This window comes from Astatotilapia calliptera, chromosome 18, assembly GCF_900246225.1.
Source record: "Astatotilapia calliptera chromosome 18, fAstCal1.2, whole genome shotgun sequence".
NCBI lineage: Eukaryota > Metazoa > Chordata > Actinopteri > Cichliformes > Cichlidae > Astatotilapia > Astatotilapia calliptera.
Window position 1 is genome coordinate 15400093 of NC_039319.1, and position 142322 is coordinate 15542414.

The 142322-nt window shown below is 39.6% G+C and overlaps 8 protein-coding genes across 14 annotated transcripts in view; 4 read left to right on the forward strand and 4 right to left on the reverse strand.

Moving 5' to 3' along the window:
• Positions 1-12946: 12946 nt before the first annotated feature.
• Positions 12947-16578, forward strand: arf1 (ADP-ribosylation factor 1). Of its 3 annotated transcripts, none has more exons than XM_026148961.1 (5): positions 12947-13090; positions 14484-14677; positions 14766-14876; positions 14996-15120; positions 15216-16578. In XM_026148961.1, exons 2-5 carry the CDS (start codon positions 14533-14535, stop codon positions 15372-15374), a joined length of 540 nt encoding a protein of 179 aa, XP_026004746.1. In that variant the 5' UTR covers positions 12947-13090; positions 14484-14532; the 3' UTR covers positions 15375-16578. The 3 variants fall into 3 exon arrangements, with proteins under 3 accessions (XP_026004746.1, XP_026004748.1, XP_026004747.1); XM_026148963.1 differs by lacking the exon at positions 12947-13090 and adding an exon at positions 13125-13153; XM_026148962.1 differs by lacking the exon at positions 12947-13090 and adding an exon at positions 13399-13661.
• Positions 16579-17559: 981 nt separating this feature from the next.
• c18h1orf35 (chromosome 18 C1orf35 homolog) lies at positions 17560-23147 on the reverse strand. Of its 2 annotated transcripts, XM_026148960.1 has the most exons (9): positions 22789-23147; positions 22525-22636; positions 21082-21232; positions 20950-20995; positions 20772-20854; positions 19890-19962; positions 19705-19784; positions 19348-19470; positions 17560-18542 (listed from the first exon to the last, which is right to left on the reverse strand). In XM_026148960.1, the coding sequence occupies exons 2-9, from the start codon at positions 22619-22621 to the stop codon at positions 18287-18289; spliced, it is 909 nt and encodes a 302-aa protein (XP_026004745.1). In that variant the 5' UTR covers positions 22622-22636; positions 22789-23147; the 3' UTR covers positions 17560-18286. The 2 variants fall into 2 exon arrangements, with proteins under 2 accessions (XP_026004745.1, XP_026004744.1); XM_026148959.1 differs by having other exon boundaries at positions 22525-23146.
• A 76-nt stretch (positions 23148-23223) lies between these two features.
• guk1a (guanylate kinase 1a) lies at positions 23224-30142 on the forward strand. The gene is made up of 7 exons (XM_026148964.1): positions 23224-23322; positions 26306-26419; positions 26571-26612; positions 26753-26988; positions 27158-27242; positions 27332-27417; positions 28265-30142. Exons 1-7 carry the CDS (start codon positions 23295-23297, stop codon positions 28295-28297), a joined length of 624 nt encoding a protein of 207 aa, XP_026004749.1. The 5' UTR covers positions 23224-23294; the 3' UTR covers positions 28298-30142.
• A 45-nt stretch (positions 30143-30187) lies between these two features.
• obscnb (obscurin, cytoskeletal calmodulin and titin-interacting RhoGEF b) lies at positions 30188-90878 on the reverse strand. Its single transcript, XM_026148958.1, is given in 88 exon segments — positions 30188-32775; positions 33265-33307; positions 33443-33536; positions 34088-34217; positions 34338-34440; positions 34570-34737; positions 34826-34939; positions 35032-35209; positions 35299-35457; positions 35541-35705; positions 35841-35957; positions 36042-36201; positions 36282-36452; positions 36528-36604; positions 36697-36897; positions 37234-37373; positions 38048-38104; positions 38883-38981; positions 39101-39153; positions 39267-39300; positions 39432-39650; positions 39757-39855; positions 39958-39990; positions 40080-40277; positions 40370-40491; positions 40605-40686; positions 41562-41843; positions 41998-43335; positions 43508-43537; positions 43760-44050; positions 48586-48858; positions 48968-49243; positions 49473-49739; positions 52237-52509; positions 52658-52924; positions 53101-53358; positions 53923-54201; positions 54558-54824; positions 55545-55814; positions 56218-56484; positions 56742-57008; positions 57140-57406; positions 58263-58334; positions 59911-59991; positions 62509-62574; positions 63286-63552; positions 63726-63992; positions 64155-64421; positions 64582-64848; positions 65022-65288; positions 65438-65704; positions 65842-66108; positions 66854-67120; positions 67660-67929; positions 68009-68278; positions 68369-68635; positions 68726-68992; positions 69441-69707; positions 69815-70084; positions 71650-71916; positions 73948-74052; positions 74178-74339; positions 74436-74589; positions 74667-74779; positions 74869-75135; positions 75273-75539; positions 75624-75893; positions 75976-76242; positions 76335-76607; positions 76691-76966; positions 77149-77430; positions 78755-79036; positions 79129-79206; positions 79209-79409; positions 79502-79783; positions 79904-80179; positions 80271-80552; positions 80645-80920; positions 81185-81466; positions 81553-81828; positions 82775-82943; positions 83690-83796; positions 83899-84165; positions 84259-84564; positions 85013-85273; positions 85523-85792; positions 87635-88718; positions 90550-90878. Coding segments are annotated over 87 exon segments (20655 nt in total). The 5' UTR covers positions 88710-88718; positions 90550-90878; the 3' UTR covers positions 30188-31667.
• Positions 90879-93818: 2940 nt separating this feature from the next.
• Positions 93819-104836, reverse strand: atg9b (autophagy related 9B). The gene is made up of 14 exons (XM_026149000.1): positions 104302-104836; positions 104087-104130; positions 103768-103832; positions 103028-103198; positions 101163-101304; positions 100264-101012; positions 99811-99964; positions 99420-99599; positions 99060-99305; positions 98553-98791; positions 98345-98438; positions 97837-97921; positions 97443-97612; positions 93819-97313 (listed from the first exon to the last, which is right to left on the reverse strand). The coding sequence occupies exons 1-13, from the start codon at positions 104408-104410 to the stop codon at positions 97461-97463; spliced, it is 2430 nt and encodes an 809-aa protein (XP_026004785.1). The 5' UTR covers positions 104411-104836; the 3' UTR covers positions 93819-97313; positions 97443-97460.
• A 538-nt stretch (positions 104837-105374) lies between these two features.
• On the forward strand, positions 105375-111163 carry abcb8 (ATP-binding cassette, sub-family B (MDR/TAP), member 8). The gene is made up of 16 exons (XM_026149001.1): positions 105375-105490; positions 106548-106878; positions 106998-107153; positions 107451-107545; positions 108051-108156; positions 108262-108423; positions 108701-108786; positions 108888-108985; positions 109083-109188; positions 109290-109323; positions 109444-109580; positions 109697-109791; positions 109871-110004; positions 110106-110253; positions 110336-110586; positions 110791-111163. The coding sequence occupies exons 1-16, from the start codon at positions 105384-105386 to the stop codon at positions 110872-110874; spliced, it is 2130 nt and encodes a 709-aa protein (XP_026004786.1). The 5' UTR covers positions 105375-105383; the 3' UTR covers positions 110875-111163.
• Positions 111164-113226: 2063 nt separating this feature from the next.
• cdk5 (cyclin dependent kinase 5) lies at positions 113227-121471 on the forward strand. Its single transcript, XM_026150195.1, has 12 exons — positions 113227-113618; positions 113958-114046; positions 114165-114232; positions 114323-114383; positions 114463-114519; positions 114639-114734; positions 115175-115249; positions 116707-116803; positions 117485-117554; positions 117709-117769; positions 117866-117946; positions 119239-121471. The coding sequence occupies exons 1-12, from the start codon at positions 113582-113584 to the stop codon at positions 119323-119325; spliced, it is 879 nt and encodes a 292-aa protein (XP_026005980.1). The 5' UTR covers positions 113227-113581; the 3' UTR covers positions 119326-121471.
• A 1774-nt stretch (positions 121472-123245) lies between these two features.
• The window catches only part of asic1c (acid-sensing (proton-gated) ion channel 1c), a 106132-nt gene continuing 87055 nt past the window's right edge, over positions 123246-142322 (reverse strand). For 2 of the 4 annotated variants that reach the window (XM_026150189.1, XM_026150190.1), the window contains exons 2-11: positions 139188-139338; positions 138477-138604; positions 134183-134333; positions 134018-134074; positions 133423-133576; positions 133108-133199; positions 132670-132749; positions 131404-131475; positions 127430-127482; positions 123246-126325 (exon numbers count right to left, since the gene is read on the reverse strand). In XM_026150189.1, coding sequence (XP_026005974.1) covers positions 126247-126325; positions 127430-127482; positions 131404-131475; positions 132670-132749; positions 133108-133199; positions 133423-133576; positions 134018-134074; positions 134183-134333; positions 138477-138604; positions 139188-139338 — 1017 coding nt within the window. In that variant the 3' untranslated portion in view covers positions 123246-126246. Of the gene's footprint in view, positions 126326-127429; positions 127483-131403; positions 131476-132669; positions 132750-133107; positions 133200-133422; positions 133577-134017; positions 134075-134182; positions 134334-138476; positions 138605-139187; positions 139339-141719 lie in introns of all 4 variants that reach the window. The other 2 variants (XM_026150187.1, XM_026150188.1) reach the window with 2 other exon arrangements.

A 142322-nucleotide genomic window follows, 5' to 3' on the forward strand; every position in this document is an offset into this window, starting at 1 on the left:
GACAATGGACCTAATTGCAATCAGTGTCCTCTTTTTAGTTTTTGTCCTTAGTTTCACCCTGGCATTCAGTCGAGACCGCTGCATGCATCTCAATAAAGCCATGTTGTTGTGAGGAGACCAGAGCGACATATATGCAGCAGAGCAGCGCAAAGGCCCACACTCTCATGACACAATGCAAATACTCCCACAGAAGTCACACTTTGGTTACAGCCAGTTTCTGTTTTCCTCATTCTGCATCTGTTTGATCTTTATTCCAACACAAGAATCACAAATGCTCAGCTATAAGTCGGGATTATTACTCCTTATTGTGATACGCTCAATTTGATCTTTGATCTGTCTTGAAATATATTTAAAGGTAGATTTAAATCTTAGAAACTTAGCAAATCAGAATTTGAACCTGAAATGTTCTGGGGCAAAGCTTGTCGCTTTAAAGAATGATTCTCAAAGCTGTTCTTTGTAGGCCGTACACAGCAGAGGTGACAGACCAAAATTGAGCTACAGAGAAGAGTGAAGTGTGTGGGCGCTTCATTATGTAACTGACTTTGAAGCCGGTCTTTTGATGTCTGGGTGTTCTTCTCTCTGGATTCAGATCACTCCCTTGGATTCACGCATTTAACATAGCAGCGCGTGCGGATGTAGAACAGACGTTAAACTATTTTATATGTATGGATATTAGAAACATTTGTGGTGTACTGCTACAGGGCCTGACAGCCAATGAATGAATTTAAGACACACATCATAAGTCTCGTCTTGATATCACAGACTATTGAAATGTATATTAAGTAATGTATTCATATGCCCTGGAGGTGATAATGGCTCTCACTTCTGTTTTCTAAATAAATAAACCCTGACAGCACTCACACCTCACCCAACACCTCACCCACTAAATTCTAAATAAAGATTTAACGTGTTGCGTATCACACAATAGCAGTCACTTTTTGCCACTTTTGGATAAACGTTCGAATCACGAGAAGAGAAAAATCATCTTTTACAGAAAAAAATGTGTTTTTGTTCCCATGCTGAAACATCCTAACATCAACACCCGAAGGGGAATGCGTGTCACCTGCATTCGATGAGGATGATGGCTTATCTGAGAGATTTCTAAAGAGGGCAGCCTTCACGAGAAGAGATGTGACAGCTGTAAAGCAGCCTCATCCCCTTTTGAAGTGCCTGTTTGTATTGTTGAAGCTCACAAAGGAATTTTGTCACCTCTGTTCTTACAAGAGAACATTAGTCAAGCTGGGCTGATAACATTGGGGGGGGGGGGATATGGGGAGACTAATGCACTACAGGCATGTGTATGCATACCAACCCTGATCACTTTTGCCTCATCAGTGCTTGTCGAAGAAGCCACATGTGTTTAGATCTGCTTTTGTAAGATGAGTTGGTAATTGAGTGCTGAGCATCTAGGTTAACAAGGGGTCCAGATCAGCGTGAGCTGGAGGCCCACACAATCACTCATTAGTCCACCTTTCACCTCTTTGCAGCTCAAAGCAGTTCAGCAGGTAGGATGAGCGTCTCCAGCTGCAGGCTCAATCTTTCTCACTGGCATTCATTTCTTTCTGGGGAATCATATTTTAAGATCTACAGCAGCATAGAAATCATTGCAGCATCATGGTTTTCAGTTATTGTCACTTTAAAGTCTGAAAGCTGTGATTTTAGTTAGTTGGTAAGTTAGTTGCTGCTTTCAGAGCATGCAAACTGTGAGAGTTGGTTCCTGCTTGTGTCGGGGTTTCAAACACGTGCCTTGAAAGTCTTTGAAATGAATGCAGACTTTCAGGATAGACTGTCATTTCTTGCAATGGTGGAAAAATAAAACCAGCTTACTTCCTGGTTCCAAGTAACACTGAGTATAATAATATCTGAATGTAAATCATGCCAAAAATGTTATTTCTGTTTCTTATTTGACTTCCTTTCCTTTTTTTGGGTGCATTTAATCATCAGTTTATCCTCCAGATAAATACTCACATTGGAGGGGTTTGAGATTTGCTCAGTGCAGTTTGAAGCAAAAATGGATAAAAGGTTCAGATTTTTCTGCATTATTGTGGACATGTCCCGGGTAAGTGAGATTGGGTATATCAATTACGAGGTGACCAGCAGGGGAGATGAGAGGGGTTATCATTAGCAGGGACTGGCGCTGGCCCCTGGTAGTTCCAGTAATTACCTCACAAAGGGTGGTGCTTGCCTTCCCACTGCTTTTCCCACACTGCACTGCAGGCTCAGAATTCCTGTCGGCCCCAGACCTGCAATCTCCTCAGTTTTAGACAGCAAATTACTGACAAGTCCCATTCTTCACAGCACTGTAATTGCTTTTTAGTGCTGTTTTTATTGAGGTAGCCACAACCCCCTTACCCTTCCCTCAATAAAGCAAAGTCAGGGAGGGGGCGAAGGGTTAATATAGATGACATTAGTCCCTAATTGGAAGGTCCCGAACCTCAGGAAAGTTTCATACAACTCATGTCTTCTTCTTCATTTGTTAAAGATCTCTTCACATTTCTTGAGTGCACATATTTGTGTGTCTGTACCAAATCTATTTTGTAGCAATTAACACAAGCTTTTTAAAATGTTTGTGACTTCCACATTGGTTACAAACTCTGTAATAACGCTTCTTTGAGTGTTTGCTCCACAGAAGTGATATTATTAAGGTTCTTCACATCTCATACAAAGCAAGAAGCTGAGCATCTTGGCTATTCTAGGACTTAAATCACTTTGTGTTGTCTTTCCCACCCCTGCGTATTACTCTCTCAATCTATTACTTTGTGGAAATCATTAGTCTCCATGTCAATACAAGCTCCAAGCAGAGAAAACATCTCATTATGGGACTTAAAGAGATCCGTAGCATTCTTGGCTCTGTCAAGCTGTTCTTCCTTTCTTCAGTATAGTTGCTTTCCTTTCACTGAGAGGACAAATTCTCAACGTTCCAATGCCGGACAACCAAACAGTTACCATTTGAAATGAGAAAAAGAGAAAGAATGGAAAATGGCTGAGGGATTAGAGGATCTAAACAGGATAAAGGGATAGGAGATTCTTGGTGTGATCCAGTTTAGTTTGAAAGATGGAGGGTCTTAACAAGGATTTGAGACTTTAGAATTCATTGTGCCATTATTTCCATCCTGTGCAGTTTCAGCTAAATTGTTTGCCATTTTTTGGCCTTTACAAGTCTCTAGTTCTTCTACCGACATCTTTACATCTTAACATCTTAACATCTTTACAAATGCAAGTGTACACACAATATTTAACATTACTTGGTAGAATGTGTTGTTTTTGTCTTGTGCATTTTATAATAACATGCATTTGAGGGGAAAAACATGTCTAATGTCATTATCCACTCAACTTGCAACCCTCTCAGATGTTGATACGGCCAAAAATTGTGCAATAGCCATCAAATATAATCATGAAGACATGATTATATAGACTGTACATGCCAAAACATGACCAGCTTTTATCCTATTTTCTGTAAATCAAACATGAATGCATCTTGGTTTGGCAGGGCAGTAAAGTGCCCTAGGGCAACAACCTCCAATTGACTCGGGCAGCAACCTGCGCCCTCGTGTGACCATCTCCCTGTCAGTCTGAGCATGCTGACACCCCTGACCCTGTCAAGAGTGTCAAATTGCTTGTCAGCGCCCTTCAGTAAAGCACAATGACAAGCCCTCTAATGTATTACCACACGAGTGCCAGCCAGAAATGAGAGGCTGTACCTCTACCTGCAGCCTCAAGGCAGACAGGTGCGCCGTCAAGCAGCACACACACCAAGCATACACACACGAGGAAGCCCTTTCTATCAACAAAAAAAAGTGACCAGACAAACAGTACGCTGGTAAGAGTCTCGATGCATGAGGAAGCATCAGTTGTCAAAAATATTAATTATGTTCCGCATGATTTCATTAATTGTAATGCCCATGCTTGAAGACTGTGTTAGAAATGCATCCAAGATCATTACTCATGCAGTTAAAGATGCTCTTTGGGGGGGCTTACAAAACTCTTGTCAGTAGCAATCAAAACATGCTGCCTGGACCACCTTGGTAGCATGTTAGGCCAAAGGGCCACTCATCATCAACTTGTCAAAGTCACAGATAGCTGAATGTCGGAGAACTGCAAATAATACCAGATCAACATGACAAGTAAAAAAAAAATAAAAAATTAATTTCCAAATTTGGAAACTGCCTCGGTTCTGATGCCACAGATTTTGGTTGTTGCTGGTTGTCCTTCAGGCCCTGCTAGAACATGCTGTGCATTCCAACCAATTATCTACCCTGAGGTGCAACAGGTTCACACTCTAATCTTTGATGCCTCCTCACATGGGATATAGCTGGATTTAAACAGGGAACAAGGGTGGGACAACCCTTAAAAACTTGTATACATAGCAAACATGAATCAACTTCAAACCAACCCACTGAGGGAAACAAAAAAGTCTTTCAAAGAAATACTTTTATCCTCACTATTGTTTCATCTTGCAATGGCTCGTCATAGCCCATGTGGATGCTTAAGGTGAGTTTCAAAGAGAGCAGAAGAGGCAGCTTCAGATATTACATCCATCAAACTGCCCTTTGGCTTCACTGAAGGTGATGAAATGTCTGGTTCGAGGTAGGTCATCAGAAGGCGCTTAGAATTCGAAAAATGGACCATGGTAACCTCACATCTGACCAAGTCATCCTTAACCAGGAAATCCAGTTCCCTGGCATGGACGTTGTGTTCTATGTGTACTCTTACACCTTGCCAGTATACCCACATACTCGAGCCAGCAATTTCCATTCTTATTACATCACCCTTACCACGCCAGAGGATTCATGTCCTTTCCGAGGAAGTGCGTCTTTAAAGAGCTTGTCTCAGCCATCTGTCACGGATGTCACCATCTCCCATCAACACCACTGGCTCCCACATATCCTGCACTAGTGGTAACTGAATGAATGAAAGGGTCACACTGGAAGTAAAACTAAAAGAATATTTTAAAAATAAAAGACCAAACTACAAATACTTTCTGACATCAAGAAGGAAGAATTCTGCACTGGGCAAGTCGTTTTATGGGAAAAAGATTTGATGTTTCCAAACCTGAGCTTTGATGCATTTCAGTCAAGCCACCTCATTACCTTTGTTTCCAGAAACTGTGCCGTGAAATACTCAAACAACCTTAAAGTAGTATTGACTCAATATTGAATCGAACATTTACGTACATGCCCGGGGCGGAGTGCAAAATTTTATGTAAATCCCCTTAACGACCTTTTCAGGCCGCCGACAATCGCCATACAAAGGTGACTGGCAGGCGACACTGGTGCACATTTATCCTTTTGCCCCGGCCTGTCTCTCTCTGTGGCGCCCCCTACTGTGATAGGCGTGGGGTAAGGTGCCCAGTCGTACTTGCTGCCAATGGAAGAGGCCAGCATGGACCCTCTCATGGCAACGATGCAGGTCGTTGTAATAATGTTCGGTTTGTTTCCTGCTTCACACCCCCGTAATCCAGTACATGAGACGCAGAGGGAGGTATCCCATGCCTGTCCATCCGAGTTCCAACACTGCTTAGCCAAACCAACTCCTTTGTACGACTCACACAGCAGTCTATTGGTTGCCTCCGAGCCATTTCATAATGTGCGACTATTATCACAATTATTAAGATTAATGGAACCCCACAACACAAAACCCCAAGTCCAAAATAAGTTAGTTAACGCAATGCGAAGGCTCGTGAGATTACAAATAAAACATCTCTTGTGCATAGAAATGTATGCATGCTCACACCCATTCTTTTTTTCTGCCTGTTTCATACACACATACACACACACACACACTAGATCAGTGTTCCCAAGCCCCTTACTGAGCGTTTTTATCCTTGCTAGGCCTCGTCTCAGAGGGGAGTCAGGCCCCTACTGAGATTTTTACCCACTTCCTTGTGCAAAGCCTGTTTTGCCCCTTGGCAGCCATCTTCCATTCACTAACAGCAGACGAGCTCTGCTTTCTGTCTCATCAGCTTAAAATTACTTTGATTTGGAAATGACTGACTCAGGCGGAGATGGCCATAATGCTTCATAGGTGAAGACGTAGTCCATATTCCCATCACAGAAGTAAACATGAAGCATATTATCCTTCCAGACAGAGGCCATTTCTTGGAGTCCTACTGTATCTATCCCGTCTGAAGCCGTGGCCCCCCAGGAGGGCATAAGTCTTCTAGGGACACATTTAACATGAATAAAGAGGGGATTTTTGGGGGGCTATTTAAAAAAGAAGAAAAAAGAGTGCACATGTGTGTATGTGTGTGCGCAAGTTTGTGCATGTGTTGGAGAAAGCTGTTAAGCGTGATGATGCCATGAAAATTTGTTTGCGTTTGCGTGTTTGTGTGTGTGCTTTCGGGGAGGGGGTGTAACATATAAACCCCCTACTGTCCTATTTCTAGTCGTCTGTCCGCACATCACAGCTGTCAGTATCCAGTGAGATATGAAGACGAAAAGGAATACAGAGAAGAGCCCTTCAGTTGGATATTACCGCTGGCTTTCCCCGGGGAGTATGTTGGATTTAGCGTTTGCCTCTGGGATCTTTACTGTACTTTCGACTCCCTACATGGTACGTTGTAAATGCATATTATGATCAATCCAATAAATTCTGCTGCTTTTACTTAATATCCTCATTCAATAAAAGATAACACTGTATTATTATGATCCTTAAGTTTACAGATTATCTAGCTTTATTTCTGCCTATTTGTCTGCAGATGTTCACAGACAATATTGTTTTCAGCCCAAAGCTATAATTTTCCAGCGAAAGGGATTATCTCCAATTCCAGATATATGACTTGGCTAAATCCTGTGGGACAATATCTAGTTATAAAATATGAATTTGACAAGTTGCATTGTAACTTTTTGTGCTAATCTCAGTTGTCACATCTCAACAGCAGCACCTGCGCTGTGGTTGTATGTAAAAAGTAAAACTGGGACTTGATTTTGTTTTGGGTTTTTCTTTAGTTCTATGGAGTACATTTGAAATAAAGAAAGCTTTAATGCTACTTTTTTTTTACTTCCACTCCAAACTTCTAGCAAACTTTTTGTGGGATGAGATGTGACATTTTTATAGTGAAAAAGTAGAGAATATTTGACAGATGAAGCTGACAAACTCACTGCACGAATAAAGCCTTATTCTCTACTCTCTTTTCTTTTTTCGCTCTCTGTTTTTCTTTGATTTTAGGTATTGTGGTTTATCTTGGTCCAGATGGGACCAGTAAACGTAAATGGAAAGCCATTCAGATGGCTGCTTAATAATACAATTATATAATACAATAATACAATATTTTTCGTTCTCTTTCTTGTTTCTTTTTCATATCTTACTCTGTTGTTTGCCTTCTAAGTCATCCGGGTACAACAGTTCGCAACAAGTCTGCCTCAAAGTAAACATATCAAAAAGTAGTAAAAGTTCTGTTGCCGGAATTTAAGGAGGCAGTTGCTCAGATTATGGACAGATCTGCACAAATTATCTTCAGTGAAGGTTTTAATGTTGAGACTTTTGTGGATGTGTGAAGATTGTGGAGATTTAGCGATGGGTCACCATGAGGAAACTACTGTTGCAATTAATCACCTCCAGCCAGTGTTCATTTTCAGGGTGATTTATACAATAGTACAAGAAATCATAGAAATATAAGTCAGGATATGATAAAGGACAAGTATTTAGGTATGGATATTTCTCACTATCTGAGAAAAAAAAAACTTTGATGCACAACATGAAACTCTTTGAAATGAAATTCTTTATTCGTGCAAAGTTTTAAATAAAATGTTTCTTTTCCACAAGTGAAACCCATCAGCGGTGATGTCTGGAAGTGTAAAATTTTAAAGTGAATCTCTAAATCATCCTGATGATTTATCCTGAACAATTATTTAGCAGCAAAGTAAAGTAGTGCAAAAACACTGAGTCATTGTTTTGTTGCTGTGGAAAATGCAGAGAATAAAAATATACCGTACAGTGCAGACGTCTTGAGTCACCTTTCATTTCTTTATATTTTGATATGAAAACACGAGATAGGTGCAGCGAATCTTGGAAACACCTGCAAACATGCAAAGTGAAAGTCGATATTTAGTGTGACCCCCTTTATTCTTCAACACAACATGAACTCTCTTGTCCAAGCTTTCTTGTGATTTTTTTTATATAAAAGAAATCTCCAGGCTTTTGAAGGACATTCAAAGCTCTTCTTTGGATGCTGGCTGCCTTTTGTTCTGTCCTCTGTCAAGATGATCCCACACTGATTAAATAACGTTGAAGTCCAGGCACTGGGGAGGCCAATCCATGACTGATAGTGTTCCACTGTGTGTTTTTCTATCCAGCTGTGCTTTTACTGCACTGGCAGTGTGTTTGGGATCATTGTCATCCTGAAAAATGAAGACGTTGCCACTTTCCACATGGTATTTCATGCTGGATCAAAATCTGATAGTATTTTCCAGCATTAGTAATTCCTTCAAAGGATCCCCATTACCACTGGGTAAAATGCAGCCCCAAACCATAACAGAGCCTCCACCGTGTTTTCAGATGAATGTAGACACTCACTGTTGTACTCTCTGCTGACCTTCTCAATATTGACAAGCATTTGATTATGTATGCAGGCATTTGAAATCTGGATTCTTCGCCCCATAAGACCTGTTGCCAATTGTTTTTAGTCCAGTTAGTGTGTAATTTGCAATACCTCAGCCTTTTATTCCTTATCTTATTTCTTGACAGCCAACTTTCAGCTGAGATCGTTCCTGCTGAGGCTTCAGTAAACTGCAGATGGATGAACTAAAGTGCCAGATGCATCTCTCAGGTCATGTGTCAGGACTTTTTTTTCTCCTGTTCCTTCCTTTTCCTGACTTGCATACACTTTTCATCTTCTATAGAGAGCGTTTTGGGTCTGCTATCCCTTATTTTACTCTCGACTTGTCCACTTTCCTCCTTTAAGGCCACACTGCACACCACGCCAAGTTTTTTGGATAATAACTCTTGGAGAATCACTTGGTTGGTGAAGAAACTCTGTTTTATGCATGTCAGTCTCCATTATTTTTTTTTCAGAGACTCATCTAAGGAAATGGGAAGCAATAATTTGTTTTTGTGACAGGCTGCTAGTAGCTAAACGACGAAAGATGCCATTTAAAAGTTAAATTCTCTGGTAGGTGTAGATACTGCTTGATCGCTTGAGTTAGGTGTCTTTTGTATGCCTGAATGAATCATAGGTTAGTGTTAAGTGGTTCAATAAACAAAGGGGAAAAAACTGTTCATCTGAAAATGGTGAAGTACAAGGGCTGGATAAAAAAAAGGAGTGAAAAAGCAGCCCATGTCCAAAGAAAAAGTTTGAAAGTCCTTTGGAAAGATTAACGAACTATTTCTCAAGCCCACTATTACTTTTTACCAAAAGAAACTGCAGTAGATTTCAGTAAGGGCTCTGTATAATAACAGTGCAATGCTGGCAACGCTAGCTGACAGTATTTGATTGTATTTTAACGAGAAAATTTGCAACAGTTTAAGCTTGTCTTGGGATTACAAAAAGGAGCTCTCTGTTATGGCATTAGATATCAATATTTTAATTGCACTCACTTCAGATGTTCATAATGACAGTACAGTGGGGAGAATGAAATGCTTTGTTATGCTTTCTAATCTTGTTAGTACTACACAAACGTGGACAAACCTCTAATTTACTCTACTAACTACAGGTAATAACAGACTGTACAGTGTTCATTCTTCGACAGAAAGACACATCCACAATGTGAGCACAGATGTTGTGGATACAAATGAGCATAGCAACTGTTATGATGTACACCACGTATTCTTTTGCCTTTAAAATGTTCTAAAAGTAAGAATGCCCGTTTACTCATCAGATTTATATCATTCATTTTCCTGCTTTTTTCCACGCCTTGTGTTATGAATTGAATTGGTCTTTTTCATTTTAGAAAAGCACAGATTACATCATCTTTACATATCTAAGAAAAGCGTGTCATTCAAAGCATGACAGTCATGCAAACTGGCACATGTCAGGATTTGTTTTTGAAAAACAGAAACTCTTGGCCTTTTTTTGTCACTTAGCAGCGTGTTTGCTTTGACAGAAACAGTTTGCAGTATACACTCTGCCAATATGCTCCCCCTCCCTGACTGTCTCAACAAAGTTCTCTGTGTGCTCTCTATCTCTAAAAGCAAACAAACAGAAACATAGTGGGGTCTTTGCTTCTTTCTAATAACTATATATAATAAAATGTATTTATTTTTCGTTTGTTTTGGATGGCAGCGTTGATTTTAAATGTCCGACAGCTTTCCGAAAAATGTAGGCCAAACTAAAAAGACAGTAACACTTTGCAGAAACTTTTAACTGCTGCTATGAAACACCTTCCACACCTTTAAAGAAGGACAACTGTTGCTTTGAAAATATGCTGAAAGCGATCTCTATGGCATTCTGCGGGGCAAAACCACAAATTACGGTGGCAGAGTGAATGGCATTATGAGACTTCAGTGTGTGGTCCTTCACTAGTCTCCCCTCCTGCTGTTCTCTCCTGGCCTTCTCCCCTCCTGCTGCCCCCTCTGCTGGGGTTAGCAGGCATAGTTGACCCTGGTTAAAATTCAACTGTCCCGGTAATAATATGGTTAGTTTTTCCCTTATTGGCTTGGTCATGGAACAAAAGGAAGTGGAAACTGCAAAATTAAAAAGGAAAGAAAAGAAAAGAAAAGAAAAGAAAAGAAAAGAAAAGAAAAGAAAAGAAAAGAAAAAGAAACTCAAATGAATCTGAATCAAAAAATTATGATAGACTATAGAAAATGATGCATGCTGCGGCAAGCTTTGGGTATAAACGCACATGTTTAAAATAATTAAAAAGGAAAAGTGAAGCAAAATTGCTCAGGCCTTAAATATAATTATGTGTGTCCTGGGTTTATACTGTGAGTACTCTGGATGCATTTACAGTTTTTAAATCCAGCAGTGAATCATTTACTTACATCGGGAGATAGTGGTTTTATCGTTAATCCTAAATTGCACCTCTTCTTTCTTACATCTTTACCTTGGTTTTTGTCCTCTTCAATTACAGTGTGTGGCATCCACTGGAAGCAATAGCAATAATAATAGTAATAATAGTAATAATAATGATAATTGGTATACAGACTGTTGGCAGTCGCTTTTAACCAAGTTCCATGTCTGAGCCTCCAGCAATCCACCCCCAGCATGAGTCAACTTTGGTGTGTGTGATTAATTTATCAGTATACCCCCCTTAAGGATAAACTAGTCACCATAATTAACTGCTGAATAAAGTGAAGCTCGTGGCTGCCACCATATTTTCAACAGAAAATCGTTTCCTGAGGTCATATCTAAACTGGGACGGTGGGTTGGCTTCAGATAGTCTTCATCAGACTTCTTTTTGCAGTCAGAAGAGCTGCCCACTGCTGGCCATCAGAGGTAACACAGGTCTAAGGCACTTTTGCATTGGCTTTGTTTTTCAGATGTGGAACCGAAGTCTATTAAAAATAGATACAGCCAGTGATTTTCAAAATATTTTTTTCTTTACTGATAATTAATTTACCACTGGAATGCACTACGAGTCAAAATTACTTGTTTTAATCAGTGCTTACAGTATAGACTGTATATAGAAGCTAGATGTAGGCACTGTGATGTCTGTTTTGAAGTTTCCAGTTGAGCATCTTGTCCAGCGCTGACATGGATTTTAAAAACTTTCCCAATATTCACAAGTGAAAAGGTGGATCAGATTTTCTCGTTTAATCTTAACTTAAAAGATGGAAACTTCAAAATGAATTACCGGTATATATAACTTGCTCATAGAAGTAGGAAAGTCCAGTGGTCAGGTCTCTGCAGGACAAATTAGCTGTATTAATGGTGGCCATCGCAACAGATTCTGCCAAAGAGAAGCTGAAATGAGCTCATAAGACAGGGCTCTGACTTTTTTCCTTTCATATCTTATCAGTCAAGAAGAATATTATAAAGCTGAATGATTAACCACAAGTAACTTGTGGACTCAGATACATGAAGTGTTTCAGGTTTTGATTAGTGCGGTTGGAAAGGAGGTGAACCTCGAGCAACTAATAAGCTACTCCTGGGAACTTTAGCAGTTAGTGGGTCTTCAGCAGGGATAGGAATTTAAAAAAAAATTATGCCACTTGGGAACCGCTTCCAAGTTTTTCAAAGCATTGGAACTGTGTCTGAACTTATCAATTCTTTTATCAATCCCTGTAGCTGCTGGCAATGCACATTAATTTCAGATCAGCAATGTCATACATGCGTGTCTAGTGTTGCCATAAAAAAAGAGTCATTGCAGGGAAGACGAATGATTACAAAGCATTGCTTCATGAAGACAGATGATAGCCGTGTTAGTTGTAATGTCTGTAACATAATTATTTCAAGCGGGGTGGAAACACCAGCAACATACGCAACATGGGATTCACTTCAAGGAGTGTCATGTATTTGATGTGCACCACAAGTGCTATCGCTACAGTTTCCCAACCGAGCAGCTCATCAATGCAGATGTGTAACAAAAATTTTATTTAACTAAGAAAGCCTGAAAGAAAATGAATGCCATACTAGTCTGCCTTTATTTACTCGATTTTAGATGTTAACTGAGAGATTGATGTTACATCTAGAAATAGGCAGTAGTCTGTTTGGGATTTAAAATAAATTTTAAAAAAATCAGTTTTGATGACACTGAAAATCTGTTTATGTATAAAGGTGGATCAAGGATCAATAAGGGCTGGGCTGGTAAGCAGATGCAATGATTGCACTGGTATAAAAAAAACTTTATAAATTCCTATTCCTAGTTTTCAGGGAAATTTAAGATTCAATTTCAGTAGTAAATTAAAGTCAACAGGTCATAGACACAGCATGCTTATCGTGCATTTGTACTTGCCAGTACAAGGTAAAGCTATTTTTACTCTAAATAGTGCCATAACTAAAAAAAAAAATAAAAAAAAAACTAAACTAAAAAAAAAACTAACTAAAAGTGGAGGCTGTCATGTGTGCGTGTGTTTCTCCCCGCAACCACAGGGGGAGACACTTCTCCCGGCACGGTGAACGCAGGAGTTTTGCAGGAACCTCTGACGTGTCAGACTGTCGCCATTTTCCTAAGGAAGGAAACGCCTTGAGGGAACAAAACATTTCAACTGAGTAAGTGCAAGAGAGACTTTTTGTTAAAGAAAAAAGAAAAGGTAGCTTTTACAATATCTGAAGGTAAATGTACAAAACCCCATGTGTTGTCAAGCAAAATCGGCTTTAGTGTGTGCGATTCCGATCACCATAGTCAGAAAAATCTGACTTGCACCTTGTTAGCGGAATTATCTGAATCGACGAGTCTGTCCTTTCTTTCTGTGTGCGTGGGAGGTTTTTTTGTACTCTCTCGCACATGATTTCATATTCAGTGTAACTGGGAAACACATAAATAGAAATGCAATTGTTGTTTTTATTTCTCAAGTTGGTACTCTTAAAATCTGAGCGGGTCGGACGACTATTAGCGTTGCACCGTAACAAGCTAGCATCACCGTTTGTTTACCTGCTCTGAAAGTTTTTGCTCCGAGCTAAATATTGAAAATGCTCCAGTTAGCCGCGTAAAATATTCGGTTCCAAACTGCATAAACTGAAAAGACAAATACTGGTACAGGGTGACAGCTAGCGAGTTTCCTTATAATTTCATTTAGTAGCTTTCAGGAGTCACGGAGCGTTTAACGTCCCTTTTATCGAGGTTGGTGCTACCACGAGTTTCTGCCTTTAAGTAGAATTCAGAAGCTCATATATTGCATATAGTATACATCACACTGATTAATGCGAGTGCGATAACAGAAAACTGCTTACAGATAATTGTGTTTAGCACAACAGTAGCATCATACTGATTTCTGAGGATATTTAAAAATGTCCTAAAAGTGTCTAACAGCCTTTACAGTTGCACTCCCATGCTGCCCACGTGACTCAATAACAGCAAAATTTCAAACATTCACCTTTAATATTTTGACACAAGCAAATGTAGCTGTCTGTAAGATGATTTGATCACGCCGTAAGACCCATCTCACTGATTAGATGAGGCTAACAAAACTTTAGTCATGGACATAGACTTTATTTAATCCCACACAGAGGAAATTCACTTGTTACAATAGTATAAGGGACAGGAAGAAAAAGCAAGTTAGAGATTTATATTAGAAAAATAAAAATTGAAAATAAAATAGTGTACAAAAAATACCAAATTGCTATATGCAGAAAAATGCACCACTGTTTTTTTTATATGTACATTAAGTGCAGTGGGAGTAATAATAATAGTAATACATATGTATTTTTTAAAACTGTATTTAAGTTGCACACAATATTTTTTGTTTAATGTATGGCGATATTGAAGTTTGTTCTAGCCTGGATGGTGTGATCAACACATACTCAGACCTTCAGTTTACTGTCACAGCAATCAGAGGCAGTGTGTCCGTCATTTGGGAGGTTGGAACACGGTTTGGTGTTTTCTTATGTTTACCAGCAGCACGTCTCTGTATTGGAGCTGAACAACTCCTCTCTTTCTTCACAGGTTTTCTTTTTGTTTTTTTGACCTTTTTGGGTTCCTGTCACCAGCCGCCATGGGGAATATGTTTGCAGGACTGTTTAAAATGTTCGGGAAGAAGGAGATGAGGATACTCATGGTGGGTCTGGATGCTGCTGGAAAGACAACGATTTTGTACAAGCTTAAACTCGGAGAGATTGTGACTACCATCCCTACAATAGGTAATACAAAAACTGTTTTACATGACACAGGAAGGAAGCCTAAAGACTCGGTTTGTTTTTAATGTGAATATTTGTTTCATATCTACAGGTTTTAATGTGGAAACGGTAGAATACAAGAACATCAGTTTCACTGTATGGGATGTCGGCGGTCAAGACAAAATTCGACCGCTGTGGCGTCATTACTTTCAAAACACTCAGGGTAGGTTTTTTCCTCATCGCCTGATATTTGATGGCTCATGTTAGGACTGCTATTTGAACATGTCTTCTGGTTTGTATTTAGAAGATTTACACCCATTTATTTGATTGCACTTGCTCCAGGTCTTATCTTTGTCGTGGACAGCAATGATAGAGAGCGATGTGGAGAAGCTCGTGAAGAGCTCCTGAGAATGTTGGCAGAGGATGAGCTGCGTGACGCCGTGCTGCTAGTGTTTGCCAACAAACAAGTAAGTCATCAAGTCTTTTATATAAGCAGGTGTACATCATAAACACTTTTCACCTTTCCTTTGTCTAATGATTTCTCACCTTCTTTTTTTTATAGGACCTCCCAAATGCTATGAATGCAGCAGAACTCACAGACAAGCTCAATCTTCATTCCCTGCGCAACCGACAGTGGTACATCCAGGCGACCTGTGCCACCACCGGAGATGGCCTCTATGAAGGGCTGGACTGGTTGTCTAATCAACTCAAGAACCATTAATGATTACGGCATTTTAAAATCCAATCTCCTCCACCCCAATCTCTGACCTTGCTCTTTACTTTTAAGATCTTGCTAAACTGAGTTATGTTGTACTGGAAGCTGTTATTACCACAAACATGCAGGCCAGTGGTGGGGGTGGGCTATTCTTGTAAAGCAGCTTTATTTTTATTTTTTTCACATTTTATGTAAGTGTAAATAAAGTTGGTAATGGGGCAGCTTGTTGCACGCTTTAAAATCCTACTGTGGTGATTTGTCTTTCTGGCTGTTGGGCAGCCATGTTTGCATTGAATAGAAAAACAAAGGCAGGGACTTTACCAGCAGATAAAGGTTACACGTACTGTAAGGACTGATTTTAATTTTTTATTAGAAACAATAAAGAATCATACACTGATTATGCACTACTTGCAACTACTACTGGTAATTTTTATCAGTAACTAGAAGTACCAGCGCCTCAAAATAAGTATAAACACTGGCATTGACTATATGTACTGACATTGCCCCCCCACCTCCGTCACGCACAATCTGTGAACACCTACCAGCCTTTGTTGTTTTAAACTAAGAAATGTTGCATTGACCTCACATCTACCTGCTTTGGGGTAACAGGGAGGAGCCAGCCTCTTGAGCCTGCATTGAATTCTTGTATTTTAGAGTCTCAGGTTGAATATGTGCTGCCTTTGCAATGTACTTGTTAGCAAAACTGCATGATGTAGTCTGTTTGTCTTTAAGGGCATGCATTATTATCTACTGGGTGTTTACATCATACAGCTGCAAAGGAACTCTTAGCCCACTAATTACTATAGCCATACACTGTTAATTTGTTGTAAGGAGTGGCTTAGCATCCTCACTAAGGGCTCTATTAACGTTTGCCTTTTATTGAACTCAAACCTGGGAATTTGCATTGTGCAGCTATGACATTAGTGCCAATGTTTTCCTTTGCAGCACGTTGGGTTTTCTTTCGTAAACTGGCCGTCCATAAATGCCTTTTTTTTTTTTTTTTTAATATGAGACACATCACTTCCCCCCCTCCCCCCAAAACTTATTTGTAAAGGGTGTGGCTGTTTTAACTGATTGCATCGTTTGATTTTTAGCTGCCTAAAATGTAATGTTATTCTCTTCTGGTTGTCTGTGTTCTTATGTAAAGCTTGATACTGCAATTGATTTTCATTTTGTTTCACACCATGTAATAAAATCTAAGTTTATGCTGCTTTTTGTAGGCTGTCCCTTGACATCAACTATTACAGAATTAAATGAAGTTTTAGACTATTTAGACAAAAGGATTAGGCATCACCTTGGCATTTTTCTGCTCAGCGAATCAATCTAAAACAGAATATGAGAACACGTATGTGCAGCAATTAATTGGCAATTGATTTTAGTTGCAGCATTAATAGAATTACTATTACAAAGGCCCCAAACTTGTGTCTGTGACTTCTTAAGGCTATCACCCCTTGACCTAGGAAGAAATATGTTGCCCCAAGGTGATGAAACCACCCAGTGCTTAGGTTAAAGCAGTTATGTGAAGAGCACACCCTGTTTCACATTGTGTAAGGGTGGCAATCTAGGACCACATTCTTGCAGGTTGATTAGGCTGCTACGGTTAATGCAGCCAAGCCTGTAAAACATGGCAGGAGAGTATGGTAGCGGTGGAAGAGGAGGTAGTTTGAGTCTTGGGTCCCTCATAGGGTGGCTTTGTCTAGCCTTCTCTCCTGCTGCTTCATCAGCTTGGTTTGTGTGTGGCGGTCTAATGGTACTCGGCCATATAAAAAAAAAAAAAAAAAGGGCCAGCCTAGTTTTTTGCACTCTTCTTTATGAATGCCTTGCTCTTTTTTTAGTGTACCCCCCCAGGTGCCAGTCCACAGAATACCCTCTTTCAGACCAATTCAAGGCAAATGCAAACACTACTCTATTATGACCAGTAAAGAGCATTCCAATGGTATCGCACCAGTCGGAGCTGAACCTAGAATGACGAGGGATTACTTAGAAAGGAGAATGGCCAGTGTCTGAGTAGTAGGATGAGACGGAGATGTATAGATGGAAAAAAAGGTGTCAAGAAGCATCTTGAAGGAGCAAATGTTTAGGTTTTCCAATATGAAAATGTAATCAATAGAAGTTTGTGTTGAAGGATTTTTGCCGGCAAGTGCTTAGGCAGTCAGGTGAACGGCTCGAATAGAACTTTCACTCAAAAGAATGGGGTTCAAGTCTATGCATTTTATTTGTTTTGATATGGGGTTTTTCTCCCTGTCACTGTGTGGTTAGGCACCAAAACTACATGCTTAGATTCAAGAAAAGAAATACTTATTAACATACACTCTTTTACCAGTTTGATTATAATCGTAGAAGGCTTCTTTGGCAGCAAGCCCTTGAAGCTACATTCCTGTGCAAAAAGTGCCAGTTGCACCATGTCTTTATGGTAACCTTAAAAAAAATAAATAAATCAGACACGTTCATGTAAATAACTGAATGAGTCATGTCATGACAGGGTCATGTAAGAATTTCCATGAGGGATTATTGTGTGTGCTTGCAGTAACAATGATCAGGGTTGAACTAATGTTAAATAAAAGCTTTGAGGACAAGGAAGAAAATCATTCCACTAGCTTTGGAAAAAAAGTTTCTATATTTATCCAAGATAAAACCCCCAAAATACAAAGCTTAAAGCAATACAGAGTACTTGATATTTGATGATTAAATAACTCGACGTGATCAAAAACTGTCAAACCAAAACACCAGTGTCACATGAGCAACCTTCTGAATGAAGAAGTTAAAACCTGAGGCTAAAGTCTGTTACACTGATTAGAGTCCATCCACAGTCTGTTTGGCTGTTCAAGTAAATAAGGTCTTGAGGGTCTGTCAAACTGCTGTAGAGCACTCTGTCCACATTATGCATGTTTGAATCGGGGGTGGGGGTGGGCACGACATTAGTCGTCCGAGTCTGTGTCATGGCGCCGCCTGTGGCTTTGTGTGGCACCAGCAGGGGCCTTCTTGTGGCTGGCAGGGTTGCGAGGGACAGGAGATCCTCCATCAGAGGAGTCTGTGTCGTGCCGCTGCCTTCGATGATGGGGGTTGGAGCGCTGTCGCTCAGCCTTTGCTCCCCCCCTTGAGTGGCTGTCATGGGGTCTGGCTCCGCTCTGACTAACGTATGATGGATTATGATGATGGTGGTCCTTTCTGTGCCTAAAAAGTACAAGGAAACAAATAGTGTTGGGATTAATGCTGTGAGGGTATGGAAGAATAAACGGCACCTGCAAGTGGAAATAACTGGCTATTTTTTTTGTTTGATAAAATTGTGTTCAAGGTTATTGTTATTCTTTTCCTATCGCACAACTTACTGAAGCACATAAATAACAATGTTTAATCTGCCTCTTCAAATATTGAAATATAAATATAGTCTTGTGACGCATGCACCCCATATATAACACAACAAGTGAAGTTGTTGCATGTAAGACAGTGCCTCACTGCCCTCTAGTGCTGACACAACAATTTGGCTCCCAACAAAAAGACTGCAATGTAATTTAAAAATATAAACAGGGCTGCACATAAGTGGTTCGCTATCAAAATAAAAGATCCGCACCAGATAAGTTGTAACGCACGTTTGCGTACATAAGATGTTCTGGATGAGGACAGACATTTGTTTAGAACTCTTAAAGATGTCGAAGAAGCAAGCTCCGTAAGCAAATACTTTGGTGTTTCTTAATGTAAACCTCGTTCACCCATTCACACACCTACTTGAGGAAGTGCTTTTTTTTCATGCCTAAGCACTTTTAACCTAATACACACACGCTCACATTCCGATGGACGCATTGAGGGCAGACTGGGGTTCTTTGCCCAAAGATACTTCCAATTAGAAGTGGGAGCAGCCAGGGATTGATCTACCTCCACAGCCCCCGTCTTTAAAAACACGATTCTAAAAACATATTTTGAGTTTGGTCCAGACTCACGCTGAATAGTGTTTGAACGTTAAATGCAGAAATAAACCAACCTCTTCCTGTTGTCCTCAGAATCGGAGGAGGATGAGTCTCTCCTTTTTCGTTTTTTCTTTTTTTCCTTTTTCTTTTTCTCCTTTTTGTTCTTTTTTTCTTTGTTTTTCTTATTACTGTCATGCCTTCAGAGAGGGAAAAGAAAGTAGTGAAGATTACATTTCAACAAATTACATTATTTTTTCATTTCAAATGTATTATTATCAGTATTATTATTATTTACACATTCTCATTCATTTGTTCACTGGCTATTATTAAAAGAAAACTTAAGAAACTGGATACAGGGTCAGATTTTGTCCAGTAAATCTAAAAGTTTGTGTGTCTGCAACATTTTACAAGTAGTAATTATCCAGTCTCACCTCTGTTCCTCCACCTGTTTTACTGCACTCTCATTTGTTTTTGTTGCTGAAGCTTCTGTATGACCTTCAGTCCTGACGTGCTGGACAAAAAGCATTTCTTAATTTTTGCACAGAGTGTAAAATGCCTCAAAGCAGAGTAATGTCTAAGCACCACTACCCCAAAAAAGGTAATAACACAATCTTACTGTAAAAACCGGCAAGCCCATTTTAGCAACTTCCTTTTCTTTCTGGGACAGGACCATTCTCCGAGACCCTGCACTGCAGAAGGAAACATTGAAAACACAATAAGACACTTTAGAATCAAAACATTGAGAAAAGAAGCTCTTTTGACACCACTTTTTCCATGATGACAGTTTACATTTTTGCTGACTTATCAAATACACTAACTGGCCACTTTGCTAGGTACGCCCGTTCAACAAATATCTAATCAACCTGTCACAAGGCAGCAACTCAGTGCATTTAGATGTGTAGACATGTTTAAGAAAATGTGCTGAAATTTAAACTGAGCATCAGATTGGTGAAGAAAAGTGACACTGAGCAAGGCATTGGTGTTGGTCCCAGATGGGCTGGTCTGAGTTTTTCAGAAACTCCTGATATACTGGGTTTTTCCAACACAACAATCTCTAGCGTTTACAGAGAATAGTTTGTTTTGGGGTTTTTTAACTTAAAACATAAGATATCCAGTGAGGTACTATCATGCCAATATAGACCAAGATCTCTGAGGAATGTTTCCAGCATCTTGTTGAATCTATAACACGAAGAATTAAAGTATTTCTGAAGGCAAAATGGCGTTGAACCCTAATAACCCCCAACGAACTAGCAAGGGGGTACCTAATAAAGTGACCAGTGAGTGTATGATTAATTTAAAACAAGAGTCCCTGATAAAGATTAAACTACCTTCACCTTCAGGTTCTACCTTCACCTTAGTGATGCATACTGTCCTTTTAACAAATATTCATTTATTTTTATGTTGTTGCTTTTCTAGATTTATTTATTTTACTCCAAAAATAAAGCACCTTTAAACATCACTGTTTCATGTGGAAAAAGCAAACATAAAAAGAAGTCACCTGGAGCTTCCTAAACCAGAAACACGGTCAACATTTCTCTCGTCGCCATCAGCCTCGTCCCTCCTGCAAACCTCTACAAGGTCCTGCCATAGAAAGTCAAATAAAAATTCACATCACTAAGCTTTTGAACAATAGCAGATTTTTTTTTTTTAAATCATTCATAATTTAAGTCACACACCTCTTTGGTTAGACCAGTCGGTTGTCTCTTTATATTCTTGTGCCCTCTAAATTGATAATGGAAAATGAGAAATTACTAAACTGGTCAGTTTAAACTTCCTGTTTTATCTCTTTTATGGGAAGTTGTACATACAGTGCAGCCATCAACGCTTCTTCCTCTGCTGCCTTGACAGCAGCAAGTTCCTCCTCTCTGGACAAAGGTGCACCACCCTTTTTGTCCTTTGCATACCATGTCAGATCTTTGCCTTTTTGCCAACGCCCCACTGGTGCCATCAAGGAGTTACCTGGAAACAGAGGAAGTGATGACACGTGATAAAGATTACGGATTCCAGAACATGATGTATGATAATTTCCTTTTCATTCTTAAGTAGGGCTGTGCGATATGACCATATCCAGATAAAAAACATCTATCGTCCGATAATGATATAAATAACAAAAATTTATCATTTTCTGTAAATTCTGTGAATCTCGGGTAGCTGAAGTGTTTCCAGCTGGGCGTCGTGTATCTGGAGTCGAGTGTTTTACCGATGCATGAAACTACACATTTTTAGACATAGGTTGTAACGACCGCCGTTTTCTTTGCGAGTATTTATTACAGGGCTGCTGCAGGGAAAAGCCTGTTCTAACGTTTAAGTCTGAGGTTTATTCAGTTTATTTTGAAAACTCTCAACAGGATCTTGAGCTTTATTGTGAAAGGTTTATGTTTTGGGCCATAGCATAACACTGAATGAAGCCAGTGTTACAGAAATCCAGATGGTGTCAACATTGTTTTTTCCCCAAATAGTCAAGAATTGTGCATTTTTGTTTTGAAATTATTTACAGTACGTATAGGAGGGTAAAGTCAATTAAAACAATGTCTTGTGTACACACGATAATTGTGTGTGTACAAAAATGTGCACAAACACAAACTTTAATGGATTTTAGGGGCCCCTCACTAAAACGACTTATTCATTAGTCATGGCAAAGATGATGTTGGTATTGTTAGTATTGTCCCTTTTTTAAGTTTCCTTATTATGTACAACTTAAAAGAAAAAATACTTTTTTTTATCTTTCTATTAGCATCCTCCCCTCCACAGCCACGTGTTTAAACAATATATTTTAACATATGCTGATAACATCATCTATAATGAGGACCTTACTGTACAATAATATTAATATGATGCTTTTCCATGAGTGCTTTTTAAAATGCACGTTCCTGAACAATTTAAGTAGGGTTACTTTTGGGAGTCCTATTTTTCATCGGTGGTGGCCGCTATGTAGGCTAGCTGCTGTTGGTTTGCTGGGCATGCTGGCAACTGTGTAGGCTCACATAACGGAGAGACTACGTGTCTGTGCTCAGGGGTGGGAGCAATGAAAGCTAGGACTTGCTTTGTGTAGACTGAAAGACAAGGCGAAAACCCAGCCATTAGACCCATCCAGACTTCGTGTAATGAGGGAAACGACAACAAAAGGTATGGGAGAGTTGCATGTGAGGCCGTGGTGTGCGTAGTTTAAGAGCTCAGTTAGAGCGATATGAGCAGCACCGCATCTGGTTGCTGCTGATAGCAGACAGATGGCTACTATCTCCTGTACTTACCGAGATAGTTTTCTCTGTGTTTGTCGACTTTCACTTCATTCCAGTTGAACTGGTCCTGACCTCCCCGTACACCTCCAGATCTCGAGGAACCGAACATTTTAATCGGGTATCTCTAAAAGTTAAGGCAAAAACAACGTCCTGTTAACGCGAAGAGCTAACTTTTAGCCACGTTAGCACATGACCCGCGCGACCGGCTAGGCCTTCAGCTAACACTCATCCGGGGAGTTTTTGTGGTAAGTTTAAATTCCCTATGGTTACTAGGACCTGTTGGTGAGAGGCTTGCTTCTTAGTGGTAATGCTTCCTTTGCCTAGAGGCAAACTGCTTCCAGTTTCCCCAAGTCTCCGCAGAGCGCAGGGGAAATAGTTTGTTTAAACGCTAGTTAGCTTAAAATCGTTAATATGCGTCTTTAGGTTATAGTAATTACTGCCAGCCCGCGCACATGTCGGTACTGCCGCTTTTGAAGAGGCTGCCTGATTCCAGTTGAAAGCATACATGCATTCACAATAATAATAGCTTTAAAATATCAGCGTCTTCGTCATTATTTGTTTGGCTAATGTTGCTAAAAGCCCTGCTTTTTCAGCATTCTCTCGCGCGCATTCTTGACGCTCGTGAACGTCACTTGTTGGTGTTTTGGCCTGTGGTGATGACGTAGGCAGCACGGGTATCTTTAATGGCTCTCGCGGTGAAGACTCGGAGCACAGCAAGGGAGGGAGAAGACACGCAGGAGACGGTGCTTTAAGTTGTGGATTAACGCTATTCCTGTCCCATAATGAGACATTTTTCCAGGCTATTTTCAGGTAGGAATGAGGACGTTTGGTGGGGTTTTCTGCTCTCTCCAAATTGCGTGTTGTGTCACGATATCTGAGCGTGCCATTCATTCCTGGAGTCCCATAAGAGAAGAAGATGGTTCATGTGTTTGCCAGAGTGTTTTAAATTAACATGGCTGACACAATGTTACCTGTGGTTTAATTGTTAGTAAGTCTGGTTTGGGATGTGTGATTCAGGCATGGAATAATGGTAGAAGTGCATTTAAGCCTATTTTAAATCCCCATTTCACTTCCAACAACTTTAACTTCTTATTACAATAATGTCAGTTTTTATATGATTATAACATACAGACTTTGCAGTTCCTGTGTGCTATATATTAACATCAAATGCATATGAGAAACAGATGACGAGGCCTCACTATGTGAAAAAGATACGAACTGTTTGTCCTCCTGATTAGAACAAAGCCACTGTTATCTTGATGTTACATAGTGTTAGGGCGACCAGATGTCCCCTCTTTTGTTCTCCTGCCTTTCACACATCTTGAGACAGCGTCCCACATTTTGGCTGGGTCTGCAGGACACACACTTTTCTAAACTCTGGGCCTTACCCAGTAAATATGAAGGGCAGGCTTCTTATTACAGTCAAATTAAGTAAACCATCTAATGTTGGGCCCATCAGCGAAAATTACAAATTCCCCCCCCCCCCCAAAAAAAGCTATAATGGAAAATACTATAGAGAAAACGAAGCAGCAGCTAAATTGTGTGTGTCATAATCGCCTAAAAACTGCTGAGAAAAATGTATACCAATTTGTGGATCCCTACAGAAACTGACAGACTGTTACCAGACAGAATAGAAGCTGAACTAAGAGAAGATACAGAAGTGTATATAAAGCTTTCACGTGGTGCAAAAGCTAACTTTAGCTGCCTTTTATCCTTATTGTGTTTACTTAGTAAGAGATTTGGAAAAGCTGCACTAATCTATTTGACTACCTCCCGTCATTGTTTTTCCCCACGTTTAGTTTGTTGTATCTGTTCACCCAACATCCTGTGTGTGGTATTACAGGATTGTTACAAGATGGACCAAAGCTTTGTAACTTATTTTTTCCAGCTACATTTTCCCAGTTCAATTAGACATCAATTAGATTTTTTTTCAATTCAGTTTTAATTTTATAGCACCAAATAACAACAGCAGTTACCTCAAGGTGGTTTGTATTGACATACTCATTTTTGTTTTGTTTTGGGGCTTTTTAGAAAAATTCCAGAGACCAGGGATATTATTATAATGTCTTTTTAAGCCCATATAAGAACCAAATATGCAAAATATCAAGAAATATTTGCTTAAAAGGAGGCTGCATAAACTTTCTTTAAAGAAAAATATCCAGATTTTTATTTCTTGTAACGTTCACACTGAACATGAAGCGGATTGTCTCTGACTTTAAAAATGCAACATTGCATGTGATTTTCAAATCGCGCTTCAGGAAATGATTGCATTACATGCAATTTAGTGCACGTGGTTAAAGTCAGGCGCCATGCAGCTTCCAATAAATGCTGTGTGTTGATTATAAACTCACATGGCTCTCATTTCCTCTCATGCTGCTCAGTTTATGTAGGAAAGGTGTTCTGTGTTAATTATTTTAGTGTCTTGTGTTCTTACTTAAAGGGTGCACGCTATGCTCTTTACAGCTTGATAATTTCATACTTGGACTCCGCTAGAGTGGCTTTGCATGATTTACAGTCTCAGTCCAGCCCTGCTGGATTAAATAATCAAATATTAAACATAAAATCCTATAAATTATTTAAAGAATCCAGTTTTTATAAAAGGAACTCCTACATCCTTTTATTAGCCATGATTCTGTTTATGGGAAGCATTTGAAAGATGATGGAGGAAAACTGCTTGGAAATCAGAAACCTCATAATAATGTGAATTTTATTCTCTGCTCTTAAAAGATCACACGAGCATCCAAACATGCAGATCAGTTTACTTTTGCTTTCATTTTAAAAGATTGCTTAGACTTTATTGGGATTCAGACACCTCACCTTGACGTAGTAGTGTAGTTAAAACTAGTGTTTTAATGCCTTTTATTATGCTGTGTTATCTTCTTTACTAGGTTCAGTGTTTTTTCGAGACACTTTGAGTGTCTTGTAATGAGAGGTTGTTTGAGCATTAGGGCTGAAACCAAAATGCATACATGGCTGCATTATAGCAAGTCACTACCAAGTCATAAGATATTTAAACTGAATCATAAGATGGAACTTTAAAAAAAAAACTAGTGCAGTAAAATTGGCCCTGCCCACTCCCCGTCTCTCCACCCATCTGCTTTTAAACACAATCTGCAGACACACAATCGTTCCCTTCCTGTTGACTTGATTTTCCTGTCTGCGTCAGCTCTGTGTGTTTTGAGGTAAGGGGGTTAGGAGGAACGTGAGACTCATTGCTTAATTCTTTACTTTTGGTTGATAGTCAAGCAATTTGTAATAAAAGAAATGTGATGTAACAGGGAAGAAAAAGAGAGATGTAGAGAAACAAAGAACTCTGACTGCCTGCTCACAAGATGTTTGCACATTTTAGTTTGAAGGCTGATGAAGGTGTAGTTTGAGTAAATAAAAATATCTGTTAATTAAATTTAAGATAATTTCCTTTTCTTTCTGACACTCACAACCAGAGTTGGGTGCTTCAATTAGTAGTTGTTCCTCGACAGCACTATGGTAACTTCACAGCTTGCTTACCAGTTGATTGCTTTAGCTCTCCTGAGGGCTGTTTTGCTCTCATCATGGTTTTTTTTTTTTTTTTTTTTAAACATTGCTGGCTTAGCATTTTATGGCGTGTCCCTCACCTCGCCGAGGCTTCTCTTTACCTGCCTTTTACTAACAAAAGAAGCAAAAACCCTTGTGACTGCACAGAGTAAAGTTGGTCCAGTGATGACTCATATTGTGTGGTTACAGATTTGCTCTGCAGCCTCGCCCATTTGTTTCCTATAACAAACCACACTCTTCTTTTCCGCTGTTATTTCAGTTATGGCTGGACCCAGGCCCGTGGTGTGTAGTGGCCCATCAGGGGTGGGAAAGAGCACTCTGCTGAAGAAGCTCATGAAGGAATATGAAGGTGTCTTTGGCTTCAGCATCTCACGTAAGTGTGTCTATGTCCCTGTAAAGAATTTCACATTACTTTTAATATTTATTATTTTGCTGTTGAGGTTTGTTAGTCATGAGTAAAGCAAATTGTTGCAGCGCCAGATTTTTAAACTCTAGTGTGACAGAAGTGTCTTTTCCGTTCTCAGATACGACAAGAAAACCCCGACCTGGAGAGCAGAACGGCATAGGTACGGCATGTCACTGCTCTTTCACAACCAATGAACCTGAAAGCAGGCTGATTAAACAGTTGGATTTTTTTCTCAATTGTCCTTTTTTTGTGTACTTTCTTTCTTCTTCTTCTTTTTTCTTTTTTCCTCCCGGGTTTCAGATTACCATTATGTTACGCGGGATGTGATGCAGGCAGGCATCGACAATGGCGATTTTATTGAGAGTGCAGAGTTTTCCGGGAACCTGTATGGGACGAGTAAAGCAGCTGTCCAAGAGGTCCAATCCAAGAACCTCATCTGTTTATTAGACATTGATATGCAGGGTGTGAAGAACATCAAAAAGACAGACCTCAATCCAATGTTCATTTCCATCCAGCCACCATCCATGGAAATCCTGGTAAGCACATAAGATTTGAAGTGTACACAGCACGTGTCTGTAGTTTCCCATTTTTGCCACCAAACAAGTGGGTGTTGTCACCAGTTAAATTTTGCATCACAGGGATCAGGTAAAACGGGTTTTGGCTTCTGAATTGCTTCTGTAGGTTGAACCTGTTCTCTTGTTTCAGGAAAAGCGTCTAAGAGGCAGAAAAACAGAGTCGGAGGAGAGCCTCCAAAAGCGTTTACAGACAGCCAAAATCGAGATGGAGTTTAGTAAGTAGCTGTGATTTGCTCTCAACAGATCAAAGTTACAAACTATAAATCTGCACGTCATAACCGACCATGAATGGATCTCTTTCTAGGCAAAGAACCTGGTGCGTTTGATGTTATAATCATCAATGATAATTTGGACGATGCTTATGCAAAGTTGAAAGACGCTCTTAAGGAGGTGAGTTACGATTTCACAACACACACTTTCTATTTATTTTTTTGTTTTTTGCAATCTGTCAGTTTAAAGTTTGGCAATTAAAGTTTTAACATTAACTTTAAATGTTATGCCAGGAACACTTTTAATTATTCAATGTATTTTATTCTAAACTAAACATCCGAATAGGGATATTTACTCTGTCTTCAAAATGACAAAACTGTGATTTATAAACAGCAATAAGACGGAGATGTTCTGCAGTTGAATAGGAGCATGTCAGCAAGTGCATGCAATTTTTGTAACAAACAGGTGGAAAGTGCAAATCTGTTGCCATCTGCATACAAAGAAATTCACATTAAACAGAAATTTGATGTTAACTGTTCACATTCAGTCCACCAGGACCTCATGGAACCTCTGAAACAAAAAATCTATCTAAACTTTATGAATCTGATGGCAATCTAATCAAACTGTCACCAAATTGAGAATGACTGCAGTCATTACAGGTTTCAATCATTTCAGAGAGGTTTTAAATTTATAGTAAGCCCTCTGTACTAGTTGGACTTGTGTAAAATGCATTTAACCTTAGATGTTTGTCAGAAAGATGTTACTAAAAGTTGATGAAGAATAAACCTTTATTGAATCCCGTTAGCTCAAAGGATTTTCGTCCGGTATGACTGGTAGGTTATGGATAAGAAAAATATTGGAACCACATCCTATAAAAAAACTACTTGCAGCCAGAGTGATTACTGTTCAGCAAACGTTGCATAGGCTTGCTTTCATGTTCTTAGTCTGTTCTTAGTTTCTTGCCACAGATCGATGTGTTCCCTGACTAATTATAAAACCTTTTTTTTTTTTTTTTTTTTTCCTGCAGGAAATTCATAAGGTCAAGAAAGTGTCCTCATAGGAGAAAGCAGCATCATGGTCGTCGCTCAGCCACTCCACCGACACACAATTCCACTCTTGTACATTCCCTCAGATGGTGGTCTTTGAAACTAGGACAATTTCCTTCAGCAGATATACAAAAAGTTTTTTTTTTTAGAAGTAGTTACTAATAAATAACTTAGTGTAAAGTGGGACATTTTTATTTTATTCTTTTTACAAACAAAGTGCTTTTCACATTTTATTTTTACACTGAAGAGGAGACACCCTGAGAACTCTTACTTGAAGTACAACTGGCATGATGAGCGGGAACAATTTGATGCAGACAGAAAATACTGTGTGCAACCGTATTCTTTTGCAGAAGTACAATTCATTGCATCATCTGGACAGACTGGTTTTTCAAGGATTAGGGGTTTTTGTTTTTTTGTTTTTGAGGGGGGTGGGGTTTCTTTCAGTCTTTTGCAACCAGCTACACTGTGTTGATGTTTAATGTCTTAGATGCAGTGAAATACACAAGTGATGGTCAGAGTTAGAGATTAAAACCAGCACTCGGGCCCCCTTTAAAATTTGGTAAGTAGGTTTGGGCAGTATCTTAGTATCGTGTGGTACCAGGCTTTTTTTTTCTTTTTCTTTTTTTAGACAGAGTACTTTCTGTACTGTTAAAAATACAGACACTCCTTTGTGTTATGCTTATGTGATGTATTTAGGTCATATTGTAGTGCACAGCACTCGTCAGAGGGCAATTACTTCTGATTAACAGCTGAGCTGAGTGAGCTGTGAAACATGGCAGTTGCAAATGTTGGGGTGGATTTCGAGTTTAGTCTCATCTCCCTAAAGATAAACAGTTTGTCATAGTTCAAAGTGAGCACCACCTGCCTGTACTGAGTAGTGTTGCTACGCTCTGGCTGTGTAGTTAAGCCATTTATTCTGACACAACTGTGCATTGTTAAGATCAAAATAATCAGGAAAGCTGATTTTATTTTATTTTTAATTTGGCAGATAGCCGCTTAACCTAATCGTGAATCAGTGTTGTGTTCTGATAATGTTCATGAGTTTCATAAACTAATATTTTTGGTGCCAGCTAGCGAGGGTGAGAGAGATTAAGCATTCAGCCAGCTAATCTCTCACCCTCCTACCTGAAGTGTCATCTGTCATCATCAGCTTTTAGTTTATTTACACAAATGTAATCGTAGACTTGGTGAAATGTGAGGAAGGTAAGAAAGACTATTTTGGCCAAGCCTATCAGGAACATGTGGTGACTCTTTACTTTTAGGGGATATACCTTTGAAACAGTAACATTATTCCAGAGTTAGTAAACGCTTTATTTTTTTATTATGTTATATAACTTGCCAGGTAATGTCCTGGTTCCTTACACTTTGTTTGCTGGAAAACTAAATACTGCTGTGCTCATGTAGAATTGAATCCCATCACAGAGTTAGAAACAGTACAACTACATTGTATTCTTTTATAACACATGTTTATTTAATGTTGTACATTTGTGAAAACTTTATATTGTGTAAGTTTCAGCTTTAGCTGTACATTAAAATGACAGCAAATTTGTTGCTTTTTTTTATTGCTTAGAATTGAGAAAACAGTAAATATTTTAAAAATGTCCATTTTAGATTGGATAGCCAATTATGCCTAAATCATTATATTCCTGTATCTTGTAACATTCATTCCTTTGCTCAGAGTACTTTATGTTCCTGATGCTACTATTTAAATTCAAGTCTCACAAATGTTACATCATGCTGAACAAATACACGAAGGCCTCTTTAAAACCAAACTAGCTGTTATAGGAATGTGCTTGTTGTAAACATGTACTCAGCACTATGACTTTTATGTTGAAACATCAGTAAATGTTACCATACAACAATGCAGAGTTTGTGCTATATAAAGAAATTACTACAGAAGCTAATTATGTGGCATATTTGCAGTACTTTTATTCAATTGAACACGTTGTACTCAACCATGTTTTGTCCAAAACTACACATGTACAGTACAAGCAAGTACAATCAGTTTGTGATTTAAAATTATTACATAAAATCATCCTTTTAACAGACACCTTTTGATCAACACAAACACCACACATGTTTAATTAGGAAGTTACTCTAGTTACTTTTAAATTGCACTAAAAAGTTAGTAAATTTTGTCAGCTGAAGTACTTTGCATAAACATCTGCGCTCAATCAAATATAGGATGACAACTGGTTATTCTAGAGAAACACATCTGTCTTGGAGAAGCAAATACATGCAGTCACTCATCTACATATTTGTCACTTGCATAGGAATATCCCTGTAACAACCTGAGTTTACAGGCTGTTTCACCGCACTAGCAGACACAAATGCCAAAAAAGTTGAGTAAAAAATTCAGTTGATGGTAGGAACTTGGAAACAGGCATCTGTTCACCTACCAAATGATTTGCTCGCGCAAATGTCGTGTTTATAAACTGCTCACTAAGGAATCATTCACAACACCACAAAATAATGTAGTAGAGATTTGTGATTCTCCAATTTGATTAACTAACAGCTCCTGAAACACAACAGTCCCCAAGTTTACACTACTTTTATATTCAGTGTTGTTTACTTGAAACATGCATCTCATTACCTCCCAATATTTCCAGCTCCAGGAATCCAAAGTGCCATAGCATGACCTGAATGGTACCAAAGTAAAACCTGAAAAAATATAAATCCTATTCATGTATGTTGCAATGGACTAAGGATTACATCTGGATCAGTTAATACTGGGGAGTAAAGCTGATCATTCAGCGTAGGTACACTGTTAAACATCATTGTAATTTGTTATCTCTCAAAAATGCATTTTATACCCAATAAAGACCAATAAAAAATAGACACTAGATTTCTCTGCAGTCACAAATTAATTATAACAATCATGCAAGTAAATAACTGTAATATGGTATACCAGTGGATTAACCATCACAGAAACATAAAACTTGTTGGTAATCACCAGTACTGTTAATTTAGGGAGCTGTGACATAAACCTTACACTGGGGGTGGCAGTCTCATAAATTTGTCAATCACTGTATGTATAACCAAAAAACATTTATTTTATTTAAAGACTTCAACTCACCATTAGATATGAAGGTTTTAATCAGTAAATGTCAGACCTTTCTTAGCTTCTGCCCATCATGCATATTGTACATCACACAACATGTATATCCCTATAGTTTCCATCTCATCTGTAAGAGACAGTAGAGTCTAACAGTCTGTCAAGAAAATATCTAAGGATGACACTATTATCTGATTGGCAGGCTAAAAATGGAATGGTTTGTCAAATGCAGTAAATGTTGCTCAGGTTACGATCTGTATTTTCATGTTTAGTGAATGTCCCTATTTAAGACTAAGAGGGTTTGTGATGCCAAATTAAATGTTTGCTTTTCACTGGTTCTGATAAAGGTCATCTCTAATTTGAAGAGTGACAGGATTGCCAACTGATGTGTAACCATAGGTCTGAGTTGACACTTTGGTTTTAAAACTCTGCTGCCTGCCCTCAACTCTCTGCACCTCTGAGCAGTACGAAGGCTTCACTTCCAGCTTTGCATGGCTCACTTGAATAGGCACATTCCTCTCCGCCCTGGACCGAGCCTCCCTGGCCTGCGGTGGGACAGCAGATGAGAAAAGGCTGCTGGAGAGATTCTCCCTGAACCGACTAAAGAAGCCAGTCCTTTGCCGGGGCACCACATCAGGCCGGCCCACGTTGAGAAGCACCGGCTGTCCCACTGTAGAACCGCCAATCTCTCTCTGAAGCACAGAGATCTCACAAGGCTTTTCGTTAACGTGTTGCGTGTGGGAGGAGCCATAAGTCTCTCCTTCCTCTGGGACGTAATCCTCCAAGTCCTCAAGGGTTAAAACACGATCTCCTTGTTTTAGGAACACAGGCTCTTGCTTTCTTGCAGATGTATCCTCCTCGTCATCGGGTTCAAAAATTACAGTTTGTTCATCATCCAGGTCGTCGTGATCTTCTCCAGCTGTAGCGAGAACAGAAGAGAGCTCGTGCGGCTCCCCAGAAGCAGACCCAGATGCAGCATCAGTCACCTCTTCCTCCCATGAGAGCGGCTGGCTGCTGATGTCTCCCTGCAGGTGGGCCTGTGCTTGCTCCACAAGCTTGTTGTTGGAATTGTTAGCATTTGGGTTTTCCACTGGAGACCTTTTGGGTCTCGAGGGTGTGCCTGCACGATCAGACCCTGCTGGCGAAATACCTCTCCTCCTGGACAACCTGGGAGACTTATTGACCTTATACTCGATGACCTCTTCTACTTCAACCCACCTGGGCTTGCTCTCTGTTCCCCTGGCTTCCGCCCCCTGGGGATCAGTAACATAGAGAGTTGGGATAGTGGTCTTTCTTGGAGTGGGCATCCTCCTTGTCCTGGCTGTAGGAAGCTCGGGGGTGGAAGTCTCAGAGCGGTGGACACCAGCAAGAGTCAAGCCAGGTGATCTGTGTCTTCTCATTCGAGGATTCTTCACCACGGTGGTTATAGTCTCCTCACTGGAATAAGAAGTGCATTAGGCCTATGTAAATAAAACCCACCTTGCTTGGAGTCTTGGATTTAAAAATAATATGATAGTAATAAGCTGCAGTAATTAGGCTGACAGTTGAAGTAGACAGCACCCTGATGAGAACAGCCCACCCTTTCATTATCCTTGTGATAGATTCCTTTTGCATCGAGGCTATAAATACTACACAATGCATACATGGAGCCAGAGAGGAAAAACACACACACACACACACACATACAGAAAAATGCCCCAAAATGCCCTATGATGGGCAATGTTATCTAATGATAAAAGCAATACCTACACAGATACATGAACCCCAAAACTGCAGTGGAACTTTATCTTAAAAGAACCCCCTTAAAGATTCCTAAAATATATATTATATAGAAATTATTTTATTAAAGTATACTGTAGTGTTAAGTTAAGAAAATCCAAGATTATTCAACATCCAACTATTCGATCTTACTTTGATCGTACTTACATGATGATGGTTTTCTTTGGTATTTTCGTCTCCTGCTCGGTAACTGTGGGAGGAACATGGACAAAGCATGATGGTTATTTTGCATTGCTAAAGCTGCACTCAAAGCATTTTCTGCTCAACAAAAACCACAAAACGTCCGAAAAGAGTAAGACTGTATGGATAAAGCCAGACTTGCTACCTTCAATGGTGATGGCCTGCTCACCAGAGCGAGCCACAGCGGAGGGGAAGACCAAGTCAGCAGCACACTTTGCACTGCCCAGACGGTTCGACAACTGAAATCCAACAGATATATTTTTAGAGTCATAAATGTAACTCACTGCTGCTAATTAATATCAACTATCTTGAAACTAATTTATAGGCACAAAGGCAAATGCATGACCTGCATTAAAATCTCCCCTCATTGACCCTTAAAAATAAAGGAAATGTTATTTTTGTAATTATCTGAGATATTTTCTTGTATTGAGACCTCTTACTGTAGAGCTCCAAATTCTGAACAAATAGATCTTAATAGTTTTAATGATCCTAATATATTTGGAGTACTTATGTCAATCATTTAACATTAAGTGTACAAAACTCGAGGTTCACGAGTCTCCCTGTCTCACATATTATAACTGCCCTCCCAGAGCCTCTTCATGCCAGACATTTCTTCCTCTTAAATGTATTTATTTTACTGTTACTTGCAACAGGGCTTTCAAATTGTTATATCTCTCTATGTAATGCTGTATGGTCTTAACCTTACTAAGTGATTGCCCAGAGATTATGTACACTCTGAAATGTCACAAAACGAATACAGATAAATGGAAATGAATTAGTCTAGACCAACCTCGCACTCATAGTGTCCAAGGTCTCTCTCTGTCAGGTTTTTGATTACCAGAACCAGAACGCCACTCCGGAGCTCACTGTAGGTCTGATATTTCTGCTGGTCAGTCAGCAGCCTGCCATCCTTGAACCACCTTGAACAGGGACACATGCAGAGAGGAGACAAGATTAGAGGACGGGGTTGATATTCAAAAAAAATTGCAAAACTGAATCAAAATGAAGGAAAGAAGAAAACATAAGGAAGGTATCCATACCTCACTTTGGGCTTGGGGGCGCTTTGTATTACACAGGTGAACTGAGCGTCCTCACCGGCAACAAAGATGGCATTCCTTATTTTATTTACAAAACGAGGAGGTACTAAAAGAAACACATGACAGTGTTTTATGTTTTAGACTATTCATCATTGTTCACAAGAAAAGTGTAATGAAGCAGTAGAAAAGAATACTCTTAGGATCATCCTATATATAGGTATGATGTGCCACTTACCCTGAACTGTGATCTTTCCCAGAGTACTGGCATTGCCAGCTGGACTTGTGGCAAAGCACATGTACTGACCAGAATCATCTGCAGTCATATTGTCCAGGATTAGTGTGCAGGAACCATCAGGGTCCTCGATGATGATGTGATGTGGATCTGCCCCCACTGCGCGTCCATCTGCATCCAACAAGTAAACAAAACCACTCATGAAACAGTCTTTGAATGTCACTCCACATGGCTAATAACCATAGAGGAAATGCCTCACCCTTGTACCAGGTAACCGCAGGTTTGGGTACTCCAGTAACTTTGCAAGCCAGCTTAACAGTCTGGCCCAGCTCTGCTGTGCAGTTTGCCAGAATTTCATCAAAATCAGGGGAACCTAGAAAATAGTTTGGTATAAAAAGCTGTGCTAGAAATTCCAAGCAATAGAGAGGTAAAGAAAAAAGTAAAACTGCATGGAGTCCCACTCACTCCATGCAGGCATGCTGTATCGCTGCTGCAGTTCTCTGAGGTCTCTCAGCCACGAGTTCTTGATGGTAACAGTTCGGGCTTGTAAGGTGTACTTCCTCACAGAATCCTCGCGCTCATGCCAAATCTCAAAGGCACGGTCATCACCCTCCACTGTCTCATTCACATCAATGTTATTCAGCTGAAACAAGATAAAGAAACCAACAAACATCATTTAGGCCGCTGACCATGAAAGAAAAGATGAAACTAGATTATGTTAAAAACACTTACCTTCATCATGTTCTTGAAAATATATGCTTGTGTATCAGTGTTGCTGTCTCTCTTGGGCTTGCAGATAATGCAGTAGTTCTTAAAGAGGAAGACGTGACGGTGGTGACCTCTAGAGGACGTTCTAATTCCAGGAGCACCCTCCCACACTTGGAAAGGCCCCTGGTGGGAGAGAGTAAGCATATGCAGACAGTCAAATGCTTATGTGTAATCAAGACCCTGCACAGTCGGCAGCTACGTGGTACCTGTCTAATTGGTTCTCCAAGAACTTCGAGGGTGGCAGGATAGTTCTCAATCATGGAGACATGGTGGGTATTCTCAGAACGCTGAGGGAGTGCAGACACCATTGCAAAAGCTTCTTCCAGCAGGCAGCAGTTCTGACCATTTCTTGCTTTGTTTCGAATGAGCTCCTGAAGATGTTGCAGCAGAAATTTCAACAAAACTGAAGTTACACTGATCGTGTACATAATTTAAAGGCTCTAAAAGCAAATGACTGAAAAGTAAATAACTGACTCTAAGATGATTGTATGCATGCACTCTATTACCTTCAGGAAGGCCTTGTACTTCTGAATCCTCTCCAGTGGCTGTTGGAGATAGGCATTTATGCTTCTTACTGGTGGATCTGCAGGGTCTGAATTAGCCTGTGCTGTGTCAGTATATTCCTGTTTTTTGGAGTTTAAAAAAAAAGATTTTAACAGTTGGCACATTTGTAATTCATAGTATAGCAATAACAATTCTGCTGTTACCTTAAAGAAGCTGTGCACAGTCTTGTCACTGATGGCAGATTCAGCTTGACTCTGACCTACAAGATACTGAAGGTACTTCTCAAAGCCCTCCTTGTTCTTCAGGAAACACATGGCTATGTCATCATCAGTGTCGCAGTCATTCAACTTCGGAAGGAATGCCCTAAAAAGAAAATCATAAGAATGATGCATACTGATTATACTAAAAAATGGCTGAAAATAACATTTAAGAGGTGAGCTCACTTGTTATGGAAGGATTTGATATCATCAATGTTTCTGAAAATAGCCTCTTTCTGGCTGGTGACGTCAGGCGGTGCATCAGAACTGTCTGCATGCTTCAGGTGATGGGAGGTGAAGAATTCCACCTCCTTGACAAACTCTGATTCTCCGTTTATCAGTTCCTGGATCAGTTGGCTAGAAGCACGAATTAATAGTTTGTTATGGTTCTTTGGTTGGTTTGCTTTGTCACGACAAACATGCTTCACTTACAATAATTTTCTCTTGTATTCTCCTTCAGACACCTCTTCCACACTTGTTTCTGGAAGATCGCCAGCATCAGCAGACAGCTGTAATAGAAATTTTAATTTTTTTAAAAAAAATATTACCCAATGCGTGCAACATGCAGTGGCAAGCTGGAAGCAATTGTCTTGAGACATACTTTGAGTTTTTTGTCCAGGTAGGCCGGTGAGACCCAGCCTTGGCGGGATGGTGTCGTTTTGGTGGGTTTGGTCCGAACTAACCACTTGAGCGGGTGAGCCGAGTCCAAAACCTCAACATACTGTCCCTCTTTTAGAAAGATGGAATCTTTGCTCGCCACGATGGGGTTGTAATCAGCCGTTGCTACATAGATATCAAACATCTATAAAAAAAAATATATATATGTGTGTGTATTAATAACAGGATTGCAGGGGGACTGGAAGCTATCCCAGCTGTCAGAGGGTGAGAGACAGAATACCAATCTGCCCCAAGGCTAACACACAGAGACATAACCATTCACACCTGTCTATGTATAAAAAAAAAACTTAATTGAATTTCCCTTTATTTCTTCAAATAAACTGCGCCATTAAAACTTTCATTTCCTTGTTTTATATAGTATCCTGCCATGGTGTGTCAGAATTTAATCGATGAAATTCTGATATAAAGGCCAAAAATTTATGAACATTATGAACTTAATGGAAATTTTTTTGTATCTCACCTCTCCCCTGGCGTCTCCTTCATCAGACTCAGAGGAGGAGTCAGCAATGAGGGAGGGAGGACGGGAGCGACCGTGATGAGGTGATGGAGAAGGTGTCTTGGTCTCATCATCACTGTCACCACCTGGTACGCGTAATGAAGCTGGAGCAGTAAGGAGGAAGTCAAAAGAGGACGGGTCAGTCGCACGAAAATGTCCAATTAGTATAATCTGTCCTTTAAACCTATGCAGTAGATATTAGTACCCACACTCACTCAGGTCCATCAGCTTAAATATATATTTAAAACCATAACTGTGTGCTAGCGTGTACCAGTGTTGTATTTACCTGGTCAATTTGAATTTTTCTGTATACTGAAGTAACGACATCGTTTTTACGATGCAAAAAATAGAGGGGAGAAATCCACAGTGGTTAATCATTCTAATGCTCTAACATGTATTACTGTATTAGTATCATGACAACATGCAGCTTCACTTTTATCTCAGCTCTCCACATACATGTCTGCTTGGTGAGCATGTATTCCACTTATACAGAAGCTTCATAGGTTATTGCAAAAACTATTTTAGTAACAAGAGAAAGGATGAGGAAACTCATTGAGGATGAGTAAGGAGATATAGAGGGCACTAACAGAAATAAAAGGGGATGGCTTAGCTGTTATTAAGCTGACACTGAAATAGAGTTGTTGTATAACTAAATATTTCTTGTATGTAAAAGGAAATGTAAGGAAAACTGTTTTATAAAGTCATTATTAATAGATAGAAAATATTTCAGTGGAAAACTGCAGAGTATCTGTGATGCTGATGCACTTGGGATACATACTGGCAGATTTGGGCCAAGATTTCATCCACTGGAGCACTTCATGATTCTGTAAACTGTCTGAATAACAAATTAATCATTTAATGAGTATTTATTTAGTGGGAGTGATAAACTAATGGGTGTAAAGGTGGTTAGGAAATGATGTCTGTATGAAGGAATGGGAGATTTTATGTCATAAATGCATAAATAAGCTAAAGCGTGCACTAGATAAGCACTAACATGGCACTAAGAAACATTCCTCGGTCAGGTTTGGTGTTCAGAAACAAAGGAAAGTGATAGCCAGTTCAGTATTTAAGCATTAAAGCATTCAGATTAAACATTTCTTAAACAGCCAGAATGAATTCAAAGAATTCAACCAAACCTGACAAGAAAATAACAGAGCAATGCAACAGAAGCACTGTATGCAACATAATCTATGATCCATACTTCAGTCTTCAGCATTAGTAACTACCAAATGCAGTCACTGCAGAGGGAATATGGATAGTTAACCTGCACATTTTTAGTACAACTACAGACACAAGGTAATTTAAGAGATTGAAGGTGTTGTGATCGTTCAAGTCATATAATTTAATGTTTGTTCTCCTGAGAATGTATGTTCTCTTGAGGAGAAACCTTTTGGGTTTTTTCTTTTTAATCTAAACTGTTTATGAGACTTGTTGAGAAGGAGCTAAAGTCCAATGCTAGCATAATCATTCATTTATCTTGGTTTAAACCAGACTTGAAGCCGGAATAGACCAGTTCTGAAATGCCTTATGGACATAAAGGTTTGTATTTTATAAAGTACGATGAACTCATTAGTCTCTGAATATTTAATGCAGAGCTATAATGGTCCACTTACCTTGGGTGATCTTGGCTGATACCATTTCAGTGATCTGAGAGGTGAGTTTCATGAGGAATTCCTCTGAACCTACTTCACCTAGGAAAGGCATTTTGCCCTCTTAAGGGTTGGCAAAAAGTAAAGAACACCATAAATATCTTAACATTTATTTTTATTCATTTATATATCTTATCAAAAATAAACATTACTGGGCCTGATGATTAGCTAGTACGTCTTACCTTTTCCTTTGCTAGTATCTTCCTGTGGAGGACTAACTGTAATCCCAAGAACCCTGAGCGGATTTCAGTATTAAAATTTGTCATGTATTTACATTTATATTAAATGTACTTACTACAGACATCTTTTTATGTGCAAGGCAATCAAAAGGTTTCAAAAATAACTTACTCTGAAGCCACTGTCTCTTTCTTGGGCTGAGGAGCTAGAGAGGAGGGAGAAAAAAAGAAGAAGGGTGGTTTGAAAAGTGCTCTGCTAAGTGTTTCTGATATAAGAAGACACTCATTTAACCTGTCATTTCAAAATAAAGTGTCTTGATGACGTTATTCTCCTTACTCTCATCCACCTCCAAGTGAGCAGTGCAGATGGACTGTCCAGCTTTATTTGTTGCAATGCAGGTGTAGGCACCAGTGTACTCTGTGCCCACGTCCATCAAGATGAGACTGTGGTGGCGCCCAGAGCTTGCTATTTTGTATCCTTTAGTGTCAGGCTTGATCCACAGGACATCCTCCAAAGATTCCTCCTTTAGCCAGTTGACCATGGGAGTAGGAGATCCTAAGAGAGAAGAAGGGTGATTATGGAGACTTTGTAATAATGATGCGTGGCAGATAGAGCCCAAAATCTAGACTTTCTTCTTATCTAGAAAAGTGTAGTAACGCACCTTCTACTTTCACAGACAGAGTGATGCTTGTTCCTTGTTTCACCTTCCTATTGCTGAACCTTTCAATAAAGCGGGGTGGCACCAGGGGCTCTTTAGGGTCTGTGAAAATAAAGTGTATAATGTGACATTTTGAATATATGGACATGTCTACTGAAAGTACATATACTTGTGCTGTGGTTTGTAGGATAAATGTTAAATTACCCTTTTTCTCTTGTGGTAAAATCTCCCCAGGACCTGTTGCAAAAAGTGTTGCAAATGTATAAAGTGTATCTCATCGTTTCATTTGAGATTTGTATTTTGTATTCAGGCACGTGTATACATACTCAATACTATCATCCGGGCAGAGGAGTAAGCAGAACCAGCTGCATTGCTGATGTAGACGGAGTACTCCCCCATATCCTCTTTTTTCACCTCCGTGATCTCCACGCCATGAACGTCTCTCTCTGCTAACAAATGAATTCTTTCTGAAGGTCGTAGAGGGTGGCCATCTTTGAACCAGTATATTCTGGGTTTCGGGAAACCTGGAAAACAACAAAAATTTGACAAACATTATTCTTAAATCATATGCAATGTTTTTAGAACACTGGGATGGATTAACAAATCTTTACTTTACCCTTTACTTTAAGCTGCATCTTTGCAATAGGTGAACCTGGACAGACGTGAACATCATGAAGCTCCTCCACAACCTGCGGTAGCTGATCATCTTCAGCTACAGACTCAAAGGTCTCAGTTTCCCTGTTGGAGGAGAGTAAAGCACAGCAGCTCCAGTATATCTATAACTGTATGTGAAGGCCTCAATATAAAGGTTTAGTTCATATAAATAAATAAATAAACATAAATAAATTTACCTGGACATGTATCCTTTGGCACTGACGTAAGAAGACGTCTCAGTGGCATCAGCAGCAGTGTCATAATCTGAGCTGCAAGACACTGATGGAGGAATTTTATTATAGTTTTATACAATGCTTAAGGTGTAAAGGGACTCTGCTTTTCTAAGATGTTGATTTATGGTTCGGAAATTAGCTTCATGCTTCAGTTAAATGCTACATCTGTATAGCTGTAGGTTTTGTGGGTTTGTTTTTGTTGTTTTTTTACCCCTGCCTAATATAAAGGCAGGGTGAGAAACCTGCCTTTATATTAGGGGAGGCTCAAGGTCCATCTCACATATTCTGCATGCTAGTTTTGCTCTGACTTTGTCTGAAGTTCTCTTCTGTTTTAAAAAAACAAGCTATACAGAAGTTTGCATACATTTACGGGCATGAATATTGTAGTAATTTTGCCCTTTTAATAATAACAATAATAATGGATTGCATTTATATAGCCTTTTCGAGACCCTCAAAGCGCTTTACAATTCCACTCTCACATTCACACACTGGTGGAGGCAAGCTACAGCTGTAGCAGACTGACAGAAGCAAGGCTGCCATATCGCGCCATCGGCCCCTCTGGCCATCATCAGTAGGGCAGTAGGTCTGTGTCTTGTCCAAAACAGATAGAGCTGGAGATAGAGCTGGGGATCAAACCTTCTGGTTACAAGATAAGCTTCCCAACCCTCTGAACCACAGTCGCCACATTTCATGCTTTCTTTGAACTGTTCTTTTTCCAGGGTGGAATGATGTACAGCATACATCTCAATGACTTCAAAAAACAAGAATTTGGTGTCCAAAATAAATTCAAATTTGTGCACCAAATTCTCATTTTTTAAGTCATTAAAGATGTACAGATGCTGTACAGTTTGCCTAGTCAATTATCCCAGGACAGGTATTTAAAAAGCAAACGTGTGTTTCTTGTATCATCTGTTCACTTACTGTCAACCCTGAGTTCAGCTTTAGTAGATGCAATGCCACTGCTGTTTTCAGCTGTGCAGCGATAGACCCCCATATCAGTAGGCAACACAGTGGTGATGATAAGTTGGTGGCAGCCCTCCTGGTCTTCATTGATCATGTAATGGTCGTTCTCCTCCAGCAGCTTGCCATCCTTATACCAGCGAACAGTGGGAGGTGGCTTGCCAATCACAACACAGTCAAAGCTGACTGGATAACCGTCTGGAACATCCTGACTTTGTAGCTCGGTTAAGAAGACCGGTGCAGCTGGCAACAAGAGCAAACGGAAAGCAAATATAAAAATCCCACCCCTTACATAGAAATTGTTCTTGGTGTATTGAACTTGGTGCATTACTAACCAGACAAAATGTGTGTAAGAATAAAGAAAGTTATAATTAACAGAGAGCAAGCTGCTTCTTACCTGGAGCTCCAGTCATGAAAGCAGGAGGCTGTCTATCTTGTGTGGGCGTCTGTGTACCATCTTGTATGTAGCTCATCTTTTTAATTCGCAGCTCCACTTTGTGAGGTCCTGCAGGTAAGATTGTGGTCTCCACAGGAACCCCATGGACTGTAAACATCTCCTGAAATCTCATAGAGGCAACTTCAGCTTCTGTCCGTGAATCAAAACGAATGTAGATATAATTGTCATCTTCACGGTAAGATTGTGGGTCTGGGGCTCGCAAGTCTCCTTCATCTGCACTGACAAATGGTTCTTCCTCAACATCTGGTGGGAGACGCGTGCGCAACAGGCGCCGGAGGCGTCTGCTTGCCTGTCTCAGCGACTCATCCATCTCACTTCCGGAGGAGCTCTCAGGCTCACTGTCAGCACTGTAACCTACAGTAAGCGGCCGTCGGCCCGATGATTCTCTTACCGTTCCCACAGTCACCTTACCACTGTGAGAAGCTACCCCAAACTTGTTAGTGGCTTCACATGTGTAAACTCCAGTGTCCTTGGTGGTGATTGCAGTAATGACCAGTGAGCAGGTGCCATCATTATAGATATCAATATGATGATGCTTGCCATCCGTCAGTGGTTCTCCATCTTTCAGCCAGCGGACCTTATCAGGTTTACCTTCTGTCACACATTCCAGATGTATGGTGCCATTAGGTTCTTTAGTCTGGTCTTTGAAGACTTCTTTAAAAACAGGACGCATGTCCTTGCGGGCCTTGTAGCCCTTGAAGGCAGCTTGAATCTTAACAGCAGCTTCTCTGAGCTCAGGGTCATCCTCTTTACCGATCTCCATGATGCTAGTTTCCTCTGTAGACACGTGTTTTTCTTGGGTTTGCTGAACTACAGTTGTTTTCACTTCTGTCTGCTGCACAGTTTTCTGCTCTGACATTTGGAAATGTGCGAAGAACCTCTCAGTAGCTAGAGTATCTGCTTCCTTTGTCACTGTCTCAGTAGTCTTGCTGCTCTTTTTGAGGTAGGAAACAAGCGTCGAACGCCCAGAAACAGACTCGTCCTCAGAGCTGGTGCACAGGCTGGCTTCTGTCTGCTTCTTTGACACAATGGCCTGCTCCTTCTCTGTTGATTTGACTTCCACTTTCTCAGATTGTGGAAGCTGATTCTGGTCTAATTTGCTCTGACCCCTTTTGCCATCCTCCTCTGGTTGTTCAGAGATGGAGTCCAGAGTTGGCTCCCGACTCATGCGTCGTTTCTTGGCTGATGCTTCCCAAAGTTCATGGAGATCACCTTCTTCAGCAGCCTCAGGAGGAAGACTGGGCTGTCCCAGTGCCTCAGTTACTTCCTGTTTTGCATCTACACATATGACCACAATGGAGTTACAGTTATGGTCCATACAGCACCACACCCTCTTTAATTGGTGCTTAATCCTTACGTTTAACATTTATGTGCAGGGCTACATTAGGGCTACAGCAGAGCTTGTGGAGAAATACAAAAAGTACCACATATACAGCGTACAGTGACCTACCTGGAGTAATCGGTGGCAGAGGAGGTGCTTCTGTGTTTCAAGAAGAGAAGAAAAACAAATGATATTAAAGTTTATAAAATATCAAAATTCCTTGGTTTCTAGCATTACATCTTTGGCTAGAATGTTGCAGTTGCATAAAGCTTGATCTCATATCACCATGTGACATAAAACATGAACTGCAATTGCAATTATAAACACAACATCACAGAAAAAAGCAGCTACTTGTGTTAAATGAAGCGTACATTCACTCACCAAGCTGAACAGTCTGAGGCAGCTCAACAGGCTCCCCTATCCCTGCTCTGTTGATGGCTGCCACTCTAAACCTGTAGGCACTGCCTGGACTGAGATTTTCAACCACAAATTCGGTGTTACGCACAGGCTCAGAATGACATGGAAGCCAGAGGGCACTGTCTACCATTCGGATCTCCACTCTGTAGCCCAGAATGGGACTTCCTCCATCATGCAAAGGTGTGAACCAAGAGAGGGTAACAGACTTTTTTGTCTTACTGAGGACCTCCGGATCCTCTGGAGGATCAGGCACAGCTATGGGGAAGGGAAAAAGAAAAACCGCCATTGGATATATTTATGAACACTAATTAAAAACCAAATACTCTACAGTGTTAATCTGTTATGAAAGTTATATGGAAGGTGTTCCAAATGCTCCAGAACTTTCCATGTTTTTGTTAGATAGCTTATCTTTTCTAAAGAATGTCTTAGGCCGCTGTAAATTTGCACAGGTTTGCTGCTTCTTCAAAGAGAAAGCTCTGTACTGTTTGGCTTCCAAAAAGCAGAAGTTAAGTAAGGACCTGATATTCTTAGAGATCACAGCACCATCTGGGATAAATATTTACTAAGCATAAATTACAATTAAGAGGAATCTATTACTCAGAAATTTGGTTACATATTTCCAGCAGCCTTTTTCAAAAAGATTGAATCAGAGGGCATTCCCACATAAAGTGGGAACAAAGATTCTTACATTTAATGCAAATGTTGAAAGTATTAGCGTTAACACAGCCTTGTTGGAGCAATGCATTGCCTATTTATCCATTTATATTGCTTTAGTTTGTGTTGGAACTTAAGACCACACTTCTGACCATTGTTTCTTGTTTACATAATATTTGAAATCTGTTCTCCATACTAGTGGCATGTAGTATGTTATGAAATGACACGTTGTACCTACTAGCAAACATGTTGTTGAAGACGGACACCAGGCCACTAGACTGTACAAATTTCAAAGTGAAATCTTCAGTGGTGGATAAAGGCAAGGCAAGGCAAGGCAAGTTTATTTGTATAGCACAATTCAACAACAAGGTGATTCAAAGTGCTTTACAGAGACATTAGAAACAAGAACAAATAAAAAGCATGATTTAAAATTGATTAAAACAAGCAAATAAACTAACTAACTAATTAACAAACAAACAAACAAACAAACAAACAACAGTATATAAGATCAAAACAGATAAAATCAGAACAGTAGATAAAATCAGTAGTTAAAATGTAAGTTTTGAAATTTAAGCTTAAAGTGTGGATTTGGTGCTTTATTCAAATGCAGCTGAGAACAGGTGAGTCTTCAACCTGGATTTAAATAAACTGAGTGTTTCAGCTGATCTGAGGCTTTCTGGGAGTTTGTTCCAGATATAAGGAGCATAAAAGCTGAATGCAGCTTCTCCATGTCTGGTTCTGACTCTGGGAACTGATAAAAGACCGGATCCAGATGACCTGAGGGATCTGGATGGTTCATACTGGGTCAGGAGGTCATTGATGTATTTTGGTCCTAAACCATTCAGAGCTTTATAGGCCAGCATCAGAACTTTAAAGTCTATCCTCTGACGGACAGGCAGCCAGTGTAAGGACCTCAGAGCTGGACTGATGTGGTCCACTTTTTTGGTCTTAGTGAGGACTCGAGCAGCAGAGTTCTGAATGAGCTGTAGTTGTCTGACTGATTTTTTAGGTAGACCTGTAAAGATGCTGTTACAGTAATCAAGCCTACTAAAGATGAATGCATGGACTAGTTTTTCCAGGTCCTGTTGAGACATCAGATCTTTTATCCTTGATATATTCTTGAGGTGATAGTAAGCTGACTTTGTTATTGTCTTAATGTGTTTTTCTAAGTTTAGGTCTGCATCCATCACTACACCCAAATTTCTCGCCTGGTTTGTGGTTTTTAGATGTATAGATTGAAGTTCTCTGGTGACCTGTAATCGTTTTTCTTTGGCGCCAAAGACTATTACCTCAGTTTTGTTTTTGTTTAGCTGGAGAAAATTGTGGCACAACCAGTCATTGATTTCCTCAATGCATTTACCAAGAGCCTGTACAGGGCCTCGGTCTCCTGGTGACATTGTGATATATATTTGTGTGTCATCTGCATAGCTGTGATAGTTTATTTTGTTGTTGTTTATAATCTGTGCCAGTGGGAGCATGTAGATGTTAAACAGAAGGGGTCCCAAGATGGAACCTTGGGGAACTCCACATGTGACACTTGTCTGCTCGGATGTGAAGTTACCTATTGATACAAAGTATTTCCTGTTTTCTACGTATGTTTTGAACCAGTTTAGTACAGTTCCTGAAAGACCTGTCCAGTTCTCCAGTCGTTTGAGTAATATGTTGTGGTCAACTGTATCAAATGCTGGACTGAGATCCAGTAAAACTAGGACTGACATTTTTCCACTGTCTGTATTCAGACATATGTCATTAAACACTTTGGTCAGAGCGGTTTCAGTACTGTGGTTCTGTCTAAAACCTGACTGGAAGGCATCGTAGCAATTATTCTGTTTTAAGAAGTAACTGAGCTGTTGAGAAACTGCTTTTTCAATGATCTTACTTAAAAACGGGAGATTTGAGATCGGCCTGTAGTTGTTCATTTGTGTCTTGTCAAGATTGTCCTTTTTCAGTATAGGTTTGATTACAGCAGTTTTTAGTGATTCTGGAAACACATGGGGGACAAAAAGGGATTGGGACGGGGGGTAGATCTGAGCCCAGCATTGACCCGCTCCATCATCTCCTCAGTGAATTTCAGGTGTGGGGAGGAGGGAGAAAGGGAGGGGGAGGAGGGTGATGGCCTGTCAGGGGTTTGGGGGACTGGGGAAGGTCGTGGTCCCTTGTCCTGGTCGTTGGTGTTGTTGAGAGAGTTGGAGGCAAATAGGGACCCCTCTTCTTGCCTTAGATGTCTCTCCTTTCTGAGGCTCTTCCTCAGATGCCATGGATGTCTCTCCTTTCTGAGGCTCTTCCCGGGTGGGGGCAAATGGAGCTCCTCCTCAAGGTTTCTGCTGGGCTTTGTCTGTTCTTGGAGTACTGTTTGTTCCTCTTTATGAGATAACTCCTCGTTTATCTCAGCCTTGGCACCAAGCACGGATGGATGACGTATGGAATAAAACAAGTTGGAGGTGAACAGTTTCACCCCTGACTTGTTAAAATTAAATCCATTTGCTTTGAACAGATGCCTGCGTTCCCAAAAAATATTAAAGTTGTCGATAAAATGCACTGAGTGGTCAGCACATGCTGATATAAGCCATTTATTCAGTGTAAACAACCTGCTGAATCTCTCGTCTCCTCCTCTGACCGGCGGTACAGGTCCACTGATGAATACAGCTGCATTCAGAGAGTTTACAGTATTTAATAATCCAGTAAAGTCCCGTTTCAGAACCTCCGACTGTTGTTTGGACACATCGTTTGACCCTGTATGCAGAACAATGTTTGTCACAGTTGGATATTCATCTGCAATTTGAAGAATTCTCTCCTTCAGGTTGTTGACCATATCGTTAGGAAAGCAGAGGACTTTAGTGTTCTTACCGCACATCCTTTGTACATCCTTTACGGCAGAGTCACCCACAATCAGAGTTTCAGGCCTAGCCTTTAGCGTTCCCTGTGGCCTTTCACTTTTCAACAGATTTTCAGACCTTATTTCGCTGCTTTTAGATGGATGGTTGTCCGATATAGATCCAGGGTCCTTTGATAGTGGAGCAAAACTGTTGTGCAGTTTCACATTCAGTTGTTTTGGAGGTTTGTTGTTAACCTTCCTATTCACGGTTGTCCAGTCCTGTTTCCTCCCGTATACAGGGGTAGAAGAGCTTCTCTGTCTCGTAGGAAGTGAAGGCCAGTCGGTTTCAGAGATTTCAGCTCGCTGTGCCCTGCCTGTGATACGTCCTCCCCCTTCCAGGAGACATGATTTATGTCTTGGTTTTGCACCAAGACAGTCTAAGGGGGGATTATCACTTGAGGATTTATAATATTGCACAGAGTCCACTTTCTTGGTCATGTTATCTGTGCTCCTTAGCTGTGTACTAGCTTGCTCATCGCCATTGTTTTGAATCAAAGGCAAGGTTGTTTCATTTCCACACAGTCCATTTACCTCCACGTTTACTTCTAAGCGATGAATTTTTGTCTCCAGTACTGCAATCTTCTGCAGGAGGCTGTGGTAGTCATCTGTGGAGAGGGAAGGCATCTTGTTGCTAGTTAGCCTAGCGGTTAGCACCTTTCCAGGCTATTGAGGCTGCTCGGTGCTCAGACGCTGTAATCAGGCTTCAGCTGTGTCTAGGCCACAGACACACGGAGCGCTGAGGACAAGGTAACCGTAAAATGTTGCTGTTTCTGTTAAGAACACTCTAGTCCTAATGATCTACAAGTGTCCAGAAGTTATCGCAGGTAAGCTCACACGGAAAAAAGGGAAAAAATCAGCATAAAAATCAATAAAAATCAATATAAGAAGCAAAGCATTCAAGAGCAAAGAGATGAAGCGTCCACACTCACAAAGGGGAGGAGCAAGACCTCCCCTTTGTGAGTGTGGATAAAGAAGAGAGCTTCAAACTACTACTGAACTGCCTAGCTAATATAAAACTTCACAGTTGGAGGTATTAAGAAGAAGCTTTGATGGTATGCCATACCTGCTCAATACTTCTTCAAAAGATTTTTATTACCTTAGCTTCCTACTATACCCTGAATTGTCCAAAATTTTAATTCTGGTTCTGCGCTCCCTGGTTGAAACTCAGAATTACAAAAAATTGGAGTAAACTCTATATACAGGTTTAAAGGGATATTTGTTAATCTTTTCATAGACATAGACATAGACATTAAACACTTACTGATGATGGTGAGCTTGGCCAGAGAGATAGCATCTCTGGCAGCAAATGTAATTTCCTGCTGGGGCAAAAGAGGCGCCTGTCTCAGGACAAGGCGGTAAGACCGACCATCGGCCCTCATAGCCCAGAGGTCACTGGGCTTCAGCTCAACTCCATTAGCATACCAGACCACTTCTGTCGTAGGGACCACCTCCGTGAGCTCAACACAGAACTCAACTTTCTCCCCCACTGCAGCCACTCTGTCCTCCAAACCCTTCACAATGGCCAACTGCCAACCTTACATGGGAAAAATCCACAAAAAAGTCGTAATTCACAGCTGACTAAAGTCAAGATCATAATATTACTACAGCTTCACTGTTGTACAGTCTTCATTTTGATGACTTACCTTTAACAGTGAGCTGGGCAGATGTGGACGCTGCGCCAGCTCTGAAAGTCACCGTGCAACTGTCTTTGACGCGCAGCTCTTTCAGCAGGAGCAGATGGCGACGACCGCTCTCGAATGATACAACCTCAGCATTCGGGGATTCTTTCAGTGGTTTGCCATCAAGGAGCCACTGGCAGTTTTTGCTCTCAGGACGAGACAGGGCACACTCAAAGAGCGCTTCGCCTCCATCAAAAGTGTCCACATTCTCCAGGCCCTGAACAATGGTAATGGGTTTGGCTGTAGAAAGCAAGAAACCATGGTAACTTAATTATAATAGATTATAAAAGGACTGCAGTTCTCAAAGACAAAAGTAAAATAGTTAAGCCTTTGTCAACCAAGAGCAAAAATGCTGTGATGATGAGTAAAAGGCCTGTTTTGGTTTTTTTTTTCCAAAGACGTTTTTCTGGGAAGAAGCAGAGAAGATCCCCTAAAGCCTGGTGCTTTTTCCATGTGGAGGTAAGCTCACCTTCCACATGAAGTGAAGCGACCACGCAGGTCCCCTCTGCCTCACAGGAGTATGTGCCCCTGTCCTCAGCAGACACATGGCTAATGTACAAGCGAGCCACATTCCAGTCCTGCTCCACTACCACCCTTCGGCCATCAGGCTGCAAAGGCTGCCCATCTTTCTTCCACTGAGCCTTCACTGGTCTTGAGTACTGGCAGATGAACTCAGCCGGCTGGTTTTCAACCACCCGAAGGTCCTCCATCTCGCTCACCACTTCAACTGTGGGATCTGAGGTTGGGGTCAGGGGATCATAGGATCAAATCCTGGCCATGAGATGTAAGGATAAAAGCGGGCCATGCCGACTGACATAAGAGCTTTATAACCCCCAAAAGCATGTCTGAGTGTAAATATGTGAGTGATACTATTTTGAAATTACTGATTGTAAGGTACCAATACTCTATGTATATTTTTATGTATTTTCAAATCGTCCAATGCATTAACCTACATAAGCTCTCAGGGGGTCAAAAAGTCCAACAGTCAAAGTTCACAACCAAGGGTCAAGACTTACTGGCAGCTCATAGAGAAGAAGGGAGTGATAGTAGATAGAAATGCCAAACTCAAAGTGTATCTACAAGAGTTAGAGATTTTAATGCTGGAAGGTTAGAAGAAGGGTTTGGTAGGATGGGACAGAGGAGATGAATAGAGCATGACTATTTGAGAGCAGCCGGCCTGTATGGATGGGTGGAGCAGCACTTTCTTTCAAGCATTTCAATATTCTGGTTCACCATCTGTGAACTTTAACAAGCCAGATCTAGATTATGTTTGTTTTTTTTACTGAATCCAAACATCAAATAAGACAGGCTTCTTATTTATATTACTGAGGGATACTTACAGTTAGGGCTGCAGGTTAACATTGTAATAATCACGATCATGCTTAAAAAAAGCTTAAAATGAATGAAGAAATCCCAGATTGATGATGCTTGTTTTCAGCATTCTTGTATTAATTGGTCTTCCCTTCCCTGTTGTTGAAGGCATGGTTAAAAGGAGCTGCTTACAACTTTAATAGCTGTTTGGCTACAACATTTGCAGTCAGAATATGGATAATAGTATACTGTATAGATACGAGTGTAATTAAAGCTTGAATCTGGGCATATAACCTTAAATTGAGCATGAAAAAACCGGCAAGATGTTAAAGCAGGAAAATCAAACACAAAAAGTCACAGGATGTGGACCAGAAACACCACCCACCAGCCAAAAGGTCAGCTAGCCTGATAGCTAGACTGACTAAACCACAAGGGACTCACAATGAAGACTAAACTAATAAGAAGCACTCCGAGAGTCCAAACCTGGGCAGTATTTACTTTTCAAGAGAGTAGTACTGTATGTTGTATATATTCATTTTGTTTTCTAGAAGTACTTTTGGACACCTCCCTTGTTAAAATCCTTTTAACACACTTGATATAATTTTGAGAATAATTTTTCAAATTTCAGATGATATTTGGATGCAAACTATAATGTTGTATTTAAAAATTTTTATCCCCATATACCAGTATTATTTCCCAAATGTTGTCAATACAAACAAAGGCAGTAAAATTTAAAGCATACTTTTAAAGATAAAATACATTATTATCATTATTAAGTTTCAACATTATTTTATCTTGAAGAAGAACTCAATGCACACACATGCCCATATACTGACAATACAAATGATGGCAGTAAGAAACATAGTTTTAAATACCTCCATATATATCATTATTGTCACTTTAACCCTCAGATTGATCTACTGACCTTGTAGGAAACACACATGCACACTAATGCCTCTAAAAACATCACCTCCTTGGGAGAGGTTTTAGACCAGAGCATCACTCTGAATCAATCCTTTTGTGTTCTGTTTTACACCAGGCTCAAAGTGAGGTCTGTCTACTGTAGCTTGAATGTGAACAATATAAGGCTAGCATCATTAGAAAACTAGTGTTTATATCCGTTTGTAAAGGATTTTATCAACAAAACTGTCACAACGTTGCTAGATTTAGTCAGACCAGGTGTGGGGGCTTGTGTGATCCCATTGCAAGTTGCTCTCTAGTTGTCCTTTTCACTATTGTGTAATTATACTCATTGTTTACACGTCAATGATGATGCATCAGAAAGTACTTCTTAAGGTATAACAATGCTCCACAAAATTAGTAAATCTGATTGTGTTTCAAAGTGAGAAACATAACCGTGATTATTATTTTTCATCATTTCAGCAGCCCTACATTCAAAAGAAGAGCAGCATTTTTAATACTAGTTAATTGAGTCGAAAAGGTTCCTAAAGCTTTACTGTGGTGCTGCACCCAGTTGTATTTTTTAGATTATATCAAAGCATATTGCATAAAACATAACTTCTTATTATTAATGAAATGCAAACTACTGCTTCTCATGCATGATGGAGCACTAATATGTCAAATAGCTGGATGGAACCCTGCAGTAAAAAATATGATTATATATGAAATATGATTATATTTCATAGTATATAACCCCATATTCTTCACTAAGAATGGCACATTTTTTTGTAGTAAATGCCAGTTATTAGATAGAAAACATAAATATATTAGTTTCCTGCTTCTACTATTTAATTCAAAATAATAAGGAATACTGAAGTAGGAAAATTGACCCATTAAGATTTTAAATGTAGAATTAAAACACTGCAGGATCCTTAGAGATTGTATAAGACTAAAAGAGACTGTTTTATCTCAGTCTCTGGGAAAAAGCTTATCTCAGTCTGCAGTTAACATTTTCATGATACCTTTGACCAAGAGCTTGGCTGTTGATGTTAAACTGCCAGCTTTGAAGGTGACAGTGCCAGAGTCATCTGTGGCCAGGTTCTTTAAGGTGAGTGTGTGGATGTGGCCCTGGGCCAGCCCTATCTCACTAAAGGGGCTGTTCTCCAACAAGCTGCCATCCAGCCACCACTGCACCTTGCCGTGGGCTTTACCAGAGAGCTGGCAGGAGAAAGTTGCCCATTCGCCAACAAAAACATCGGTGGACTTAAGGCCAGAAACAATGAAGACTTCTTTTGCTGTTGAGTGGAAAATATGAATACATTGAGCCTTAAATGTACTCATAATCATCATAATGCCAACTCTAAACAAAAAACACACAACATATGAGCCAGATAGAAGTTTCACAATTAAGAAAAACTGCAACAGTACTGAATGGGAGGCTACCTTGCACTGCTAAAGAAGCTGTAGTGAGCTGGTCTCCTGCATCGCAGGTGTAGTAGCCACTGTCATCAGGCTCCAGATTCCATATACAGAGCTCTTGAATACACCCTGACTGTCTCATCTCATACTTCTTACCAGGCCGGAGGACTAATCCTCCTTTCCTCCACTCAACACAAACACACGGCTTAGAGAGCTCACAGTGCAGAGTAATATCATCACCCTCTATGGCATCCTGGTTCTTGAGCTCTGTCTGGAAGAAGACTGGGGCACCTGGTGAGAGTTTAAAGTAAGAAAAGTTGATATAACATATTGAGATGGCAAGTTCGATGTCAAATAGTGGAGATGATGAGAGAAACATCCCTGAGGGCTTCAGACTATACTGGGTGGTTGAAGGAGGTGGACGTTCAAGAATATTTTAGTTGTCCATTTCAATCCAATGTTTTTACCTTCCACAGTCAGCGTGACATCACACTGTGCATCCCCAGTGTCGCAGGTATACGTTCCGGCGTCCTCAGCCACCAGGTTGTGAATACGAAGCTGATGAAATGCTGCATTCTTCTTCAGGTCATACTTGAGACCCGCTTGGAGGGCCACATTGTTTTTGATCCATGTAACCTTACCACTGGGGTCAGAGATGGTGCAGGCCAAAGTGACCGTTTCACCTTCTAATGCAACAGTGTTGTGTGGCTTCTCTAATATTAGCACTGCAAATACAGGACAAGTAGCATTTATATGCAACCTTTTCCGTTCTGCACTGGCATTATGCTTTCATTCTTGATTTCTGTGCACTACTGTAACACAAATTATACATAAAATAATATGACAATTAAAAAAAACGTAGAATTATTGTGTTGTGTTTGTATGTTTCTAGCAAGCAGTCAAATTTACTTTAAATCCATGTCCAGCTAGACTAATAAACAAGCACAGGGATGAAAATTACATACAGAATTTAACGGCTGGGCACCAAAGACTAATGTAAGAAATGTATTACCTCACCAAATGGGAAATACAGTCACAATAATAACTATGCTGCAGAACTACATTATATATATCTGAAACTACCCAGTTTTAAAACATACAATTTACAGTAGTATTGCTTTGTTGAGCTAAAGTACCTCTATCAGCCCTTTAAAATTAATAAATACTATAAAATATATTTAATGAAAATACAAAAAATGTGAAATGCCAGTGGATTTGAAAAAGAATAATAATAATTTGTGGTTTTTGATGAAAATGGCTCTGAGGGTGAAAACTCTCATCTCCTTTACCTTTGGGTTTCTCCTCCACCAGAAGACAGGCCACACTCTTCTCTTCTCCCACCACGAAGGCAACATCTCCAGATTCATCCGTGGTTACCATCTTGAGGACCAAGCGGTGCACTCTCCCTATAATGCTCATTTGATTCAGATCATTATTTTGAAGCAGGTTGTCTGAAAGCCACCATTCCCCATTGGTGACACCAGAGTGTGACAGCTCAACCTCAAAGACGGCGTCTTTCCCAGTGGTCACAGTAATGTCGCAGAGTTCTCGAATGATTCGCACATGCTCTGAGGGTGAATGGGATGATGGATGATGAGAGATCAGAGATCAGTTCTGTGCAGAGCTTCCAGACATCATGACTATGAGGGCATATGCTTACTCAACATGTCATTCCCAGATGTGGTGTTTTTTAACACCCTAGAGCTACTAAACTATCAACAATGCATATAAATAAAATCAGATAATTCCAGTAACGCACTGGATTCTCTAAATCTGTGAATCCAAGAGAATTAGCTGTGAGTAGAGGATACACTTTTCTCCAGTACTTGATAATGCGGTGAATATGAACTTCAGGAAGGATGAAGACAAGAGGAAAGGAAATGAGAGACACAGACAGATGATAGATGAAGATGTGCTCTGTTACCTTTTACAGTCAGGGTAGCAGTGCTTTTCTGGTCTCCAGTATCACAGGTATATTCCCCACTATCCTCCATGATCAGCTTGTGTATGATCAGAATGTGAGTGGTTGCTTTTTGCTCCATGGTGTATTTCTCTCCCTGTGTGAGAAGAGTTGAGCCCTTCCACCAGGTCACCTTGTGATCAGGGCTTGATACCTCACAGGACAGAGAGGCTTCGCCACCTTCTTTGGCCTCTTGACTTTTCAGCTCCTTCTTGAATACTACAGGTGCAGCTGCCAGAGACACCAATTTCATTACGATGACAGACTTTAAAACTTTAGAAAGTGAACACTGACACCAGAAAACACACTATAATCCACAGCGAGGCTGCACAGTCCTTCCAAAATTTACATACAATCAATCAATGTGCTCCAAGGAGACCTACAATCCACCCATTCATAAGTTTAAAGAAAGTCACAAATACAACTAATCAGAAAAAACTCAACAATCAGAACAGTTTTGCTGTTGGTGGTGCATGGTGCATGTCTTAAATCCTTAATCCAAGTAACCCCAAACATGAAAAAGTCAAAGACTCAACACTTCCAGCTTCAGCTTAACTGAAGAAAAGTAAAACAACAGTTATAACAGCATTCGGTGATGTACAAAAATTTACTGGATGAAAACACATTGATCAACAAGACCAATATGTAATTTTAGTACTAAAATGAAAAGTAAAAGAGTTTTATTAGTTCCAAGTTCAATGGAAAGTAAGGTAAGCATGCATGTACTCTGGAAATAGAAATGTAATGGAAAGTGAGAATTTTCTTTAGATGCCATAGCAAGATGAAAAGATAACAAGACAGTTGTTGCTTTTAAGAACTTCTGAAAAAATAGAGAGAAAGTATCCAAAAACAAGAAGACTGACAGCAAATGAGCAGAAGATAGTCCCAAAATTATTGTAGAAGCCAACTGGAAGATGTTCCCAAGGAATACATTGCCTACAATTCCCTTACCTCTGACTGTCAGAGAAGCTGTGGAAGTGTGGTTTCCCACAGTGAAAGTTACTGTCCCCGAATCAGCTGTAGTGACGCCTCTGAGTGTGAGGCTGTGCAGCCGGCCCTCAGCCTTGATCAGGTTCATTTCATTATTCTGCAGAGGGACATCCTGGAGTTTCCACAGTGCCATTGGTGCCTCCTCATGAGAAACCAGACACTCAAAGCAGACATCTTCACCCTCGTACACAACGCAGCTCTCCAAGAATTTCAGTACTTTAACCTCGACCTCTGTTTGACAAATACAGTTTAGAAGCACACAACGTTTGGTGAAGTTCAAGTTGATCATTTATGAAGATTTCTGCTGAGCTACAATTACCAGTGCCAAGTGAAGAAAACAGAGTAGTGTTTGTTAATATTTGTGAAGACAGAAATGTGAAAGGCTCAAATGGTGAAATCAGTGATTGAGCTCAAGAGAAAAGTGCATACAAATAACAAGAAGTGCACAAAAGAGTGAGGTGCTACGGAATATGAGACGAGCAAGTTTTCTTGAACACTGAAAACATTTCATGCTCAAGTGTTGCTCTGTGAGAAGATGGTCAATAAGAGGGAGTATGTTGGAAATGAAGGATGACTGGGCTCCAGCTCAAGAGAGTGCATGGGAGGAGGAGTCTTAAATAGAAAAAAATCCTACCCTTCACAGTGAGGACAGCTGAAGTCTTCTGCCTGCCTGTATCACAGGAGTACTCTCCTGAGTCAGTTCCTTGCAGTTTGTAGATAATAAGCTCAACTACAGTCCCTTCCTGCTTCAGGTGATACTTGCTGCTGGATGCCAGCACCCGATCACCACACCTCCAGACCACACTGACCCCCGGCTTTGTGATTTCACAACGAAGACAGGCGCTCTCTCCTGCTTGTCCTTCAAGGTTCTGTAGCTGGGTTTTGAAAAGGACAGGCTTGGCTGTAGAAAAGTGAGAAAAAATGAGGGAAATATTTTAGGAGAAATGAAAGAATGAATACACTTAGGCCAAGTTTTAGCCTTCAACTCGCACATGTGAAGAAGTAAGCAGCAGAAGTTGGAGTCAAAGCTACATACTTTAGTTTAGAGTTTAGAGTATTAACCCTAAGGTCAAGTCAGATATTTCGAGCAACATTCTAATAAAGATCAACCAAAAAGTCACTATTGCCACTATGTTTAAACTACTAACAACAGCATACCCTTCACAGCTAGCTGTGCAGTGCTACGACGATCACCGGCATCACATGTGTAACTCCCAGAATCCTCTGAGTCAACATCATGGATTATTAGTGTAGCCAGGTGTACTTTTTGTCTAATTTCATACTTTGCACAAGGACAAAGACCAAGTTCTCCCTTCCTCCACTCCAAAGGAACACCAGCTTTAGATAGTTCACAGTTCAGGGTGACACTGTCACCCTCATCAGCCGTTTGGCTTTCCAGCTCTTTTGTGAAAATAACTGGAAGAGCTGATGGACAAAAAAAAGGAAAACGGAGTAATTATGCAAAAAGGAACAGGGATGATGAAGAAAGGAGAAATGAAGTAACAAATGAAGGACTTGTTGGAAGAAGAAGAAAACATGCGATAGCTTCATCCTACCATTTACAACCAGAGATGCTGAGCTTATTGTATCCTCTAAAGAGCACGAATAGCTTCCTGTATCTCCAGGCCTCAAATCAAGAATGTGCAGCTCATGACAGAATCCTTTTTGTTTTATCTGGTACTTTTCTCCACAGCTCAGGACTTCTGATCCTTTCTTCCACTCTACATGGACTCCAGGTTTTGATAGCTCACAGTGCAGGGTAACACTACCTCCCTCTTCAGCTACTTGGCTCTCCAGGTCTCGAATGAATATGACTGGAAGAACTTGGGATTAAATAGATAAAATAATCTGTTGGTATGTATTATGGTAACCCATAGGATTTAATAACAAAAGATTAGTTTGGTATAAAAATATAATTTTTAACCTACTAAAAACAAAAATAGAAAATATAAAAAGCATCCAATATGGTAGCTCTATTGCACAAACACAAATAACACTGATACACAGTCAGGGCAGGTACACCTCTGCCTATTCGAAACATAGCACGTAAAAGTCTGTCAAATACAGCTCTCAACTATTCCTGTTTGAGAAGAACAAGAAGATAATTCTGCAAATCTGGTATTCAGAGGTAATAACAAGTGAGTAACAACCAATTCGGCTGAATAAAAACAAAACAAGGAGAATAAAGAAAGCACAGTGCCACTAATTTCATTCCAGCGCTCTGGTATCCAGCTGTAGCAGAGGGATGACATCAAAACCAGCAGGTTTACCTTCAGTCATAAACACAGTACCAAACAAACACAAGAAGAATGGTGATGTTTAGGATAAATAAGAGAAAATGCTTGTTAACAAACTAGTAAAATACAGAAGAAAGTCTATAAAAATCAACAGTGAATGATTTACAAATATCCAAAGTGCAACTTCAGACTTGAAGTTCTTTAGAAAAACTCAGACAACATCGAATTGTTTGCTTTTAAATTGACTTAACCTTAGAAATCAATTTAACTAACTTTAAAAAAGTCACACAGACAAGCTACAGTCAAACATATTTCAATCCGCCAAACAATGTGACGAAAACACAAGCATGCAGCAAAACTAACAATGAGAGTAATGTAGCAATAAAGTGTACTGTACAGCAAGAAACCTGCTGGTCAATGCAAAAGTCAAGTCTTTGCGTACCCGCGAGCTGCTCTTTGGTCCCCTGTCGCTGGGTAGCTGGTTTGTCAGTGGTTCCAGCAAAAGGCTTATCAGCTGGGATAAAACACAATAATCTTACAACTGGAGTTCTAGCGTAACTTTAACACAAGAGCCAGAATTAGAAAGGCACAGACACAAACACGAATGTCGCACATTCTTATGTGATCCGAAGTTCTCAGAGAGTACAAACCTCCACCAAGGCAGCACACTCTCTAGTCTCTATTTTAAGGGAATATTATTGTATTTTGTGTAATTTCATGTTGTTTTCTTTGTTCTTTTTAAAGCTACTTTAATAATCAGTGCAGTATAAATCAGATAAGGACAGCAGGACAGATGTTTACTCTGATTACACAAACACGTAGGGGTAGGTAGTGGAAATAAAGGAAGAGTAAATAACTGGACATTAATAATTTGACCTTATTTTATAATATCATCCTATTAGATAGTTATTATATTTCCAACTATCAAGGCAGCTCATTATCGTCCTCTTGACAGTATTGTCTTGAAAAATATAACACATCTTGGGGTCAACTTGAAATAAAGGTAAATGTGACACATAAAAGTGAGGTCAGAGGTCAAATGTGACACGACATTTGAATGCAAACTATAATGTGATTTACAATCCCCATATACGGGTATCATTTCCTAAATGTATACGATCCAAACAAAGTCATTAGAATTTTAAGCATAATTTTTAAAGATTTTTTGGTTATTTTCATAAAATGTATCCACATGTATTTCAGTTATTTTATTGTTATTTAGCCTTAAAAAGAGATCAGATGTAACACGATATTTAGGATCTCCATATATCATTCCCTATATGTTGTCAATAAAAACAATGACAGTAAGACGTTTAAACAGCTTTAAATAGCACTATATAGCATTATTATCACTTTGACATTCAGATCAATCGATTAATCTTGAAGTAGATTAATAGGAGTATGATACTTTAAATTCTTATTCTGTAAATTGACAATACACACCACACACACGGAGCCATAGTTTCTAAGATATGTTTTTTTGTCGATTACTGACCGATAAATGATTAAGCTCACATTAAAGGGTGCATGTAAGAGATTTTCAAAGGACTGATAACATGCCCCCACTCTACACCCCTACAAAGTTTTATCAGAATGCATTCCAAACTTTTCGAGCTATTGCGTTTACTAACGAATGACACACACACACACACAGAAGCACGCAAACCACTGCTACCAAAAACAAAACCTTCTTGGTGGAGGTAAAAATAATTCGGGGCGGTTGTGGGGGGTTAATATCTGTGATGACATGAAGCACTGAAATATTTCAAAATGAAAAAACCTACAAGCATCAACAAAAAACAAAAACACCTCAGACCATTATCTCAGTGATCCGACACAAAATGCGTCACAAACACAACAAAATGTTCCCTGTTTAACACACAACACAATGCAGCTGGCACAATAAAAACATACAACGAAAGCCAACTTCATTCTGTATTTTTGCCATTCACCTCACAGTACATATAGATGAGCACACACTGAAGCAAAGACTGACAGGACTGCGCACAACATTTTAAAAGACTGCAACTGAATTTTCTCACTGCTCTTGCAGTGTCCAGAAAAATCCATGCAAACACGCACTGCATTACCTTCACTTCCCACTTTAAGCTCTCTTGAATGTCCCTGAAAATCCTGTTTAGGAGTTTGTTCAGTTGTTGTCAATGTCCCCGCTAAAACGATTGAACACAACATTGGTCCCATCATTTGAATTTGTCACAGTAAAGCAGCAGAAACATGTAATTCAAGTCTCATCAAGAGCAGAAACACAAACAGCTAATGGAATCAAAGACAGCTTCATATCTTCATACTACGTCAGCCTCCATGCAACAAAATAATCTAGTGACCACACAAATCCACAGATGTGGAGACTGAAAATATTGCTGTTTTTTTTCTGCAAAAATAGCGCAAACCACAAAAACATGACAAAGACCAAAACATCAGTAAGTGCAAATCAACAGCAGTTTTCCAGCAGCAAATCAACAGCAGTCCCACAAAAAACAAAGCAAACTAAATAGAAATTACGCCAGAAAGCAACAAGACAATTTAAGCTAAGTCATGACCCAACAACTTTCTCTCTTTGGCAAAGGTCAGCAGCCAAACACAGAGGTACAAAGTCCCTAATGGCTTCATTTACTTAATTTGTGACTCCTTTCAACAAAGAGCTGCTGTGCATACACTGATTCACTGCAAAGGCACAATGGAAACAGGATAAACTAGCAAACAAGTCGAGACTATTGAAAATTACCTTCTACCATCTCATTTACAGTGGGGCAAAAAAGTATTTAGTCAGCCACCGATTGTGCAAGTTCCCCCACCTAAAATGATGACAGAGGTCAGTAATTTGCACCAGAGGTACACTTCAACTGTGAGAGACAGAATGTGAAAAAAAAATCCATGAATCCACATGGTAGGATTTGTAAAGAATTTATTCGTAAATCAGGGTGGAAAATAAGTATTTGGTCAATAACAAAAATACAACTCAATACTTTGTAACATAACCTTTGTTGGCAATAACAGAGGTCAAACGTTTACTATAGGTCTTTACCAGGTTTGCACACACAGTAGCTGGTATTTTGGCCCATTCCTCCATGCAGATCTTCTCGAGAGCAGTGATGTTTTGGGGCTGTCGCTGAGCAACACGGACTTTCAACTCCCGCCACAGATTTTCTATGGGGTTGAGGTCTGGAGACTGGCTAGGCCACTCCAGGACTTTCAAATGCTTCTTACGGAGCCACCCCTTTGTTGCCCGGGCGGTGTGTTTTGGATCATTGTCATGTTGGAAGACCCAGCCTCGTTTCATCTTCAAAGTTCTCACTGATGGAAGGAGGTTTTGGCTCAAAATCTCACGATACATGGCCCCATTCATTCTGTCCTTAACACGGATCACTCGTCCTGTCCCCTTGGCAGAAAAACAGCCCCATAGCATGATCTTTCCACCCCCATGCTTCACAGTAGGTATGGTGTTCTTGGGATGCAACTCAGTATTCTTCTTCCTCCAAACACGACGAGTTGAGTTTATACCAAAAAGTTCTACTTTGGTTTCATCTGACCACATGACATTCTCCCAATCCTCTGCTGTATCATCCATGTGCTCTCTGGCAAACTTCAGACGGGCCTGGACATGCACTGGCTTCAGCAGCGGAACACGTCTGGCACTGCGGGATTTGATTCCCTGCCGTTGTAGTGTGTTACTGATGGTGACCTTTGTTACTTTGGTCCCAGCTCTCTGCAGGTCATTCACCAGGTCCCCCCGTGTGGTTCTGGGATCTTTGCTCACCGTTCTCATGATCATTTTGACCCCACGGGATGAGATCTTGCGTGGAGCCCCAGCTCGAGGGAGATTATCAGTGGTCTTGTATGTCTTCCATTTTCTGATAATTGCTCCCACAGTTGATTTTTTCACACCAAGCTGCTTGCCTATTGTAGATTCACTCTTCCCAGTCTGGTGCAGGTCTACAATACTTTTCCTGGTGTCCTTCGAAAGCTCTTTGGTCTTGGCCATGGCGGAGTTTGGAGTCTGACTGTTTGAGGCTGTGGACAGGTGTCTTTTATACAGATGATGAGTTCAAACAGGTGCCATTCATACAGGTAACGAGTGGGGGACAGAAAAGCTTCTTACAGAAGACGTTACAGGTCTGTGAGAGCCAGAGATTTTCCTTGTTTGAGGTGACCAAATACTTATTTTCCACCCTAATTTACGAATAAATTCTTTACAAATCCTACCATGTGGATTCATGGATTTTTTTTTCACATTCTGTCTCTCACAGTTGAAGTGTACCTCTGGTGCAAATTACTGACCTCTGTCATCATTTTAGGTGGGGGAACTTGCACAATCGGTGGCTGACTAAATACTTTTTTGTCCCACTGTATCTCTTGCCTTTTGTGCTTGTCTTTAGCAACTACAGACAGAGATTCTGAAATACAAATATGATATAGATATTACGCATTGTAGCCTTAAGGGAAAGAGACCTAAATACTCTATTGTAAGACAGAAGGAATATTCGATACAGCCAAAATCTAGGAAACAGCATACTGACAAATATATCTATCATGCATTTTACAGGCCACAGCATACAGGTACAATTTAAAGGAGGATTGCAGATGGCAGCGCAGAGGCCATTATCAAGCTGGACAGGGCAACATAACACTGACAGTTATGTTATTACATCACCATCATCCTTTCATACCTTTTTCTTTGGTTTCCTGCCTCTTAGATTCTGTAGCAGCTGAAGGAGGAGCTGCCAGCTTCACAGCTGAGAGGAAATAATTTTGTTTCAGATCGCTGTACTTCACCAATATATCAATTGAAAACTATCATCTGACAAAAGGGAGTTTCAGGAATGATTAGACCCCATAAAACAGAGCCAATAACTGCAATATAACACGACAGAACAGATCAGATGAAATGTAGACAAGAGAGGTTTATAGACCAACATAAATATAAGATCCAGTGCCAAGACTACCACCGATGAAAACAACCAAAACTCACAAAAATGCAGCAACAAGTAAGGCTGCCTGAAATAGGTGAAGTGAAAAAGAAGAAGCAGTGAAATCTTCAAGGAAAAGTCAGACTGTCAAAACGCAGGTACACTGCAGAAAAGCAATTCAGACGAAGACTGGTTTCAACCTGATGATGCACTAAAATGTGACAGATAGAGTAACACCCACATGAATGACATTTCATTATCCATCAGAAACAGAACAACTAAATAAACAGACAGTCGGAGAAATTTCAAAGCAGAAGCAAGTGCCACAGTACAAGCGCTTCAGTTGAGATAAAATCAGTCAAATATAAGGCAATCATCCACGCAGTTTAATCCAGGTATTATCATTGCATTTAAATGTAAACAACAGGTGTAGTGACAAAAAAGTCAGAGTCTGAAAAAACAAAAGGTGAGAACTGTTACTGTATTACAAAGAAAATTTGATATACTTTAAATACATATTTAAATCACAAATCCTACCCTTGATATTGAGACTTGCTGTGGTCTTCTGGTCTCCACACACACAGCTGTAGTCTCCACTGTCTTCAGGCACCACTTTTTCTATCACAAGTTCATTCATTGAGGCCTTCTGCTTCATCTTGTACCTCTCCCCAGACTTCAGGACCTGTGTTCCTTTCTTCCACTCTACTGGGACTCCAACCTTAGAGAGCTCACAGCGCAAAGTAACACTGCCTCCCTCCTCGGCCTCCAGGCTCTCCAGCTTCTGTCTGAAGGTGACTGGTTGGGCTGAACATTTATTAGTTTATTAATAGTAAGTTATATCCCACAACATGACATATATTTTGGGGGGGACAAAAGTGGTTTAAAACATAGAACACAAAAGGCAAACAGTGACAGCTTGAAATAAAAAAATAATAATACAAAAACAAAAATAAATAAATAAATACATCTTCTCTTACCCTTTATGCTCAGGCTAGCTGTGGTCTTCTGGTCTCCACACACACAGCTGTAGTCTCCACTGTCTTCAGGCACCACTTTTTCTATCACAAGTTCATTCACAGAGGCCTTCTGCTTCATCTGGTACCTCTCCCCAGACTTCAGGACCTGTGTTCCTTTCTTCCACTCTACTGGGACTCCAGCTTTAGAGAGCTCACAGCGCAGACTAATGTCAGCTCCCTCCTCAGCCTGCTGACTCTCCAGCTTCTGTTTGAAGGTGACTGGTTGGGCTGAGCATTTATTAGTGGGTTAGTAATCAGTGGCAGGGCATTACAGAAAACATAAATATCACATAACAAAAATACAAAATAACAAAGTGAGAAACAAGGATCCACAAGAACATGCAAATTTGAATCCACTGCACCAACTAACTGTGAAATTCCTTTTCCTACCCTTTATGCTCAGGCTAGCTTTGGTCTTCTGGTCTCCACACACACAGCTGTAGTCTCCACTGTCTTCAGGTACCACTTTGTTAATCACGAGTTCATTCACAGAGGACTTCTGCTTCATCTGGAACTTTTCTCCAGACTTCAGGATCTGCGTTCCTTTCTTCCACTCTACTGGGACTCCAGCTTTAGAGAGCTCACAGTGCAGAATAATGTCAGCTCCCTCCTCGGCCTGCTGGCTCTCCAGCTTCTGTTTGAAGGTCACTGGTTGGGCTGAGCATTTATTGGTTCATTTCCAGTCAGTGATATGTCATGACATAAAATACAAATATACACATAAAATAAATACAACTATTAAATAACAAATACTGAGAAACCAGTGGCATGCTGACATAAACTATATGGAATAACTCTGTGAAAATCCTCTTCCTACCCTTGATATTGAGACTTGCTGTGGTCTTCTGGTCTCCACACACACAGCTGTAGTCTCCACTGTCTTCAGGCACCACTTTTTCTATCACAAGTTCATTCATTGAGGCCTTCTGCTTCATCTTGTACCTCTCCCCAGACTTCAGGACCTGTGTTCCTTTCTTCCACTCTACTGGGACTCCAACCTTAGAGAGCTCACAGCGCAAAGTAACACTGCCTCCCTCCTCGGCCTCCAGGCTCTCCAGCTTCTGTCTGAAGGTGACTGGTTGGGCTGAACATTTATTAGTTTATTAATAGTAAGTTATATCCCACAACATGACATATATTTTGGGGGGGACAAAAGTGGTTTAAAACATAGAACACAAAAGGCAAACAGTGACAGCTTGAAATAAAAAAATAATAATACAAAAACAAAAATAAATAAATAAATACATCTTCTCTTACCCTTTATGCTCAGGCTAGCTGTGGTCTTCTGGTCTCCACACACACAGCTGTAGTCTCCACTGTCTTCAGGCACCACTTTTTCTATCACAAGTTCATTCATTGAGGCCTTCTGCTTCATCTTGTACCTCTCCCCAGACTTCAGGACCTGCGTGCCCTTCTTCCACTCTACTGGGACTCCAACCTTAGAGAGCTCACAGCGCAAAGTAACACTGCCTCCCTCCTCAGCCTCCAGGCTCTCCAGCTTCTGTTTGAAGGTGACTGGTTTGGCTGAACATTTATTAGCAGATTAGAAAACAGTGCCAGTGTTTTACATAGAACATAAAAATACACACGAAAGATTCTGAGAAACACTGATTTGCAGTAACATGCAAACATAAAAACACTTTGCTGACTAACTGTGAAAATCCCCTTCCTACCCTTTATGCTAAGGCTGGCTGTGGTCTTCTGGTCTCCACACACACAGCTGTAGTCTCCACTGTCTTCAGGCACCACCTTCTTGATTACGAGTTCATTCACAGAGGCCTTCTGCTTCATCTGGTACTTTTCTCCAGACTTCAGGATCTGCGTTCCTTTCTTCCACTCTACTGGGACTCCAGCTTTAGAGAGCTCACAGTGCAGAATAATGTCAGCTCCCTCCTCGGCCTGCTGGCTCTCCAGCTTCTGCGTGAAGTTTGGTGGCAATGCTGCACAAGCATGTTTTCATTACTCATCACAATTAGGTCATACAAACAGTTTTAACAAGGCCACAGAATTGTCTCTTTGAAAATTCGCACACAAATGTTTCCAAAACTATGCTGGAAAAAACATCATGAATCCATACCAGTGACTTTCAAGGCTGCAAACGTCTTCTCGTCCCCGCATATGCATGTATACGCTCCACTATCTTCTATCTTCAAATTCAGAATCTGAAGTATACAAGAGCCCTCTGCCTGCTTCATGTCATACTTCTCTCCTGGTTTGAGAATTTCAGAGTCTTTTTTCCACTGAACGACAGCTGCAGGTTTTGATAGCTCACAGCGAAGTGTCACACTCTCCCCTTCTTTTTTCTCCTGGTTTTTGAGCTTCTCAATAAAAGTAGCAGGCAGGGCTAAAACAAAATGGAAAATTACTTTGAGTTTTGTTGGGTTGTAAAGAAGAATGAATAATGGGAAGCTAGGACGGCGGATGGAGTTGAGGTGCTCCAGTTGTCCAACATTAGTCTTTGGAACAGTGCAGCTGATTCTGAACAGTGGATTAAAATCTAGGAGCAAAACCCAAACTTTACTGCACTAAAAAAATTTAAATTCTTAAATGAAAGGAGAATAATCCAATGAATTTGGGCAATGGTCACTCAGAAACGCCAATGCATGCTCATGAATGTCATTCACAGTTTGTGGATGTACAGACAATACCTCAAACACACATATACCAGACAAAGATATGAACGCCACTTAACACAAAAGCAAAGAATTCCTTGCAGTAACCTAAATGCTGCAAATGACTGTAGAAAAACACAGTAGAACTGTATAAATACATAAAGATAAAAATCCACAAGCTTGTAAACTCCTTGGATGGTATCAGCTGGTTTGGTACCAGTTGTTTGCATATGCGCTCTGATCTCCTGTGACTCCTCTTGAGTGACAGAGTGGACTTCCAAGGGTACAACACAATGTAACCACTGTCCGTGTGTTTTGAGAACAAAATGTAAAATTGTGATTTTTGGATTCAATTTATTAAAAAAATAAAATAAAATCTCAAAATTAAAAGAAAACTTAGCTCAAACCTTTCTGCAGTGTAGTAATGTAAGTAAGAACAAAACGTTGTCTCACCTTCATTCATGCTAAAGTTCTCACCTTTAACGGTCACCTTGGCCATGCTCTTGGCAGTGCCTACATCACAAGTGTAGATATCAGTATCGTTCTCCTCCAGTTGTTTGATCATGAGAGTTAAGACGCCATCTTTCTGAGACATCTCATATCGCCCTCCAGCCTTGAGCTCTGTGTGACCTTTAAGCCATACAACCGTGGATGGGATTTGTTCCGTCGTGCATTGCAGAGTCACGGAGCCCTTCTCGTCTGCTTCACTGTCCTTTAGCGTTTTAGTGAATTTATGGATTGGCTCTGCAAAAAGGAAACTTCGCTGTGACAATGTTTGCCACAGAATGAAACTACGGCACTAATCTATAGTTTAATTTTTTTTTTAAAAGACTCCAGAACATATTCTATGTCTAGCAAATATTTCAACTTGGAATATCATTACTAATTCCTGCACCTATACACACCTGAGCTGGCATACTGGAGAAAATGTAGAATGATTTTCTGCGTTAAACAGATTAAGTTTTCATGTAATGAAATGTGCTATATAAATACAATTGTCATTTTATCTTTACATACCTTTAACAGGGATATTTTCCAGATGAATTAAATCATCAACACAAATACTTTTTAAAGGTCCTCTTGCCAGCTAGTATAAAAGCCACCACTAGGTGCTGCCTCCAGAAGGACTGACCCACAAGCACCTTTGTGTTACTTTACGTATGTGTGTGGTGTTTATTTGCTTGTGTGTGGAAAATCGAAAACAACGTAGAATAATCGTATCCCATCAAAGCTGAACTGTGAAATTAGACCAAGGCAATTTTTGAGTTTTCTTAGAGTCTTACCCTTGATTTCTAGCTTAGCTCTGGTGGTTGCACCTCCAATAACTTCACAGCTGTACTCTCCAGAGTCTTGAGCAGACATATTATGGATGGTCAGTTTCATGACTCTATCTTGCTGGCTGAGCTCATATTTCTGGCTCTTTTTGATGGCTTTACCATCCTTGGCCCACTTTACAGCAAAACTAGCCTGTGTCACCTCACAAGTAAAAACAGCATCTTCCCCTTGAATGACACAAATATTCTGCAGTCCTTTTGATACAGATGAAGCTTTACCTGCAACATAAGAGGATAAATGTTTATTTTATGATTTGAATCATTGCCAAAGCCTCTTAAAGACTGATATCAAGCTTACCTTCAACTGTCAATGTTGCTTTGGAGCTCAAGTCTTTGATACTGAAGACTACCTCACCAGCATCAGCAGGGGAGACATCTTTAATAGTGAGCATGTATTTGCGTCCTTTGGTGGAGATGTTAAAGCGGCCTCTGTTTGTAACAGCTTGGCCATTGACAGTCCAGGAGCACTCATCTGTGCTCTCACGAGACAGGATGCACTCAAAGCTGCATGTATCTCCCTCATTCACTTCAACTGATTTCAGCCATTTAGTTATTCCAATACCAATTTCTATGACAGAAACCAAATTGTGTATAAGTTAACTGTATATACGAAAAACAGTGTGTACAAATAAATATACAAAATGATAGAAAAACACACCTCTGACCGTAACCTTTGCCTTGGATACCTCAGTGCCAAGGTCACAGCTGTACTCCCCAGCATCATCTTTGGTGGCATCCTTGATGATCAGGCCCAAAGACTTGCCTGTGTGAAGGAGCTCATATTTTGGCCCAGCTTTTAAGACTTTACCCTCTTTTCTCCATGTGGGGGAAACTCTTGGCTTGGATGCCTCACATGCCAGAGTGATCATGCCTTTCTCTTCTCCAATAACATCGTCTAGTGACTTGAGGAACACAGCGCGCTTCTCTGCAGAAAGTAAAACAGTGATTGAGGGATAAATAAAAGCCTCATTTGTGAAATATCAAATAACTCTGGAACTGTATTTAATGCTCTCACCTTTAACCTTGAGTGTGACAGACTCTTTGACCTTGCGGACTTGAAAGGTGATTGTTCCTCCATCTTGAGGTGCCAGGTTCTTCAGTGTCAGCTTGTGAACCTTCCCCTCATGAGCGATGGTGTTAACTTCATTTGTGAAGAGCACCTTGTCATTCAGAAGCCACTGAGCTTCTTCATCAGCGTAGTTAATCTCACAGGTGAATACCGCATTGCTGTCTTCATCGACTTCTGTATTGGCCAAGTGCTTGGTGATTTTGATTTCACGCACTAGGCAGATGAATCGGGACAGCAGTTTCAGTTTGAAGAGCAATCACAAAATATTTCAAATCAGTTGTTTATGCTAGGGGAACTCTGTGATATTCAAACAGACTGTATAAAAGATGGATGTAGCTTCTCGATCTGAAATAAAAAGCAAACGTGGAAGTGCTGCATTTATTTTATTGGTTGCAAAGAGACTTCTGCTTGGATAAAAGTCTTTTGAGAATGATATTAGAATGACACTAATATCAATATTAACTATTATTGAAAATCTTTAGCCAAAGAGCGTGCAATGTCCTCGGTTTCTCAGTCAGATTCTCACATCTGGTTTCAAGGAACCAAAATGGATGGTGATAGTGAAAACACTGAGCTCGAGGCTTCACAATGGGGAACTAATAGGTGGCTTCATCCATATTTTAAACACAGTCTTTTGACAATTTAAAGTTGGAAAACGTACCTTCAACAGTAAGTGTGCCTTTGGTCTCAGCAGGTCCAGACTGACAGCGGTACTCTCCACTGTCCTCCTCAGTCAGCCTGTGAATGGTAATTTGGGCACGTGTACCATCTTGCTTGATGTTGTACTTGTCTGAAGCTGCCAGAGGTACTCGACCTTTGAACCAGTTAACCTCTTTGGGTGGAGCAGAGAACTTGCAGCTGAGTATGGCTGAACTTTTCTCCTTCGCCTTAACATCTTTAATAACTTCTGCAATCTCAAGAGGGCGCTCTGAATGTGAGCAACAATGACTGATTAGACTCAGCTCAAATCTAATGGAAGTTTTCTGTGTATACATACAGAATTTTTGGGGGGAACACAACACTGAAAACATTTACCTTTAACTGTGAGCTGGGCTAAAGATTTGCTCTTCCCAGCTGTAAACTGTACAGCTCCCGTCATTGATGCTTTAGTCTTTTTGAAAGTGAGACGGTGCATCGTGCCTTCTTTCTCCATTTCGACATCAGGCCCCTCCTGCAGAGCAACTCCATTCAAAGTCCATACAGGAGGTTTCACCAGTTCCATACTGATTTCCACTTCAAAAACAGCTGCAAAGGGTTCTGTGACTTCTACTGGACTAAGTTCCCGCACTATGCTGATGGACTGCTCTGGAGGGATCATAAAAAGAGAATGGATCAGTGAAAAGAATTCATCAACTGCAAATACTTCACATTCTTTCCCAGGGATTAAGAAATGACATCCATTTTTTGCATGAAAGTCATTTTACAAGAACTAAAGCGAGGGTGTCAAACATAAAGTCCAGGGGCCAGAATCAGCAATACGAAGACTCCAATCCAGCCCGTTGTTTAACATTGGAAAATGTAAAGAAGGATTGTATGTATGTTTTACAGTGTTTCCAGTTGACAAAGACCTCCCTGGTGGCAACAAAGTAATTAAACAATAGAAATTATGTAATGTTACACATTTACTTACAATTTTAAGCCCAAAGAGTCGTGCTGACAGATTTATTTCATTTACTACAACAGCATGTCTATATCATGTAGAAAAACTGAGACATACTGTTGAAATTTGTGCTTCTTTTTTATATTAAGATTATCTCATTGCTTAAATTTGTAGTTAATGTTCAATGAACTAAAAATTGAGGCCAACCCTGAGGCCACACTTAACAAGTGTAGCTTTAGATTGATGGAATTTAAGGTTGATAAGGATATCTGAGAGTTCAAAGGTCAAAACAAAATATAAGCAAACAATCTTGATAGGGATCCCTCAGATTTGTACTGTTTTAATGCTTGTTTATTTTTTAAACTTCACATTGAGAGATATGTTTGATGTGCAAATATATAACTTCATCAATATTCTCCCCAGACACGATTTGTTTATAGTATGTTCTCGTGATGCTTTCTGATGTATTCACCGTTAGGATTTATTGGTCTAGCCCTACACATTGTTTACTTGACTTGCTAAAATATGCACAACCGTCTGGATGATCTATTAGCATGTGTAAACATTCATCAATGATATTCAAATATGATATGACAGTTTAATGACCTTACACATATGACTGCTTATATGCTTGCCCATATTTAATGAAGTTGATATGTGAATTTTTAATGGTATAGCTCATATAAGGGATTTATTTTTTTTAAGGCTGTATGCAACTATTATCGCTACCAACTATTAGCAATGGGTTCGGAATTATAAATCTTACTTTATAGGATGGAAACACCACACATCATATGCAAAATAACTGTATTTAAGTATAAGACTTTCATTTATCCAGAGCAACGCATCTTCATACAGTGTATGAAGTCGTCCTGTGACTTCATACACTGTACCCCACACGGTGGTACATGCACAAAGGCCTTTTTTCTGTAATAACAGAAAATTCCCAACATAAAACTTCAACACATCAGCAAAACTAAAAACAGGTTGCACTAAAATTTAGTTACTCATTTAGATTAAGAAAAATCTTAAAATTTCAACCTCAATGTTAATTAATTTAGTAGGTTAGGCTTGTTATAGAACAACTGAGAGATAACATATTAACAACCTATTATACACATATTTCCCATTAGTACACTATTTCAGATTGGCATACACCTCATTGAATTGGACACTGATGGCTTGTTTTCTGAGGATATAATGAGAAAGTATTTACATTTACAGTGGCAGTAAGTTTAAAATGAACTATTGTCACAATCCATTGTTTTACCTTCCACAAGCAGTTTACAGGATGTCTTGTCATCAGTGGCATCACAGGTATACGTGTCTTCATCCCCAGAGTCCACATCAATAACGGTGAGCTTTCGGTACAGGTCTTCGCTTTTGATCTCGTACTTCTTGCTGGGTTTGATCTCCGTCTTGTTCTTGTACCACTTCACCTTTGCGCTGGCACGTGACACTTGGCATTCAAGATGACCACGATGCTTATACATCGCTATCTTATCCCTGAGTCGCTTCACAAACTTCACAGGCAGCTCTACAGTAACAATAACACTTAATCAATGAAAACTATTATGTGTGCTGCAAAGGGTTTGCCGGTGTCTATGCATAAGTTAAAGTAATTTCAGATGGTATATGAATTGTATTGCATATTAATGCTTTTGATGATATATTAATGCTTTCATTGAAATATAACATGTTTTGCAAAAGCTAAAGAAAAAAGAAAGAGTATATAATGGCACTAACATAAAATTAGCCCATATATGCAAGTTACAGCAACTGATACAAAACTAGACAGCTATTCTCTTTCAGGATCAAATGATCTTTTCATACTAATAGAAATCAGATGCACTAAATATCTTATCTTTATGGTGGCCGTGAGACACCAAACGGACCGCAACTTAAGAAAACACCAGCAATAACAAAAGCGCTGCAAAAGCACACAAAACACAACGGAAACAGGAAAAACAACAACGGAAATAGGAAAAACAACAACAGAAATAGGAAAAACAACAACGGAAATAGGAAAAACAACAACGGAAATAGGAAAAACAACAACGGAAATAGGAAAAAACAAAACAGAAATAGGAAAAATGACAATGGAAATAGGAAAAAACACAAGGGAAGTGTTTCTGGGGAGACAATAACCCGACGGACCAGTTGCAGGAACCCAAAACATTGTAGGTGTGCTTTATCATGATTCATATAATATTGATGACAGATTTTTAGGCTAATAGTCATCTTTTGTTTCCTCACAAAACCGATAGATCCTCCACATCTTTTAAGTGTCTCCCAGCGCAATTCTTAGCATATTTTGGTTCCTGCAACTGGTCCGTCGGGTCATTGTCTCCCCAGAAACCCTTTCCTTGTGCTTTTGGAAACCTGTTTTTTCCTATTTCCTTTGTCGTTTTTCCTATTTCCGTGCTTTTGCAGCATTTTTCTTATTGCTGGTGTTTTCTTAAGTTGCAGTCTGTTTGGCCTCTCAGGGCTACCGTACATCTTACTATAACACACAAAATCTGTTTGTTTGCCTACAAAATCCTCCTTCACAATCGATCAAAAAAAAATTGGCACAAATGCATCTTAGGCCCCTGAAGTCTTATCTACACCACATATTGTTGATGTCATAATGTTGCCTAGGCTGGAGCCTATCATAGGTGTCATAGGGCAGGAGGCTATCCTGTAGGTTTGTCCTGGGGCTAACACGGAGAGATGGACAACCATTCACACCTGTGGGCACTTTAGAATCACCAGTTAACCCAATCCCACCAACTGCATGTCTTTGAACTGTGGGAGGAAGCCACACAGAGAGCATGCAAACTCCACACAGAAAGCCCACGGCCAGGTGGTGGATTCAAACCCAGGACCTTCATGCCATGAACTGCTCCACTGTGCTGCCCTAACAATATCTAATTTATAACCACAAAACATATATTATGGTGCCAGCATGTTGTCAAGAAATCACATAGCAATAGACTAAAACACTGGTGAAACAATACTGCATTGTGGGTACAAGTAATCTGTTTCACAATTAAATCACATTCTTGTACTGCTGGAGATTTTGAGATCCAATCTTCATAAGCCATCACACATTAAAAACGAAAAGAATGCTTTTCCTCTGGAATAAAATTATAAAACTGTAAAGCTGTGCTGTTGTTGAGTGCTCATTTTGCCATCAAGCTTCAATGAGGAGTGACAATGTGAATGTGAAGTTGCAAATGGATTTTATATCTTACCAATAGAAAGAATAAATATATGCAGAATGGCACAATGTGGTGACTCTCTTAGAATGATACTTCCTCAAGTTTTATTGTTTGTATCAGTAAATGATGTGGACGCATTCTGGGAGAATAACCGACTAACAGAAGTCAAGCTGTTCATCAAATTTAAACGTGTGTTTTATTGTTTGCAATTTTCTAAGAGCTCTTAACACAGTGAGAAGAAATAATCCATTTGCAGCCACACTGAACATCGCGGTGTGTAACAGCATTGGACTGATAAGCTATTACCATGCAACCATGCATTCAGTGTTATGCGATTTTAGTGCACAGAACACATATTCGTTTACCTTTCACTTTAAGTTTAGCAGTTGAAGATGCTTTCTCAGCTGTAAACTTAATTTCACCCATATCTTCTGGGGTAGCAGACTTGAAAAGCAGCACATAAGTTCTGCCTGGAATTAGAAACAGACACCATCGTGAAAACATCCTTATTATTCCCAATCTTTATTAAGGCAAATCCTGTAGCACTACATGCTTAGCTTAATTAAAATGGTTTTCCAATTTCTTGAGGCCTTACCCTCTTGCCTCATCTTTATGTTGTCAGTGGCTTTGAGTTTTGTGTTTCCTTTGTACCACTGGCACTCCACTTCATCGTGTGAGATTTCACAGACAAATTTAGCACTCTCCTTCTCCATTACCTCCAGATCTTCCAGCTTCTTGATGATCTTGATATCTCTGGCTGCAGGAAAAAGAGGCCAAGTACAGAAAACTTTACTGAACCTAGATTAATTGTACCTTACTGATTTCCTTACTTTGTTGCATAATTAGTAATTACCATGAACAGTGAGCTTGGCGGAGGTGTTATCATCAGTAGTACGGCAGATGTACGTGCCTCCATCTTCAGGGGAGCATTTGTTGATGGCCAAAGTGCGCTTTTGGCCCAATGAATGAATAGCAAAGTTCTTTCCCGGTTTTAGTTCTACCTCATCCTGCAGATTCGGTGTTATTCAAAATGTTACATGTGTACTGCACACATTTAAATCAGCAGACAGTAATAATTTCTCACCTTGAACCATCTAACATCTGCATTCGCTCTGGACACTTCACATTCAAACGTAACCTTCTCCTTCTCAGGAACACTCATATCCATAATAGGTTTGGAGATCATAGCAGGAGCTTCTGTAGAATCAGCACATTAGACTTTTTTTAGACTGGATTTTTTTTAGGAAACCTAGACCTCATCAGGACAAACATGAGCCCACCGTTACCTGTGACGATCAGTTTAGCTGAAGTATGCACTCCCTCTGCCTGGAAGGAAATCATTCCTGCATCCCCCTGCTTGAGACTGGACAACGTCAGGATGTGCTTCTTTCCCAGAGCTGTGATATGGCAGTTTGGCCCTGACTTTAATTTGACCCTGTCTCTGTTCCAGGAGCCTTCAACATTGACCTGACTGAGTTCTACCTCAAGTGTTACTGTCTCTGTTTCACGTGCCTTGGTTTCTGTTAGACCCTTTATTACCTGGATCTTCTTCACTGAAGGGAAAAGGAAAAGAGTGTTAACACGTAGGACTGATTTTGTGATAACAAGCGCCATGACAATGACATTCTTCTTCTTGTATGCTATGCACATCATATTCTGTATTTAAAACATTAATCTTGATGAGTCTTACTCTCCACGCTGAGCTTGGCCTGGGTCTTATCATCCAGAGTTTCGCAAGAGTAGATGCCACGGTCAGCATAAGTCACACTCTTGAAGACCAGAGCCTGCTTAGCTCCCTCTACCCGAATCTCCATGTTTCCTGCAGGTTGCAGCACTACACTGTTCTTCATCCACCTGACTTCATCCGATGCCTTACTGAGCTCCACTTCCATCCTCACTTCGCTTTGCTCCTCCACTGTCAGGTTTTCTAGCTTTTTCTTGAAAGTCACAGGTTCATCTGGAAGGGACACAAAGAATGTTAGATGGAAGTATGTGTTCATTTATATAAACAGTTAAACAATAATTCCCATTATTATCTTACGTTGCACTTGTAGAGTAGCTTTGCAGCTTTTGCCTTCTGCATCAACACTTATCTCTCCTGCATCTTTCTGAGTGACTGAGGTGATGGTAAGTGAGTGGCTGCCACCACCTTGCTCAAGCTTATACTTCTGCCCAGAAACGATGAGGATACTGTTGTGGAACCATCTGACGCTGACGTCTGCTGGGCTGACGGCACACTTGAAAACGGCATCTTTTCGCTCCGTTGCAACCACGTTGTTCAGTTTGGTGACCAACCTCACTAATCTTGGTGCTGAAAGGAATAAAGCATAATTATATAAAAGAAAAGGCTTCCATCCTGGAAAGACGTTTTTTTAGTTAAACTAGTTAATTACCTTTAGAAGAGACTTTAGCAGATGTCTTGTCATTTCTACATTCACAGCTGTATTCTCCTTCATCTTCCTTGGTCATGCCAGTCACAGTGAGAATTCGCCTAGCACCATCTGCTCTGACACAGAACCTGCCTCCAGGTTTAATCTCACGGCCATTATGGTGCCATACAGCATCCCCTGAAGCTTGATTTAGTTCGCAAATCAGGCTTAGTGTACCTCCCAGTTCCACTGTGGCAGGTTTCAAAGGGAGAACAAACTTCAAAGCTGAATCTGAGAAGAAAGCATGAGAGGGAAAGGTTCAAAGAAAAATCTTGCATCTGCACATGCATGAGAGTTGTATTTAAGACTTTTCTATGACCTGCCTTTAACTTGAACTTTGAACTCCAGTTTATCATCCGCAGTTTGACAAGAGTACGTTCCACTGTCTTTCATTTCTGCAGATTTCACTATCAGGGTACGAGAAAGGCCCTCTTTTTTCATTTCATACTTGCTGCTCTCCTTGAGCTCCATGCCATCTCTAAACCATCTCACACTACCGCCCTCTGAGGTCAGTTCAGTGGATAAAACAATGCTTTCACTTGTTTGAACCACGCATGTGTCCTTGACAGATTTCTTCTGGAACTTTATGGCTAAATCTAGAAAGAAGAACTTATTTTCAGTACTTTGTACAAATAAGTGGTAATCCATTGGCAACATGTTATATTTAAAATAAATTTACCTGTTAGCTGCAACTTAAATACCAGCTTCTCTGTTCCAGCCTCACACGTATATTCTCCAGCATCCTTTTTCTCCACTTTTTCTATCACCAGCTCACGAGTTTTGCCCTTAGACTCCATGTGGGCTCCTTTGCTGGAAGTCAGCAGCTTGCCATCCTTGTACCACTTTACCTCTGTCTTGGAATCTGAAACCTCACAACTAAGCGTGGCTCTCTGTGAGAGATAAGTTTTCACTTCCTTCTGGACTGACTCCATGTTAGAGAAGCCAGCTGGGGCTTCTGACCAGCAAATGGACAAAAAAAACATCAATCAATGTGAAATGCAAAAAAACTTTAAGCAACTATGACTCAACTTACTGGATACAAACGAGGCAATCTGGCAGAAATACTACACAACAAGACTATTTTAAAGCTCATTGACATACAGTAGGAAAGTACTAGAGACAACTTATTGAGCTTACCTAACACCTGTATCTTAAAGGGCAGCTTCTCAGACCCAGCCTCACAGATGTACTCCCCAGCATCCTTCTTATCCACACTGTTGATCACCAGCTGCCGACTCCTGCCTTTTGACTCTACATGAACTGTCTTGCTGGTGGTCAGAAGCTTGCCATCCTTGTACCATTTTACCTCTGTATTGATATCAGATACCTCACAGGTGAGAGTGGCTTTCTGAGAGAGAGTAGCTTTCACCTCCTTTTGGATAGACTCTTTGCTGGAGAAGGCAGACTTCACTTGGATCTCTGCAGAAATAACAGTGATTAATGTCATGGCAATGTAGCAAGTTTAAGTGTGATGTGAGATAAATATAACCTAGAAAATCAATTTTCATAGCAACAAAGTGGATAAATACATAGCAAAGCCAAAACCAGGGAACAATATTTAACAGCTAAAATCTAACATGACCACAAAATATGCAAATATGTGAAAACATCTGCAATTCCACCAAACCAAAAACAAAAATTTCTAAATCTTTCATTGAGTTTCTGTTACAGTTTTACTCAATTCAGGTGTCAGGAAAATAAACCTAAACAAAGATTTCATAAAGTATTTAAAAAAATCTCTATAAATGTATAAATCTATGTAAATGACGAGTCAGATCAGCTGATTGACTATAATGTCTAAATTACAATTTTCACAACCAAAGAATATTATAAGAGCATGATTATTGTCATGTTTTTGCTTTGTGTTCCAGTACTCTCCTTTTTCTTACAACGTCTTTACAATGCCCCACCTGAAAGCTCCAAACTTAGTGCCCACCACCTTCAGCTCATCTCCACTCAGAGCAACACAAAGAGCCTAGACAATCATCTGTCTTGCAACAGTTTTTTCTATAAATTCAACATTGATGTATGATGCTTGATGATTCAGGAGTCAGTGAGTTACTGTAATATTCACTTTTAATAGTTACTAAAATAACAGCAATGACAATAACTATTACATAGTTTTTGTTATATAATTTGCATGTACTTCTCTTTTAGGTGTTAAAACACTTAACCTGTATGTTACATCCCCAATTTTCACTTGCTTTTAACATATAACCTCCAGCATCTTTCTTCTCTACATTGTCAATCACCATTTAAGTAATCCTGCCCTTTGAATCCATGTGATCTGCTTTGCTGGGATTTGGCAGCTTGTCATCTTTTTACCATTCCGCCTCTGTCTTGTTATCAACTATAATGGAGTAAGGTGACAGTACAATTACCTGTACAAAAACAACAGTTCAACTGAAAGCACACAAAAACGCACAGCAAATGCATGATAACTCAGATAACTAGAACCTGGCAAATAACCAGCTAAAGATACCAGATCTTGTAACCAGAGAGACCAAAACATGGAGCTCAGCAGGTCATTTGAACAACATAACTCAATTTTCTACTCAAAGGCTGCAACAATTTTTTATCAAATTAAACCAAATACTACATCCCACAACTGAAGCAACCAACAATGTATTCAATGCAAACACAAAAACACTTTTTTGTGAAGAAGCCTTTGCATTAAACGATCTAAAATATGTTTTACACGTTACACTATATTATTATAAGTGTGACATCCATAGAGGCATACCTTGCACATGTATCTTAAAGGCCAGCTTTTCAGTCCCAGCCTCACAGATGTACTCTCCAGCATCCTTCTTCTCCACACTGTCAATCACCAGCTGGCGATTCTTGCCCTTTGATTCAGTATGGATTGTCCTGCTGGAACTCAGCAGCTTGCCATCCTTGTACCACTTCACTTCTGTCTTGTTATCAGATACCTCACAGCTTAGAACAGCTTTCTGTGACAGGGTGGCTTTTACCTCCTTTTGGATTGACTCCTTATTAGAGAAAGCTGACTGGACCTGTGTGTCTGAGGAGACCATGAATATGGATGATAAATTTCTCTCTCTCTGCAGCACCTGCAAGCCCCATGAATCAAACCAGTTAGATCATTGCCCCTACCTGCCACCTGTAGTTTGAAGGCAAGCTTTTCAGTCCCAGCCTCACAGATGTACTCTCCAGCATCCTTCTTCTCCACATGTCAATCACCAGCTGGCGATTCTTGCCCTTTGATTCAGTATGGATTGTCCTGCTGGAACTCAGCAGCTTGCCATCCTTGTACCACTTCACTTCTGTCTTGTTATCAGATACCTCACAGCTTAGAACAGCTTTCTGTGACAGGGTGGCTTTTACCTCCTTTTGGATTGACTCCTTATTAGAGAAAGCTGACTGGACCTGTGTGTCTGAGGAGACCATGAATATGGATGATAAATTTCTCTCTCTCTGCAGCACCTGCAAGCCCCATGAATCAAACCAGTTAGATCATTGCCCCTACCTGCCACCTGTAGTTTGAAGGCAAGCTTTTCAGTCCCAGCCTCACAGATGTACTCTCCAGCATCCTTCTTCTCCACATTGTCAATCACCAGCTGGCGATTCTTGGCCTTTGATTCAGTATGGATTGTCTTGGTGGAAGTCAGCAGCTTGCTATCCTTGTACCACTTCACTTCTGTCTTGGCGTCGGCTACTTCACAGCTCAGGACAGCCTTCTGGGAGATGGTGGCTTTCACTTCCTTCTTAACTGAATCCTTGTTAAAGAAGGCTGATTGGACATGTGTGTCTATGGAAACCATGAAAATAAATTCAAATTCTTTGCTGTCCAGAAACAAATAGGTTTAATATCTGTAAGGCGCATAACTCAAGAGGAAAAACTAGAAACCAGTTAGGGCACTGCCCCTACCTGCCACCTGTAGTTTGAAGGCAAGCTTTTCAGTCCCAGCTTCACAGATGTACTCTCCAGCATCCTTCTTCTCCACACTGTCGATCACCAGCTGACGATTCTTGCCCTTAGACTCTGTGTGGATAGTCTTGCTAGAGGACAGGAGCTTTCCATCTTTGTACCACTTCACCTCTGTCTTGGAATCAGAAACCTCACAGCTCAAAGTGGCCTTCTGGGACAAAGTGACTTTCACCTCCTTTTGTATAGAGTCCTTATTATAGAAGACTGATTGGGCCTCTGAACGAGGAGTCATGAAAGGAAAAAACATCAGATGATATTTATTCAAAATATAGAAACTAAGTAATGCTATGATTTCAAAAGATCTTACCTGCCACCTGCAGTTTGAAGGTGAGCTTTTCAGTCCCAGCCTCACAGATGTACTCTCCAGCATCCTTTTTCTCCACACTGTCAATCATCAGCTGACGATTCTTGCCCTTTGACTCAGTATGGATTGTCCTGCTGGAGCTCAGCAGCTTGGCATCTTTGTACCACTTCACTTCTGTCTTGTTATCAGATACCTCACAGCTTAGAACAGCTTTCTGTGACAGGGTGGCTTTTACCTCCTTTTGGATTGACTCCTTATTAGAGAAAGCTGACTGGACCTGTGTGTCTGAGGAGACCATGAATATGGATGATAAATTTCTCTCTCTCTGCAGCACCTGCAAGCCCCATGAATCAAACCAGTTAGATCATTGCCCCTACCTGCCACCTGTAGTTTGAAGGCAAGCTTTTCAGTCCCAGCCTCACAGATGTACTCTCCAGCATCCTTCTTCTCCACACTGTCGATCACCAGCTGGCGATTCTTGGCCTTTGACTCAGTATGGATTGTCTTGGTGGAAGTCAGCAGCTTGCCATCCTTGTACCACTTCACCTCTGTCTTGGTATCGACCACCTCACAGCTCAACGTGGCTTTCTGGGAAAGCATGGCTTTAACCTCCTTCTGAATAGACTCCTTGTTGATGAAAGCTGACTGGGAATCTGAGGGTAACACAAGTAAGAAGAGCAGTGCTGTCATAAGCTTTAAAATCACAGATGATTGGAATAATTTAGAGGCAAAATATGAAACACACACTTAGCGCTTGATAGGATGATATGATAAATCTAAATATGTATATTTTTGGCACTTCAAGATAGTGGATGGTTTAGATGATTAAATGTACACCATGAGCATTACTATGAATTTTATACATTTATAAAGATTAAAAATCTTTAGATTTAAATGAATCAACCAGGCTGTCCCACCTGTGACAAATATCTTGAAGACTAGCTTGTCCCCTCCAGCTTCACAGGTATACTCTCCAGCATCACTCTTCTCCACCTTTTCAATCACCAGCTGGCGAGTGTTGCCTTTTGCTTCTGAGTATATGGTCCTACTGGATATCAACAGCTTGCCATCTTTGTACCATTTCACCTCTGTCTTGCTATCTGACACATTACAAGTAAGAGTTGCTTTTTGGGAGAGAGTGGCCTTCACTTCCTTTTGGACTGACTCTTTGTTGGAGAAGGCAGCTACAGCTGGAGTTTCTGTGAGGAAAAAAGAAGTTTCTGTGCCATCAAATACTCCCAAATCAACATAAAAAACCCAGCCTTGTGCCATCATGCAGTGTTACCTTTTATCTTAACCTGGAATGTGATTTTGTCAGCTGCTGTCTCACACGAATAATGTCCTTCATCAATCTTCTTGGCACTCTTGATAATGAGTTTCCTTTGAGTCCCTTTGGAGATGATGGTAGTTCTTTGGTCCTCAGTGATTTCCATTTGATCTTTTCTCCACACAACAGCAGCACTGGCAGATGAAACCTCACAGCTCAGCTCAAGATCTCCTTTGAGAGTCGATGACATTCCCATGGTACCTCTGGCTTTGTTTAGAAATTTGGCAGGTTCATCTTAGGGAGGGAAAAGCAATAAAAAGTTACCATGTGACTTATGTGTAATAATAAAATTAAATGTCTTTTTTAAAAGTTTGGTTGGATTGTTAACGCAGGAGCTCATGTTTAGGAAGAGGGTTGGCCACGGCCCAACCACTTCCAACAACAGGGGCAGCCTGAGAAGCAGTTTCTTCTCAGGATTTATTTTCAATTAATTTAAAATAAACATTTAAATAAACAAAAGGACTAAACATGTTTTCCTTTCCTTTCTAATAAAGTAAAAGGAAGCAGTTATTAAATTATCATACATGAATTCCAACCGATAGCAGCCACTTTACAGTGACCCGTTAAATATAAGAAAGCACATCACAGGTCAGAGGGTTGATCAGCAGAGGATGAAGAAACTTTCTTTAACTTTACTTTGAATTGTATAATGCTGTGGGTCCATATCATGTGACATGTGGATGATGTTCTTGTGTTTTTATGAGATATTTACATTAGAAAAAACTCATCTAAAACATGTCACCTGTAATTAATGGATGTTTTTTTCTTGCATTTAAATTTTTTAGGCTTTCACATTTTTATGGGGTTTTTTGTTTTTGTTTTTTTAATGGCAGGAATACTCGGGTAATGGGTTAGAGTGAGGATGAAGTCACTTAATGTGGAAATTCATTTACAGTTAAAAACAGAAAAATAAACAGAGAGCATACTTGAGTTAGAGCGGACCATTTCTGCCTGTTTTATTTTGTCCTTGAAAGCACGGGCAGTTTCTTTTGAGACAAGCTAATGAATCTGTTTGATGCCTCAAAGATAAAACCAATCAGAGCAGCTCACATTCCAGTAAATCATTTGAGGTGTTTTGCACCCTGAACCTAGTTCCTATTACAAAAATCCTCTCTGGAAAATCCTAATTGTGATTTGAAGCAACAAATGATGTAAAGTTAGCTGCAATTTTTACACATACCTTTAAGAGTGAGTTGCATGGACATCTTGTCATCAGGTAACACACAATCATAAATGCCCACATCTTCCTCAGTGACGTTGTGTACCATCAGGATCCTCTTGCGGTCATTAAGCACATATTCATACTTTTTGCCCATTTTTAGCTCCCGTCCGTTCTTCGTCCAAACCACCTGAAGAAAGAAATACAGAAATGCTTTCCAAATTAAACAGGTTAGGATCACACAAACACATACATGTGCTATTAATGTTAACTGGAATTACTCAAACACAAAAGTGTCTCATTTGCAGATTATTCAGAAAAGGGTGCACCAAGGGTGTAGCATTGGAGGACAAAGAACAAGGCGGTCACAGGAAATTTGAGTATTTAATGAAAAGTGAAAAGTTGTGTTACACAAGAGTTAAAACAGAATTTTGTGTTAGGTAAAATGAAAAAAATGTATACAGATGTAAAAGTTATAATCCTATTAAGTAATCTAATAGTGCACAAGTTGTATAGTCAAAATATAATTTGAGGTACCTAAAGTAAGCACATTAATCATGTCGAATTTGAATCAAAATATTGTAGAGTAGAAGCAGGAAGTAACACTACACAGAAGTGCTTAAATTAAAATACAAGTACATTAAACCAGTACTTAAGTAAATTACTCAAGTAAAGCTCTTTGTCTTTGTCAGGTCAATTCAATTTTATTTATACAGCGCCATATCACAACAGCAGCCGCCTCAAAGAGCTTTATATTGTAAGGTAGACCCTACAATAATAATATGTAGACGTAGAATTAGGATAATTAAATATCCTATTGACACATCTACAAAGCTCTTTCAAAAAGACGTTAAACGTTATATTAAAACAGCTGTTTTAATAGAGTCTGTAAAGGCAAAAACTAAAACAAATTATTTACATATTTCTATCACTAACCTGTGTGTCGTAATCTGACACCTCAACAGTCAGCTGAGCAGTGGCTTGGGCACTGCAGGTCACCACCTCTAGATGATCGGATTTGTTGGTGAACCTAACAGAAGGGGCTGAAAACAACGTGGCACTGTAAGAGGGTATTACTGATTGGAAGAAAAAAAACAAAAAAAGACACAAATTAATAGGACTGAGGTCATTTCTCTAGTATGTACCTTTCACATTGAGGATGCAACTGCTTTGTGAGCCTCCACCCACAAACTTGACTTCAGTTCCATTCATTTCCATGGTCACAACTCGGATGAGCAATGTGTGTATGTTTTTTGACCTGGTGATGAGGTAGTCGGCTCCGCTGCGCAAAAGGCGTCCGTTTAGGGACCAGAAGCCTGAGCAAACAGCAGACAGCTCGACAGAGATGGAGAATTCCTCACCGGAGACTGCAGTGCTGTTAATCAGACCTTTTCTGATTTCTGCAGTGGGTTCTGAAAAGAGGCCCACAAACAGGATTTTAAGAAGGAAGAACAAAAACCAAACATAGACATAAATGACAACAATCACAGAGAATTCAGTCTTACCAAGGTAGAAGGTTCCAGGTACCTCCAGGTAGGCACTCTGCCCAAAGTCATTAATGGCAGAGATACGGAACTGGTAGCTAGCTTCTTCAGTGAAGTTGCAGATTGTAAACTCTGTTGTGACAATGGTTTCTTCAGCATTGCACCTCTGCCACATTTGGGTACCAACCTTCCTTCGCTCTACAACGTAGCCTTTGATGGGGACAGGGCGGTCACTGTCAGGAGGAGACCACTGAATGGTGATGGAGGACTCTGTTTTGTTCTGCACCACAGCGTCAACTGGGGGATCGGGAGGATGCTTCCGGGCAGCTAGAGAAAAATATTGTGATGTTATTTAGTTGGAGTACTAGTTTCAGTTCTTCTTTTGTATTTACGTAATATATGCTGATATTTGACCTAACAACAAGAAATATATCGAGATACACTGTTTTGTATAATTCAATAAATGTTTGGTTCATTATTGTACCAAAGGGTCCTGTCACCCTCCCCTCATCCCCAAAAGATTGCAGCAGATGGCTGGAGTTTTTCCTTCCCACTGTTGCCAAGTGTTTAGTCATAGGGGGTTGTCTGATTGTTGGGTTTTCTCTCTAATATTGTAGGATCTTTACCTTACAATAAAAATCGCCTTGAGGCAACTGTTGAAATGATTTTGCACTATATAAATAAAATAAATTGAATTTAAATCAATTGCCACAAGATATTTTGTATATATTTACTACAGATATCATTAGAATGTATCAAACAACATTTAACCCACCAGTAACTGAGAATCGGGTGGATGTCTTGCAGTCTCCAGCCACAAACGCCACTTCTCCAGAGTCCTCTGCCTGGCAATCTCTAATTGTGAGTGTGTACTGTCTAAGCACGCAGCCGATTGAAATACGTGAATCCTCTTTTAACTTCTCGCCATTGCGAGTCCAGTAGGCGTCTGGATAGGGATGTTCCAGCTCCACGCAGAAGATGACAGTGTCGCTAACAGGAACTACTGTCCTCCGAGGAAGCTTCTTAGTTATGTTACCTGAGATATAAGAAGAAACTGATTTGAGATGAAGAAAACAGAACTGAAAACTGCATTTTTCAAATAGATATAGCAGTAAATAATGGTCCAATGTAGTAAACATTCACAGACCAGGTCATGTCGCATTAAGTATCCACATGAGATGCATGTAATATTTACATTAAACCCATATAGACAATTGTAATTACACTTGATAAGTGCACAAACACTGAAGAAGAACAGTGGAAAGAAAAAGAGTCTCTACCGTACCCAGGACTGTGAGCTCAGCCACAGTGCGACTGCCCTCTTTCATCTCGCATATATAAACTCCATCGTCGTTGGTGGTAACGTTGTGTATGGTGAGGCGACGGAGGGTGCCGTCCTGCTCCATGCGATATTTAGCATTTTGCTGCAGTCGCGTTTCCTCCATGAACCAGTTGGTATAAGTGGAACTAAGAGGCACCTCACACATGAGTGTGGCTGAGGTTTTTTCCTGCACCTCCACATCCTGCAGCTTTCTCCTGAATGGCACCTTGGGTTCTGGCACAAGGAAATATGACAGAATCTTTAACCAAAGCTGAACTACATCACACTTTCAACTTCTACATGTATTTACCCACATATTCAAATATATGTCAGGCTAATGAAATATCAATAAAGTGAGAGAAACTAGAACATTTAAATTCAGGAATCAAGTGTAGAAAATCTGATTTAAGAAGTGAGATAAGTTCAACCTGAGCACTCAGTATAGCCAAATAAAATATTTAACATTTGCATTCATGTTTTCCAATATGTTTCCTAAACTGTGCTCTCCAAAGACTAAGTGAGTTAATTTCATCTAGCCATGCTGACTATTTTTGCTTCAAGCATGGTTGTAATAACATCCAAACAGGCACTGCAAAGATTCAAATACAGGATGGCTTCCAAAGCAAACATAAGATTACTTTTTATCACCAGAAGTGGCAATAAACTCCAAATCCAAGGGGCAGGTTACACCATGGACAGTCTGTCACATTTATAGAATACATAAGGTGCACTGATAGGAATGGGATCCTTTCTGTCAACATCTCTTATTCATCTCATATTCTTGTTCTTGTTCCAATCCACTGCCTTTATGTGTGAATTTTGCACGTTCTCCCCTTGCCTGTGTGGGTTCTCTCTTGGACACTACGGCTTACTCTCAAAGTTCAGAGTCATTTATTTTAAGTTAACTGGTGATTCTTGGTGTGAATGTAAGTGTGAATAGCTTTCTTTTTCTGTATGTTAGCCCTGTGGTAGACTGGCAACCTGTCTAGGGTGTATCCAGCTTATCCACCCATTGACAGCTGTGGTAGACTCCAGCTTAACTTCAACCCTAAACCCTAAACTGGACAAGTACTAAAGAAAATGGATGAGTATTAGCAAACTACTTCTCCAGTGCATATGTAAAGAATGGTATATAAAGACTATCATGCAGTTCATGTGCTGGATACTGTATTTGCCATTACACTACCATTTATTTTCTAGCCACATATAGTAAAACTTCTTTCCATTTCAAAGCTTTCTGCAAAACTCCAGCAAAGTACCAAATTGCTGGGAAAATATCACACAAAGAACCAATTTTCCTGCACTTTGAATTCAGCTGGTACATCGGCAGCTTGGCACTCGACATCGGACTGACTGGAAATTAATATCTGAAATTAAAATCTGCAACTCTACAGCTTCATATCCTGGACCAACATCTTCCTGAGGGAAGTCACATCAGCAGTGTGCCAAAGTGATCTACTGAGTGAGTGACCATCTTAGCAACTGTGAACTACTCATCGCCAGCAGAAAATAGCTGCAACACAACACCTTACTTCAGGACATGAGCCAGAATTCAGTCTTGTTGTTAAAAGGCAAACAACAACACCCAGAAGATTCAGAAGAGTAATTACAGTTCCCAGTAAGCACTGCTCTCAGTTTGTAACTATTAAAATATACAAATGAGTCACACTGGAGCATGGGGGACACGATATTTAAGTACAACGGATGCTGCAGATTATAGATACACCATGACAGTGTTATAAACAGTGTAATAAATTAATATGCAGCTCAAAATATCCTCATCAAATAAACCATTTACGTCTCCTAGAAAAGGATTCATGACTTCTAAACTATTAAATATGTACATAAGTATGAGCTTTTTATAAACATTTGTATATTCAGAGGGTTAGGGTCTTTGACCTGAGTACTACAGACAGAAAGTGAGTTGAGATTTGTTAGCATTATCAAAAAATAAGGTAAAGCCAGCCTTAATATTTCCCTGCATACTTATTAGAAGTATGCAAACATATCTTTACTAAAAACTTAATTCAGGAGGATTTTCTTAACTGCGATTGCTCAAAAATGGTAATAGCTTACCTTTGACTGTTACTAACACAGCGCTGTAGGTCTGCCCTGCCATATTGGTTGCATTGCAGGTGTAGAGGCCATTATCAGTCTGCTTGCAGTACAGGATTTTCAGGATGAAGTTCTCAGCTTGGTCCTCATAAATGACATGTCTGCGGCCCTCGCTGATGTTAATTCCATCCTTCCTCCAGATAGTGTGGGGTTTGGGGTGACCGGTCACAAAGCAGCTGAGTTTGGCATGTTTCCCCTCAGTCACGGTGCAGGTACGAGTGAATACACCTTTAGGAAGCTTCGCCAGGGCAGATGCTCGCAGATCGTGTTCCAGGCCCAGAGAACTGAAAGCATCCGTGATTTTGGCCGTGGAGGAGGAAGAAATGGAGGCGCTGCTTTCTTCATTGCGGTAGATGGAGATCTCCTCTTTGCGCTTCTGTAGGTGAGAGAGAAGGGAGCTGCTCTTATCTACAGCTTGGCGGTGGGAATCCTGAGCATCTACAACGAGGGCAGCCGCAGCTTGTGCGCGGCCGACAGTGTTCTGGGCCCTGCAGGTGTAAGTGCCGCTGTCCAGGTTTCGTACGCACTGGATCTTTAAAGTGCTGCCATCGCTCTCAGAAATGATCTTGATGCGACTGGTCTCCCCCAGGTAGCGCCCATCCTTTTCCCATTCAAAGTTGGCCTCAGGGTAAGCTGCAACTTGGCAGTGGAAAACAACATCACCGCCCAAAACAACACGTGCAGAGGCAGGCTTCACCATGAAAACAGGGGCCTTCTGAGACATCTCTGTCGGCAGCGCCACTTTGAGGGTTACAGCGGCGTAAGCTTCACCGACGCTGTTCTTAGCTCTGCACATGTACTGTCCACTGTCCTCCAGAGTTAAGTCATAGATGGTCAGGCGATAAGCGTCTCCATCTTCCACAGTCTTGAAGCGGCCTCCGGACGTCAGCTTCAGCTTGTCTTTTTCCCAGGTTATCAGTGGAGTTGGGCTGCCCACAATTGTGCAGCTGAGTGTGGCATCCTTGCCCACACACACTGAAAATGCCTTTGGGCGAGTGAGAAACCTGGGGGCCCCTCCAAACAAGTTTTGTTCCATCGTTTGTTCCTGTGATCAAACAAAGGGCAAATATTACACATCTTATAAGTCTTATTAATATCTTGGAACAGTTATTGAGTCCAAACTCAACTTTGAAGCAACATGTGTGCAAAAAATCTCCACACTGATAAAACCATTTGTTTCATCCTGCTTTTTTTAGTCTGTTTTATCCTTTTTATTTGGTGTCACGGTGTTGATTTCTGCCTCTCTCTCTTTTGTCCTTTCGCCCTACCCTCAACCTAACCCTGACCCCAATCAGTCATGGCAGATGGCTGCCCCTCCCTGAGCCTGATTCTGCCAGAGGCTTCTTCCTGTTAAGAGGGAGTTTTTCCTTCCCACTGTCACCACATGCTTGCTCATAGGGAGGCATCTGATTGTTGGGGTTTTCTCTCTATTACTGTAGAGTCTTTACAGTATAAAACACTTTGAGGTGACTGTTGCTGTGATTTGGTGCTATGTATATAAAATGGAATTGAACTGATATTTATCTGTGAAGGACAGAAAGGGCAGATTGGTGAGCCACGGCTGAGCTCAGCATCACTGTACACCACAATTATAGTGTCTGCTGGGCATGATTTTACTGGACAATTTGCTCCCTTTGCATAGTGACTTTCAGCTTCTCGTCCCAAAGTGCAAAACAATACGGTTTACAAAACAACTTTGTTCCAGCAGCCATTACTCAGATTAACCGAGCATAGCGTTGCTATCCTACATGATGCCAAGTGAATTCTCTGTAATTATAGTATAATTATTTCTTCAGTATTTTTTATTAAGCTTATATATTTTCTGTGTTTGCACTGACAAACATGGATGGAAGATGGATGACTCTCTACTCCAGACCAAATCTACCCATGGGTACAAATAAAGTAATTGAAACAATAAAAATATTAAATAAATAAATACAAAACTGATTTTATATATGTACAAGTTTAATAACCTTTATTAAAAACACCAATCTTCAACTGCAAGTATAAATAAACCAGGAAGTACAAATGTAAAAATTACAAAACTATATCAAGAAAAAATAAATACATTTACTATTATTTCCTGTAGATCATATTCCTCCACAAACACCTGTCAACTTTACACAAACCCATTGTAAAATCTGGCCTTCTGCTATGTGTTCTCTAAAATATGTTATGCTATGAAAATAGACATAAATCCAGAGTTAGGGTGGCATATTTATAGCTGACAGTTACAGTAGCTATATATCAGTCAACATATCCTTGACCTGCCGCAGCGGACATTCATCAATACAAAGACCTATTCAAAGGGAAAGAAGCTAAATAGCAAACAAATTCCCTCACAACAAGGTCAGAAAGAGCGCTTATGTGTCTTTCAAACAGTGACATTTACCAGCTTTGTCACCTCCGCCGCTTTAACTGCCTGTCCCAAAAATAACCTCAGCTGTCAGACTCCGTCTCTGTCCATTGCCATTTGTAGAAGCGAAAGGGACATCAGCTGTTTGATAAAGCTCCCACTTCACAAACATACTTCATTTCTAGCACTGTCCGTTTTCTACCAGCTGAGGAAAACTCGTAAAAAAAGACACTGGAATTTAATGAACGACTAAAAAAAATCACGGAAAAAATTCGACAAAGGAGCTTGTGTTTACTTAAATATAACAGAAACTTCAGCTGGATGATGCGGTTAGCTAATGAACTCAAATCCGCCCCTGTAATAGTCACAGGTGAAAAATGACAGCTATCTACCTCTTTGAGCTGCACCTAAGCTCAAATTAACCAACAAAAAAAGGAAAAGAAATTCTAACTTCGACCAAGTTCCTATGTAAACTTTACTGTAAGAAAATGAGTTAACTGTTGTGTTACTGCTTCTTCACCTTGAGTCCTTAACCGCTCAGGAAATTCAGGCGCTGAATCATGTGGGCCAAACAATCAATAGCCCGTCAGGATTTCCGGATGATGGCCCTCTCCAACAGCGTTCAGGGGCTCCACATGGGGGGCAAGAAAAAGTCTTCTTTGACCTCAAATATATTTCAAAATGGTTGTAAATCCAAGATAGTGAAACATCCCCCCGTCTCCTGCAGTGGGCGGTTGAGCAGACTTACTTTTTCTTTCTTCTCTGGTGCCTCATGATGCCACATAGCTGACGTGCCTATTTTGGCGCAGCCTCCTTTCCAAAATAGACCTGTCATTTGGAGATAGGAGATAGCCTGATGGTGGCTTCGGGAAGGAGAGCAGGCTGGCCTGGCCTCTGCTGGGTTGCTGCTGCTGCAGGCTGGAGACGGCAATACGGACACAAGTCATAAACAACTCATACTAGGTGTAAATGTGCCGCGTGTGGACGCGTCAAGCAGGAGCAGTTTATTGAGTTTCAGTTCAGTTCAGGTTTAGTTATATATCAGTCGCCTCAAGGCGCTTAATATTATAAGTTAAAGACCCAACAATAATACAGAGAAACACCAACAATCAGACGACCCACCCAATGAGCAAGCACCTTGGCGACAGCGGGAAGGAAAAACTCCCTTTTAACAGTTAGAAACCTCTGGCAGACAGGGGCGCTACCAAGGGAGAGCCGTGCCCCCACGCGCCCCCCCTCCCCGCCCTCACCCAGGTGTCACTTTATATATCCCTCACATTTCCCATCATCACATGCTGCACTGTTCATGTTTTTTTTTTTTTTGGGTTTGCCACCCCAAGATTTTAGTGCCCCCCCCCCCCCCCCCCCCCCCCTATAGTCACGCCTATAAACAAATTCTGGTTCTGCCCCTGCCAGCAGAATCAGGCTCATGTAAATCGGCCCACAAAAAAGTTTTTTTTTTACCACACAGGTTTAAACACCTATTAACTACTTCTGTTTTAATATCATTTTAACTGTATTCAAAACTTGTCAATTATCCCCTCCAATGTAAAGGAGGGCATATATTTTGGACTTACTGTATTTTCGTGGTTTTAGAGATTTTACTACTCCGAAACAAAAAATTCCCCCATGTCTATTCATGTAATGAAGTAACAGATAGAGTTTTATTCTTTTAAGTAATTAAATAACTTTACACATTTTTGTACTTTTAAATCCAAATTCTGCTTCTTTTTTCTCCTATTAAGATATCTCAAGGATTGAATGTTCAGTTAAACTTCTTTATCCTGACAGAAAGATGAGTTTCCTTTAAGATTTTTCACTTAAAAGTACATGTAAAATGAGTTTGATTTAAGTTCTGTACTTGGATAGTCAAGGTAATTGACACAAATTCACAGGCAGGGTATAATTCTGAAAACTATGTCCCGTAGGGGATTATTCATGATTTGAAGACTTAACAGAGCTGCAAACAAAACTGAACCTCCACTTCTTGGCTTGTTGTTGTTCACTTGTTTCAGACTTTCTTAGATGTGCAAATCTGAGATGCTCAAATCAATCTCTTGCCACCTCTGTCTCTACTTAATGAAAGTTTACCTCAGCTTACAACAGCTCAAGATGTGCCAGGTTAAATGTGAAGGTAATTAACACCAAGACATCATTAGATACTGCATCACAAATCCAGTCCCTGTCATCATATTACCAGTAACAGAATCCAGCCTGCACTCTGATATCATTGAACATTTGCAGTGGTGACAAAGGCACAAACAGCTTCCTCATTCTTCTGCTTATTTATAGAATTAAACCCCGCTCTGATCTCTGAACAAAAACATAAATCTATCAGTCTGCCTCTCTTGATAGTTCATTCATTTGCAGTAGTTGTAGTGAATAATAAATCCACTTAATCTGCTTATGATTAGGCTGAGAGGTTGACTGAGCTTGCAGCAGACTGTTTTCCACAACATCCACTGTGACAGCTGCTGTCCCCAGCTCATCAGGGCCAGAATGAAGTTATGACTTCATATTGTCCATATTGTGGAAAGGACTAGAATACAGTAATACTTTAAATGTATCCTTAGTGAAGTATTCACTTTGATTAAATCACTTGATAAAGCATGGCAACAAACCTCAGGTTGCAGTGCACATTTTTAATATAGACTCTCAATTTCCTTTTAGGAAAAAATCATTCTACTTGAAGTGACTAAAGCCAGTGTTAACCCTTTTGTCCCCAAACTTTGGCTTCCATGTTATTTTCTTACTCTTCCAGTGCGGGCTTTCCCCCCAGTGCCAGTGACTGACAGCAGCAGGTAGCCTGGACCCTGATTTAAACTCCCAGAAACTCTAGCAGACGGTAATCCACTGTTGCTGCTTTCCTCTGCTTCATCCTCTCCTGGCCACTGTGTTTAGTTTCCATACTCTAACTAGAGTATGTGTACTGAGGAAGAAAATAGTTTAGATAATGCTATCCTCTGTGTTGGCATGAAATACGTCCAAACCTTCTACTGCGGTACTGTGTCACAAATTAGCACAGGCTAGGTTCCTTGATTTCAAATCACTTAATATACCAAAACAACACCACGACATATTTCTGCAACTTTTTGGTAAATGTTTAAAACTCACTTGCAGACAGTAACCACCCTCTCATGGCACCTGCCAACAGCCTGGCTATAATTTAGCAACCTAAATATTAAACACTAAGTAAAACATGTCTTTGTAATGAGACTTTTCTTTTTTTTTTTGCTAAATGGAAGCAATGCATACTCTCCAGTCCGGTCTCCGTGGCCTTCCACTTGACCTCACAGCCATTTCGAGAATAAGGTCATAGCTGTATCATGTTCACAGCTTGAAACACATGGGTGTTACCTTAAGAACAGTTACATGGCAGATGACAATCAAAGGAGCTTGCAAATAAAAGACTTCTTTAAGTTGCTTGAAGACGTTTCACCTCTCATCCGAGAAGCTTCTTCAGTTCTGAAGAAGCTTCTCGGATGAGAGGTGAAACGATGGCAGATGACAAGTGAGACAAATTTTAGTTCTACCAAAGATTAAGATTACTAAGACTGAACAGCAGATGGCAGGCATGTCCTCCCCAAAACACTCAAGGGGCTTGGACAACATTAAAAACAAGCAATAAGGTGGGCAGGATCAAGTAGGCGTAAGCTTCATCCTACCCCTTTTGAAGCATGTAAATTGTATGGTAGAGCGATTCCTTTTTTTTGTATCCAATATTTTTTTTTATATTACTTATATGTTTGAAATAAAACAATTAAATAAAAAATGAGACAAACTAGCAAAAAAGAAGCACATCTTTATTTACAGTCTTGATAGTATTTACAGTATTATAGCAAGCACAGGACAATAGTGGGAACACGTGGCAGTGAGGTGCTGTTAAAGAAAACAACTCACCTTAATTATTCCATACGAAAAGTCCTGATTTACAAAAAAAAAGACTTGATCAACAGGTTACCCTAACACTGCCACTGAGCTCTTCTAGAAATGAGGGTCACTGAATGCGATTTATGCAGCTGTTGATGCTGTAAAATGACGTTTAATCAATGGACCATGTATATGTGCTATTCCTTCATAAGTTCCAACAAGACTGTGAGCAGAATCAACTGGTTAGAAAGAGTCATAGAGCAAGTCAAAGGGGAGAAAGAGACAAAGGACAAAAGTACGGAAAACATATATATGACAGTAGTAACAAAATGTGAATAAGTCTGTATAAAACCTTTATATTCATTCAGAAGCTGTTCACTAAATACTTTCTTTTTTATTGTTATATAGATTTAGGTGTTATAGTTCAAACTTCTAGGCATCTATCTATCTATCCATCTATAATGTCTCTTGTCTACAGTTATTATTTAACCAAACAAATGGAAAACACAGTAGACTCCTTTGGTTGGAAAATGTGAGGGTAAAGAATCGAGTTGTTTAAGTATTTAAGTTTTTACAAGTTAAGTTACATGAAAAACTACTTCCAAGCAACAGCAAAAACAAAAACAAAGAAAATTAAACTTTATTCTTTTTTATTTTAAATAAACATTACATAATCAACCACACACAGAACGATTAAATACACTCAAAATTAGATGTATTTGCCTCTCTACTCAGTCTCTGAAAACAACACGTACTGTAAAGCTGTGCTGAAAACAAGTTCTTTTGGCATGTTTCATATTTCAGCTAATGCTGCTCAATTTACAGAACAAAAACATACAGACAAGAAGAAGAAGAAGAAGAAGAAGAAGAAAACAAATTCACCATTTCAGGATGAAAACATAGCACCTTGTTCCAGTCACTGTGATCCTTCGACTGGTCTATATAGTGGATAAGAAACCATAGTATGATCAGAAGGTTTGCCATAATGGCATGCTCCCGTTTCTTCAGGATGTTAAAGACAGCGCAGTCCCATGACAAAAGATACACTGTCAGATACAACAGACTGACCTGTCAGCTAACAAGACACATCCACAGTTTCACTATATGCACTCGATGCTATACACAATGGCATGGAAATCAAAAATACTGTACATCCTATGTGCTGGTAAATATGTGAAAGCAAATCTATTGGTTAACATGAGACGGCTTCTAAAAAGAGCAAATGCTAATCCTTATTACCAAGGCACTGCTTATAATAAAACGACTAACATTAGACACTACCATGGCGTGTAAATGTGGAGACTATCAAAACTCTGTGTTCAAAGCTGAGCTCCAGTGTCTCTACAACACAAACTCATCTCATATGGAAAAAAACACCACAAATGAACTGCGACCACAAGAAATGCGTGTAAGCACATTTAAGGCCGTGTGAGGGAAACAGACATTTACTGACCAGCGGCAGAAGAAAAAACAAAAAACAAACAAAACAAAAAACCCAGCAAAAAAACATTATGTGCTTGGCCACAGTGTTTCCTTATAGTCTGCTGAGGACAAATGACAACACAAGACAGGCTGATGCAATGCTCATCTATAAAGTTAAATCAGGATGCAAGTACACACACACACACACACACACACACACACACACATTAAAAATGCTTTTCAATCAGTGCAAAAGTGTTAGCATAATTACGCAGATGTTAAAATGCATTCCCTCCACAGACGCATGCACGCTCAACGTGAGAGTGAAACAACTTCTAAACACACGAGAGGGTTAGGACACACTCTGAAGTCTTATAGAGGTGGAGGGCTCAATTTATATTCCTTTGCAGAATGCAATAAAACTGGGTTGATATTGTCATCACTAGATCAACTATGAGATTTTGTCCCAGTTTATTTCAGGGTTTACCGGCAATTGCATTCACCATCTTGCCGCTGGGCATGGCATCTTTGCAATAACACCAAAATTAAAGACAAAAACCACATTGTAAGAGGGGCCACACCACCTCCATTCGTAAAAGTTTATGATTGTTTAATTTTTTTTTCCTAAATAAATTATATCTCTCTATATACCTGTATCAATTACATATGTGGGGAAATAAATATATATAATGATCTTACTTTGGAAAAATAAAGTCTTAGCAGAATTGCCGTCCTTAGCACGCACTCTGAAATCAGCCCTTATGATGAAGTTCCATTTTTATATGATCAGTTTGAGGGAAAGCACAAAAAATGGTAACAAGCACACAAAGTATTTGAAAAAAGTAACACCTTACTGTTTTGTTCTTTTAAAAATGGTTTCCACCTACACCTGCCATTAAAATCAAAATGCAGTCGAAAGATGCACCTCTAGAATGAAAAAAAACGTTTATGTATAATAAATATTTACACAAGAGTAAATACACTACAGAGGTATCGATTTGTGTATTCGTTTTTTCTCCTCCACAACTGAGGTAATGCGGAAAACTAGGATTTAAATACATGTTTTTACATCGGTGTTAAGGCATAACGCTGGCTCTGTCCAGCTTAAACAGATTTCAATTACATCTTCTATCTGCATTGGGATTTCTAAGACAAGTGTACTTGGTGCCCATTACTACGGCTCTGCTTTTGAGGAAAAGCAACTGTCTTGACAGATGAGCCGCAGAAACAACAACACTGAACAAAAATCTGCATTTAGGACCACTAAACACAGACAGCAGCATCAAACCATGTGCATGCTTAGGCTCAAGGAACTCCCAGATACACATAGTGTTTTAGCAGTGCGGCTACTGTATATAGTGAACTTTTGAATCATTTCAATACTTGGTATATTTTGCAGGAATTGGATCTAGTAGTAAAAATGTGACCTTTGAAGGAACAAGCAAGATGCAAAAGTGTATTTACATTTTACAAGAGTCAAATAGCACAACTCTGAAATGCTTTTTTTCCCCCCAGATGACTAAAATTGTTCAGGCAAACAAGATACAATTTGAAGACTTCATGCTGTGGCACAGATTGAGACACTATTCTGTGGAAAACTTCAATTATACTTGCACCGTAATACCCTGTGATGCTCAAATACTCGATTTGTGCGCAGCAGAAGTTGTGATGAACCTTTTGCGTTTCGCGCCCATCGTCGCACGGTGGATCTATGATTACCCTACACCTCATCGATCTTTCTGTCATACGAGCTTCGGGAAAAGTTCCTACAAGTTGATAAGAAAATTGTGACAATGTGGACGGAAGACATATGGTTTCCCTGATGCCATAGTCTGCCTGATATGACAGGATGAGGCGTAGAGGTGCAGAGACTGTGGTTATTCAATGAGTCCCTCCTAAAAACGCTGAATGGTGTATTAAAGGTCCATGCTAAATTCTCCATGAAGATCATCTAAGGCCACAACTTTCGTTGAAGAAAGTAAAATGTAAACACTAAAAAACAAAACAAAAGAAAACAAAAACACAAAAAAAGAAGAAGAGAAATGATCACGGCTTTGTAGCTTCAGGACAAACAATGCCCAAAAATACAGAACCACAGAGCATTGAAATGAGAGCGTATACCTTATGACAAAAGGCACTTCAACAACTACCCCCAGTGCCCTGTTTTGGAGTAGATCCACTATTAATCTCCTGATCGTCTTCTTCATCTTCTTCTACCTCTTGCCAGCCACCAAGATGGACAGTGGTGGGCACAGAAATGCTGGAACTGAGGCCGCTGTGTGCCTGGTAACCTGAGAATAAGGGTATAATATCTATTGGTTTGCTGTCTAATGATTTGTAATATCAGGGTAGCCACATCAGAACCAGGATTTCAGCACAACAAGAATTTTTGTCACATTCATTTGATTCTGAACTGACACCAACAATATTTATAAAAGTCCTCTGCAAACTAATATTCATAATCTTTGGCTGAATTAAAAATAACAGGTTCTTAAAAATCAACACTTTCATTTACCAGTGTGTGTGTGCAGATCTCTCATTGGCACTGGATTATGCCACTGGCCTGAAGTTCTTGGTGGGTGGGAGCTCTGCTGGTGGAGCTGAAGAGACAAACAGTTTTCAGTGTGCGGCAGAAACGGGTGCTAAACTTATGGTACCTACAAAAGATACTAAAAGCATTACTCTGGCTCAAAATGTGCCTTTCGAGCATTAAATCTTTTAAGCAATACTAAAAATGAAACCATGAACTGAAGCTACGATGATACATGAGAGACCAAAGTAAAGATTTGCATGTTTGTGCATGTCTATGTGCAAAAATAGCACCTAAAATTTTGGAGGAAAAAAAAGGGACATTGGACACACACACACACACACACACACACACACACACACACACACACACACACACACACACACACACACACACACACACACACACACACACACACACACACACACACACACACACACACACACACACACACACACGTTTGAGAGGCTATAGTTCATGAACAGGAAATTACCTCATGCATGTAGATGGCATGGAGACTCATCTCGGCTGAGGCAAACTCTGACTGCAGTGCATTGCTCCGGACACGAGAGTCACTGTTAGACATACTGGGAAAAAAGCCAAACACTTTTTTTTCAACAAGCATTTGGATTTTGTTTGGTATAGTTTTGTTATAAATAAGCTCAGAATAGAAGTATATAAAATGTAATATTGGAAAATACCTGTCAATTACGGTGCGCTCACTGTGGTACATGGTAGTCTCAGGGTGGACGGAGGAGGGCAGGAGGCCGTGTGACCGGCCACGACTGGTATGCGCGAGCTGAGACGTGGACAAAGAGGCGAGAACGCTGGCTGCAGCAGAAGCAGCGGTGCTCGGTGGGATGAGTCGATGGTCTCGCCCTTGCAGTCCAGATGCAGTTATAACAGGGTGAGCCAGGACACTGGCCAAAAGATTATCAGCCTGGAAACAACAAATGTCAGAAAGTTACAAAAAAATAAAGGAAAAAAATTAATGAGAATAGAAATTACAACAATATATTTCATAATGAAGCCATTATCAGTAATCAAATTTCTAGTAGTTTAGGCATTAAGTATTTATAGGGAAAAACTGATGATCCTAATGGTAAGGGATGACTGCATTACTGAGTTTTCTTTTTACATTAGCTGCCTATATCATTTTTGAGCAAATAAGTAGTTCTTGCTGTTTGTGTTATCGACTTGGTTCCTACCCCAGTGCCAGACTCGTTGGACTGCAGCGAGGTGCAGAGAGGCGCCTCTGAGAGCAGCAGCTGAGTGGAGGGGCCGGCCTGTGCATCATGGTGCACCTTCTCCTTTAAATGGCTGATAAACACTGAGCTCTCCTGAGGGGGCTGCCACCGTGGATTCTTTATGGTGAAATGCATGAGGGACAGCTCCGTTTTGCCATTTTCAGCCTGCTGGTACACAGATGCCTCTGTCTGTCCTTCTGACAGCCACTGAAAAAACATCAATAGACAGATCACCTTTTTGATATCATTTTTTTTCCACAGTCTTCATTCACTGAGACATTTGTTCATTCACTCCTGCCAGACAAAAGGAATGGGTCTTACTGTTGGGTTTCCATGGCGTCTGATGTCCATCTGGGCAAAGGAACAGATGTCACCAACTCCAACGACCTCCACGGTGAAGTTCCTGAAGAAGTCAATTATTTCTAGAGACTTGTTTCTCAAGAGGAAGATGAGAATGAAGGGTGTGACAATAGGACTGAGCAACTCCTCCAAGATGAACACCTGAGTGGACAGAGATGACATGAATTTCTGGTTCTGTACGTTTTATTTTATGTACACCCTATAAAAATATGACTGTGACCAATCTGACAGTTTTAGCATTACCCAGGTCCTAGATTAAAAACCCTCATCACAGCCAGAACAAGCACATAATTTCAGTCTGACTTGAGTGTGACAAGTGTGTTCCTATCCACTGAGTTTCTGCATTCCTCACCGCTTTGTACTGGAACAGCTGTGCCACCTCGTCACGGGTCTCACTCTTGTTAGCGTTGCCCCTCCAGTGGTCTGGCATATAGTGAATGTGTGCCAGCACACACTGCAGCAGCTGTTCTGGACACCACGCCATATGCTCATCTGGGATGAAAGACCTGGCGTGGGACAGGTACAAAATGTCAGCATTACAGCTGTGCATTACCTGCACATATGAGACAAATGGATAAGCAAAAGAGAAAAGCTTTATCATAAAAAGTTAAAAATTCAGATGGGAGTACATGATGAAGAATATCTAATACTTGCTCATAGTTTTAATGTGAGTTATTTAAAGAATTACTTCACTGATTAGCTTTCAGCTGAATAAATGAAATAAAAATAGACAAATAATTTGTAACAGTGTATATTGTAGTTGTTTTTTGATGACTGACTGGGTGGGCTTGCTTTGAGGACTCACCTTGCGATAGTTATTGTCACCCCCAGCACAGTAATAGCAGTCAGAATGTGCTGCACTGTCAGAACATCCTCATCATAGACTGTAAGTACGATGAGAACAGCCAGCACTGAGCCTGAGAAGAAGGCAATGTTCTTAGCAATCACAGTCAGCAGTGGCGATGTAAACGAGTTCATGTACTTGGAAGTGGGTTTGTAGCCACGACCCAAACGCCCGTGCAGCTCATGGTCCAGCTCATTGAAGTGACGCAGGTATAAACGACCGTAGAGGGACCATCGACGTGCGCCCAAACTCCCAGGTTCTCTGCGGATCACTTCTGTGTAGCTGAAGAAAGCATAGAGCACCTGCCACACTAGGATGAAGGGACATAGCAGCAAATTGGCCAAACCCATCAGGAGGATGACCCTGCTGAGCTGCTGGGCAAGCTCCAGGCGGTTTCCACTGCGCTTGTACTTGGGGTGCAGATTCCACTTATTCTGAAAGAGTGAGCCAGGGCCCCAGAAAAGGATGAGTTCAAAGTTGTACTTCAGACCCTGGGTTAGAAAGACCACATTGCCCAGCAGGGGGAGCTGCAGGTGCACCGGCAGCAGGGATTTGTTTATCATAGCCACCATGTAGTTCTTAAAACGTAGGATCCGGTGATAAATATCAAGTTCTGTCAGCTCTTTCTTGTGAATGCACATTTGCTGTTCCCTCTGGAGGCTGATTAGACGGTCTTGGACTTCCTGCCATGTGTAGTTGCATAGTTCATCCTGGGAGAAAGACACAAGGAACCCACTCACATTGAGACAAAGCCACAATTTAAAACACTGAGATTTATCATCTCTCTGCATACCAATGAACATGAGTCAAAAAAATTTGTTTGAATGACCTTAATACTCATCTCAAGTTGGTGCACTCACCATTCTGATCTTCAGTGCTTTGATGTAGAACTGCCTGATCTCCCAGTAGTTCAAAAAGTTGCAAATGACCTTAATAAGACGATAGATCCAGAATATAGCAGCCATAATGAGAAGGAATATGATCCAGCTGTTCTCTTGAATCCTGAACAGAAACAAAAGCTCCTTTAAAACATGGCTAACTTCATGTATCAATTCATACATAGTAAACACTGTACATAATGTAGAGTCATTGTAAAATCTCTTACACAATGTCGGTCATACTTTATGGTTTTTAACTAACTTCATTTATACTTTTACTTGTTTTTTAATCACTGTTGTGTGTATAAAATCCCTGCACTATCTCAGTATAAGGCCCGTACTGGGCATCTGTGGCACTTTTATTTTAACTGTGTTGTTTATTTGTCATTTATTGTAGACAGTACTATTTTTACTCTTTATCATGCTGCAGTAATGGTAAATGGCCTGTATTTGTATAGCGCTTTTCTAGTCCCTAAGGACCCCAAAGCGCTTTACACAACCTGTCATCCACCCATTCACACACACATTCACACACTGTAACACAACAATTTCCCTTGTGGGATTAATAAAGTATTCATCTATCTATCTATCTATCTATCTACACACATTCCCCTCTCCTCTACTAATAATTTAAGTTGGCTCTTCATTATCTAATGACATAATATTTATATGAAGTATGCAACAGCTGATCTTAGATGGAGTAATCTAGTAAACTTCAGTTAACATGTTTTTGGTGGGGGGGTGTTTGAAGTACAGTGGTGGATGTCTGCTCATTATATTCTAAATTTAAGGAAACCCTTTAATGTTCCCATGTATCTAAATAAACATTAGCAAATTTCAGTGCAACTGTAAAAGCTCTTTATGAGTTAACATTCAGATGTATTAAACAAAATACAATCTTGTTTTCAGTCCGAGTGTTTTAAAGCTGCTTTATGAGGGAAATTAGATATGGGGTATGAAGAGGACAGAGAGAGCCTAAACTGTGGGACAAGTTGTTCCCAAATTAGAAATCCAAGCGGACGTCATTGCCTTTGATATAAACAACTATTGAGCTGCAGTCAAGCTGAGTCTAGGCTACATGTTGTCAAAAAAAATGTGACAACACAGGAGTGGGAGGGGTAGGTGGGGGGCTTACTCCTGCAGTCAGCTTGTGAGGTGTCATGTGGTAGTCAGCTCGCTGTCCCAGCCAAGCTGTCAGCATCTCGGTCAGCTGTACCTCACCATAGCTATCAATTACATCGCTCTGTTCTCCAAAGCCAGGCTGAGCTCTCAAAACAAACACCTCCCTCCAAGTAACCATGAGTTGCAGAAATGTTGAAGCTACTAATCTCAGGGTGAATTAAACCAAAAATGAAAAAAAAAAACACAAAAAAAAAAACACAAAAAAAAAAACCACTGAATGAAATATAGAAACCAGTCTAATTAATCTGATGACAAACCATTGCCTTGCATTACAAACACAAGTGAGTTCTAACAGATTTCTAGATTAAAGGAGAAAACATGCTGGTTACAGTTAAATAGTTTTTTTTTTCTTTTCTCAGAGTATGTGACTGTATCTTGCACTCTTGCCAAATCGTTTACAGCCCATAAAGAGATTTAGTGTGAAAGTCTAATTGCGACTGTATTAAGTCAGAATAATGACATCCCTCTAAAGGCCTGTCTCTAATCCTGGACTCTGCTTGAGAACAAAGTGTCTAATCAAACTTCCTGGAATTTGCATGACTTTTCATGCCTGTACATTCTGTCAGATTAAGTCAACTCATCCTTTTCCCACCAGAAAAAAAAAAGAAAACGAATCTCCTTCAGACACCTAAACTGTCTGTAGGATTGTAATATGCCATCATTACCTTGCAGTGCACTCCTGAGTTGGTAGGATGGCATCTGGCAGTGTGACTTTGTTCCGGTCCAAAGGGTTCTGGATTGGCCCTGTGTGGTTGACCGCTCGATTGGCAAACAGGACATCGTATTCCACGCAGTTGACAAGGAACGTTGTGAATGTGACAACAAACAATAGCTGACTGTGAGAGTGAGATTTAAAAAAAAAAAAAAAAAAAGAGAGTGATTAGGTTACACACTTAATGAAAATACCAAGAAAACCAAAAGATAACAATGAAAAGTGTTTAATGTTTAACTGCTATAAATAATTAGGTTATAAACAATACACTACACTACACACTGTAGTTAAGTAAAGTCGCCCCATCTGATAAACACCAGGAATAACAAATGTCATACAGGCATGGCAGCAGCACAAACAGCAGGAGTATAAAAAATATGTTGCATTAACATGGCAGCTGGTGAAGGGATTAATCCTAACAGAAAAAGTCATAACAGAATAAATGACCATATTAAAAAAAGATACAAAATAACATTTAGAGACGGAATTGCTTAAAAAAAAAAGGGTATTGTCGTCAAAGGCTGGGGTGCACTTAACTCACAGACACATACACAAGGCCAAACAAATTTCCTCTTAGATCTGCAAACACACATCAACCTAATGTTTTGCATTCAATGTGTATCACCTGCTATGATGGTGCAATATTTTAGCCATCTCAACATGGTGAGTATTTCTGTGCAACTCAGTACTTACGCAAGTTCAAAGAACTCGGAAAACATCATACAGGCAAAGCCATTTTTTTGATGAAAGTGATATATGTGAACAACATGGTTAAGGAAAATTTTAAACAGCCCTACAACAGGTATGCAATTATTTTAACTATAAGTATTTAGGGTGTGGACATTCACTATAAGTAAGCTGACTGCACAGTGAAGTGATAACAATCAGTGTAACACAATGTCTAAATATTCATATTTGATCCCATAGCAGCAGCAGCAGAAGTGACATTCAAATGATGTAAAAGGGATCATTCTGGCTTTCGCCAGTTTGTTCACAGAGTTTAAAAGGATATCCTTGTAAAGAAGTTATCCAGGTTCTTGATATGGTGCCATGAGTCTGAAACAGAAATGAGACCATTGGAAAGGGAGAAGTCTTTTACAACTTACTTAACCTCTTATTTTGTTGCATCATTTGTCAGCAGATGGCCAGCCTTTTTAACCTTAACAAGTACAAACTTTAACATACATTAGAAACCACTTTTAACGTAAGCAATAATAATATGTTTACCTTTTAGGCCCTCAGGCACGTGCACCAGTAAATCCTCCTCTCCTGGTGGTGAGTCCTCCTCGTAGTCATCAATTCTCTGATACTCCTGGTAAGCTTCAAAGTTGGCCATTGTGCTTCACATTCTTCAGGTCACCCCTCCACAACTAACGAGCTACTTATACTAAAGACTATACGAAACGAAAGCAGACTAGCAACCACAACTACATCCTGCAGCTAGCTACTTAGCAGCTCGAGCACTTCAGGAAGAAAGGAGGTTAGCTACAGCTAACATTAGCCTGCTAACCTGCTCCACTAACGGACGGCGCTTGTGTAACCCTACACGACCATGATGACAAGTAAAATTCTGCGTTGGAGTTAACAATTCAGCACATGAAGCTTCCGTATAGTTAGTAATGAGCGTCCCTTACGTTAATAAAAGATTACTACCTGAGCCAAATGACTGTGCAGCGGCTGGCTAACCTGTGAATGATTCAGCCAGTCTTGTAGTCAGGGTGACACGGTTTGTTTTGTTCCCGTCTGCCGTCGGTTCATCTGCTGATCTTTATCCCTTTTTTAGTGTTTGCTGCTCAGTGTCCACCTCTTCACCACAGCTCGCTTATCTCACACAACTTCGTTTCAGTTACAACACGGCTGTCTTCGGTCGGTTCCGCGGTCCGTTACTTGATTTCCAAAAATACATCAACCTGTGCGTGTGCACTGTTTTTGTCTTTCGCTAACAAATGTCAACAAAACGACTTTGACGTCACTTCTGATCACACTGACGCAATTTCCGAGTAGCAATTGTAGTTTTTTAAATAATTTTCACATGGCAGACCCTCTGTTGTCCGACTTTTTCGCTTTTAGCGTCGTCCAAATAGTCCCAAATATCGATATATAGCTTGCTGTGAAGTAAGCATTTATTCGTCTTGCTTGTGGGTTTCACAAAGAAAAAATCATCTTAAAGCAACGGTCCTAGCTTTCCAGCTGAAATGCATCCTGGGAGAGTTTGAACATGGCAACCTGCAGAGTTTCGCTGGATTACTGTAGAGCTTAAAGATTATTTTGACCTCATGAGTTTATTATCACTGAAAAAGGAGTAAAGGATGCTTCAGTTGCTCAGTTGTAGAGCAAACATCGCTGCTGCACCATTGCGGCCATTGTCGTTGCACTGCCGGTGCAATAAAAGTGCAGACTTATGGAAGTTTTCACGGTAGGTTAAAGTGACCGGTAGCTAATTTAGCCAGTGACAGGCGACCTGTAGATTATACCAGCTGTATAATCCCATATATGTGGTTCTCCTCACTGTCACACTTGACCTACTTTGATTTCCTTTAGCACTGCCAGACTTATTCAGATCTTTTCTCTTAGAAAAAAGCAGTACTGTGACAGTAAAACAAATCAAAACAAAACCACTTTAAAAATATTAAATCATTAACACACAAATGTGAGATTTTTCTTTCTAACTTTTGAGATAACTGAAAATTTCGACTAGTTTTCCTGAATTTTTCCTGAACTGTAAGATAAATGTATAAAAACTTCAACATTTGCCCAAAAAATAGTGAAGTAGCATTAACATACTCAAGTAAATGCATTCTGTTAAATTAAACTTTGGCTTTTGGAAGAAAAAAACAACAATTTGCGGTTTATACTCAAATTCCCACGCAGATAAAGGCTCATCAACCGCTGTAATCACCGCACCTATTAACACGAGCCGTACGTAATCCTAACGCAATAGAGCAAATCCGTTGTATTTGCACATATTATCACTATACATATATATATATATATATATATATATATATATATAAAACTGAAGGGAAAGTTTTATACTGGTTTTATACTTTATGCTTTATTTTGTGTAACTGTGATTATAGTGCCACTTCGTTATAATTGTTAAATACAGGTTCTCTTAACATTGTTTGTTTTCTTGTTTTTTTCTGTCTCATTAATTTCTCAATTTATATATATGTGTGTGTGTGTGTGTGTGTGTGTGTGTGTGTGTATATATATATATATATATATATATATATATATATATATATATATGTGTATATTTTATTAATACGAAGTTGTCAATAAAATATATTTAAAACAAAAATGTTGTTTCAGTTGGGCCACATTTCCTTGTGCTACTCAACTGTAACACAGGGGAACGAATTCATTAAAATTGAGTAGCTGATAACGGCCAGGATTTTTGTTACATTAGTGTTGCAAAACCTTCATGATTTTGATTCCCTGATTTTATTTCTGTCCTGGTCTGTATCCAGGTGGTACACATCCCCAGGGTCTAATGCAAACAGCTCCTCACAGCAGCGTGGCGGTGCTGTCAGTCGCATTTGGAGCCTGACTCAGAGAGCTGTCCGTCAGTCCACCACCAGGACATCGAAACCCCCGGGAGTAGCTTTGAAGTTTATCCTGGGACCAGCAGTACTTACTGTTTCAGCTCGACTGTTTTGCCATGTAGCCCACTGTGAGGCAGATGTGAATAATAACACCCCCGTGGAAGTTGTAGCCAAAAACCCAGTGCCTGACTTCAAATGGCACGTTCTGTGGGAATTTGTAAAACCTCAGCTGTTCACTCTCGTCTGTGCTGTTGTGGTAAGACTGAATCTGTTTACTGATCAAGAATGTCAGTGAAGCAAAAGATTTTAGCCAGTTAGGACATTTATGCTTATCATTTAAAATGGATGTTTTGGGGGGGGGGCTGTTTTCCTCAGCTCGCTTTTGGTGCTGCTATCTTGAACATTCAAATCCCCTTGATGCTCGGTGATCTGGTAAATGTTGTGGCACGCTACCTGAGAGAAAATACTGGGAATTATGTTCATGAGATAAGAGGTCCAGCCCTGAAATTACTTGGACTGTATGGTATCCAGGTAAGTACACATGAAATCTCACTAGTTGCACAACTTACTTGTGAACATGAGTCAAGCACAAAATAAATACTACAATCATGAAGTTTGCAATTATCAGCTTTATAATGCAGTCATTCTAATGCTATAGTCAGTGCGTTTTCAGTTAACTATATTAAATTGTTGTGTAGCCGTATACACACACATTTTCTCTCATCTTACTCATTTGGCACTTAAAGATCTCACTGTATAATTTATTTATTTAATCTATTCAATGAAAATTGTTTATTTAACTGGTACTTAATTGCCTCCTTTGTGCAGGGACTGTTGACGAGTGGGTACATTGTTCTGCTCTCGAGGGTGGGGGAAAGAGTGGCGGCAGACATGAGAAAGACCCTTTTTGCATCCTTACTGAGGTACATACATACATATTGACACAAAGGGAAAAAAATCGATGTATACAATAAATGTTATGTATAGTTTGGTGCAGAAGTGTTTAGACCATGAGAAAAGTTTTGTAATTTGGGCTCTAAGTGCTCCCCACAGAGGATTTTAACTCAAAACATAAAGACTTCAGACTGAAATTTGCATTAACAAATTTATGTCTGTAATGTTTATTTACAGATATTTTTCTAACACAGTGACCCATTTTCAAAACATCAAAAGCAACTGGGCATTTTAAGTAATCCAATTACTATGTGTAAAATTGTCTTTCTAAGCAGTTAGTGCAAAATCTTTGATTAATGTTTTGAAAGTCTGCACTTTGATTGTCTAATTTAAAGTTTTTGTCGCGGTGTACAGAAGCACAACTGCAAAAACGGTGTCATAATCCAAATACACGTAACTCTGACTGTATGACATCCACTGTCTGGCAGGGATTCCCATAGTTCACATTGTCTTGTTTGCTTTCTTTCAATTCAGACAAGACGTAGCTTTCTTCGATGCTAATAAAACCGGGCAGCTGGTGAATCGTTTGACTGCTGACATTCAGGAGTTCAAGTCATCCTTTAAACTGGTTATTTCTCAGGTAATAACACAAGAACGATCCGGCAGTGATGATTTTGTTACTAAAGTTTTTCTGGTTTTACGCTTCTAATTCTTATTTTTTTGCACTTTTTTGGTATATTTTCAGGGTCTGCGGAGTATTACACAGACAGTCGGATGTTTTGTCTCCCTCTATGTCATTTCTCCAAAACTCACAGGTTTGACAGTACTTGTCCTCCCCTGTCTTGTGGGAGCAGGAGCTCTCATTGGCTCATTCCTTCGCAGACTATCCCGCTTGGCTCAAGAGCAGGTGTTGTACTATGCATGTTATATTTCATGTATTATAAGCATATAGCGGCTGTCTTAATAAATTCAAGATTTGTTCTAATTACTGCCAGCAGATGTTAGTTAAGTTTGAACTCCTATTTTGAAATGCAGTAAAATGTAAACGAATGCAGCAGTGCTTAATTTATTAGTACCACTGGCACTCAAAGCAACCAATAAAAAGCACTGCATGAGTTATTATTTGCAAAATTAGTATAATTTGCTGTCTGACTGTGTTTTTACTTCTTGCTGTCAAATGCAAGGTAGCAAAGGCGACAGGGGTGGCAGATGAGGCACTTGGTAATGTGCGCACAGTAAAAGCTTTTGCAATGGAGGAACGAGAGCTCCAGTAAGTGAGAATATTTTTTGTTATACTTCTACCCTTTGTACTTTCAGAAAAGCACTATGACAGAGATACAATGTTTTGATTTCCGTAATGTTTTTACACAGGTTATATGCATATGAAGTTGACAAATCATGTGAAATGAATGAAAATCTTGGTACTGGGATTGCCATTTTCCAAGGGCTGTCAAACATAGCCCTGAACTGTGAGTGTCTTTTACAATGTTAATTAGTTGACACACTTTTTAGCAGGCTGTTAAACTACCAACATTATGCTAATGTTTTTGTGTCGTGTTAATACAGGCATTGTCCTTGGAACTATTTTTGCTGGAGGAACTTTAATTTCAAGCAATGAAATGTCTCCTGGAGACCTAATGTCCTTTTTGGTTGCCTCTCAGACTGTTCAGAGGTAAAAACACACAACTTGCTCCACGATGATTTCTCTTTTACTGTTAAATGTATTCTTTCAAAAGTAGTTAATTACAAGTCATGCATTCATTTTATGTTTAGGTCTTTGGCCAGTATCTCCATACTTTTCGGTCAAGTAAGTAAAAACTACGATTATCTGATTATCCAACCAGATTTGAAACCGGAGTATTATAATATGTGAACATTTCCAAATGCCTCAAATATTTTGCTGGCAATCTCTTAACATTTGTCGCAGGTGGTAAGAGGAATGAGCTCTGGGGCTCGGGTTTTTGAATACCTTGCTTTGCAGCCCACTATCCCCCTCTCTGGAGGAGGACGCATTCCATACCATTCACTCACAGGAAGAGTGGACTTCATGAATGTCTCGTTCAGGTTGAAATCCTTCTAATTCAGCTCCAAATCAAATATAAGTTTAAAACTACAACAGAGCACAGACATAAAAGAATGTTTTGTGAATGATGTATTGTTTTCTATTGATATGTTTCCAGTTATCCAACAAGACCAGGCCATCAAGTCTTGCAGAGGTTCAGTTTGACACTACCACCCAGTAAAACAGTCGCCATTGTTGGAGAATCTGGAGGAGGTAATTTCTGACATTTCATTTAGTAACTGTTCGACATTGAAACAATATTGGGTCATCTGATAAATGTTTAACCCTGTAGGAAAGTCCACAGTGGCGTCCCTGCTGGAGCGTTTCTATGACCCTACCAGCGGCGTAGTCATGTTGGACGGCCTCGACATTCGAACACTTGACCTTTGCTGGCTCAGGAGCCAAGTTATCGGATTCATCAATCAGGTCAAGGCTGCTGATCATTTCATGTTCAATTTTTAAAAAGTATTAGTTCCTAACAATTTTCACTGCAACTTTCTTTTTTTCCTCTTTCTCCTTTCTTTTAGGAGCCAGTTTTGTTTGGATCATCCGTCATGGAGAACATCCGTTTTGGGAAGCCTGAGGCTACAGATGCTGAGGTCATTAATGCAGCAAAGCAAGCCAATGCTCACGGCTTCATCACGGGTTTCCCAGACGGCTATAACACCGTGGTTGGTATGTGCTCCCATTTGAGCTTTCACGACTGTTAAGAAACGGTGCCGCTTGTTCATTCTAAACTCCAGATCTTTAAATCCAGGTGAGCGAGGTGTGACATTATCAGGTGGACAGAAACAACGCATTGCCATTTCCCGCGCTTTGATCAAGAACCCCAGTATTCTGGTGCTGGATGAAGCCACAAGTGCTCTGGATGCAGAATCAGAGCGAGTGGTGCAAGAGGCTCTGGACAGAGCCACAAGGGGTCGCACTGTGCTCATCATCGCCCACCGATTAAGCACCATTCAAAGGGCTGACTTGATCTGCGTGATGAGCAATGGTCGTATTGTGGAGGTGAGAAGGCTGAGTATTCAGAACATACTCTGACCTCCATTTAAATCCTCCAGCTAATTTACTCTAGCTTTTAATGTCAGAGATGTACTTTGAATTCTTTCAGTATTCAGTAATAAATATGGACATACTGGTAGCTTCCTTGTTGAGTTGATTGTGTTATATCAATTTTTATTATATCTAACACCTTTTTCTTTTTTGTTACAGGCTGGGACACATGTGGAACTGCTGAGCAAAGGAGGATATTATTCTGATCTCATCCGCAGGCAAAGAGCTGAGGGGCAAAAATGACCACACCCATATTTGTTTACAGTAGCTGTATAATACTGTATAATGGTGTTTATTTTGAAATGCATAGCAAGACATGTGTGGAAAATTAATTATTTAAAATGTACTGTAAATTTGCCAGCTCTGTGACTAGTTTTATGAGAACTTACAAATGTGTATGAACAAATGGACCAATGTGGATTGGCCTGTGATGAACAAATTACACTACTGTATGCGCTGTTATTTCCAATATTGTTGATAGAATGATAGATTATAATGTGCTGGGACAAAATATTAAAATTACTTAAATTAATTTAAAGTGTTTTTTATCTGTTTGTGGGTGACAATAAACCTTTCTTGTTACAAATTTGAAAGAAACTCAACACAGACCCTTACCAGTGATCAGTACTGACATTATTCTAAATTTAAACTCTGGGGAAGGAATTGCTGTTTTGGCATCATTCCTCTTTGCCTCCACATACATTTGTATATATAGTTTTACTACATCCAGGCCACATGTAAAGAAGAAACTTCACAGCCAGCACATATCCCTTGTGCTCTTAAAAGACTAAAGTTAGGTCCATAGTTTGTTAGACAAAGACACTTTTTGTAGTCTTCTGTCTGTACACTATCACAGTGGATTTTACATCTGACTTAAAGGTTCAAGACATTTAACAAAAATTTCATTAACTATTTACTGTACGAGTTACAGACATTTTTATACATAATGCCTCATTTTCAGAGGCTCAAGACTAGTTGGACAAACTAACAATTTTAAATATAAAGACACTGATTCTTGTAAAAACTCTTGGATTGCTTCTGCAGCATTCTTTGGATCACTGTTTGCATCGTGATGCTCACTCCACTCAGTTTACCCTGCTGAACCTGAGCAGAGTATAGCCCTGCACGCAATTCATCCTGCTAATTCTGTCAGCAATCACACTTTGTGGCGCATACCATGCCCATATTATAACATTGGCTCCATGTTATTATATGGGCACGATTATGGGCTTTTTCTTTTACTTAGCATTGTTCTGGTACAAGTTAATCTTGGTTTACGTGACTAAAGAATCTTTTGGCTCTTTAAAATGTTTTGTTGTTACACTCTGTTCTTGAATCCATGAATGTGTTTCTTGATTATAAACTTCAACAATAATACAGCATTATACATATGGGCAGGGATAGCTCAGTAGGTAGAGTGGTGGCCCCATGACCGGAAGGTCGGGGGTTCGACTCCACTGAACGGCTACCCTGAGGTGCCCCTGAGCAGGGTACCGTCCCTACACACTGCTCCCCGGGCGCTGCATTGATGGCTGCCCACTGCTTCACTGGGTGAATGGGTTAAATGCAGAGGAACTATTTCCCTATGGGGACTAACACACACACACACAGCAATTTCCTAGAGAGTGTTCTTAACTTGGTAAGATGTTGTGAAGTTGTTTTTCTTAATCATAGAAATAATTTTGTCATCATCCACATTAGTTTTGCACTCACTCAGGCCTTTTGGTGTTGCTGAGCTGGTCATCCCATTCCTTATGTTTAATAATGAACCAGGTTATTGATTTGAAACACATTTTGGCATCTCTATAAGCTGCAAACAGAGAGATGCCAAACTGTGTTTCATTGTTCTTACATCAGTGACAATAAAGATTTATTCTATTCTATTGGCCTCCCCTAAAATTGATTTATTGTCCTTTTTAGCCTTATGATAGCCTTCTTCACTTGCACTAACATCTCTGAGTCTCATATTTTAAATTACAGCGAAAAGCTTTAAAATATAATCTCAAAACGTTTAATCAAGTTTGGATATTATGTCCTGTTCACTTATCATGACAGAACACGGGAACAGGCCTCACCTGGCTATGAAACTGCTTGTCAATCCATTGTCCAATTACTTTTAAGCCTCTGAAAATGGGTGACTATAGAGAATGCCTGTAATTAAACAGTGAATGCAAAACGTTTGTAAAAACTCCTTTAATTAAAGCGGGAAATATGCAGCTTGATTTTGATTGCTTGATTTAAAATCCACTGCTGTGGTGTATAGAGGAAACACCAAAAAATTGTTCTTTTGTTCAAAAAATTAAGGATTGCAGCTGTATGTGCTGACGTATTCTTTTGTAATAATAAACAATAGCAATCAGTATTCCGAACAATGGGCTTGTTTGCTGATCACATCACAAAGGACATAAAATTAATCGCCTTAAAGTTGTGTTTACATCACTACACATATATATTAGGCCATATTGGAAGTCTACTGAAGAAATGAACAGTCTCACAACTTCCTAGAATACATTTGCACTTTAAGATTATGTTAGTAATGATCGCCCCAGATAATCACATCTCTACCATGTTCATATTATCACTTTGTCTGCAGCAACACCTCTGTGAATGAGCCATCTTTAATGAGCTTTAATGCTATTATGGATTACTTTACTTTTGTACATAAACTTGCGTTTTACACGATTTTCACAAATGATGTTTTTTAAGGACACGAAATTCTGCTTGTTAAAATGCTGTTCATTATAGCAGATTAGTTTCAAGGTTGCTGTAATTCGACTTTCAGCCTGTAGATGACAAACAAGACATGCTCGGCTGCAATCCGAAGAGCAGCAGCATAGTAGACAGATTTAAGCTAACGCTAGCTACAATAACATTTTCTTTTCACCCCAATTTGGGGTGTTGTCATTCGTTGGTTTTTTAACGTATTCGAGGCTGGCTTCACTGGCCAAACATGCAGAAATATGAAAAGCTTGAAAAAATCGGGGAGGGTAAGTTTCAGACTTTCGTTTTGGTTAATTTCGCAAGGTTGATATTAGTTAGCCTAGCATGCTAATGTAGCATTCATGCAGGTCGAAGGCTAAAGTTAGCTAATCTGTAAGCAATATGTATTCGTTGATGTATGCCCCAGTTAACCACATGGAAACATTGCGAGTTTTTACTCGCACTAGTATGTGCTAGTAACAGTGCCAGTCCGAAGAGCTCTGCCTTCCACTTTTACTATATTAACGCTAGCTAACGGTGGGCATGTAGCGAGCTAATATTAGGACCCCTTAGCTGTGCCCATTCATCGGGATATGTGGTTTAAATAAATTTTGTCTGCTCCATAGGTACGTATGGGACCGTTTTTAAGGCAAAAAACAGGGAAACCCATGAAATTGTGGCTTTGAAAAGAGTCAGGTTGGACGACGACGACGAGGTTTGTTCTTTATAAAATGATATGAGAGTCACAGTGTTTGTTAGCTAGTGGTTAGCAGGCTAGTACTAAATGGAAGCTGTTTGTTTTGTTTTATTAAAATTTAAAAATAATCTTTTAGGGGGTGCCTAGTTCTGCTCTGAGAGAAATTTGTCTTCTGAAGGAACTGAAACATAAAAACATTGTCAGGTAAGTCTGACAGAAGAGCTGAATGCCTCCAGTTTGCATGTAACCCTGATGTCAACAAACACCAACAGAATATTATTTTGCCTTTTTTAGACTACATGACGTTTTGCACAGTGACAAGAAGTTAACCTTGGTTTTTGAATACTGTGATCAGGTGAGTTGATCACCCCTAAAACGCACTATATCTTAATATGTACCTTCTGAGGCTAATATGTCTCTCTTCTCTGCTGCAGGATTTGAAGAAGTATTTCGACAGCTGCAACGGGGATCTAGATCCTGAAACTGTGAAGGTGAGACATAAACATGAAGAGCATTTAAACTATGTAAACCTGACTGCTTAAAAGCCTGTTTTTTGCTTAAAATTTCAAATTAACTCCATATTGTTGATGCTGTTTGTTTTCCTGTACAGTCATTCATGTACCAGCTGTTGAAAGGCCTTGCTTTCTGTCACAGTCGAAATGTTCTTCATAGAGATCTGAAGCCGCAGAATCTCCTCATCAACAGAGTGAGTGTTTAGGTGCATTTGGACTTGATGGCTGATAAACATTCATTGCTGTGTGGACTCCATCAGTATACTATTTCTTTAAAGTGAAAACTAAGTGAGATGGACACTGGTTTTCTTTGTGAAAACAAGCACCACTGAGTTTATCATTGAGATTCTGTCTAATATCTTTTGTTTTGAAGTTCATTCATTTGAGCACTGCAGCTTACTAGTGTCTTAGTTTACCACGTGTGATACAGAGATTGCATTCACGGGGCGACGATGAAATGATAATATACATAATATAATTCAAAAGCAGTGGGATTTAGAATAAATAAAAAAAAACAAAGGTTTTTATATCAAAATTTTGTTAGATTGACTCAGGGAGGTGATAATGTGGATACAGACATGTATCCATTTATATGCTTTGATAATTATAGTAAGAATTGTTTATCTGTCTGTAGAACGGAGAGCTGAAGCTGGCTGACTTTGGTTTGGCTCGAGCTTTTGGAATTCCTGTGAGGTGTTACTCAGCAGAGGTAGGTTATACATCATTAATGCAGAAGGTAATAACAGCTCACTGCTTTAAACTAAAGACATATGACCAGTGTTAAAAGCACAATTTTTGGCACCTGCTGTGTCTAAAGAGAGGACAACTTATTTTTAATGTTGTGTAAACTAATGGTGTAAGAATACTTTAAAGCTGGCTTTCCAAGAAGTATTGGTATCCAAAAGGTTAACAATCTTATGATGAAACATACTATCTCAGTTTTTAAAACAAAACCACTCTTCCTGAGTAAAATGAAAGCTTCCAGCTTTGTTTGAGAAGTGCACTGACCTAATTACCTTAAGATCTAAATATAAAAGGGAGCCAGAATATAGCACAGTATTTACATCTAACCAGTAGATTCCCTTCAACTTTTTCAGTGTTTTATTTCGTTTTTAAAATGTGCTTTCTTTGCAGTCTCTCATGTGCACACAGTTAAGGTCGTCAAGTTGTTTCTTTTATCTTCAAATTAATTTGTTTAATTAATGATGAAATGGAGTGACGCATGTCTCAGCATGTGGGTGTTTGATTTTTGTTATTGCTAAAGCTTTGAGAGAAATGACGGGCGAGGCTTACCTAAAAACCTGGCAAACGATTCTCATGGGGATTTTGACCCAGGTTGACGCTGCTGATCTGAAAATGTAATAAACAGAAAATCTAGTGGAGACCTGAGTTTGAAGCATTGAGATTTTAAAATATCATTTACATTTAAGAGGATGTATTGCTCTGTGGCTTCCACAGTTGCTTCTTGTTACATTGACATACTATATAATATACATAGTACGAGCAGCTTAAACGTAGTATAGGGTTTTGTTTTTTTTTTAAAGTTTTTACTTTATCCACAATATTATTCAGCTAACCCCTATAAAAGCCAGTTTTATCATATTTAGAAGCAAGGTCTTAACAACACTGTACTTTTTTCATTTGTCGTAGTTGAAAAACTTGAAATCCTTTTCTAGCTGGAAGCTCTACAAGTATAAGTTTTGTAAAAAGAAAAGTTAGTAGTTGTTTTGTAGCAGGTAGTCATGTTTAGTAATTTGCACAACAATTACTAAGGTGAACTTTTGCACTTTTTAAACTGACGCATAGTCACTTGCAGTCAGCCCACACATTTGCTCTGAAAAGTGGAATTTTTCTATAATTGCATTTGATTTTCTTTTTTTTGTCCTTTTTACTCCTGCGGTGCCCTCCAGGTGACTCATTTTCATAAGTCCTTAGAAAAATTAGTGTGTGACACAGCAGCAGCTTTTTAAAATGCCAACAAGTTGTGGTGGAAAGCAGAGGGAGATTTAAATATGCCATTCAGTATTAGTAACAGTGTTGCCAAAGTAATTTCTTTGTGAAACACACCAAATGTAAAACCCACCTCAGAGAGCCATCATTATGCCCAACATTTATTTTAAGATTAGTCTGGTTGTGATAATATATTTTGTTTTGATTTGTTTTTAGGTGGTGACATTGTGGTATCGGCCTCCGGACGTGCTGTTTGGAGCCAAACTTTACTCTACCTCTATCGACATGTGGTCTGCTGGATGCATATTTGCAGGTCTGTGTGTGTGGTTTGTGGAATCAAATGAGGATAAAATTAAACAAGTAATCCAATAATTTGGTGCTGGGTGGTAAGACCACAAATGTATCTCTTTTTAGGATTCTGGTAGTTTCATATTATTTTACAGTATTATTAATATTTAAAGTATTACTTTTGAAGGTTCCAGTTCAGGTCACAGTGTGAGCAGGTGACCATAAGCTACAAAGTTAAATACAGCAGCCTGGATTCAACTCCAACCCAAAGGCCTTTGAAGTCTATGCAGAAATAGTGTCATTGTCCTTCGTACATATAAATAAACAGAATGTTTATATTGTACAATAAGAGGCTAATATGGATGGCTTGTTTTTTCCATTCATAAATAAAAATCAATATTTTAATAAGATAAAAATATCTTTACTTTACTATGTAAAGTAAAGCTCTTACTTTATCAATAAAGTAACAAAATAATTGATGTAATACTATATACAAGTAATAAATGTGCAAACAAAGATTTAAGTTAAAGAGTTGCCGCTTGTCCCTGCTCTCTCCCCCTGCTTTCTTGTCTAGTCTTCTTTAAAGTCACTCAACATTTAAGTAAACAGTCATATTGTGTAGTGGTTGAGGCCAGCATCTTTAAAGGATAGTTAGTTGGTTTTTTGTGTTCATGTTTTGATGCCATTTATTTAATTTTTTTTCCAGAGCTGGCTAATGCTGGAAGGCCTTTATTCCCCGGGAATGATGTGGATGACCAGTTGAAAAGAATTTTCAGATATCCTTTCCATGCTAATGCAGTACCTTCTGACGATATACAGTTTGGTGTGTGGGTCTCTGGTTTGTTCGGGCAGAACTACTCATATTTAAATTATTTATGAACAGCAAGTCTTAAAAGTAATGTTAAAAGTTTGTCTTTAACTGCTCTGTACATTGTTGGGAACACCAACTGAAGAACAGTGGCCAACAATGACAAAACTCCCAGATTACAAGGTAGTTTTTTTGATGTCATTTCTTTGTAAAACTTCCAGTGCATTGAGCTTTTACTGAATTGTTTTTATTCTTTACAAACTCTTTTTCTTCCTTTAGCCATATCCCATGTATCCTGCCACCACCTCACTGGTTAATGTGGTCCCTAAATTAAGTAGCACAGGACGGGATCTACTTCAGGTACTCTAAAACAAATTTGCGCAATATTTGAGTAGCTACAGTAAAATAATGGAAATCTGTTATTGTAGCTGGGTTATTCCATCTAAAATCATTGTGGGCCTTCTGCTCAGTCACCTCCGGTTTGCTGAAAAACTTTAGACAACTTTTAGTAAAGTTTTACTTGATAATTTTCAGATTGGTGTTTTGTGTGTGTGTGTGTGTGTTTTTGTGTTTTTGTTCTTGTTGTATTTTTTCCACCCCAATTTTGAAAAATGATTGGTCCAATTCTAGCATGTTTTTTTTTTTTTTTCACATGTTGAAATATGTTGCAATATTTGGACGTGAATATGTTAACAAAAAAATGCAAAATTATATATATAAATATTGCAATTCTTACAATGGTCATCATGAGGATAGCATGATCCCTGTTTGCCTGTTGCAGTCACGGCTGGGTTAGAGGGTAAGGGTCTTGTATCAGACTACCCTAACCATATTGTTCCATGTGGACACAGCAACTTGGCCTTGCAAGGCTCCTCACATGAAATGAGCTATTAATCCCTTCTTTATCACTCCTAATTATGCTGCTATATTAATTTCTATGAACAAAATCTTTTGCAATTATAGTTTATGCATTTTTTATTGCCTCTTAGTACATTTTAAACTAAATCTGACTCCTTCATGGCAATGTGCATGCCTGCAAAGTGGGTTGCGAAAATGCAAAAATAAGCCTATATTTAACAAAATTATTTTCTCAGTTATAATTAGAGTACCCCCTGGAAACCCCAGAATTTTTTGTATTTAGATTAGACTGTCTAGTGACATTTTTGTGGTGTAACTTGTCACATTTGCTCGATGACAAAATTGGTTTATTTTTGTGACAAAAGAATTTCATGTTTATTTTCCATTACTGTGAAAAACATCTACATAACATTAAAAAATTGTCACTCGATGTCTTTTGCAATAATATATTTTTTAGTATATGCTCAAATATGATACCTTTTATTTTAATTTTGACTAGCAAATATTCAATAATTTGTTTTTATAGTAAAGGAGGCCAGTGAAAATTTTAAACTATTTGATAGTTTTTAGATATGTTAAAATGGCCTTGGATTCCAAAGTGTTGGGGGAAAAATGCAGGAAGTGGGTAGGCAGAATATTTAAAAAGAATAAATAAATAAAAAATGAAAAAAAAAAGCAAAAAATGTTTAAAAAATGTGATGATTTGAGATGGATTAGCCCAGCTAAAAGTTTTGCTGTAGGAAATCTGATACTGCTAATCACTAATTTAAAATCTATCCTTTGATCTCACCCAGAACCTGTTGAAATGTAATCCTGTCCAGAGGATCTCTGCAGAAGAGGCCTTACAGCATCCTTACTTTGCTGATTTCTGCCCACCATAAATGCTTAACTGCCTCTCGATAAACGTCAGCTGCCAGAATCAACCATCCCCGCTCTCTTTTGGGACTTCAGGAAAAATTCAAAACAAGGCAAATCCCTCACTGGATTTTCAAACACTCCCCCTGCTATTCATTCTGTTGTGCCTCTGTGAGGAACAAAGTCCTAGTGTCGCTGCAAGGATTTATTAGCTTCTTTTAAGTTGAAAGCCTATTTTTAATTTGGCACATACACACTTTCCAGTTAATTGGCACAAATGTGGGACGACGTTGGACCGCATAAACCTTATACGTGTGAAAGCGGTATATCATAATTAAAAATGGCCCTTAGAATCTGTGGTAATCTCATTTGGTGAATTCACTTTGAATAACTACAATTTTAGTGCAGTACAGTAGCCCCTAAAAAGCCTTTGTAAATATATTGTTTCTATTATGTTTTTGTTTTCAAAGCAGATTTGAAGTCTTATCATTTGTAGAGGTTTTGATGCCAGTTCCAATATTTATATCTGAAAGTTTACAATATGTGATGGTATATTGACCACCTGAATCTGGTTATTAAAACATATGGCTGAGACGTGTGGACAGACTAATTTAATGGTGGCGTTCTAAATGATCTCATACTCTTATGTGGCATGTCTGTACAGCTGTTTACCTATTAGCCATCATATATACATTTACTGATTTAATATTTTTAACACATTCCAGAGGCCACTGATGCTACAGAGCTTCCATTTACGATTAGACTGCATTAATAGATTTGTGGGCTTTAGAGTCATGCTATTCATTTGAAAATGATTAAGGCATAAGTCAATGTTTTTGTAACACAAGCTTTCAAAAAGCTTCCGTGGGGGCTTCCTGAATATTAATATGTCATTTGGTAATAATCAAAGGGAAATGGGAATTCCCCCCAGTTAAAAGCTAAATTTAATTACCTTAATCACTCTTTTTACTCATTAGGTAATGCTAGCTGTTAATCAGACTTAACTGTAAGTGTATCTGTTGAATCAATGAGCCTTTTTTCCTACAGCTAGTACCAAATTAAAAACTGACTGGCAACAATGTAGAAAACAGTGAGACAATTAGAGACCGTTTTGATTACTTGGGCTGTACGCACTTTTGCGTTTTCTGATATTTTACATACCAACGCTAAAACTCATTTTCCAATTACCTATTACAAGATTTTTGGATAGCACGAGAGGCTAACTGATCATTTCTGTTTCTCAGGCTTTTATTCTCTCATTTTGTATTTATCTTTTGTGCACTTTGTGATAGTTTTATTTCCGATTGTTTAGTTGTCGTTACCTTAAAATACGTTGAACACTGACAGCCAGGATTATACCAATTAACAGTAAATGGGCTAATATATATGTGTGTTAATGACTAGTGGACCATTGTTGAACATTTTTATTTGTTTTTTACATTTCTATCACCATGACACTAACACTTTTCTCAAATGCTTTTCTAACAGTTGTTAAAAATGGAAAAACAAACCCAGATAATCTGCTGATAATCTGTATTTTTGCGTAATAACTGTTTTTGCACCATTAACTGTTTCCATTTCAGTTACTTAATAACATGGTTAACAGCTCGCAGTATTATTTTGCTTATGATTGTTACAGAGCTTCTAGTCATCCCATAGAAATCATCCATAATGAGCTGTGTTTGAAGTAGCTGTCTTAATAGGAAAGGGGTTCATTTTCTTTTCGCTGATGTAAAACAAAAAAATTGATGCATGTATTTATTAATGATGGAATATCCACTTTTTAATTATTATTATTTTTAAATGTAGCACACTTTCATTTAGTACAAAAACTCTTTGAATGAACTGAGTATGCTCCAGTCTATTGTGTTTTGCAGGCTATTTTTAGGATTTTCAAATGTTTGAAGGTTGTGTGGGCGTGTGGATTAAGTTATAATGAAAAAAACAAAACATGTTTTCACTCATCCACTTGTATTGACAGAACATTTGCAGAACATTTACCATTTAAACGGCTTAAAATTGAATTTGAACGATGAGTGGATTTTGCACTTTGTCTAGTCTCTGCTTTTGCTGGTAGACTGTGGGGCAAATGTTTTATGTATATTTCAGCTGATAAGACTCAGTATTCAGTAAAGTCAACATAAATACAAGTTTGCTTTGATTTAAAATGAATTTCCTGCTTGATTATTCAGTAATTTGGGGGGGAGGAGCATGTCATTTTGTGCACAGTTATTGACAGAGTGATCCTATAGCAGTGCACACCTTAGATGAGAAGACGTTACAATCATCTATAATGAAAATCACTGGACAGTAGAACTAAATACATGTTATTCAGTGCTGTATACTTCTCATGTTCTTCTGCTGCCACGCTTCTAATATATAGTCCAATAAATTTTGGAGGCAAATATGAAAGAACTCCAGCCTATATCAAAACCACACATTAATAATGCAATACTGCATTATACAATAAAATAATATTTTGCATAATCAGTGCCACTTAAGGTAAATTTGGTTATAATGCTGATGTTCGTAAAGGTTGAAATACATTTTGCAGTTTGTTTTCTACATTTTCTTGTAGATTCCATGTGTTGAAACGGGTTTCTTTATGTCTCACCTTGTACATCACTGAGGTTTAAAAAGAGTGCAATTCCACCCTCCAGACACACGAATAATTATTTTTACTCTCCAAATAATTGTGATTGATTTCACACACAATGGACAGGAGTGTGGGTATAATAATTATACAGTAAGGTCCATAATTTCTTGGACAAACATAATTTTTGTAGTTTTGCCTCTTCACACCGTCACAGCGGCGTCTAAATCAATCAATAAAGGCTCTCAGCTTTAATTCAAGTTGTTTTTTAAAGTTTTGCGTGAACTGTTTACGAATTACAGCTATTTTTATACACAGTCCCCATTTTTAGAGGGTGAAAATTAATTGGACAGTTGACTGACGAGCTGTTTCTTTGCCAGGTGAGGCCTGTTCACCTGTTATTTAAAGATAAAGGAAACAAACATGATATCAGTAGTTAATTTAAAGTTTTGTATCGTAGGTTACTGTAATTGTAAATCTGAAGCTCAAGTGAGGGACATCATCATTAGGCTGAAAAACAAACCTTTCAGAGAGACCAAATCAACAGTTAGCTATGTTCTTAAAACGAATGATTGGATTGGCCAACAAGGGTACAAACCATTGGTTACACTCAAGAACAAGAAGGCTAGATTAGGCTTTGCCAGAAAACCACTAGAGCCTGCACAGTTCCAGAAAACAACCTCTAATCACTTAAATCCAAGGTTAACTTGAACGTGAGATCTGATCTCAACCTAAGGGAGCATCCTTTTCAGTTATGAAATACAAAGAATGCAGAGAGATGCACAAACTGAATAAAACATAAATAAATGGCACAGACTAGACTTCAGGCAGTCACCGAATCCAGATGAGTTTCATCTAAGTGCTAAAAACAATCATTAAAATGATGATAGTGTGTGCAATTACTGATATCCTATGAAAAAACTAGGGTCTAAAAATGGCTGTAATTTCTCAACAGCTAATGTAAAACTTTTGTTGCAGAGAAAGTCTGCACTTCAATCACATATTATAACAGTTAATGGGGAAACTTTCTCTAAAATCCCTTGAATTAAAACTGGAAACTTCTATTGTGTGATTTAAAATGCACTGTGATAGAGTACAGAGGCAAAACAACTACTATCATATTACCACTAGTGGTAAAAAAAAACAAAAAACCCTCCTTTGCAGTATTTATTCTCCTTTGTTACCCGTTTAGAATATTCTGTTGTGCTTTAGCTTCACTGTAGACTTTATCAGGTTTATTTAAGCTGGATGTTACCTTTTTTTGCTGGCACATAACATCCTCTGTAAGTATTGTTTAAAAAGCAAACAAACATCCAATACAGTTTTATTTAAAACTGACTACGTTACACATAGTTAAGTGTGTTAACTATTTAATGTACAGCTTAGAGTTAAAATCACATATCTACAATAAAATGCACATATAGCATATAGAGCCAGATGAAACAACTTCTTGTTCTCCAGGTGTGTGTGTATGTGTGTGTGTGTCTCTATGTGTGTGTTGGCACAGGAAAATCTTTGTTACCTGTAAGAACCTGTCTTAAAGGCACATTTTAGTTTGATTTCAAGCCACACAGTTTAATCAAGCCACAAAAACTATTCTTCTGTGTATTGCACAGTCCCAAGCCTGGTTAGAGGAGGATTCTTACATCATAATGTAATCATAATATCCAGGACATTGTAGTGCAGGATGTGGAGAACACTGTTTTGATTCATCTGACTCCAAAGAAAATACACTTTGAACAGTACAAAGTGAATAGCATAGCTAATATTACATTAATAGATCAGAGATAATAGGAATACACATGCAAGGAAGAAAATGGGTGATGTGCTGTAAATTATTAGGATAAAATCAATCAAATTCAGGTATTTGGTGGCAGAAATATATAGTGAACTTTTTTTTCTACTTGGCCGTAACTATGCTGTAAATATCCATGAAAGATTAGTTAATGAGAATAAATAGTTAAGGAATATTTTCTGCCAGCTCAGATACACTCTACTGCTTCTTTGACTGGTAGTAAGGCAGGGGGTGGGGCGAGAGAGAGGTAAAGCCTTCATATCTCCACAGTTTGCGGTAATGTTGGGTCACTTGTAGCCCAGCAGCATCACACACACACTCAAAATCATCATGGCAATACAGCATCAGAGGAGGATCATTGTGTAACATGAATTGGCATCTACGTCTCTTATTGAGTTCATGATGGTTTATTTGTCATATCATACATCATTGTTGCAGGCGGCAGCTGCTCGGTTTACATCCATCGTAACTGTTTCATACATCACAAACTGATAATTTGGATCCTCAATCAATCTTTTTCTGGTCAGTTTGCTAACAGTGCTGTCTGATTCAGTGCATTTATTGCTCGTAACACAATGCCACTGACTAACCCTTTTTTTCTTAGTGTCTGCTTCCTGAAAGGCAAAAGTTCCATTTGGATTAAGTCCTTCCACAAGGTGCTCTCTGGCTCTGCTTAAATTACCAGTCTTGTTCCTGATAACGCCGGAGCTGTGAGCACACCACATAACAGTGTGTGTAGTTAAATCTAGAGCCACAAAAGGTAGTTACAACGATAGACGCCCAGTCATTGGCTTTCCAGTGATGGCTGATTTCCAAGGGTTTGTGCTTCACATCAACAGTCATCTAATACACAGACAACAGAGTAATAAAGCTACAGAGTTATGAACACCACTCACTTGACTGGCGTTATACATGAAAGTTTCACGAAAAAAAGGTTCCCAGTATTTATAGTACCTACAAATCATAACCGAAATATTTAAATAACACGCTCTGTGTTATTTAAACGAGAAAGGAAGTAGACTGACACGAAGGTTCGAAGAAAAGTTGTGTACATGAGGAGTAAGATGAGTAAATATAGAGTTTATTATACTTGATCATTTATACATCACAAACTGTTATTTGTGACTTATTACATATTCTGTAATCATAATAATAATAATCGTAATAATAATAGGTTACAATGGTAAAATTTTACAATGCATTTCTAATATAAATCAACTGAATGGGGCTGAGGTGCAGTGAGTTGTAGATGTATTGAGGCAAAGTCTCTTGTACCTAATAAAGTCTGCCATCCATGTTGTACTCAAAGACACTTGACGGTCCACCTAGATAGAAAGTCCAAATTCCTTGTGGTGTAAGAACGGATGAAGAAAGATTTTTTTTTTGTATTTTAAATTTATATATCTATATTTATATGTATATATGACATGTTTCACATGAGCAATGTAGAATTTCTTCATGGCATTTGATTGTGGGTATTTACAAATTTCTGTCAAGTTTAGGAATGTCACCAGCAAGCCTTTTAAACTCACAGCATTTTCAATAGAGAATAGATTACTATCACAGGGGATTGTGCTGATGAATCTTTAAGACATCGTGATGAAAACAACTGAACTATTAGGAAAGGCAAAAGAAATTCAGATTGTTTCTGTTGGAGTGAATTCAACTGAAAACAGGGCCAGCTTTTATGGGGACAATTTCTGCAGCAACTATATAAAGAAATGGAAATATGACTGAAAATGAAATATAACAGTACAATCAACTGCCTTTTTTTGCCTTCTGACTTCTTTTTTTTTTACCCTCACTGTCTTAAAAAAAGCCTAAAGTCAACAAAACCATGTAATTCAGGAGTCTTAAAACAGCATATATACAAATCATCAAGTTCCTCTCGTGTTTCAAAGGTGGGTAAGCACACATGTCTAATTAAAGACAATTTAAAGCCCCATAGTAGCAAAAGGCAACATTCAACACTAGTCTAGTGTTTTAATTCATGTCAACAATCAGCTCATTAAAAGTGGAGCAGATGTCTAAAAGGCTCTTCCGTTAAAACGTGACTGCTATAAGGTCACTCAATACAGCATTGGTTAGATGCTGGAGGCATAACACTGATAAACGCTGCTACACATACAAATCCACATGCGTTTGTTGTTGCTTTTTTTTAACTAGACTGATTGATGTACATCAATACTAGCACAGCAGTACCACATGACTCATCGCAACACAGTTCAGATTCCTCTTTTTGAACACGTTTATCCTCACGTATTGTATACTCGATAACATAAACAAATCTACTGAATGAAACATGAGTAAATTAACATGGATGCCTTGACATGGCAGTTAAACCTGAGTTGTGTTTTGGAAGTGGTCTCTTTTGTTTCTGATGATAGTATTCTATTTCTATTCAGGCATTGATAAACTGTACTACGCATTTTGTGAGCATACACTCAAGAGCCTTTCTCTGTTAAAATGATTTCACAGTTTGCTGTCAAGTACCCAGATGTTCCACCCCATCCCCAACCCCTGCTTTATGTTGTCAACAAGCAAACTCCTCAAAGTTGCCTATAGTCGGGTGACGAGGTAACATGTTCGGGGTGAATCCGAGACTGTCCGAGTGACTCCGGAGGGTGTCACAGGTGCTCTGCAAGAAACAGAGAGGAGGGGAGGAGGGGAGACGAGTTCAACCGGGTTAAGGGAGGAGCGATGCAGGGAGCGATGATGATGCCGATGATGGAGGAAATAAATGAGCCGCAGGTAAAAAGAGAGCAGCCAATACAATCGTAGAGGGATGCAGAGGGGAGAAAAAACAAACAATGTAACAAGGAGAAATTGATCAAAAACAGGAAAAAATGGGGGAATGATTGTGAATGAAAGGATAATGAATGACAGAAACATATGTGCACAATGATGAGGCAAAGAGTACAACAGATTCAGGGGTTTCGACATCAGCCACATTGCATATGTTTCATATGTAATGAGAAGATAAATTGAGGGGGTAAGATGATGGGGTAAGATGAATGAAAGGAGGGAGAAGAGAAAGAAAACAGCAGATTTTTAGTCCTGGTTTTACACTAGCATGTGTAATTCTGATAGTTATGCAAGTAGTAACATCCACATATGTCTGCATTTTTCGTCATGTACAAAGGCCCTTATTCAGCAGATAACTGCAGATATGTGGATAACAAACACCGGTAGTCCCATCGACAAAGAACCTATCTTTGTGCAAACTCACTGCATGCAGGCCTGCGATAACATCACAAAGTAATGCATCTAGTGATGTTATCTGGCTCGGACCTTCCAATGCATTGCCTCTAAATAGACCTTAGTGCTGCAGGGAAACAAATAGATCTCATGTTGTTCAGAGTTTTGTGCAATTCAATAAATATGTGATATGCTTTCACAGGAGTACACTTTATCCTACGAGGAGAAAAAAAGCATCATTATTCGGTGGAAGGAACAAGTTTTGCAGAGAATAAGATCTTTATGCACTTGGAGAATCCAACCAACTTCAGCCTTCCTTCGGCCCAGCACCCTTCTGTCAAAGCAGACAACAACTAACCTGTTCTTACACGGCGGCAGATATTAAAAGTGCTCGCTACGGCTGGATAATCACCCCTCTCTTTTGTTGACTGCCAACCAAATCATTTGTAACCATGGAGAAAATGATGAATGTGATGATCTCAAGTATGTATGAAAGAGAGGGACAGCATGGGAGGGAGCATCTATTATCAATGGGATGTGCTACCTGGGGGCATGATTAGGCGTGACACCAGGGCTGGTTGGGTTCTCTGGAAACTCCTGGAATAGACATGATGAAAAGAAAGATGGGTGAGGGTGACTGAAATGAAAATAAAATACAATGTAAATGCTATCAGTTAAACTCCCAAGGGAACACGGTGATATCATTAAAGCACTGAAGGAAGATGATCGTTCAAAATGAAATATGAGGGGGTTTCTTAATGAGCAGGGAAGGCTAAAGTCAGTGTCACCCAGAAGGATATCTCTTGAACAATTAAAGCACTTCATTAACAGATTGTCTGAGTGGAGATGTGACAGTGAACTAGTTGAAAAAATATAATTAAATGTGAGAAAAAAGAAGTACAGAGGATGGTTTATTGTAACGAGGTGAACACATGACATGAATGGAGCATAGTGAGAAAACACTATAAAAGCTTGAGTGCAGCCCACTAAATGAAAGCTTTCTTTCCTGCTGTTTTAGTATTTTTCTTAATAAAAAAACGACTAAACGAATCTCCTGATTGATATTTTTGTTTAAAATCTATAAACCTCCACTTTTGTAAAAGACATTAAACATATTTTTGATCGTTTCCTCTACAACAGCTAACAAACTCAATACTGACCCAAGCATGCAAGAGCACAGCCCTCATGCAGAAACAAAACCACAACTTTCAAACAGATTTGAAGACAGAATTGGCCACAACTTATTTTGCATGCTGTCTTTTTACCTCTAATAATGTATGACAGAGAGCACAGCTTTCATTTCCAGCATGAAGCCAAGGAATGCAAATTGGCAGATTGAATAAACTCAGGGACAAAAGGCAATTTCTGCACTTAACAAAAATCTGCTTAAATGCTTTTCATTATGACAGCACCAGAAAAGAAGAGATGTTGCAGGTAGGTATCTGATTTCATTAGCTAAAATACATAAACAACAGGTCCCTACCGTAACTAGGTAGTGTTTTTAGATGTTTTATATAATCGTTTTTAAGGGGCTGTTTTAAAAATTCCATTATCTAGGAAACCTGTTGAGCTAGCTCCTTCAAATTCTTTTAGTGCAACTACCTCTGTGAAGGTCGACTCTCTGTAGCTCAAGTTAACAGAAAGATAGATCCTTTATAATATTTGGATGCCCAATCTCTGACTGCATATTTTGAGGCCTGTAAAAACATTGTTTTGCAGGTAGGGGACAGATATTTTAGTTATGGCTTCTCTCATATACAGACAGAGCACATAAGATTATGCAGCACAGTCCAAATCAGATAAAGGGTTCCACACATATTAAAGCTTAAACATGGAAAAAACGCAATTTCACCAAAATTCATTGTAATATTTCCAAGACATGAACCAAAATCAGCCTCACATCTGGAAAACTGTAGTTTCTACCAGTCTCCGAAACTGCTGTCACAGATCAGGCATCCAGATATTTTAGGGACTTCAAGCACCCATCACTCAAGTTTACCTGAGCTACAGCCCTGAGATTCCACATTGAAAGTATCTGATATTTGCCTTAAAAATATCAAAGAACCTAGCTCAAGTAGCTTTATAGATAATGGAATTCTAAATATAAAGAAAAAATGATGATACTAAAAAATGTACACTATTTATACTCTTATACCAAGCTCTATTTTCAGTGAACGTTGAGTTTGAGAAAATGTGGATTTTTAAAAAATATTTTTGGCTACCATACTGCAAGCAGAAATATATCCGGTCAGCTAAAGTAGAAAGGTTGATACATTACATTTACTACTACTTTTGATTGTATATACTTTTCAGACAAGTTAATTTAACATGCAGTTCTCCTAAAGACTTCAACAATTTACTGAAGAAGCTTCCTGGCTATCAAAGAGGTAAAACTTAAACCAGTCCTGAGGTGTGCACTACAAAGTGAGACCCATGGCTTAGGGAGCTATGTCGAGCTAAAAGTCAGAGTTTTCTATGTCAAGTAGCTTTTTTTTTTACCTGCCTAAATCACCGTGGTAACATGGATAACAGCAGATTCTGAGTTTTCTTGGTTTAAAATATTTAGGCTGGCTGAGGAGCGTGTTTTAAGTGAACCGCATCTGCTGGTAAAATATATTTCATATGTGCAACTTGTTTAGCTAACATCACAAATGAAAGTGTAAAGTTGCTGCGATGCAAACTGTGCATCCCTTTGTCACTTGAATTTCCATGTTGCTGAAAGAGAAATAACGTTTTACAGGTGATCCTAATCTGCTGCTAAATCTCGTTTACAATGCTGGAACTGCAGCTGCAACACACCAAGAATACCTGTTCAGTCAATAAAGTTAATTTCACTTTGATCTATTGACAAACTAAAGCACTGAAGTCTCCTTTATTAGGCGATGGGACAGAAACCTTTAATGTTTAAACGTGTCTAGTTTAAAGCTTCAGAGCTCTAATGTGCTGCGGTCGCATTAGAAACAAACAGCAGCTGTTTATTTCAGTGGTAAAATGTTTATTTTATTGCTTTGTGCGTTAAATCACCAGTTTAACGATTTTCTGCAGCATTAGTCTTTTGTCTTATTTGCGACAGTGTTGCATTTTACTGTTATATTTTTATGTTCTTTATAGATATTTACCACTATATTATCATCATCATCATCTATTAACATCTCTGACAGGAGTAGGCAGCACTCATAGGGATCATTTTGTGTGCACAAAGTCTCGCTTGCCGTGTCAAACACCCCTTTTTATTTGAGGACACACAGAATGGTGCAGAATGCTCAGGTTAACAGAGAAAGCTGATAATCACTGGCGTTTTAAGTTCTGTCAAGCCAGCAAACACAAAGAAAGCTGGACTTTGTTGTATTTATACCTCTACCTTTTTAAAACTCTTTCAGAGTGGCATTACGCACAATATGATCAATAAAATCTATTTATAGCTTGACAGAAGGTATTTAGCACTTGTCAAATGCACTGATATTTTCACAGCGAGTGTTGGGAAGTAGTAAAGTACATGCAGTTAAACTATGTTATGCAATAATTTGTTGATTCAAGAATTTTGTTTAGATAAATATGAAAACCACCCACTATTTGCATGGGTGTAACTGTAGTGATTAAAATCTATCTTTCTATATGTTATAAGCCTTGATTTAACATTATGTCCTGAACAACAGCTCATTGCTAATCCTAAAACGATGTGTGTATGTTATTAATCATTTCCTAACTTGCATAACAGGAGGAGTGGAGATGCCTCTGGATGCAGCGTGCTAAACCACAGGGTTTGATGAAAATGCTGTTATTTAGGGCATGACTGAAACGCCTCGCAGTACTACAGTTTCCATTGCTTTGTTTTTACCATGTTAATGAAATCTCTTTAGAATTTTGGTGGTAAAACCCGGATAACAATAACAGCTCTGTAATAGTACAAAAGAGGGTGACGCTGAGAAGCTACTATATAGTGTGGAAATACTGAAAATTGGGTTAGTGTGTGGGATAAAATGAGATAACCTCTGACAATAAACAGAGTTTATGAGTCATGAATAAAATCCAATAAAACCAGGTCAAACTCTTTACTTCTACTTCTCCATGCACTGAGATTTAAGCGCACTAAGTGGCAAAACACTTGGGGAAAAAGCTTAAAAAGAAAAGGGGCACAAAGTCAATTTGTTCTTTTGGAATACTTATGTGCATCCCAGATTTTTTGTCATTACACGGAATAATTTATGCTGCTTCTCATCATGTAAAGAAAGTACTGTATGCGTCTAATACTACTCTAATTATGCATTCCCACTGTGCAGTAAAAATATGTGCGTATGATTAATGATTGTGTTTTCTAGAAAAATATTTTGTTTCTGCAGGGCTAATTGAAACTAATGATGGCATAATGCCTTTGCTTTCTCTCTGGTGCTGTTCATTAAAAGCATTTCAAGTGTGAGCAGATATTTTGATGTTGCTGTGACCATTGTTCCTGAGCTTATTTTGTACATCACATTCACTTCACTCAATCAAGTGTATTCTTAGGGACTAAAAAATTACCAGGTTGTCGCTCTGACAGCGCTGTGGCCGTTTCTTGCGAATGAAGTAACCCAAAAGCTTATCTTTAAACACCTAAAAAACATCAGAAAAGCATTATTTACAGATTCACACATCCAATAGTTTGCTTTCTTGGGGAGTGAAGAGGATCAATACTGAGGCTGACAGCATCTATAAAGATGAAGCATCGTATCTTGCACAAAAAAATTGCATAAAAGCTTGAAGTCTAAGATGTTTAGGTTAAGAATACTTTTGGGTATATTTTGAGTAGAATTATTTCCAATTTAACATTTTAACCCATACATACTGTTCACATCACATATGATGTGTTTCTGATAAACAAACATTTTATGTCTTTTCCTAAAGAGACCAAAATACACCAAAATGAAAATATCTTTTATACTGTTTTACATTTGTGCTCCGGGTCAAATCTGACCAGAATCTCTGCAGTTTAACTACATTTATTACATTATCCATGTTTGTAGTATCGTAACCTTACATTTGCTTGCCTTGAAGCAATTGTCGTTGTGACCTGGTGCTATATAAATAAAACTGAACTGAATTAAATCGAATCTACTGAGTTGGATCCACCAGCATGGGTCAAATATAGGAAAATGGTTGTTTTAGAAACCTGTGAAATTGTACATGACATTTCTTTGTGGGCACTGGTGACAGAGTTCAATGGGAATCTTGTCACTGTCATGAGAATTGTCTGTGTTTCTACAACATATACTGGGGAACCCAGAGAGACGGGTACTTTCTGGTCTCTGAGGGAATCCTGAAGGTCTCTGAACAGTCATGGGGGAATTTCAAAGTAGTAAATAGTAAAACTGCACCGGAGTGACAATATATTGGAACAGCGGTCATACAGGGGTCAGAGTGTGCCCTAACACAGACATTAAATCTGTAAAAGAGTGGATGTGGTTTGCACTGTCACCTCACAGCAAGAAGATTGTTGTGAGGTGAGATTGTCTATGTGGACTGTTGGATTTTAAATAGATCTGTAGTTTGTTATAAACACTTATTATGAGACCATTCTTGACCCAGACCATACTGTGCAGGCAGCTAATATGAACAGCATGTAAAGGTTAAGTAGCAGACACTTTATGCTTTATGCTAAGCTCTCCAGACTCCACAAGAAAGCCATAAGTTCTCTACTACTGAATTAAAAAATGTAAAGGTTACTAAAAATGAATTTAATGTGATCTAAAAACAGAAGAATTCATTTAGTTATTGCTTAGAAATCTTTAACAAAGATCATGACTTTACCTCATATAGGTAGTCGAATATTTCTAGTATTGTAAGAACACTGGCTCCAATAAATAGCCCCATCTGGCCTCCAATGTCACCTACAGAGGGAGAGATTAACAGATACGGGTAATTAAACAATGGTGCGTGAAACCATTCCCCCTTGCTGTCACATTGAATTCTGTATCTCTTTGAGGAATCTGAGCGTAATTGTCAAAACTGTCCAACCAGCCCCAACTTCACAAACGCAGCTGCCCTTGCAAGAGCATCAGATTATGAAAACATGCTCAGCCTGTTTCACGAGTTCAAAGAGGGAACCTCAAAGCACCAGGGATGAACACAATATGCGAAATATGCGGTGGGGGGGGGGGGGGGATGCCCGCCGAGGGTGCTGATTCTGAGGTCAGATTTATTTATTTATTTTTTCTCACAGTAAATATGAAACTGCAAGAATCTTACCGAGAAGTCCAGCAATTTCATAGGCCTTCTTCTGCTCAATCTTCTCATAATTCAGAGCTTCAAAGAAGATGTCCAACACCAGAATATTTTCTCTGGAGAGAGGACACACACGAGCACATCCATCAGATTTCCCCCAGGGCCATTTTCCCAACAGAACGAATGATAACTCACATCTCCTGCGTAACTATCATTCATTATTGTTACATTGAAGGTGAACGATGGAGACTCAGACCATGCTATACCACAGTACATCCATCCATCAACAGGAAAAGGAAAAAGAGGCCTTTGTCTAAATAACTAGCTAATAATACTTACCCAATATATTGCTCAGTTTTGTTGAATTTCTTAGCCAGATATTTAGCAGATGCCTTACTGGGGATCTTAACCATGGACAGCTCCTTGCCATAGCGAGTCATGTTGCAGGGGGTCTGACAGACACAGTAATTGTTGTCTTTCTCTACCAAAAAGTCTGTGGATGATCAAAGTCATTTCAATTCATATTTCATTCATATTGCGATCACAATCAAACAAACCTGTATCCAGAGGCCCTGCTAAAAATATCCCACACAACGCACAACAGAGCTACATTCGCTGCCATCGTTCACTTTCCATGAAAGCAAATAATGACTGAAGCCATAAAACAGAGGAAGGGGGGAAAAAACTCAGCAGGATTTATTTGATATCAGCGAAGCACAGACACATCACAAATCTTCCTAATGGGATTTTTAAACAATGATTTTTACTTTATTGCTTTTGTTTCAGCACAATCTGGAATTAAAGTAATTTGAAGTTAAGGTTCACACAAGTAGTATCTACAGGATACAACAAGCTTGTGGCACCGCTGTTAATGCAAATACCTCACACTAATATTTTACACTTAATCCAATAAAAAAAAAGTGTGTGCGCTCACCTAAAGCTGGATCAGCACAATCTTTGTACTGCTCAGGTGTGCAAACGGCTGTGTTTCCTGTTTGAACCAACATAAAAGTGAAAATGATTACTTATTTATAAATGCAACACGAGGGCACAGAGATTTATGGGGTTTTTTATTGGTCAAGTAACTCTCAGTTCATACCCGGCATGTGAACCATCCTGCAGTTACAGTTCTCCAGAAGGTACCGTGTTTCACAGTCGATGCGACATGCAGTGATGCTGTACGTGGAGAAGTAATCAGAGTCTATGGGAGTAGACTTGCAATCTCCCCAAGGTGGTGGGAGGTACTGAAGCTGAAAGAGTGAGCAGCACATGTTTTGCCCTCAGTGCATCAGCACACAGGATTACATCAAATACCATAATGCAAGCCCGGTGTAGCAGAATTTCAAAAAGGGAGACAACAAGCTGACAGAACCCAACACAAATGTCTTAAACATAAAAAAAGAAAAGAAAATACAGAAGCACTTGAATGAAAATGTGCACTCAGACAATACTGGCATAAAACGTCCAGTCGGAACAACATCATCGCTCATGTGTAGCAGCAAGCAGACATCATGCATAACGTTACTGATGCAGGTCTAGGCCCCGGTAGAAAGCAGAGTACCATGGGGATAGAGACAAGCTTACGAGAAATCTGTAAAATATGTAGATACAGACAGGACACCACAATCAATGGACAAATTTTACAACCTTGAGAACGGAACTGAAAACAATCAACGGTTTACTGGAGGATTCATTGAATTTAAAAGACAACATACGGAGCTTTTTTTAAAGAAAAATTCTTATGGTAATAAGTAGTATATAACGGTAGGTTAACCTAAATGAATAATCCAGTCAATGAAAGCTTTCTAAAGAGGTTTTACTGTTGATTAACAACCTATATTTTCTCATTGATGCCCGTGAGAGTTTATTACACAACTACCCTGAATATCCCTATGAATTTAGCAATCAGGAGGAGATGTAGTGTACACTCAGTTTGCGGTCTCATTAGTGGTAGAACTCTCATTATAAGGTGAGAGCAGGTCATTACATTTATGAATAACTCTGAGAATTCTAAATGAATCCATTAGGGAAGAATATTTAACAAGTGAATTTTAAGGACCCAATTCACACTTAACATTAGACCTCGCCATCCGTCTTGGAGCTGCAGCAGCGTGCCCCATTTTGTGTGAGATCTGCTTCGACGTTAAAGGGACTTCCTCTGTGGTGTGCTGCACAGCGTGGCCTCTAACCACCAACAAGACTTCCAGCCCCCCTTTTAAGTGTCTTGTTTTCTGCCTGCTACTTATTTTCATGACAAAAATAAGCCAATTATTTATGAAGGGCGGCGATGCTTGGGTAGTTGCGCATTCAGCCGCTAACTGCAGTGGGGAGCAAGCCAACAATCTCTGCCAAAGGCTTCTTCTTGGGAAATTTCTCAGAGAACTTACACCTCCATTGTCACATTAAGGTTCACTGTAATTCCCAATCATTTCCACCAGCTCTAACCAGGTGCTAACTCTGACAATGTAACTGTCATTTAGCCAATACAAAGTGACAGAGATAGAGTGTGATTCGCAGAAGAAGTGGATTTAAACTGGCAAACATGATTAAGCCTTTATTGAACTCCATTTCTAGCCCACAGACTCTCATAAGTGGAGATACACTGGAGATAAAACCCCCAATATAATCAAGACTATAAACTCATGCCAGAGTTCTCATGGGTAATAAAACCTAATGAATCACATTGTCTGGTCCCTGCAGATGAGATTAAGCAGAGGTCCAGTGGAGCACCCCGATAACACATATAAGCAAAAACAAAATGCTTACAAAAGCAGATGTGGATGTGAAAGGGTAAAGCCAAACAACAGCTCTGATAAAGACACAGATTTGGATGAATGGCTCAAAGAAATAAAACACCTTTCCAGCTCTTTGCTGGTGAGGACAGAGAGCAGAGATGGCAACAAGGACAGACTGCAGATGCTGTTACATATCGTTGCTTCAGCCACACAGAGGAGGGGGTGGGGGGGATGGTGGGGGCACACATGGGTCCATTCCTTGGAGAGGGCGGGACCAGGAGATGAAAGTGTGGAAGTTAATGAGTATGTACAATACAGTATTTTGTGGCATGCAGCAAGCCCAGTCAGTCATACGCTACCCTCTGCTCTTGGGTGGAAACGAATGTTTGGAAGCCTGGGGCAACCCCGAAGCCCAGCTCGTGGAGGAAAGGAGGCTCTGACTGAGTGTGAAGCTGTACCTTTATGCCGGCCTCATAGGACGTCTCATCTAGGGGTAAGGGGTGAGGGAACACAGCCCACATCATTATCGAAATATAAGAGGAGATAAAGTAAGGCAAGGGGACAGAAAATGACCCCTCCAGACAAACATCCTGTTGTCAGAGTCCCAAGCAGGACTGGTAGGTTGTCATTCAGCCATTCTCTTCTTACTTTCACTCAGTCTTGAGCTACAGATCGCTTCTAACTGTTGGTGGTGGAGTATCGATGTCTCTCTTTGCTCACAAGTCAAAGTCTCTTATTAAAAATTAAACTCCTCCGACAGAAGATTTACAAATGTAAAGCCTCGAAATCACGAGTGCTATTATTCTTATTGCACCGAGAGCAATGTCACTCGTTGGACACTGAGTGAAACGAATGCAGGCCAGAGTTTATAATGACAATCTAATTAAGTCATCACATCGTTTAAGCCATAAACACGTCTTTCAGCTGTCAGTGGTGTGGGCGCTCATGTCATGATTGTAAATGGCAAACCATGCACTTTTGCCTCCTGGAGGAAACTCTGTGATGGTGAGTAACAGAGCAGGTTTATTTTTTTTGGAAATGGCTGAATGATGATACACTCTGAGCACCAACAACATTTGCAGAGAGAAGGAGAGAAAAATGAGAGAAAGATACATTTCTATGCAAGTTCCCAAAAGTTACATTTGTCATCTCTTGTGGTGTCCATGTGTCTGTTTCACGAGACCAACCGTGCCTCAACCATCCCATGTTATTCTGCTAGCACGCTGAAGCTTGTGAGGTGAACGAGCCAATTCAATTTAGGAGCAAAATCATTTAAATTAGGCTTAATTAACTGCTAAAGAAACTAAGTTAAAGCGCTGCTCAGGCGTCCGTTACATCATGACTTCACAAGAACTGATTATACGGTGGAAATTTTTAAGGAGCCTGCGGCACAAATACACTTGATCTCAAAGGTAATCACTGCAAAAACCTAAAATCCTCTGTGGCACTGCCGCCATTTTCTTGGGATTTACACTGAGTGCTTCTCTGTTTGTCAGAGGATATTTCCTTATTCTGTCAGTGTTTCTGTTTGAAAATCAAAGACTTTTCTTTGTCTTTGTGAGCTACGCTAGTGTGGACAAAAGCAACAGAGTCTGAATTTGTTCTCCTGGCAGATCACATAAGTGCCGTATTGTTTCATTAGATTTGGATGGAAATTCCATGTGAGCTCAGCGTTATGACCTTGCACACGGGCTTTTCAATCAATTCGGGCTTAACTATAGTTATTGCTTTTCATCCTTCAGTGACGCCAGTGTCGTGGACTCGGTCAACAAACCGGCCACGGGCCATTTTGCTTCTCTTTTTACCGTGTCATCAAATCATAGCACATATTAAAATGTGTCTACAAAACAGCCGTGGGTCATCTTTCTCATCCAATAACGCATGCTTTTTCCATATTACTGGTGTTGGGAGAAAAAATAATGTAACGAGAAGTGCACCAGGCTCCTTTATATGGTCCAAACTGACATAAACAACATTATGACAGTTTTAGTAGATTTCCTTTAAGATATAGTCAGCTTTTAGCTAAATGCCGATCCCAACAGTTAGTCATAAGAAAACATTAAGTCTCTCTTTAAAAACTGTAAAGTGTGGGTTTCTAAAAAGAGTTAATCAGCGATAATGTCCGATGATTAAAGACTGCTGAAGTTGGCTGTGTGGATTAGTCCTCAATGTTTTTTGCTGGCTTCTGTTTTACTCTAGTGTCACTAGAGATGATTTTCAGTGCTGCAAATAAAAACCTGTTGTCCTTTTTCTTTCTCCTGAGCTCCAACTAATGAAGACTCAATATAAAAAAGTAAACTAAACACCCTGAGCTGCTATATATTTTTTGCATGCTGTGCAGTCTAAAGCTTTTTTGGCTCTGATAAGCGCAGTATGCTCATATTCCTGCATGCAATCATTACTCGGCCCTGCTCTATCAGTACTTCTTGGCGGCTATAACTAAGTTTCATTTACTCTAACCCAACTCATCGGCTGTCTATGTAACACATTAGACGCGCATCTCAACACAAAGGTAATACTAAGATCTGGATCTGATTTTGCTCCGCGCTCTGTGACACAGAGGTGATGGACACTGGCTGGCAAGGGTTTTTGAGACGAACACAGGATGAAGCAGAGCAAAAGACGCTGGGGTCGGAGAGGAGGCCGAACGTTAGGTACCAGTTGCTGCTGACATGACACAAAAGTTTGAAAACCAGGTGCCACACCAAATCCCAGTTGGTCAATGAAAGGAGGCTCGTCCTGGCTGTGGATCTGAACCTTGATGCCTGCTTCGTAGGAGGTCTCATCTGTGGATACAGCACGACAGAAAATACAACAACATGTACGGTCATCGACGGAAACCAGTGCTGTTTAGCGATCCAGCAGTCACATTAATCCAGGGTTTCTACCCCTCCGCTTTCATCATATTAATGGAAGCTAATATAAGAAATAAACTCTTGTGTCAGTGTGCCGGTTCAATATCAAACAGATTTAGAACCAGAATTAATTACATGCTATTTATTTTATGAATATATGGTCCCATTATGTTGTGGTCCACCATAAATGAGAAACAATAAGTCAGTAAATGCAGTTTTATTGGGTCTGATGTCAGTTGTAGACCTGGAGAAACATATCAAGATGATAAGTGGTTAACCATGGTAGTGCATCACTTCTTTGTCTGCTTCAGTGTGGTGCAAAAAAATATATAGGCAAAGATTTATAGGTAAAGTGAAAGATGTACAACATTCCTCTGTGGAGCATCCATTTGTCATGGAGATGACAAAATACTGTGGCAGTTGTCAGGACTTCAGGGATAAACCAACAAGCTGATGAGATTTCCACATGGAAATCTGCGCAAATCAGATGTTACTGTAAAAATGCTTCACTGACCTGTCTCGCCCCAAACAGGCAAGTATTCATCCTGCTGAATATCCAACATGATCTCCAAGCCGTTCCCCGTGCCGCCCTTTAACGTGGTCAGCAAAGGGTTGCCATCTAATCCCGAGTTGAAAGTGTAGCATTTTCCATACCGTGTGTAAATCTGTAAGAAAAATAGGACACACACAGAGAAAAATAAGCACAAATAAAACGTTTGATCCTTTTCACGGTGCAGCAGCACGAGCTATATTACATGCCAGTCTCACATTGTGCAGGGCAGGTAATCATTCCAAAGATTTTGTGATTATCAGAGAAGACAGCGCAGGTCTTAAACAGGCACCTGGCTCTGATTTGAGGAAGTAATGAGTGCTCCTCAGTAGCAGCTGAGTGATTTAGACTGAATTTACTATTTTGCCATCACTTAATGAGAAACATATGAGGGGGAAGAATCTGGACACACAAGCAGACATTTTTGTATTTTGCTTTATAAACTTCTTAATAGACCAAACCTCTGCCAGGAAAGCTTAGCAGGATTTAATGTTTGATGTGCAATCACTATAGTAGATTTTCTTCTATGTTTAAATAATTTAATTTCAGGTTCTGTGCCCCAGAGGGGATTTTTTTCTTTTTCAATTTTATGGCTTTTACCTATAATTGAAAAATTTCTATGTCATCTACCAAGCAAGTAAATATAAATCAGTCAAGAAGAATGAAAATGTAGAATTAAAATCATCGACTCTCCATAGATTTAAACAAACTATAAGCATTTCAAGATGTTCATCATCATGACGTGTGCAGCAACCTGCTGTTTGTGTTCACATCAACGGCTACACATTAAAATGCGATAAGTTATGGCTAAACAAGAGAATCATAGTACGGAAGTCAAAAGGGGACATAAATAAATGAAAATGAGTGTCGATGAAACTTTGGCAGTTGCAAATGTTCTTACTCTCAAAAACATTGCCAATTCAGAAGTATTAATTTAAATTTATGTTATCTAAGTTTCACTCTGTGATGTATAGTTTGCAATCTGTGCTTGTAAACTTTTGAATTACAATATTATTTTATGTAATGATGAATTGAAATCAATCTCAGGTAAAAGTGAAAGCTTACAGACCTTAAAGTCCTGTTTTAATGATCATAGCTGCCCTAATAGACTTCCTTTTCTCATCATCGTAACAAAAATGTGTGCTGCTAGCATGAGATTTTTGATGTGCAGGAAGGACTGAAGTTTGGATTCATTTCTACTGTGGTAAGGTCATAGAAAGAGGGCTGCTGGTTAAAACTCAGCCAGCATGGCAAAGCTGATCTCGAGAGATCAGATTCAGCGTTCAACATCCAGACCCAGACAGACTCACATCCATCTCACACAGATAAGTTTCCCCCCTCCCTGCTGGCTATATAATGAGGGAGTGCCTATACACATCATACAATTTATGACTGTTTTAAAATATTCATATTTATGTTTAGATCAAATGAGAGCATCAATCATCCATGCCGCAGACCCAATATGAGTTGCTCAAGAGCAACAAACAGATAGCAAAATGTAAATCCTGCATATCGCAAGCCATCAATCTGGCCAAAAACAGAGAATTTGAAGATTTTAAAGCCTCTCCGTTGCTATGAAGCCACCATGGGTAGCTGACCTCTTGCAGCCTGTAAGACTTCCCACTGTAAATGTCTCACATCAGCTGAAGCTGTCACAGTTACATGTTTGATTTTTATGACTTGGATCTAGCTGTTGAGACCCACCTCAGCAAAGGCAGGGAGCTAAATGTGACGCCTGTGACAGGTGAGGGTTTTATATCTGGATGTGTCTTGCCAGGTTTAAAATATTCTCAGTCCCTCTGCATGCAGGCTTACAACTGCAGAAACTTCCCCAGTCGCCCTTGCTAATATTTTCTAATGACGTTATAAGCTACCGGTTTGTGTGCGAATGTATTTACTCAAGATATCACCACGCGGAAGAGCGGGACTATGGTTTGCAAATGTCACTCACTTTCTCGCTTCAGTTATTCAGAGATGAATGGCTGTAATGGATCCACGTCTGGTGCGTTTAAATGGGAAACTCAGCTGCATATTTTGACGCATATCCTCCTCGTGCCCAACAGATGTTTAATTAGAGACGCTGAAATTTTAATTTGAACTGATTTATGACGTCTGAATTATTAATGCGCTCAATTTTCGCCCAAATGTTGTCATGTTATAAAGCAAAAACGACATTAGAGGGACTCGGGAAATAGCCAGTCAACATAGCCAAATACGAAACCTTTAAATACAGCAGACACTGAAGCCACATCATTGTGTTTGTGCTGTTGAGTGAATTTTAAGGAGACATGGGTTTTAATGAGGGAACAGCTGTCATGTCTTAAAGGCAAAAAGCAGGAGAGGCTTGTTTTGCAGCTCTGAAAAATCAACGACTTAAAAGACCTGGAGAGAATGCCTGCTGTAGCTTTGTCAAATGCTAACATGAATTATTAATACCCCATATAAACAACGCTCACATCCACACCTGGCAAACACCATCTCTCTTTCTGTACATACAGTGCTGAAGTTTTTGTAGGTGCAGGTTTCCCCACGAAACCTGCACTCCAGCAGCATGTCCTCGAGCTGGTGACCGAGCCGACCCATCATCTCCGTGGTGTTGGTGTGATAATTGGGGGGTGGGGTGTAGCTGCTGAAGTCCAGGAGAGTGAGCAGACCCTGCTTGTGATTGTCTTTAAGGATAGACAGGCTCCTCTTTATGACTGTGTGATTATGATACAGGAGGTCCAACCAGTAGCCGCTGTGATACAGGTCATCTTTAGTCAGAGAGGATACCCGGAAAACATTTTTGTTGCAGAAGGTAACGGCTGGGAAGGACATGTTGTGAGCCCAGACCATGTAGATCTTGGTGACAGCGGGGTAGGACATCAAATAGAGGATTCGATTCCAGGACCAGGTGAAGAGGAGACTCAGACAAAGGAAGAAGGCCATGATCCAGATGACCCGCTGCGGTTTCGACTTGTCCGGAGAGAAGACAAACTTCAAACCGTGGATCTTGGTCCTCATTATGAAATCCACCGTGATCTCGTTCCATGTTGCTTTCAGCGAGCTGGACTGTGGGTTCTGAAGAGGGGGCTTCTGGGCATCACTTGATTTGTTTGG

Coding starts and splice junctions, on each gene's coding strand:
- arf1 (XM_026148961.1), top strand. CDS start 14,533: ATGGGGAATATGTTTGCAGGACTGTTTAAAATGTTCGGGAAGAAGGAG. Junction 14,678..14,765: donor GACTACCATCCCTACAATAG/GTAATACAAAAA, acceptor TCATATCTACAG/GTTTTAATGTGGAAACGGTA. Junction 15,121..15,215: donor TAGTGTTTGCCAACAAACAA/GTAAGTCATCAA, acceptor TTTTTTTTATAG/GACCTCCCAAATGCTATGAA.
- cdk5 (XM_026150195.1), top strand. CDS start 113,582: ATGCAGAAATATGAAAAGCTTGAAAAAATCGGGGAGG. Junction 114,384..114,462: donor TTTTTGAATACTGTGATCAG/GTGAGTTGATCA, acceptor TCTCTGCTGCAG/GATTTGAAGAAGTATTTCGA. Junction 114,520..114,638: donor TAGATCCTGAAACTGTGAAG/GTGAGACATAAA, acceptor TTTCCTGTACAG/TCATTCATGTACCAGCTGTT.
- guk1a (XM_026148964.1), top strand. CDS start 23,295: ATGAGACATTTTTCCAGGCTATTTTCAG. Junction 23,323..26,305: donor TTTTTCCAGGCTATTTTCAG/GTAGGAATGAGG, acceptor CTGTTATTTCAG/TTATGGCTGGACCCAGGCCC. Junction 27,243..27,331: donor CAAAATCGAGATGGAGTTTA/GTAAGTAGCTGT, acceptor ATCTCTTTCTAG/GCAAAGAACCTGGTGCGTTT.
- abcb8 (XM_026149001.1), top strand. CDS start 105,384: ATGCTTCAGTTGCTCAGTTGTAGAGCAAACATCGCTGCTGCACCATTG. Junction 109,324..109,443: donor TCTCCATACTTTTCGGTCAA/GTAAGTAAAAAC, acceptor CATTTGTCGCAG/GTGGTAAGAGGAATGAGCTC. Junction 109,792..109,870: donor TGTTGGAGAATCTGGAGGAG/GTAATTTCTGAC, acceptor TTAACCCTGTAG/GAAAGTCCACAGTGGCGTCC.
- atg9b (XM_026149000.1), bottom strand. CDS start 104,410: ATGGCCAACTTTGAAGCTTACCAGGAGTATCAGAGAATTGATGACTAC. Junction 97,922..98,344: donor ATGCCATCTACATGCATGAG/GTAATTTCCTGT, acceptor TTGTCTCTTCAG/CTCCACCAGCAGAGCTCCCA. Junction 97,613..97,836: donor AGATCTGCACACACACACTG/GTAAATGAAAGT, acceptor CCTTATTCTCAG/GTTACCAGGCACACAGCGGC.
- c18h1orf35 (XM_026148960.1), bottom strand. CDS start 22,621: ATGTTCGGTTCCTCGAGATCTGGAGGTGTACGGGGAGGTCAGGACCAG. Junction 19,963..20,771: donor TCTGGTTTAGGAAGCTCCAG/GTGACTTCTTTT, acceptor TTCCTTCTGCAG/TGCAGGGTCTCGGAGAATGG. Junction 18,543..19,347: donor TCTGAGGACAACAGGAAGAG/GTTGGTTTATTT, acceptor TGTACTTTTTAG/GCACAGAAAGGACCACCATC.